The 144,179-nt window shown below is 36.8% G+C and overlaps 2 protein-coding genes, 1 long non-coding RNA gene and 1 pseudogene across 3 annotated transcripts; 3 read left to right on the top strand and 1 right to left on the bottom strand.

The window, feature by feature from the left end:
* Nucleotides 1-78,224: 78,224 nt before the first annotated feature.
* LOC106877831 (uncharacterized) lies at nt 78,225-131,880 on the bottom strand. Its single transcript, XM_014926858.2, has 2 exons — nt 131,595-131,880; nt 78,225-83,339 (listed from the first exon to the last, which is right to left on the bottom strand). The coding sequence occupies exon 2, from the start codon at nt 83,296-83,298 to the stop codon at nt 78,247-78,249; it is 5,052 nt and encodes a 1,683-aa protein (XP_014782344.1). The 5' UTR covers nt 83,299-83,339; nt 131,595-131,880; the 3' UTR covers nt 78,225-78,246.
* Nucleotides 84,078-85,538, top strand: LOC149132035 (histone-lysine N-methyltransferase SETMAR-like; annotated as a pseudogene).
* LOC149132034 (uncharacterized) lies at nt 85,888-115,415 on the top strand. The gene is made up of 2 exons (XR_016244971.1): nt 85,888-86,070; nt 114,258-115,415. It is a non-coding gene; the product is annotated as an uncharacterized LOC149132034 (long non-coding RNA).
* On the top strand, nt 103,200-112,189 carry LOC106877830 (F-box/LRR-repeat protein 6). Its single transcript, XM_089365961.1, has one exon. It carries the CDS (start codon nt 107,904-107,906, stop codon nt 109,215-109,217), a length of 1,314 nt encoding a protein of 437 aa, XP_089222087.1. The 5' UTR covers nt 103,200-107,903; the 3' UTR covers nt 109,218-112,189.
* Nucleotides 131,881-144,179: the final 12,299 nt, after the last annotated feature.

Raw genomic sequence — 144,179 nt, 5'->3', positions numbered from 1 at the left:
TGCTTTTTCATGGTTATTTGCCAAATTTTGTGAGTTTGTGTTTTCTGAAAACGGTTGTGACTTCGATGAACGCTTTGATGAATATAATGTTTTCAACACCCATCTAGCTTATATTAACCATCTAGACATCAAAACAAACAGTGGTTTTGCAAAAATGAAAACTACCTAAAAGTGTCTAAAATCGACTGGAAATCACAAAATAAGCATTTTCAAGTTTTGTTGCTTTTTCATGGTTATTTGCCAAATTTTGTGAGTTTGTGTTTTCTGAAAACGGTTGTGACTTCGATGAACGCTTTGATAAATATAACGTTTTCAACACCCATCTAGCTTATATTATCCATCTAGACTTCAAAATGAATAGTGGTTTTGCAAAAATGAAAACTACCGAAAGGTGTCTAAAATCGACTGGAAATCACAAAATAAGTATTTTCAAGTTTTGTTGCTTTTTCATGGTTATTTGCCAAATTTTGTGAGTTTCTGTTTTCTGAAAACGGTCGTGACTTCGATGAACGCTTTGATGAATATAATGTTTTCAACACCCATCTAGCTTATATTAACCATCTAGACATCAAAACAAACAGTGGTTTTGCAAAAATGAAAACTACCTAAAAGTGTCTAAAATCGACTGGAAATCACAAAATAAGCATTTTCAAGTTTTGTTGCTTTTTCATGGTTATTTGCCAAATTTTGTGAGTTTGTGTTTTCTGAAAACGGTTGTGACTTCGATGAACGCTTTGATGAATATAATGTTTTCAACACACATCTAGCTTATATTAACCATCTAGACATCAAAACAAACAGCGGTTTTCCAAAAATGAAAACTACCTAAAAGTGTCTAAAATCGACTGGAAATCACAAAATAAGCATTTTCAAGTTTTGTTGCTGTTTCATGGTTATTTGCCAAATTTTGTGAGTTTGTGTTTTCTGAAAACGGTTGTGACTTCGATGAACGTTTTGATAAATATGTTTTCAACACCCATCTAGCTTATATTAACCATCTAGACATCAAAACAAACAGTGGTTTTGCAAAAATGAAAACTACCTAAAAGTGTCTAAAATCGACTGGAAATCACAAAATAAGCATTTTCAAGTTTTGTTGCTTTTTCATGGTTATTTGCCAAATTTTTTGAGTTTGTGTTTTCTGAAAACGGTTGTGACTTCGATGAACGCTTTGATGAATATAATGTTTTCAACACCCATCTAGCTTATATTAACCATCTAGACATCAAAACAAACAGTGGTTTTGCAAAAATGAAAACTACCTAAAAGTGTCTAAAATCGACTGGAAATCACAAAATAAGCATTTTCAAGTTTTGTTGCTTTTTCATGGTTATTTGACAAATTTTGTGAGTTTGTGTTTTCTGAAAACGGTTGTGACTTCGATGAACGCTTTGATAAATATAATGTTTTCAACACCCATCTAGCTTATATTAACCATCTAGACATCAAAACAAACAGTGGTTTTGCAAAAATGAAAATTACCTAAAAGTGTCTAAAATCGACTGGAAATCACAAAATAAGCATTTTCAAGTTTTGTTGCTTTTTCATGGTTATTTGCCAAATTTTGTGAGTTTGTGTTTTCTGAAAACGGTTGTGACTTCGATGAACGTTTTGATAAATATGTTTTCAACACCCATCTAGCTTATATTAACCATCTAGACATCAAAACAAACAGTGGTTTTGCAAAAATGAAAACTACCTAAAAGCGTCTAAAATCGACTGGAAATCACAAAATAAGCATTTTCAAGTTTTGTTGCTTTTTCACGGTTATTTGCCAAATTTTTTGAGTTTGTGTTTTCTGAAAGCGGTTGTGACTTCGATGAACGCTTTGATGAATATAATGTTTTCAACACCCATCTAGCTTATATTTACCATCTAGACATCAAAACAAACAGTGGTTTTGCAAAAATGAAAACTACCTAAAAGTGTCTAAAATCGACTGGAAATCACAAAATAAGCATTTTCAAGTTTTGTTGCTTTTTCATGGTTATTTGCCAAATTTTGTGAGTTTGTGTTTTCTGAAAACGGTTGTGACTTCGATGAACGCTTTGATGAATATAATGTTTTCAACACCCATCTAGCTTATATTAACCATCTAGACATCAAAACAAACAGTGGTTTTGCAAAAATGAAAACTACCTAAAAGTGTCTAAAATCGACTGGAAATCACAAAATAAGCATTTTCAAGTTTTGTTGCTTTTTCATGGTTATTTGCCAAATTTTGTGAGTTTGTGTTTTCTGAAAACGGTTGTGACTTCGATGAACGTTTTGATAAATATGTTTTCAACACCCATCTAGCTTATATTAACCATCTAGACATCAAAACAAACAGTGGTTTTGCAAAAATGAAAACTACCTAAAAGTGTCTAAAATCGACTGGAAATCACAAAATAAGCATTTTCAAGTTTTGTTGCTTTTTCATGGTTATTTGCCAAATTTTGTGAGTTTGTGTTTTCTGAAAACGGTTGTGACTTCGATGAACGCTTTGATGAATATAATGTTTTCAACACCCATCTAGCTTATATTAACCATCTAGACATCAAAACAAACAGTGGTTTTGCAAAAATGAAAACTACCTAAAAGTGTCTAAAATCGACTGGAAATCACAAAATAAGCATTTTCAAGTTTTGTTGCTTTTTCATGGTTATTTGCCAAATTTTTTGAGTTTGTGTTTTCTGAAAGCGGTTGTGACTTCGATGAACGCTTTGATGAATATAATGTTTTCAACACCCATCTAGCTTATATTAACCATCTAGACATCAAAACAAACAGTGGTTTTGCAAAAATGAAAACTACCTAAAAGTGTCTAAAATCGACTGGAAATCACAAAATAAGCATTTTCAAGTTTTGTTGCTTTTTCATGGTTATTTGCCAAATTTTGTGAGTTTGTGTTTTCTGAAAACGGTTGTGACTTCGATGAACGCTTTGATGAATATAATGTTTTCAACACCCATCTAGCTTATATTAACCATCTAGACATCAAAACAAACAGTGGTTTTGCAAAAATGAAAACTACCTAAAAGTGTCTAAAATCGAATGGAAATCACAAAATAAGCATTTTCAAGTTTTGTTGCTTTTTCATGGTTATTTGCCAAATTTTGTGAGTTTGTGTTTTCTGAAAACGGTTCTGACTTCGATGAACGTTTTGATAAATATGTTTTCAACACCCATCTAGCTTATATTAACCATCTAGACATCAAAACAAACAGTGGTTTTGCAAAAATGAAAACTACCTAAAAGTGTCTAAAATCGACTGGAAATCACAAAATAAGCATTTTCAAGTTTTGTTGCTTTTTCATGGTTATTTGCCAAATTTTGTGAGTTTGTGTTTTCTGAAAACGGTTGTGACTTCGATGAACGCTTTGATGAATATAATGTTTTCAACACCCATCTAGCTTATATTAACCATCTAGACATCAAAACAAACAGTGGTTTTGCAAAAATGAAAACTACCTAAAAGTGTCTAAAATCGACTGGAAATCACAAAATAAGCATTTTCAAGTTTTGTTGCTTTTTCATGGTTATTTGCCAAATTTTGTGAGTTTGTGTTTTCTGAAAACGGTCGTGACTTCGATGAACGCTTTGATGAATATAATGTTTTCAACACCCATCTAGCTTATATTAACCATCTAGACATCAAAACAAACAGTGGTTTTGCAAAAATGAAAACTACCTAAAAGTGTCTAAAATCGACTGGAAATCACAAAATAAGCATTTTCAAGTTTTGTTGCTTTTTCATGGTTATTTGCCAAATTTTGTGAGTTTGTGTTTTCTGAAAACGGTTGTGACTTCGATGAACGCTTTGATGAATATAATGTTTTCAACACACATCTAGCTTATATTAACCATCTAGACATCAAAACAAACAGTGGTTTTCCAAAAATGAAAACTACCTAAAAGTGTCTAAAATCGACTGGAAATCACAAAATAAGCATTTTCAAGTTTTGTTGCTTTTTCATGGTTATTTGCCAAATTGTTTGAGTTTGTGTTTTCTGAAAACGGTTGTGACTTCGATGAACGTTTTGATAAATATGTTTTCAACACCCATCTAGCTTATATTAACCATCTAGACATCAAAACAAACAGTGGTTTTGCAAAAATGAAAACTACCTAAAAGTGTCTAAAATCGACTGGAAATCACAAAATAAGCATTTTCAAGTTTTGTTGCTTTTTCATGGTTATTTGCCAAATTTTTTGAGTTTGTGTTTTCTGAAAACGGTTGTGACTTCGATGAACGCTTTGATGAATATAATGTTTTCAACACCCATCTAGCTTATATTAACCATCTAGACATCAAAACAAACAGTGGTTTTGCAAAAATGAAAACTACCTAAAAGTGTCTAAAATCGACTGGAAATCACAAAATAAGCATTTTCAAGTTTTGTTGCTTTTTCATGGTTATTTGCCAAATTTTGTGAGTTTGTGTTTTCTGAAAACGGTTGTGACTTCGATGAACGCTTTGATAAATATAATGTTTTCAACACCCATCTAGCTTATATTAACCATCTAGACATCAAAACAAACAGTGGTTTTGCAAAAATGAAAACTACCTAAAAGTGTCTAAAATCGACTGGAAATCACAAAATAAGCATTTTCAAGTTTTGTTGCTTTTTCATGGTTATTTGCCAAATTTTGTGAGTTTGTGTTTTCTGAAAACGGTTGTGACTTCGATGAACGTTTTGATAAATATGTTTTCAACACCCATCTAGCTTATATTAACCATCTAGACATCAAAACAAACAGTGGTTTCGCAAAAATGAAAACTACCTAAAAGTGTCTAAAATCGACTGGAAATCACAAAATAAGCATTTTCAAGTTTTGTTGCTTTTTCATGGTTATTTACCAAATTTTTTGAGTTTGTGTTTTCTGAAAACGGTTGTGACTTCGATGAACGCTTTGATAAATATAATGTTTTCAACACCCATCTAGCTTATATTAACCATCTAGACATCAAAACAAACAGTGGTTTTGCAAAAATGAAAACTACCTAAAAGTGTCTAAAATCGACTGGAAATCACAAAATAAGCATTTTCAAGTTTTGTTGCTTTTTCATGGTTATTTGCCAAATTTTGTGAGTTTGTGTTTTCTGAAAACGGTCGTGACTTCGATGAACGCTTTGATGAATATAATGTTTTCAACACCCATCTAGCTTATATTAACCATCTAGACATCAAAACAAACAGTGGTTTTGCAAAAATGAAAACTACCTAAAAGTGTCTAAAATCGACTGGAAATCACAAAATAAGCATTTTCAAGTTTTGTTGCTTTTTCATGGTTATTTGCCAAATTTTGTGAGTTTGTGTTTTCTGAAAACGGTTGTGACTTCGATGAACGCTTTGATGAATATAATGTTTTCAACACACATCTAGCTTATATTAACCATCTAGACATCAAAACAAACAGTGGTTTTCCAAAAATGAAAACTACCTAAAAGTGTCTAAAATCGACTGGAAATCACAAAATAAGCATTTTCAAGTTTTGTTGCTTTTTCATGGTTATTTGCCAAATTGTTTGAGTTTGTGTTTTCTGAAAACGGTTGTGACTTCGATGAACGTTTTGATAAATATGTTTTCAACACCCATCTAGCTTATATTAACCATCTAGACATCAAAACAAACAGTGGTTTTGCAAAAATGAAAACTACCTAAAAGTGTCTAAAATCGACTGGAAATCACAAAATAAGCATTTTCAAGTTTTGTTGCTTTTTCATGGTTATTTGCCAAATTTTTTGAGTTTGTGTTTTCTGAAAACGGTTGTGACTTCGATGAACGCTTTGATGAATATAATGTTTTCAACACCCATCTAGCTTATATTAACCAACTAGACATCAAAACAAACAGTGGTTTTGCAAAAATGAAAACTACCTAAAAGTGTCTAAAATCGACTGGAAATCACAAAATAAGCATTTTCAAGTTTTGTTGCTTTTTCATGGTTATTTGCCAAATTTTGTGAGTTTGTGTTTTCTGAAAACGGTTGTGACTTCGATGAACGCTTTGATAAATATAATGTTTTCAACACCCATCTAGCTTATATTAACCATCTAGACATCAAAACAAACAGTGGTTTTGCAAAAATGAAAACTACCTAAAAGTGTCTAAAATCGACTGGAAATCACAAAATAAGCATTTTCAAGTTTTGTTGCTTTTTCATGGTTATTTGCCAAATTTTGTGAGTTTGTGTTTTCTGAAAACGGTTGTGACTTCGATGAACGTTTTGATAAATATGTTTTCAACACCCATCTAGCTTATATTAACCATCTAGACATCAAAACAAACAGTGGTTTTGCAAAAATGAAAACTACCTAAAAGTGTCTAAAATCGACTGGAAATCACAAAATAAGCATTTTCAAGTTTTGTTGCTTTTTCATGGTTATTTACCAAATTTTTTGAGTTTGTGTTTTCTGAAAACGGTTGTGACTTCGATGAACGCTTTGATAAATATAATGTTTTCAACACCCATCTAGCTTATATTAACCATCTAGACATCAAAACAAACAGTGGTTTTGCAAAAATGAAAACTACCTAAAAGTGTCTAAAATCGACTGGAAATCACAAAATAAGCATTTTCAAGTTTTGTTGCTTTTTCATGGTTATTTGACAAATTTTGTGAGTTTGTGTTTTCTGAAAACGGTTGTGACTTCGATGAACGCTTTGATAAATATAATGTTTTCAACACCCATCTAGCTTATATTAACCATCTAGACATCAAAACAAACAGTGGTTTTGCAAAAATGAAAACTACCTAAAAGTGTCTAAAATCGACTGGAAATCACAAAATAAGCATTTTCAAGTTTTGTTGCTTTTTCATGATTATTTGCCAAATTTTGTGAGTTTGTGTTTTCTGAAAACGGTTGTGACTTCGATGAACGCTTTGATGAATATAATGTTTTCAACACCCATCTAGCTTATATTAACCATCTAGACATCAAAACAAACAGTGGTTTTGCAAAAATGAAAACTACCTAAAAGTGTCTAAAATCGACTGGAAATCACAAAATAAGCATTTTCAAGTTTTGTTGCTTTTTCATGGTTATTTGACAAATTTTGTGAGTTTGTGTTTTCTGAAAACGGTTGTGACTTCGATGAACGCTTTGATAAATATAATGTTTTCAACACCCATCTAGCTTATATTAACCATCTAGACATCAAAACAAACAGTGGTTTTGCAAAAATGAAAACTACCTAAAAGTGTCTAAAATCGACTGGAAATCACAAAATAAGCATTTTCAAGTTTTGTTGCTTTTTCATGATTATTTGCCAAATTTTGTGAGTTTGTGTTTTCTGAAAACGGTTGTGACTTCGATGAACGCTTTGATGAATATAATGTTTTCAACACCCATCTAGCTTATATTAACCATCTAGACATCAAAACAAACAGTGGTTTTGCAAAAATGAAAACTACCTAAAAGTGTCTAAAATCGACTGGAAATCACAAAATATGCATTTTCAAGTTTTGTTGCTTTTTCATGGTTATTTGCCAAATTTTGTGAGTTTGTGTTTTCTGAAAACGGTTGTGACTTCGATGAACGCTTTGATGAATATAATGTTTTCAACACCCATCTAGCTTATATTAACCATCTAGACTTCACAGCGAATAGTGGTTTTGCAAAAATGAAAACTACCTAAAAGTGTCTAAAATCGACTGGAAATCACAAAATAAGCATCAATACGAATAGTGGTTTTGCTAAAATGAAAACTACCGAAAGGTGTCTAAAATCGACTGGAAATCACGAAATAAGCATTTTCAAATTTTCTTGCTTTTTCATGGTTATTTGACAAATTTTGTGAGTTTGTGTTTTCTGAAAACGGTTGTGACTTCGATGAACGCTTTGATGAATATAATGTTTTCAACACCCATCTAGCTTATATTAACCATCTAGACATCAAAACAAACAGTGGTTTTGCAAAAATGAAAACTTCCTAAAAGTGTCTAAAATCGACTGGAAATCACAAAATAAGCATTTTCAAGTTTTGTTGCTTTTTCATGGTTATTTGCCAAATTTTGTGAGTTTGTGTTTTCTGAAAACGGTTGTGACTTCGATGAACGCTTTGATGAATATAATGTTTTCAACACCCATCTAGCTTATATTAACCATCTAGACATCAAAACAAACAGTGGTTTTGCAAAAATGAAAACTACCTAAAAGTGTCTAAAATCGACTGGAAATCACAAAATAAGCATTTTCAAGTTTTGTTGCTTTTTCATGGTTATTTGCCAAATTTTGTGAGTTTGTGTTTTCTGAAAACGGTCGTGACTTCGATGAACGCTTTGATGAATATAATGTTTTCAACACCCATCTAGCTTATATTAACCATCTAGACATCAAAACAAACAGTGGTTTTGCAAAAATGAAAACTACCTAAAAGTGTCTAAAATCGACTGGAAATCACAAAATAAGCATTTTCAAGTTTTGTTGCTTTTTCATGGTTATTTGCCAAATTTTGTGAGTTTGTGTTTTCTGAAAACGGTTGTGACTTCGATGAACGCTTTGATGAATATAATGTTTTCAACACACATCTAGCTTATATTAACCATCTAGACATCAAAACAAACAGTGGTTTTCCAAAAATGAAAACTACCTAAAAGTGTCTAAAATCGACTGGAAATCACAAAATAAGCATTTTCAAGTTTTGTTGCTTTTTCATGGTTATTTGCCAAATTGTTTGAGTTTGTGTTTTCTGAAAACGGTTGTGACTTCGATGAACGTTTTGATAAATATGTTTTCAACACCCATCTAGCTTATATTAACCATCTAGACATCAAAACAAACAGTGGTTTTGCAAAAATGAAAACTACCTAAAAGTGTCTAAAATCGACTGGAAATCACAAAATAAGCATTTTCAAGTTTTGTTGCTTTTTCATGGTTATTTGCCAAATTTTGTGAGTTTGTGTTTTCTGAAAACGGTTGTGACTTCGATGAACGTTTTGATAAATATGTTTTCAACACCCATCTAGCTTATATTAACCATCTAGACATCAAAACAAACAGTGGTTTTGCAAAAATGAAAACTACCTAAAAGTGTCTAAAATCGACTGGAAATCACAAAATAAGCATTTTCAAGTTTTGTTGCTTTTTCATGGTTATTTGCCAAATTTTGTGAGTTTGTGTTTTCTGAAAACGGTTGTGACTTCGATGAACGCTTTGATGAATATAATGTTTTCAACACCCATCTAGCTTATATTAACCATCTAGACATCAAAACAAACAGTGGTTTTGCAAAAATGAAAACTACCTAAAAGTGTCTAAAATCGACTGGAAATCACAAAATAAGCATTTTCAAGTTTTGTTGCTTTTTCATGGTTATTTGCCAAATTTTGTGAGTTTGTGTTTTCTGAAAACGGTTGTGACTTCGATGAACGCTTTGATGAATATAATGTTTTCAACACCCATCTAGCTTATATTAACCATCTAGACATCAAAACAAACAGTGGTTTTGCAAAAATGAAAACTACCTAAAAGTGTCTAAAATCGACTGGAAATCACAAAATAAGCATTTTCAAGTTTTGTTGCTTTTTCATGGTTATTTGCCAAATTTTTTGAGTTTGTGTTTTCTGAAAACGGTTGTGACTTCGATGAACGCTTTGATGAATATAATGTTTTCAACACCCATCTAGCTTATATTAACCATCTAGACATCAAAACAAACAGTGGTTTTGCAAAAATGAAAACTACCTAAAAGTGTCTAAAATCGACTGGAAATCACAAAATAAGCATTTTCAAGTTTTGTTGCTTTTTCATGGTTATTTGCCAAATTTTGTGAGTTTGTGTTTTCTGAAAACGGTTGTGACTTCGATGAACGCTTTGATAAATATAATGTTTTCAACACCCATCTAGCTTATATTAACCATCTAGACATCAAAACAAACAGTGGTTTTGCAAAAATGAAAACTACCTAAAAGTGTCTAAAATCGACTGGAAATCACAAAATAAGCATTTTCAAGTTTTGTTGCTTTTTCATGGTTATTTGCCAAATTTTGTGAGTTTGTGTTTTCTGAAAGCGGTTGTGACTTCGATGAACGCTTTGATGAATATAATGTTTTCAACACCCATCTAGCTTATATTAACCATCTAGACATCAAAACAAACAGTGGTTTTGCAAAAATGAAAACTACCTAAAAGTGTCTAAAATCGACTGGAAATCACAAAATAAGCATTTTCAAGTTTTGTTGCTTTTTCATGGTTATTTGCCAAATTTTGTGAGTTTGTGTTTTCTGAAAACGGTTGTGACTTCGATGAACGCTTTGATGAATATAATGTTTTCAACACCCATCTAGCTTATATTAACCATCTAGACATCAAAACAAACAGTGGTTTTGCAAAAATGAAAACTACCTAAAAGTGTCTAAAATCGAATGGAAATCACAAAATAAGCATTTTCAAGTTTTGTTGCTTTTTCATGGTTATTTGCCAAATTTTGTGAGTTTGTGTTTTCTGAAAACGGTTGTGACTTCGATGAACGTTTTGATAAATATGTTTTCAACACCCATCTAGCTTATATTAACCATCTAGACATCAAAACAAACAGTGGTTTTGCAAAAATGAAAACTACCTAAAAGTGTCTAAAATCGACTGGAAATCACAAAATAAGCATTTTCAAGTTTTGTTGCTTTTTCATGGTTATTTGCCAAATTTTGTGAGTTTGTGTTTTCTGAAAACGGTTGTGACTTCGATGAACGCTTTGATGAATATAATGTTTTCAACACCCATCTAGCTTATATTAACCATCTAGACATCAAAACAAACAGTGGTTTTGCAAAAATGAAAACTACCTAAAAGTGTCTAAAATCGACTGGAAATCACAAAATAAGCATTTTCAAGTTTTGTTGCTTTTTCATGGTTATTTGCCAAATTTTGTGAGTTTGTGTTTTCTGAAAACGGTCGTGACTTCGATGAACGCTTTGATGAATATAATGTTTTCAACACCCATCTAGCTTATATTAACCATCTAGACATCAAAACAAACAGTGGTTTTGCAAAAATGAAAACTACCTAAAAGTGTCTAAAATCGACTGGAAATCACAAAATAAGCATTTTCAAGTTTTGTTGCTTTTTCATGGTTATTTGCCAAATTTTGTGAGTTTGTGTTTTCTGAAAACGGTTGTGACTTCGATGAACGCTTTGATGAATATAATGTTTTCAACACACATCTAGCTTATATTAACCATCTAGACATCAAAACAAACAGTGGTTTTCCAAAAATGAAAACTACCTAAAAGTGTCTAAAATCGACTGGAAATCACAAAATAAGCATTTTCAAGTTTTGTTGCTTTTTCATGGTTATTTGCCAAATTGTTTGAGTTTGTGTTTTCTGAAAACGGTTGTGACTTCGATGAACGTTTTGATAAATATGTTTTCAACACCCATCTAGCTTATATTAACCATCTAGACATCAAAACAAACAGTGGTTTTGCAAAAATGAAAACTACCTAAAAGTGTCTAAAATCGACTGGAAATCACAAAATAAGCATTTTCAAGTTTTGTTGCTTTTTCATGGTTATTTGCCAAATTTTGTGAGTTTGTGTTTTCTGAAAACGGTTGTGACTTCGATGAACGCGTTGATAAATATAATGTTTTCAACACCCATCTAGCTTATATTAACCATCTAGACATCAAAACAAACAGTGGTTTTGCAAAAATGAAAACTACCTAAAAGTGTCTAAAATCGACTGGAAATCACAAAATAAGCATTTTCAAGTTTTGTTGCTTTTTCATGGTTATTTGCCAAATTTTGTGAGTTTGTGTTTTCTGAAAACGGTTGTGACTTCGATGAACGTTTTGATAAATATGTTTTCAACACCCATCTAGCTTATATTAACCATCTAGACATCAAAACAAACAGTGGTTTTGCAAAAATGAAAACTACCTAAAAGTGTCTAAAATCGACTGGAAATCACAAAATAAGCATTTTCAAGTTTTGTTGCTTTTTCATGGTTATTTGCCAAATTTTTTGAGTTTGTGTTTTCTGAAAACGGTTGTGACTTCGATGAACGCTTTGATAAATATAATGTTTTCAACACCCATCTAGCTTATATTAACCATCTAGACATCAAAACAAACAGTGGTTTTGCAAAAATGAAAACTACCTAAAAGTGTCTAAAATCGACTGGAAATCACAAAATAAGCATTTTCAAGTTTTGTTGCTTTTTCATGGTTATTTGACAAATTTTGTGAGTTTGTGTTTTCTGAAAACGGTTGTGACTTCGATGAACGCTTTGATAAATATAATGTTTTCAACACCCATCTAGCTTATATTAACCATCTAGACATCAAAACAAACAGTGGTTTTGCAAAAATGAAAACTACCTAAACGTGTCTAAAATCGACTGGAAATCACAAAATAAGCATTTTCAAGTTTTGTTGCTTTTTCATGATTATTTGCCAAATTTTGTGAGTTTGTGTTTTCTGAAAACGGTTGTGACTTCGATGAACGCTTTGATGAATATAATGTTTTCAACACCCATCTAGCTTATATTAACCATCTAGACATCAAAACAAACAGTGGTTTTGCAAAAATGAAAACTACCTAAAAGTGTCTAAAATCGACTGGAAATCACAAAATAAGCATTTTCAAGTTTTGTTGCTTTTTCATGGTTATTTGCCAAATTTTGTGAGTTTGTGTTTTCTGAAAACGGTTGTGACTTCGATGAACGCTTTGATAAATATAATGTTTTCAACACCCATCTAGCTTATATTAACCATCTAGACATCAAAACAAACAGTGGTTTTGCAAAAATGAAAACTACCTAAAAGTGTCTAAAATCGACTGGAAATCACAAAATAAGCATTTTCAAGTTTTGTTGCTTTTTCATGATTATTTGCCAAATTTTGTGAGTTTGTGTTTTCTGAAAACGGTTGTGACTTCGATGAACGCTTTGATGAATATAATGTTTTCAACACCCATCTAGCTTATATTAACCATCTAGACATCAAAACAAACAGTGGTTTTGCAAAAATGAAAACTACCTAAAAGTGTCTAAAATCGACTGGAAATCACAAAATATGCATTTTCAAGTTTTGTTGCTTTTTCATGGTTATTTGCCAAATTTTGTGAGTTTGTGTTTTCTGAAAACGGTTGTGACTTCGATGAACGCTTTGATGAATATAATGTTTTCAACACCCACCTAGCTTATATTAACCATCTAGACTTCACAGCGAATAGTGGTTTTGCAAAAATGAAAACTACCTAAAAGTGTCTAAAATCGACTGGAAATCACAAAATCAGCATCAATACGAATAGTGGTTTTGCTAAAATGAAAACTACCGAAAGGTGTCTAAAATCGACTGGAAATCACGAAATAAGCATTTTCAAATTTTCTTGCTTTTTCATGGTTATTTGACAAATTTTGTGAGTTTGTGTTTTCTGAAAACGGTTGTGACTTCGATGAACGCTTTGATGAATATAATGTTTTCAACACCCATCTAGCTTATATTAACCATCTAGACATCAAAACAAACAGTGGTTTTGCAAAAATGAAAACTTCCTAAAAGTGTCTAAAATCGACTGGAAATCAGAAAATAAGCATTTTCAAGTTTTGTTGCTTTTTCATGGTTATTTGCCAAATTTTGTGAGTTTGTGTTTTCTGAAAACGGTTGTGACTTCGATGAACGCTTTGATGAATATAATGTTTTCAACACCCATCTAGCTTATATTAACCATCTAGACATCAAAACAAACAGTGGTTTTGCAAAAATGAAAACTACCTAAAAGTGTCTAAAATCGACTGGAAATCACAAAATAAGCATTTTCAAGTTTTGTTGCTTTTTCATGGTTATTTGACAAATTTTGTGAGTTTGTGTTTTCTGAAAACGGTTGTGACTTCGATGAACGCTTTGATAAATATAATGTTTTCAACACCCATCTAGCTTATATTAACCATCTAGACATCAAAACAAACAGTGGTTTTGCAAAAATGAAAACTACCTAAACGTGTCTAAAATCGACTGGAAATCACAAAATAAGCATTTTCAAGTTTTGTTGCTTTTTCATGATTATTTGCCAAATTTTGTGAGTTTGTGTTTTCTGAAAACGGTTGTGACTTCGATGAACGCTTTGATGAATATAATGTTTTCAACACCCATCTAGCTTATATTAACCATCTAGACATCAAAACAAACAGTGGTTTTGCAAAAATGAAAACTACCTAAAAGTGTCTAAAATCGACTGGAAATCACAAAATAAGCATTTTCAAGTTTTGTTGCTTTTTCATGGTTATTTGCCAAATTTTGTGAGTTTGTGTTTTCTGAAAACGGTTGTGACTTCGATGAACGCTTTGATAAATATAATGTTTTCAACACCCATCTAGCTTATATTAACCATCTAGACATCAAAACAAACAGTGGTTTTGCAAAAATGAAAACTACCTAAAAGTGTCTAAAATCGACTGGAAATCACAAAATAAGCATTTTCAAGTTTTGTTGCTTTTTCATGATTATTTGCCAAATTTTGTGAGTTTGTGTTTTCTGAAAACGGTTGTGACTTCGATGAACGCTTTGATGAATATAATGTTTTCAACACCCATCTAGCTTATATTAACCATCTAGACATCAAAACAAACAGTGGTTTTGCAAAAATGAAAACTACCTAAAAGTGTCTAAAATCGACTGGAAATCACAAAATATGCATTTTCAAGTTTTGTTGCTTTTTCATGGTTATTTGCCAAATTTTGTGAGTTTGTGTTTTCTGAAAACGGTTGTGACTTCGATGAACGCTTTGATGAATATAATGTTTTCAACACCCATCTAGCTTATATTAACCATCTAGACTTCACAGCGAATAGTGGTTTTGCAAAAATGAAAACTACCTAAAAGTGTCTAAAATCGACTGGAAATCACAAAATAAGCATCAATACGAATAGTGGTTTTGCTAAAATGAAAACTACCGAAAGGTGTCTAAAATCGACTGGAAATCACGAAATAAGCATTTTCAAATTTTCTTGCTTTTTCATGGTTATTTGACAAATTTTGTGAGTTTGTGTTTTCTGAAAACGGTTGTGACTTCGATGAACGCTTTGATGAATATAATGTTTTCAACACCCATCTAGCTTATATTAACCATCTAGACATCAAAACAAACAGTGGTTTTGCAAAAATGAAAACTACCTAAAAGTGTCTAAAATCGACTGGAAATCACAAAATAAGCATTTTCAAGTTTTGTTGCTTTTTCATGGTTATTTGACAAATTTTGTGAGTTTGTGTTTTCTGAAAACGGTTGTGACTTCGATGAACGCTTTGATAAATATAATGTTTTCAACACCCATCTAGCTTATATTAACCATCTAGACATCAAAACAAACAGTGGTTTTGCAAAAATGAAAACTACCTAAACGTGTCTAAAATCGACTGGAAATCACAAAATAAGCATTTTCAAGTTTTGTTGCTTTTTCATGATTATTTGCCAAATTTTGTGAGTTTGTGTTTTCTGAAAACGGTTGTGACTTCGATGAACGCTTTGATGAATATAATGTTTTCAACACCCATCTAGCTTATATTAACCATCTAGACATCAAAACAAACAGTGGTTTTGCAAAAATGAAAACTACCTAAAAGTGTCTAAAATCGACTGGAAATCACAAAATAAGCATTTTCAAGTTTTGTTGCTTTTTCATGGTTATTTGCCAAATTTTGTGAGTTTGTGTTTTCTGAAAACGGTTGTGACTTCGATGAACGCTTTGATAAATATAATGTTTTCAACACCCATCTAGCTTATATTAACCATCTAGACATCAAAACAAACAGTGGTTTTGCAAAAATGAAAACTACCTAAAAGTGTCTAAAATCGACTGGAAATCACAAAATAAGCATTTTCAAGTTTTGTTGCTTTTTCATGGTTATTTGCCAAATTTTGTGAGTTTGTGTTTTCTGAAAACGGTTGTGACTTCGATGAACGCTTTGATAAATATAATGTTTTCAACACCCATCTAGCTTATATTAACCATCTAGACATCAAAACAAACAGTGGTTTTGCAAAAATGAAAACTACCTAAAAGTGTCTAAAATCGACTGGAAATCACAAAATAAGCATTTTCAAGTTTTGTTGCTTTTTCATGATTATTTGCCAAATTTTGTGAGTTTGTGTTTTCTGAAAACGGTTGTGACTTCGATGAACGCTTTGATGAATATAATGTTTTCAACACCCATCTAGCTTATATTAACCATCTAGACATCAAAACAAACAGTGGTTTTGCAAAAATGAAAACTACCTAAAAGTGTCTAAAATCGACTGGAAATCACAAAATATGCATTTTCAAGTTTTGTTGCTTTTTCATGGTTATTTGCCAAATTTTGTGAGTTTGTGTTTTCTGAAAACGGTTGTGACTTCGATGAACGCTTTGATGAATATAATGTTTTCAACACCCATCTAGCTTATATTAACCATCTAGACTTCACAGCGAATAGTGGTTTTGCAAAAATGAAAACTACCTAAAAGTGTCTAAAATCGACTGGAAATCACAAAATAAGCATCAATACGAATAGTGGTTTTGCTAAAATGAAAACTACCGAAAGGTGTCCAAAATCGACTGGAAATCACGAAATAAGCATTTTCAAATTTTCTTGCTTTTTCATGGTTATTTGACAAATTTTGTGAGTTTGTGTTTTCTGAAAACGGTTGTGACTTCGATGAACGCTTTGATGAATATAATGTTTTCAACACCCATCTAGCTTATATTAACCATCTAGACATCAAAACAAACAGTGGTTTTGCAAAAATGAAAACTACCTAAAAGTGTCTAAAATCGACTGGAAATCACAAAATAAGCATTTTCAAGTTTTGTTGCTTTTTCATGGTTATTTGACAAATTTTGTGAGTTTGTGTTTTCTGAAAACGGTTGTGACTTCGATGAACGCTTTGATAAATATAATGTTTTCAACACCCATCTAGCTTATATTAACCATCTAGACATCAAAACAAACAGTGGTTTTGCAAAAATGAAAACTACCTAAACGTGTCTAAAATCGACTGGAAATCACAAAATAAGCATTTTCAAGTTTTGTTGCTTTTTCATGATTATTTGCCAAATTTTGTGAGTTTGTGTTTTCTGAAAACGGTTGTGACTTCGATGAACGCTTTGATGAATATAATGTTTTCAACACCCATCTAGCTTATATTAACCATCTAGACATCAAAACAAACAGTGGTTTTGCAAAAATGAAAACTACCTAAAAGTGTCTAAAATCGACTGGAAATCACAAAATAAGCATTTTCAAGTTTTGTTGCTTTTTCATGGTTATTTGCCAAATTTTGTGTTTGTGTTTTCTGAAAACGGTTGTGACTTCGATGAACGCTTTGATAAATATAATGTTTTCAACACCCATCTAGCTTATATTAACCATCTAGACATCAAAACAAACAGTGGTTTTGCAAAAATGAAAACTACCTAAAAGTGTCTAAAATCGACTGGAAATCACAAAATAAGCATTTTCAAGTTTTGTTGCTTTTTCATGATTATTTGCCAAATTTTGTGAGTTTGTGTTTTCTGAAAACGGTTGTGACTTCGATGAACGCTTTGATGAATATAATGTTTTCAACACCCATCTAGCTTATATTAACCATCTAGACATCAAAACAAACAGTGGTTTTGCAAAAATGAAAACTACCTAAAAGTGTCTAAAATCGACTGGAAATCACAAAATATGCATTTTCAAGTTTTGTTGCTTTTTCATGGTTATTTGCCAAATTTTGTGAGTTTGTGTTTTCTGAAAACGGTTGTGACTTCGATGAACGCTTTGATGAATATAATGTTTTCAACACCCATCTAGCTTATATTAACCATCTAGACTTCACAGCGAATAGTGGTTTTGCAAAAATGAAAACTACCTAAAAGTGTCTAAAATCGACTGGAAATCACAAAATAAGCATCAATACGAATAGTGGTTTTGCTAAAATGAAAACTACCGAAAGGTGTCTAAAATCGACTGGAAATCACGAAATAAGCATTTTCAAATTTTCTTGCTTTTTCATGGTTATTTGACAAATTTTGTGAGTTTGTGTTTTCTGAAAACGGTTGTGACTTCGATGAACGCTTTGATGAATATAATGTTTTCAACACCCATCTAGCTTATATTAACCATCTAGACATCAAAACAAACAGTGGTTTTGCAAAAATGAAAACTTCCTAAAAGTGTCTAAAATCGACTGGAAATCACAAAATATGCATTTTCAAGTTTTGTTGCTTTTTCATGGTTATTTGCCAAATTTTGTGAGTTTGTGTTTTCTGAAAACGGTTGTGACTTCGATGAACGCTTTGATGAATATAATGTTTTCAACACCCATCTAGCTTATATTAACCATCTAGACATCAAAACAAACAGTGGTTTTGCAAAAATGAAAACTACCTAAAAGTGTCTAAAATCGACTGGAAATCACAAAATAAGCATTTTCAAGTTTTGTTGCTTTTTCATGGTTATTTGCCAAATTTTGTGAGTTTGTGTTTTCTGAAAACGGTCGTGACTTCGATGAACGCTTTGATGAATATAATGTTTTCAACACCCATCTAGCTTATATTAACCATCTAGACATCAAAACAAACAGTGGTTTTGCAAAAATGAAAACTACCTAAAAGTGTCTAAAATCGACTGGAAATCACAAAATAAGCATTTTCAAGTTTTGTTGCTTTTTCATGGTTATTTGCCAAATTTTGTGAGTTTGTGTTTTCTGAAAACGGTTGTGACTTCGATGAACGCTTTGATGAATATAATGTTTTCAACACACATCTAGCTTATATTAACCATCTAGACATCAAAACAAACAGTGGTTTTCCAAAAATGAAAACTACCTAAAAGTGTCTAAAATCGACTGGAAATCACAAAATAAGCATTTTCAAGTTTTGTTGCTTTTTCATGGTTATTTGCCAAATTGTTTGAGTTTGTGTTTTCTGAAAACGGTTGTGACTTCGATGAACGTTTTGATAAATATGTTTTCAACACCCATCTAGCTTATATTAACCATCTAGACATCAAAACAAACAGTGGTTTTGCAAAAATGAAAACTACCTAAAAGTGTCTAAAATCGACTGGAAATCACAAAATAAGCATTTTCAAGTTTTGTTGCTTTTTCATGGTTATTTGCCAAATTTTTTGAGTTTGTGTTTTCTGAAAACGGTTGTGACTTCGATGAACGCTTTGATGAATATAATGTTTTCAACACCCATCTAGCTTATATTAACCATCTAGACATCAAAACAAACAGTGGTTTTGCAAAAATGAAAACTACCTAAAAGTGTCTAAAATCGACTGGAAATCATAAAATAAGCATTTTCAAGTTTTGTTGCTTTTTCATGGTTATTTGCCAAATTTTGTGAGTTTGTGTTTTCTGAAAACGGTTGTGACTTCGATGAACGCTTTGATAAATATAATGTTTTCAACACCCATCTAGCTTATATTAACCATCTAGACATCAAAACAAACAGTGGTTTTGCAAAAATGAAAACTACCTAAAAGTGTCTAAAATCGACTGGAAATCACAAAATAAGCATTTTCAAGTTTTGTTGCTTTTTCATGGTTATTTGCCAAATTTTGTGAGTTTGTGTTTTCTGAAAACGGTTGTGACTTCGATGAACGTTTTGATAAATATGTTTTCAACACCCATCTAGCTTATATTAACCATCTAGACATCAAAACAAACAGTGGTTTTGCAAAAATGAAAACTACCTAAAAGTGTCTAAAATCGACTGGAAATCACAAAATAAGCATTTTCAAGTTTTGTTGCTTTTTCATGGTTATTTGCCAAATTTTTTGAGTTTGTGTTTTCTGAAAACGGTTGTGACTTCGATGAACGCTTTGATAAATATAATGTTTTCAACACCCATCTAGCTTATATTAACCATCTAGACATCAAAACAAACAGTGGTTTTGCAAAAATGAAAACTACCTAAAAGTGTCTAAAATCGACTGGAAATCACAAAATAAGCATTTTCAAGTTTTGTTGCTTTTTCATGGTTATTTGCCAAATTTTGTGAGTTTGTGTTTTCTGAAAACGGTTGTGACTTCGATGAACGCTTTGATAAATATAATGTTTTCAACACCCATCTAGCTTATATTAACCATCTAGACATCAAAACAAACAGTGGTTTTGCAAAAATGAAAACTACCTAAAAGTGTCTAAAATCGACTGGAAATCACAAAATAAGCATTTTCAAGTTTTGTTGCTTTTTCATGATTATTTGCCAAATTTTGTGAGTTTGTGTTTTCTGAAAACGGTTGTGACTTCGATGAACGCTTTGATGAATATAATGTTTTCAACACCCATCTAGCTTATATTAACCATCTAGACATCAAAACAAACAGTGGTTTTGCAAAAATGAAAACTACCTAAAAGTGTCTAAAATCGACTGGAAATCACAAAATAAGCATTTTCAAGTTTTGTTGCTTTTTCATGGTTATTTGCCAAATTTTGTGAGTTTGTGTTTTCTGAAAACGGTTGTGACTTCGATGAACGCTTTGATAAATATAATGTTTTCAACACCCATCTAGCTTATATTAACCATCTAGACATCAAAACAAACAGTGGTTTTGCAAAAATGAAAACTACCTAAAAGTGTCTAAAATCGACTGGAAATCACAAAATAAGCATTTTCAAGTTTTGTTGCTTTTTCATGATTATTTGCCAAATTTTGTGAGTTTGTGTTTTCTGAAAACGGTTGTGACTTCGATGAACGCTTTGATGAATATAATGTTTTCAACACCCATCTAGCTTATATTAACCATCTAGACATCAAAACAAACAGTGGTTTTGCAAAAATGAAAACTACCTAAAAGTGTCTAAAATCGACTGGAAATCACAAAATATGCATTTTCAAGTTTTGTTGCTTTTTCATGGTTATTTGCCAAATTTTGTGAGTTTGTGTTTTCTGAAAACGGTTGTGACTTCGATGAACGCTTTGATGAATATAATGTTTTCAACACCCATCTAGCTTATATTAACCATCTAGACTTCACAGCGAATAGTGGTTTTGCAAAAATGAAAACTACCTAAAAGTGTCTAAAATCGACTGGAAATCACAAAATAAGCATCAATACGAATAGTGGTTTTGCTAAAATGAAAACTACCGAAAGGTGTCTAAAATCGACTGGAAATCACGAAATAAGCATTTTCAAATTTTCTTGCTTTTTCATGGTTATTTGACAAATTTTGTGAGTTTGTGTTTTCTGAAAACGGTTGTGACTTCGATGAACGCTTTGATGAATATAATGTTTTCAACACCCATCTAGCTTATATTAACCATCTAGACATCAAAACAAACAGTGGTTTTGCAAAAATGAAAACTACCTAAAAGTGTCTAAAATCGACTGGAAATCACAAAATAAGCATTTTCAAGTTTTGTTGCTTTTTCATGGTTATTTGACAAATTTTGTGAGTTTGTGTTTTCTGAAAACGGTTGTGACTTCGATGAACGCTTTGATAAATATAATGTTTTCAACACCCATCTAGCTTATATTAACCATCTAGACATCAAAACAAACAGTGGTTTTGCAAAAATGAAAACTACCTAAACGTGTCTAAAATCGACTGGAAATCACAAAATAAGCATTTTCAAGTTTTGTTGCTTTTTCATGATTATTTGCCAAATTTTGTGAGTTTGTGTTTTCTGAAAACGGTTGTGACTTCGATGAACGCTTTGATGAATATAATGTTTTCAACACCCATCTAGCTTATATTAACCATCTAGACATCAAAACAAACAGTGGTTTTGCAAAAATGAAAACTACCTAAAAGTGTCTAAAATCGACTGGAAATCACAAAATAAGCATTTTCAAGTTTTGTTGCTTTTTCATGGTTATTTGCCAAATTTTGTGAGTTTGTGTTTTCTGAAAACGGTTGTGACTTCGATGAACGCTTTGATAAATATAATGTTTTCAACACCCATCTAGCTTATATTAACCATCTAGACATCAAAACAAACAGTGGTTTTGCAAAAATGAAAACTACCTAAAAGTGTCTAAAATCGACTGGAAATCACAAAATAAGCATTTTCAAGTTTTGTTGCTTTTTCATGATTATTTGCCAAATTTTGTGAGTTTGTGTTTTCTGAAAACGGTTGTGACTTCGATGAACGCTTTGATGAATATAATGTTTTCAACACCCATCTAGCTTATATTAACCATCTAGACATCAAAACAAACAGTGGTTTTGCAAAAATGAAAACTACCTAAAAGTGTCTAAAATCGACTGGAAATCACAAAATAAGCATTTTCAAGTTTTGTTGCTTTTTCATGGTTATTTGCCAAATTTTGTGAGTTTGTGTTTTCTGAAAACGGTTGTGACTTCGATGAACGCTTTGATGAATATAATGTTTTCAACACACATCTAGCTTATATTAACCATCTAGACATCAAAACAAACAGTGGTTTTCCAAAAATGAAAACTACCTAAAAGTGTCTAAAATCGACTGGAAATCACAAAATAAGCATTTTCAAGTTTTGTTGCTTTTTCATGGTTATTTGCCAAATTGTTTGAGTTTGTGTTTTCTGAAAACGGTTGTGACTTCGATGAACGTTTTGATAAATATGTTTTCAACACCCATCTAGCTTATATTAACCATCTAGACATCAAAACAAACAGTGGTTTTGCAAAAATGAAAACTACCTAAAAGTGTCTAAAATCGACTGGAAATCACAAAATAAGCATTTTCAAGTTTTGTTGCTTTTTCATGGTTATTTGCCAAATTTTTTGAGTTTGTGTTTTCTGAAAACGGTTGTGACTTCGATGAACGCTTTGATGAATATAATGTTTTCAACACCCATCTAGCTTATATTAACCATCTAGACATCAAAACAAACAGTGGTTTTGCAAAAATGAAAACTACCTAAAAGTGTCTAAAATCGACTGGAAATCATAAAATAAGCATTTTCAAGTTTTGTTGCTTTTTCATGGTTATTTGCCAAATTTTGTGAGTTTGTGTTTTCTGAAAACGGTTGTGACTTCGATGAACGCTTTGATAAATATAATGTTTTCAACACCCATCTAGCTTATATTAACCATCTAGACATCAAAACAAACAGTGGTTTTGCAAAAATGAAAACTACCTAAAAGTGTCTAAAATCGACTGGAAATCACAAAATAAGCATTTTCAAGTTTTGTTGCTTTTTCATGGTTATTTGCCAAATTTTGTGAGTTTGTGTTTTCTGAAAACGGTTGTGACTTCGATGAACGTTTTGATAAATATGTTTTCAACACCCATCTAGCTTATATTAACCATCTAGACATCAAAACAAACAGTGGTTTTGCAAAAATGAAAACTACCTAAAAGTGTCTAAAATCGACTGGAAATCACAAAATAAGCATTTTCAAGTTTTGTTGCTTTTTCATGGTTATTTGCCAAATTTTTTGAGTTTGTGTTTTCTGAAAACGGTTGTGACTTCGATGAACGCTTTGATAAATATAATGTTTTCAACACCCATCTAGCTTATATTAACCATCTAGACATCAAAACAAACAGTGGTTTTGCAAAAATGAAAACTACCTAAAAGTGTCTAAAATCGACTGGAAATCACAAAATAAGCATTTTCAAGTTTTGTTGCTTTTTCATGGTTATTTGCCAAATTTTGTGAGTTTGTGTTTTCTGAAAACGGTTGTGACTTCGATGAACGCTTTGATAAATATAATGTTTTCAACACCCATCTAGCTTATATTAACCATCTAGACATCAAAACAAACAGTGGTTTTGCAAAAATGAAAACTACCTAAAAGTGTCTAAAATCGACTGGAAATCACAAAATAAGCATTTTCAAGTTTTGTTGCTTTTTCATGATTATTTGCCAAATTTTGTGAGTTTGTGTTTTCTGAAAACGGTTGTGACTTCGATGAACGCTTTGATGAATATAATGTTTTCAACACCCATCTAGCTTATATTAACCATCTAGACATCAAAACAAACAGTGGTTTTGCAAAAATGAAAACTACCTAAAAGTGTCTAAAATCGACTGGAAATCACAAAATAAGCATTTTCAAGTTTTGTTGCTTTTTCATGGTTATTTGCCAAATTTTGTGAGTTTGTGTTTTCTGAAAACGGTTGTGACTTCGATGAACGCTTTGATAAATATAATGTTTTCAACACCCATCTAGCTTATATTAACCATCTAGACATCAAAACAAACAGTGGTTTTGCAAAAATGAAAACTACCTAAAAGTGTCTAAAATCGACTGGAAATCACAAAATAAGCATTTTCAAGTTTTGTTGCTTTTTCATGATTATTTGCCAAATTTTGTGAGTTTGTGTTTTCTGAAAACGGTTGTGACTTCGATGAACGCTTTGATGAATATAATGTTTTCAACACCCATCTAGCTTATATTAACCATCTAGACATCAAAACAAACAGTGGTTTTGCAAAAATGAAAACTACCTAAAAGTGTCTAAAATCGACTGGAAATCACAAAATATGCATTTTCAAGTTTTGTTGCTTTTTCATGGTTATTTGCCAAATTTTGTGAGTTTGTGTTTTCTGAAAACGGTTGTGACTTCGATGAACGCTTTGATGAATATAATGTTTTCAACACCCATCTAGCTTATATTAACCATCTAGACTTCACAGCGAATAGTGGTTTTGCAAAAATGAAAACTACCTAAAAGTGTCTAAAATCGACTGGAAATCACAAAATAAGCATCAATACGAATAGTGGTTTTGCTAAAATGAAAACTACCGAAAGGTGTCTAAAATCGACTGGAAATCACGAAATAAGCATTTTCAAATTTTCTTGCTTTTTCATGGTTATTTGACAAATTTTGTGAGTTTGTGTTTTCTGAAAACGGTTGTGACTTCGATGAACGCTTTGATGAATATAATGTTTTCAACACCCATCTAGCTTATATTAACCATCTAGACATCAAAACAAACAGTGGTTTTGCAAAAATGAAAACTACCTAAAAGTGTCTAAAATCGACTGGAAATCACAAAATAAGCATTTTCAAGTTTTGTTGCTTTTTCATGGTTATTTGACAAATTTTGTGAGTTTGTGTTTTCTGAAAACGGTTGTGACTTCGATGAACGCTTTGATAAATATAATGTTTTCAACACCCATCTAGCTTATATTAACCATCTAGACATCAAAACAAACAGTGGTTTTGCAAAAATGAAAACTACCTAAACGTGTCTAAAATCGACTGGAAATCACAAAATAAGCATTTTCAAGTTTTGTTGCTTTTTCATGATTATTTGCCAAATTTTGTGAGTTTGTGTTTTCTGAAAACGGTTGTGACTTCGATGAACGCTTTGATGAATATAATGTTTTCAACACCCATCTAGCTTATATTAACCATCTAGACATCAAAACAAACAGTGGTTTTGCAAAAATGAAAACTACCTAAAAGTGTCTAAAATCGACTGGAAATCACAAAATAAGCATTTTCAAGTTTTGTTGCTTTTTCATGGTTATTTGCCAAATTTTGTGAGTTTGTGTTTTCTGAAAACGGTTGTGACTTCGATGAACGCTTTGATAAATATAATGTTTTCAACACCCATCTAGCTTATATTAACCATCTAGACATCAAAACAAACAGTGGTTTTGCAAAAATGAAAACTACCTAAAAGTGTCTAAAATCGACTGGAAATCACAAAATAAGCATTTTCAAGTTTTGTTGCTTTTTCATGATTATTTGCCAAATTTTGTGAGTTTGTGTTTTCTGAAAACGGTTGTGACTTCGATGAACGCTTTGATGAATATAATGTTTTCAACACCCATCTAGCTTATATTAACCATCTAGACATCAAAACAAACAGTGGTTTTGCAAAAATGAAAACTACCTAAAAGTGTCTAAAATCGACTGGAAATCACAAAATAAGCATCAATACGAATAGTGGTTTTGCTAAAATGAAAACTACCGAAAGGTGTCTAAAATCGACTGGAAATCACGAAATAAGCATTTTCAAATTTTCTTGCTTTTTCATGGTTATTTGACAAATTTTGTGAGTTTGTGTTTTCTGAAAACGGTTGTGACTTCGATGAACGCTTTGATGAATATAATGTTTTCAACACCCATCTAGCTTATATTAACCATCTAGACATCAAAACAAACAGTGGTTTTGCAAAAATGAAAACTTCCTAAAAGTGTCTAAAATCGACTGGAAATCACAAAATAAGCATTTTCAAGTTTTGTTGCTTTTTCATGGTTATTTGCCAAATTTTGTGAGTTTGTGTTTTCTGAAAACGGTTGTGACTTCGATGAACGCTTTGATGAATATAATGTTTTCAACACCCATCTAGCTTATATTAACCATCTAGACATCAAAACAAACAGTGGTTTTGCAAAAATGAAAACTACCTAAAAGTGTCTAAAATCGACTGGAAATCACAAAATAAGCATTTTCAAGTTTTGTTGCTTTTTCATGGTTATTTGCCAAATTTTGTGAGTTTGTGTTTTCTGAAAACGGTTGTGACTTCGATGAACGCTTTGATAAATATAATGTTTTCAACACCCATCTAGCTTATATTAACCATCTAGACATCAAAACAAACAGTGGTTTTGCAAAAATGAAAACTACCTAAAAGTGTCTAAAATCGACTGGAAATCACAAAATAAGCATTTTCAAGTTTTGTTGCTTTTTCATGATTATTTGCCAAATTTTGTGAGTTTGTGTTTTCTGAAAACGGTTGTGACTTCGATGAACGCTTTGATGAATATAATGTTTTCAACACCCATCTAGCTTATATTAACCATCTAGACATCAAAACAAACAGTGGTTTTGCAAAAATGAAAACTACCTAAAAGTGTCTAAAATCGACTGGAAATCACAAAATAAGCATCAATACGAATAGTGGTTTTGCTAAAATGAAAACTACCGAAAGGTGTCTAAAATCGACTGGAAATCACGAAATAAGCATTTTCAAATTTTCTTGCTTTTTCATGGTTATTTGACAAATTTTGTGAGTTTGTGTTTTCTGAAAACGGTTGTGACTTCGATGAACGCTTTGATGAATATAATGTTTTCAACACCCATCTAGCTTATATTAACCATCTAGACATCAAAACAAACAGTGGTTTTGCAAAAATGAAAACTTCCTAAAAGTGTCTAAAATCGACTGGAAATCACAAAATAAGCATTTTCAAGTTTTGTTGCTTTTTCATGGTTATTTGCCAAATTTTGTGAGTTTGTGTTTTCTGAAAACGGTTGTGACTTCGATGAACGCTTTGATGAATATAATGTTTTCAACACCCATCTAGCTTATATTAACCATCTAGACATCAAAACAAACAGTGGTTTTGCAAAAATGAAAACTACCTAAAAGTGTCTAAAATCGACTGGAAATCACAAAATAAGCATTTTCAAGTTTTGTTGCTTTTTCATGGTTATTTGCCAAATTTTGTGAGTTTGTGTTTTCTGAAAACGGTCGTGACTTCGATGAACGCTTTGATGAATATAATGTTTTCAACACCCATCTAGCTTATATTAACCATCTAGACATCAAAACAAACAGTGGTTTTGCAAAAATGAAAACTACCTAAAAGTGTCTAAAATCGACTGGAAATCACAAAATAAGCATTTTCAAGTTTTGTTGCTTTTTCATGGTTATTTGCCAAATTTTGTGAGTTTGTGTTTTCTGAAAACGGTTGTGACTTCGATGAACGCTTTGATGAATATAATGTTTTCAACACACATCTAGCTTATATTAACCATCTAGACATCAAAACAAACAGTGGTTTTCCAAAAATGAAAACTACCTAAAAGTGTCTAAAATCGACTGGAAATCACAAAATAAGCATTTTCAAGTTTTGTTGCTTTTTCATGGTTATTTGCCAAATTGTTTGAGTTTGTGTTTTCTGAAAACGGTTGTGACTTCGATGAACGTTTTGATAAATATGTTTTCAACACCCATCTAGCTTATATTAACCATCTAGACATCAAAACAAACAGTGGTTTTGCAAAAATGAAAACTACCTAAAAGTGTCTAAAATCGACTGGAAATCACAAAATAAGCATCAATACGAATAGTGGTTTTGCTAAAATGAAAACTACCGAAAGGTGTCTAAAATCGACTGGAAATCACGAAATAAGCATTTTCAAATTTTCTTGCTTTTTCATGGTTATTTGACAAATTTTGTGAGTTTGTGTTTTCTGAAAACGGTTGTGACTTCGATGAACGCTTTGATGAATATAATGTTTTCAACACCCATCTAGCTTATATTAACCATCTAGACATCAAAACAAACAGTGGTTTTGCAAAAATGAAAACTTCCTAAAAGTGTCTAAAATCGACTGGAAATCACAAAATAAGCATTTTCAAGTTTTGTTGCTTTTTCATGGTTATTTGCCAAATTTTGTGAGTTTGTGTTTTCTGAAAACGGTTGTGACTTCGATGAACGCTTTGATGAATATAATGTTTTCAACACCCATCTAGCTTATATTAACCATCTAGACATCAAAACAAACAGTGGTTTTGCAAAAATGAAAACTACCTAAAAGTGTCTAAAATCGACTGGAAATCACAAAATAAGCATTTTCAAGTTTTGTTGCTTTTTCATGGTTATTTGCCAAATTTTGTGAGTTTGTGTTTTCTGAAAACGGTCGTGACTTCGATGAACGCTTTGATGAATATAATGTTTTCAACACCCATCTAGCTTATATTAACCATCTAGACATCAAAACAAACAGTGGTTTTGCAAAAATGAAAACTACCTAAAAGTGTCTAAAATCGACTGGAAATCACAAAATAAGCATTTTCAAGTTTTGTTGCTTTTTCATGGTTATTTGCCAAATTTTGTGAGTTTGTGTTTTCTGAAAACGGTTGTGACTTCGATGAACGCTTTGATGAATATAATGTTTTCAACACACATCTAGCTTATATTAACCATCTAGACATCAAAACAAACAGTGGTTTTCCAAAAATGAAAACTACCTAAAAGTGTCTAAAATCGACTGGAAATCACAAAATAAGCATTTTCAAGTTTTGTTGCTTTTTCATGGTTATTTGCCAAATTGTTTGAGTTTGTGTTTTCTGAAAACGGTTGTGACTTCGATGAACGTTTTGATAAATATGTTTTCAACACCCATCTAGCTTATATTAACCATCTAGACATCAAAACAAACAGTGGTTTTGCAAAAATGAAAACTACCTAAAAGTGTCTAAAATCGACTGGAAATCACAAAATAAGCATTTTCAAGTTTTGTTGCTTTTTCATGGTTATTTGCCAAATTTTTTGAGTTTGTGTTTTCTGAAAACGGTTGTGACTTCGATGAACGCTTTGATGAATATAATGTTTTCAACACCCATCTAGCTTATATTAACCATCTAGACATCAAAACAAACAGTGGTTTTGCAAAAATGAAAACTACCTAAAAGTGTCTAAAATCGACTGGAAATCATAAAATAAGCATTTTCAAGTTTTGTTGCTTTTTCATGGTTATTTGCCAAATTTTGTGAGTTTGTGTTTTCTGAAAACGGTTGTGACTTCGATGAACGCTTTGATAAATATAATGTTTTCAACACCCATCTAGCTTATATTAACCATCTAGACATCAAAACAAACAGTGGTTTTGCAAAAATGAAAACTACCTAAAAGTGTCTAAAATCGACTGGAAATCACAAAATAAGCATTTTCAAGTTTTGTTGCTTTTTCATGGTTATTTGCCAAATTTTGTGAGTTTGTGTTTTCTGAAAACGGTTGTGACTTCGATGAACGTTTTGATAAATATGTTTTCAACACCCATCTAGCTTATATTAACCATCTAGACATCAAAACAAACAGTGGTTTTGCAAAAATGAAAACTACCTAAAAGTGTCTAAAATCGACTGGAAATCACAAAATAAGCATTTTCAAGTTTTGTTGCTTTTTCATGGTTATTTGCCAAATTTTTTGAGTTTGTGTTTTCTGAAAACGGTTGTGACTTCGATGAACGCTTTGATAAATATAATGTTTTCAACACCCATCTAGCTTATATTAACCATCTAGACATCAAAACAAACAGTGGTTTTGCAAAAATGAAAACTACCTAAAAGTGTCTAAAATCGACTGGAAATCACAAAATAAGCATTTTCAAGTTTTGTTGCTTTTTCATGGTTATTTGCCAAATTTTGTGAGTTTGTGTTTTCTGAAAACGGTTGTGACTTTGATGAACGCTTTGATAAATATAATGTTTTCAACACCCATCTAGCTTATATTAACCATCTAGACATCAAAACAAACAGTGGTTTTGCAAAAATGAAAACTACCTAAAAGTGTCTAAAATCGACTGGAAATCACAAAATAAGCATTTTCAAGTTTTGTTGCTTTTTCATGATTATTTGCCAAATTTTGTGAGTTTGTGTTTTCTGAAAACGGTTGTGACTTCGATGAACGCTTTGATGAATATAATGTTTTCAACACCCATCTAGCTTATATTAACCATCTAGACATCAAAACAAACAGTGGTTTTGCAAAAATGAAAACTACCTAAAAGTGTCTAAAATCGACTGGAAATCACAAAATAAGCATTTTCAAGTTTTGTTGCTTTTTCATGGTTATTTGACAAATTTTGTGAGTTTGTGTTTTCTGAAAACGGTTGTGACTTCGATGAACGCTTTGATAAATATAATGTTTTCAACACCCATCTAGCTTATATTAACCATCTAGACATCAAAACAAACAGTGGTTTTGCAAAAATGAAAACTACCTAAAAGTGTCTAAAATCGACTGGAAATCACAAAATAAGCATTTTCAAGTTTTGTTGCTTTTTCATGATTATTTGCCAAATTTTGTGAGTTTGTGTTTTCTGAAAACGGTTGTGACTTCGATGAACGCTTTGATGAATATAATGTTTTCAACACCCATCTAGCTTATATTAACCATCTAGACATCAAAACAAACAGTGGTTTTGCAAAAATGAAAACTACCTAAAAGTGTCTAAAATCGACTGGAAATCACAAAATATGCATTTTCAAGTTTTGTTGCTTTTTCATGGTTATTTGCCAAATTTTGTGAGTTTGTGTTTTCTGAAAACGGTTGTGACTTCGATGAACGCTTTGATGAATATAATGTTTTCAACACCCATCTAGCTTATATTAACCATCTAGACTTCACAGCGAATAGTGGTTTTGCAAAAATGAAAACTACCTAAAAGTGTCTAAAATCGACTGGAAATCACAAAATAAGCATCAATACGAATAGTGGTTTTGCTAAAATGAAAACTACCGAAAGGTGTCTAAAATCGACTGGAAATCACGAAATAAGCATTTTCAAATTTTCTTGCTTTTTCATGGTTATTTGACAAATTTTGTGAGTTTGTGTTTTCTGAAAACGGTTGTGACTTCGATGAACGCTTTGATGAATATAATGTTTTCAACACCCATCTAGCTTATATTAACCATCTAGACATCAAAACAAACAGTGGTTTTGCAAAAATGAAAACTTCCTAAAAGTGTCTAAAATCGACTGGAAATCACAAAATAAGCATTTTCAAGTTTTGTTGCTTTTTCATGGTTATTTGCCAAATTTTGTGAGTTTGTGTTTTCTGAAAACGGTTGTGACTTCGATGAACGCTTTGATGAATATAATGTTTTCAACACCCATCTAGCTTATATTAACCATCTAGACATCAAAACAAACAGTGGTTTTGCAAAAATGAAAACTACCTAAAAGTGTCTAAAATCGACTGGAAATCACAAAATAAGCATTTTCAAGTTTTGTTGCTTTTTCATGGTTATTTGCCAAATTTTGTGAGTTTGTGTTTTCTGAAAACGGTTGTGACTTCGATGAACGCTTTGATGAATATAATGTTTTCAACACCCATCTAGCTTATATTAACCATCTAGACATCAAACCAAACAGTGGTTTTGCAAAAATGAAAACTACCTAAACGTGTCTAAAATCGACTGGAAATCACAAAATAAGCATTTTCAAGTTTTGTTGCTTTTTCATGGTTATTTGCCAAATTTTGTGAGTTTGTGTTTTCTGAAAACGGTTGTGACTTCGATGAACGCTTTGATAAATATAATGTTTTCAACACCCATCTAGCTTATATTAACCATCTAGACTTCACAGCGAATAGTGGTTTTGCAAAAATGAAAACTACCTAAAAGTGTCTAAAATCGACTGGAAATCACAAAATAAGCATCAATACGAATAGTGGTTTTGCTAAAATGAAAACTACCGAAAGGTGTCTAAAATCGACTGGAAATCACAAAATAAGCATTTTCAAGTTTTGTTGCTTTTTCAGGGTTATTTGCCAAATTTTGTGAGTTTGTGTTTTCTGAAAACAGTTGTGACTTCGATGAACGCTTTGATGGATATAATGTTTTCAACACCCATCTAGCTTATATTAACCATCTAGACATCAAAACAAACAGTGGTTTTGCAAAAATGAAAACTACCTAAAAGTGTCTAAAATCGACTGGAAATCACAAAATAAGCATTTTCAAGTTTTGTTGCTTTTTCATGGTTATTTGCCAAATTTTGTGAGTTTGTGTTTTCTGAAAACGGTTGTGACTTCGATGAACGCTTTGATGAATATAATGTTTTCAACACCCATCTAGCTTATATTAACCATCTAGACATCAATACGAATAGTGGTTTTGCTAAAATGAAAACTACCGAAAGGTGTCTAAAATCGACTGGAAATCACGAAATAAGCATTTTCAAATTTTCTTGCTTTTTCATGGTTATTTGACAAATTTTGTGAGTTTGTGTTTTCTGAAAACGGTTGTGACTTCGATGAACGCTTTGATGAATATAATGTTTTCAACACCCATCTAGCTTATATTAACCATCTAGACATCAAAACAAACAGTGGTTTTGCAAAAATGAAAACTACCTAAAAGTGTCTAAAATCGACTGGAAATCACAAAATAAGCATTTTCAAGTTTTGTTGCTTTTTCATGGTTATTTGCCAAATTTTGTGAGTTTGTGTTTTCTGAAAACGGTTGTGACTTCGATGAACGCTTTGATGAATATAATGTTTTCAACACCCATCTAGCTTATATTAACCATCTAGACATCAAAACAAACAGTGGTTTTGCAAAAATGAAAACTACCTAAAAGTGTCTAAAATCGAATGGAAATCACAAAATAAGCATTTTCAAGTTTTGTTGCTTTTTCATGGTTATTTGCCAAATTTTGTGAGTTTGTGTTTTCTGAAAACGGTTCTGACTTCGATGAACGTTTTGATAAATATGTTTTCAACACCCATCTAGCTTATATTAACCATCTAGACATCAAAACAAACAGTGGTTTTGCAAAAATGAAAACTACCTAAAAGTGTCTAAAATCGACTGGAAATCACAAAATAAGCATTTTCAAGTTTTGTTGCTTTTTCATGGTTATTTGCCAAATTTTGTGAGTTTGTGTTTTCTGAAAACGGTTGTGACTTCGATGAACGCTTTGATGAATATAATGTTTTCAACACCCATCTAGCTTATATTAACCATCTAGACATCAAAACAAACAGTGGTTTTGCAAAAATGAAAACTACCTAAAAGTGTCTAAAATCGACTGGAAATCACAAAATAAGCATTTTCAAGTTTTGTTGCTTTTTCATGGTTATTTGCCAAATTTTGTGAGTTTGTGTTTTCTGAAAACGGTCGTGACTTCGATGAACGCTTTGATGAATATAATGTTTTCAACACCCATCTAGCTTATATTAACCATCTAGACATCAAAACAAACAGTGGTTTTGCAAAAATGAAAACTACCTAAAAGTGTCTAAAATCGACTGGAAATCACAAAATAAGCATTTTCAAGTTTTGTTGCTTTTTCATGGTTATTTGCCAAATTTTGTGAGTTTGTGTTTTCTGAAAACGGTTGTGACTTCGATGAACGCTTTGATGAATATAATGTTTTCAACACACATCTAGCTTATATTAACCATCTAGACATCAAAACAAACAGTGGTTTTCCAAAAATGAAAACTACCTAAAAGTGTCTAAAATCGACTGGAAATCACAAAATAAGCATTTTCAAGTTTTGTTGCTTTTTCATGGTTATTTGCCAAATTGTTTGAGTTTGTGTTTTCTGAAAACGGTTGTGACTTCGATGAACGTTTTGATAAATATGTTTTCAACACCCATCTAGCTTATATTAACCATCTAGACATCAAAACAAACAGTGGTTTTGCAAAAATGAAAACTACCTAAAAGTGTCTAAAATCGACTGGAAATCACAAAATAAGCATTTTCAAGTTTTGTTGCTTTTTCATGGTTATTTGCCAAATTTTTTGAGTTTGTGTTTTCTGAAAACGGTTGTGACTTCGATGAACGCTTTGATGAATATAATGTTTTCAACACCCATCTAGCTTATATTAACCATCTAGACATCAAAACAAACAGTGGTTTTGCAAAAATGAAAACTACCTAAAAGTGTCTAAAATCGACTGGAAATCACAAAATAAGCATTTTCAAGTTTTGTTGCTTTTTCATGGTTATTTGCCAAATTTTGTGAGTTTGTGTTTTCTGAAAACGGTTGTGACTTCGATGAACGCTTTGATAAATATAATGTTTTCAACACCCATCTAGCTTATATTAACCATCTAGACATCAAAACAAACAGTGGTTTTGCAAAAATGAAAACTACCTAAAAGTGTCTAAAATCGACTGGAAATCACAAAATAAGCATTTTCAAGTTTTGTTGCTTTTTCATGGTTATTTGACAAATTTTGTGAGTTTGTGTTTTCTGAAAACGGTTGTGACTTCGATGAACGCTTTGATAAATATAATGTTTTCAACACCCATCTAGCTTATATTAACCATCTAGACATCAAAACAAACAGTGGTTTTGCAAAAATGAAAACTACCTAAAAGTGTCTAAAATCGACTGGAAATCACAAAATAAGCATTTTCAAGTTTTGTTGCTTTTTCATGATTATTTGCCAAATTTTGTGAGTTTGTGTTTTCTGAAAACGGTTGTGACTTCGATGAACGCTTTGATGAATATAATGTTTTCAACACCCATCTAGCTTATATTAACCATCTAGACATCAAAACAAACAGTGGTTTTGCAAAAATGAAAACTACCTAAAAGTGTCTAAAATCGACTGGAAATCACAAAATAAGCATTTTCAAGTTTTGTTGCTTTTTCATGGTTATTTGACAAATTTTGTGAGTTTGTGTTTTCTGAAAACGGTTGTGACTTCGATGAACGCTTTGATAAATATAATGTTTTCAACACCCATCTAGCTTATATTAACCATCTAGACATCAAAACAAACAGTGGTTTTGCAAAAATGAAAACTACCTAAAAGTGTCTAAAATCGACTGGAAATCACAAAATAAGCATTTTCAAGTTTTGTTGCTTTTTCATGATTATTTGCCAAATTTTGTGAGTTTGTGTTTTCTGAAAACGGTTGTGACTTCGATGAACGCTTTGATGAATATAATGTTTTCAACACCCATCTAGCTTATATTAACCATCTAGACATCAAAACAAACAGTGGTTTTGCAAAAATGAAAACTACCTAAAAGTGTCTAAAATCGACTGGAAATCACAAAATATGCATTTTCAAGTTTTGTTGCTTTTTCATGGTTAGTTGCCAAATTTTGTGAGTTTGTGTTTTCTGAAAACGGTTGTGACTTCGATGAACGCTTTGATGAATATAATGTTTTCAACACCCATCTAGCTTATATTAACCATCTAGACTTCACAGCGAATAGTGGTTTTGCAAAAATGAAAACTACCTAAAAGTGTCTAAAATCGACTGGAAATCACAAAATAAGCATCAATACGAATAGTGGTTTTGCTAAAATGAAAACTACCGAAAGGTGTCTAAAATCGACTGGAAATCACGAAATAAGCATTTTCAAATTTTCTTGCTTTTTCATGGTTATTTGACAAATTTTGTGAGTTTGTGTTTTCTGAAAACGGTTGTGACTTCGATGAACGCTTTGATGAATATAATGTTTTCAACACCCATCTAGCTTATATTAACCATCTAGACATCAAAACAAACAGTGGTTTTGCAAAAATGAAAACTTCCTAAAAGTGTCTAAAATCGACTGGAAATCACAAAATAAGCATTTTCAAGTTTTGTTGCTTTTTCATGGTTATTTGCCAAATTTTGTGAGTTTGTGTTTTCTGAAAACGGTTGTGACTTCGATGAACGCTTTGATGAATATAATGTTTTCAACACCCATCTAGCTTATATTAACCATCTAGACATCAAAACAAACAGTGGTTTTGCAAAAATGAAAACTACCTAAAAGTGTCTAAAATCGACTGGAAATCACAAAATAAGCATTTTCAAGTTTTGTTGCTTTTTCATGGTTATTTGCCAAATTTTGTGAGTTTGTGTTTTCTGAAAACGGTCGTGACTTCGATGAACGCTTTGATGAATATAATGTTTTCAACACCCATCTAGCTTATATTAACCATCTAGACATCAAAACAAACAGTGGTTTTGCAAAAATGAAAACTACCTAAAAGTGTCTAAAATCGACTGGAAATCACAAAATAAGCATTTTCAAGTTTTGTTGCTTTTTCATGGTTATTTGCCAAATTTTGTGAGTTTGTGTTTTCTGAAAACGGTTGTGACTTCGATGAACGCTTTGATGAATATAATGTTTTCAACACACATCTAGCTTATATTAACCATCTAGACATCAAAACAAACAGTGGTTTTCCAAAAATGAAAACTACCTAAAAGTGTCTAAAATCGACTGGAAATCACAAAATAAGCATTTTCAAGTTTTGTTGCTTTTTCATGGTTATTTGCCAAATTGTTTGAGTTTGTGTTTTCTGAAAACGGTTGTGACTTCGATGAACGTTTTGATAAATATGTTTTCAACACCCATCTAGCTTATATTAACCATCTAGACATCAAAACAAACAGTGGTTTTGCAAAAATGAAAACTACCTAAAAGTGTCTAAAATCGACTGGAAATCACAAAATAAGCATTTTCAAGTTTTGTTGCTTTTTCATGGTTATTTGCCAAATTTTGTGAGTTTGTGTTTTCTGAAAACGGTTGTGACTTCGATGAACGTTTTGATAAATATGTTTTCAACACCCATCTAGCTTATATTAACCATCTAGACATCAAAACAAACAGTGGTTTTGCAAAAATGAAAACTACCTAAAAGTGTCTAAAATCGACTGGAAATCACAAAATAAGCATTTTCAAGTTTTGTTGCTTTTTCATGGTTATTTGCCAAATTTTGTGAGTTTGTGTTTTCTGAAAACGGTTGTGACTTCGATGAACGCTTTGATGAATATAATGTTTTCAACACCCATCTAGCTTATATTAACCATCTAGACATCAAAACAAACAGTGGTTTTGCAAAAATGAAAACTACCTAAAAGTGTCTAAAATCGACTGGAAATCACAAAATAAGCATTTTCAAGTTTTGTTGCTTTTTCATGGTTATTTGCCAAATTTTGTGAGTTTGTGTTTTCTGAAAACGGTTGTGACTTCGATGAACGCTTTGATGAATATAATGTTTTCAACACCCATCTAGCTTATATTAACCATCTAGACATCAAAACAAACAGTGGTTTTGCAAAAATGAAAACTACCTAAAAGTGTCTAAAATCGACTGGAAATCACAAAATAAGCATTTTCAAGTTTTGTTGCTTTTTCATGGTTATTTGCCAAATTTTTTGAGTTTGTGTTTTCTGAAAACGGTTGTGACTTCGATGAACGCTTTGATGAATATAATGTTTTCAACACCCATCTAGCTTATATTAACCATCTAGACATCAAAACAAACAGTGGTTTTGCAAAAATGAAAACTACCTAAAAGTGTCTAAAATCGACTGGAAATCACAAAATAAGCATTTTCAAGTTTTGTTGCTTTTTCATGGTTATTTGCCAAATTTTGTGAGTTTGTGTTTTCTGAAAACGGTTGTGACTTCGATGAACGCTTTGATAAATATAATGTTTTCAACACCCATCTAGCTTATATTAACCATCTAGACATCAAAACAAACAGTGGTTTTGCAAAAATGAAAACTACCTAAAAGTGTCTAAAATCGACTGGAAATCACAAAATAAGCATTTTCAAGTTTTGTTGCTTTTTCATGGTTATTTGCCAAATTTTGTGAGTTTGTGTTTTCTGAAAACGGTTGTGACTTCGATGAACGTTTTGATAAATATGTTTTCAACACCCATCTAGCTTATATTAACCATCTAGACATCAAAACAAACAGTGGTTTTGCAAAAATGAAAACTACCTAAAAGTGTCTAAAATCGACTGGAAATCACAAAATAAGCATTTTCAAGTTTTGTTGCTTTTTCATGGTTATTTGCCAAATTTTTTGAGTTTGTGTTTTCTGAAAGCGGTTGTGACTTCGATGAACGCTTTGATGAATATAATGTTTTCAACACCCATCTAGCTTATATTAACCATCTAGACATCAAAACAAACAGTGGTTTTGCAAAAATGAAAACTACCTAAAAGTGTCTAAAATCGACTGGAAATCACAAAATAAGCATTTTCAAGTTTTGTTGCTTTTTCATGGTTATTTGCCAAATTTTGTGAGTTTGTGTTTTCTGAAAACGGTTGTGACTTCGATGAACGCTTTGATGAATATAATGTTTTCAACACACATCTAGCTTATATTAACCATCTAGACATCAAAACAAACAGTGGTTTTGCAAAAATGAAAACTACCTAAAAGTGTCTAAAATCGACTGGAAATCACAAAATAAGCATTTTCAAGTTTTGTTGCTTTTTCATGGTTATTTGCCAAATTTTGTGAGTTTGTGTTTTCTGAAAACGGTTGTGACTTCGATGAACGTTTTGATAAATATGTTTTCAACACCCATCTAGCTTATATTAACCATCTAGACATCAAAACAAACAGTGGTTTTGCAAAAATGAAAACTACCTAAAAGTGTCTAAAATCGACTGGAAATCACAAAATAAGCATTTTCAAGTTTTGTTGCTTTTTCATGGTTATTTGCCAAATTTTGTGAGTTTGTGTTTTCTGAAAACGGTTGTGACTTCGATGAACGCTTTGATGAATATAATGTTTTCAACACCCATCTAGCTTATATTAACCATCTAGACATCAAAACAAACAGTGGTTTTGCAAAAATGAAAACTACCTAAAAGTGTCTAAAATCGACTGGAAATCACAAAATAAGCATTTTCAAGTTTTGTTGCTTTTTCATGGTTATTTGCCAAATTTTGTGAGTTTGTGTTTTCTGAAAACGGTCGTGACTTCGATGAACGCTTTGATGAATATAATGTTTTCAACACCCATCTAGCTTATATTAACCATCTAGACATCAAAACAAACAGTGGTTTTGCAAAAATGAAAACTACCTAAAAGTGTCTAAAATCGACTGGAAATCACAAAATAAGCATTTTCAAGTTTTGTTGCTTTTTCATGGTTATTTGCCAAATTTTGTGAGTTTGTGTTTTCTGAAAACGGTTGTGACTTCGATGAACGCTTTGATGAATATAATGTTTTCAACACACATCTAGCTTATATTAACCATCTAGACATCAAAACAAACAGTGGTTTTCCAAAAATGAAAACTACCTAAAAGTGTCTAAAATCGACTGGAAATCACAAAATAAGCATTTTCAAGTTTTGTTGCTTTTTCATGGTTATTTGCCAAATTGTTTGAGTTTGTGTTTTCTGAAAACGGTTCTGACTTCGATGAACGTTTTGATAAATATGTTTTCAACACCCATCTAGCTTATATTAACCATCTAGACATCAAAACAAACAGTGGTTTTGCAAAAATGAAAACTACCTAAAAGTGTCTAAAATCGACTGGAAATCACAAAATAAGCATTTTCAAGTTTTGTTGCTTTTTCATGGTTATTTGCCAAATTTTTTGAGTTTGTGTTTTCTGAAAACGGTTGTGACTTCGATGAACGCTTTGATGAATATAATGTTTTCAACACCCATCTAGCTTATATTAACCATCTAGACATCAAAACAAACAGTGGTTTTGCAAAAATGAAAACTACCTAAAAGTGTCTAAAATCGACTGGAAATCACAAAATAAGCATTTTCAAGTTTTGTTGCTTTTTCATGGTTATTTGCCAAATTTTGTGAGTTTGTGTTTTCTGAAAACGGTTGTGACTTCGATGAACGCGTTGATAAATATAATGTTTTCAACACCCATCTAGCTTATATTAACCATCTAGACATCAAAACAAACAGTGGTTTTGCAAAAATGAAAACTACCTAAAAGTGTCTAAAATCGACTGGAAATCACAAAATAAGCATTTTCAAGTTTTGTTGCTTTTTCATGGTTATTTGCCAAATTTTGTGAGTTTGTGTTTTCTGAAAACGGTTGTGACTTCGATGAACGTTTTGATAAATATGTTTTCAACACCCATCTAGCTTATATTAACCATCTAGACATCAAAACAAACAGTGGTTTTGCAAAAATGAAAACTACCTAAAAGTGTCTAAAATCGACTGGAAATCACAAAATAAGCATTTTCAAGTTTTGTTGCTTTTTCATGGTTATTTGCCAAATTTTTTGAGTTTGTGTTTTCTGAAAACGGTTGTGACTTCGATGAACGCTTTGATAAATATAATGTTTTCAACACCCATCTAGCTTATATTAACCATCTAGACATCAAAACAAACAGTGGTTTTGCAAAAATGAAAACTACCTAAAAGTGTCTAAAATCGACTGGAAATCACAAAATAAGCATTTTCAAGTTTTGTTGCTTTTTCATGGTTATTTGACAAATTTTGTGAGTTTGTGTTTTCTGAAAACGGTTGTGACTTCGATGAACGCTTTGATAAATATAATGTTTTCAACACCCATCTAGCTTATATTAACCATCTAGACATCAAAACAAACAGTGGTTTTGCAAAAATGAAAACTACCTAAACGTGTCTAAAATCGACTGGAAATCACAAAATAAGCATTTTCAAGTTTTGTTGCTTTTTCATGATTATTTGCCAAATTTTGTGAGTTTGTGTTTTCTGAAAACGGTTGTGACTTCGATGAACGCTTTGATGAATATAATGTTTTCAACACCCATCTAGCTTATATTAACCATCTAGACATCAAAACAAACAGTGGTTTTGCAAAAATGAAAACTACCTAAAAGTGTCTAAAATCGACTGGAAATCACAAAATAAGCATTTTCAAGTTTTGTTGCTTTTTCATGGTTATTTGCCAAATTTTGTGAGTTTGTGTTTTCTGAAAACGGTTGTGACTTCGATGAACGCTTTGATAAATATAATGTTTTCAACACCCATCTAGCTTATATTAACCATCTAGACATCAAAACAAACAGTGGTTTTGCAAAAATGAAAACTACCTAAAAGTGTCTAAAATCGACTGGAAATCACAAAATAAGCATTTTCAAGTTTTGTTGCTTTTTCATGATTATTTGCCAAATTTTGTGAGTTTGTGTTTTCTGAAAACGGTTGTGACTTCGATGAACGCTTTGATGAATATAATGTTTTCAACACCCATCTAGCTTATATTAACCATCTAGACATCAAAACAAACAGTGGTTTTGCAAAAATGAAAACTACCTAAAAGTGTCTAAAATCGACTGGAAATCACAAAATATGCATTTTCAAGTTTTGTTGCTTTTTCATGGTTATTTGCCAAATTTTGTGAGTTTGTGTTTTCTGAAAACGGTTGTGACTTCGATGAACGCTTTGATGAATATAATGTTTTCAACACCCACCTAGCTTATATTAACCATCTAGACTTCACAGCGAATAGTGGTTTTGCAAAAATGAAAACTACCTAAAAGTGTCTAAAATCGACTGGAAATCACAAAATCAGCATCAATACGAATAGTGGTTTTGCTAAAATGAAAACTACCGAAAGGTGTCTAAAATCGACTGGAAATCACGAAATAAGCATTTTCAAATTTTCTTGCTATTTCATGGTTATTTGACAAATTTTGTGAGTTTGTGTTTTCTGAAAACGGTTGTGACTTCGATGAACGCTTTGATGAATATAATGTTTTCAACACCCATCTAGCTTATATTAACCATCTAGACATCAAAACAAACAGTGGTTTTGCAAAAATGAAAACTTCCTAAAAGTGTCTAAAATCGACTGGAAATCAGAAAATAAGCATTTTCAAGTTTTGTTGCTTTTTCATGGTTATTTGCCAAATTTTGTGAGTTTGTGTTTTCTGAAAACGGTTGTGACTTCGATGAACGCTTTGATGAATATAATGTTTTCAACACCCATCTAGCTTATATTAACCATCTAGACATCAAAACAAACAGTGGTTTTGCAAAAATGAAAACTACCTAAAAGTGTCTAAAATCGACTGGAAATCACAAAATAAGCATTTTCAAGTTTTGTTGCTTTTTCATGGTTATTTGCCAAATTTTGTGAGTTTGTGTTTTCTGAAAACGGTTGTGACTTCGATGAACGCTTTGATAAATATAATGTTTTCAACACCCATCTAGCTTATATTAACCATCTAGACATCAAAACAAACAGTGGTTTTGCAAAAATGAAAACTACCTAAAAGTGTCTAAAATCGACTGGAAATCACAAAATAAGCATTTTCAAGTTTTGTTGCTTTTTCATGGTTATTTGACAAATTTTGTGAGTTTGTGTTTTCTGAAAACGGTTGTGACTTCGATGAACGCTTTGATAAATATAATGTTTTCAACACCCATCTAGCTTATATTAACCATCTAGACATCAAAACAAACAGTGGTTTTGCAAAAATGAAAACTACCTAAACGTGTCTAAAATCGACTGGAAATCACAAAATAAGCATTTTCAAGTTTTGTTGCTTTTTCATGATTATTTGCCAAATTTTGTGAGTTTGTGTTTTCTGAAAACGGTTGTGACTTCGATGAACGCTTTGATGAATATAATGTTTTCAACACCCATCTAGCTTATATTAACCATCTAGACATCAAAACAAACAGTGGTTTTGCAAAAATGAAAACTACCTAAAAGTGTCTAAAATCGACTGGAAATCACAAAATAAGCATTTTCAAGTTTTGTTGCTTTTTCATGGTTATTTGACAAATTTTGTGAGTTTGTGTTTTCTGAAAACGGTTGTGACTTCGATGAACGCTTTGATAAATATAATGTTTTCAACACCCATCTAGCTTATATTAACCATCTAGACATCAAAACAAACAGTGGTTTTGCAAAAATGAAAACTACCTAAAAGTGTCTAAAATCGACTGGAAATCACAAAATAAGCATTTTCAAGTTTTGTTGCTTTTTCATGATTATTTGCCAAATTTTGTGAGTTTGTGTTTTCTGAAAACGGTTGTGACTTCGATGAACGCTTTGATGAATATAATGTTTTCAACACCCATCTAGCTTATATTAACCATCTAGACATCAAAACAAACAGTGGTTTTGCAAAAATGAAAACTACCTAAAAGTGTCTAAAATCGACTGGAAATCACAAAATATGCATTTTCAAGTTTTGTTGCTTTTTCATGGTTATTTGCCAAATTTTGTGAGTTTGTGTTTTCTGAAAACGGTTGTGACTTCGATGAACGCTTTGATGAATATAATGTTTTCAACACCCATCTAGCTTATATTAACCATCTAGACTTCACAGCGAATAGTGGTTTTGCAAAAATGAAAACTACCTAAAAGTGTCTAAAATCGACTGGAAATCACAAAATAAGCATCAATACGAATAGTGGTTTTGCTAAAATGAAAACTACCGAAAGGTGTCTAAAATCGACTGGAAATCACGAAATAAGCATTTTCAAATTTTCTTGCTTTTTCATGGTTATTTGACAAATTTTGTGAGTTTGTGTTTTCTGAAAACGGTTGTGACTTCGATGAACGCTTTGATGAATATAATGTTTTCAACACCCATCTAGCTTATATTAACCATCTAGACATCAAAACAAACAGTGGTTTTGCAAAAATGAAAACTACCTAAAAGTGTCTAAAATCGACTGGAAATCACAAAATAAGCATTTTCAAGTTTTGTTGCTTTTTCATGGTTATTTGACAAATTTTGTGAGTTTGTGTTTTCTGAAAACGGTTGTGACTTCGATGAACGCTTTGATAAATATAATGTTTTCAACACCCATCTAGCTTATATTAACCATCTAGACATCAAAACAAACAGTGGTTTTGCAAAAATGAAAACTACCTAAACGTGTCTAAAATCGACTGGAAATCACAAAATAAGCATTTTCAAGTTTTGTTGCTTTTTCATGATTATTTGCCAAATTTTGTGAGTTTGTGTTTTCTGAAAACGGTTGTGACTTCGATGAACGCTTTGATGAATATAATGTTTTCAACACCCATCTAGCTTATATTAACCATCTAGACATCAAAACAAACAGTGGTTTTGCAAAAATGAAAACTACCTAAAAGTGTCTAAAATCGACTGGAAATCACAAAATAAGCATTTTCAAGTTTTGTTGCTTTTTCATGATTATTTGCCAAATTTTGTGAGTTTGTGTTTTCTGAAAACGGTTGTGACTTCGATGAACGCTTTGATGAATATAATGTTTTCAACACCCATCTAGCTTATATTAACCATCTAGACATCAAAACAAACAGTGGTTTTGCAAAAATGAAAACTACCTAAAAGTGTCTAAAATCGACTGGAAATCACAAAATATGCATTTTCAAGTTTTGTTGCTTTTTCATGGTTATTTGCCAAATTTTGTGAGTTTGTGTTTTCTGAAAACGGTTGTGACTTCGATGAACGCTTTGATGAATATAATGTTTTCAACACCCATCTAGCTTATATTAACCATCTAGACTTCACAGCGAATAGTGGTTTTGCAAAAATGAAAACTACCTAAAAGTGTCTAAAATCGACTGGAAATCACAAAATAAGCATCAATACGAATAGTGGTTTTGCTAAAATGAAAACTACCGAAAGGTGTCTAAAATCGACTGGAAATCACGAAATAAGCATTTTCAAATTTTCTTGCTTTTTCATGGTTATTTGACAAATTTTGTGAGTTTGTGTTTTCTGAAAACGGTTGTGACTTCGATGAACGCTTTGATGAATATAATGTTTTCAACACCCATCTAGCTTATATTAACCATCTAGACATCAAAACAAACAGTGGTTTTGCAAAAATGAAAACTTCCTAAAAGTGTCTAAAATCGACTGGAAATCACAAAATAAGCATTTTCAAGTTTTGTTGCTTTTTCATGGTTATTTGCCAAATTTTGTGAGTTTGTGTTTTCTGAAAACGGTTGTGACTTCGATGAACGCTTTGATGAATATAATGTTTTCAACACCCATCTAGCTTATATTAACCATCTAGACATCAAAACAAACAGTGGTTTTGCAAAAATGAAAACTACCTAAAAGTGTCTAAAATCGACTGGAAATCACAAAATAAGCATTTTCAAGTTTTGTTGCTTTTTCATGGTTATTTGCCAAATTTTGTGAGTTTGTGTTTTCTGAAAACGGTCGTGACTTCGATGAACGCTTTGATGAATATAATGTTTTCAACACCCATCTAGCTTATATTAACCATCTAGACATCAAAACAAACAGTGGTTTTGCAAAAATGAAAACTACCTAAAAGTGTCTAAAATCGACTGGAAATCACAAAATAAGCATTTTCAAGTTTTGTTGCTTTTTCATGGTTATTTGCCAAATTTTGTGAGTTTGTGTTTTCTGAAAACGGTTGTGACTTCGATGAACGCTTTGATGAATATAATGTTTTCAACACACATCTAGCTTATATTAACCATCTAGACATCAAAACAAACAGTGGTTTTCCAAAAATGAAAACTACCTAAAAGTGTCTAAAATCGACTGGAAATCACAAAATAAGCATTTTCAAGTTTTGTTGCTTTTTCATGGTTATTTGCCAAATTGTTTGAGTTTGTGTTTTCTGAAAACGGTTGTGACTTCGATGAACGTTTTGATAAATATGTTTTCAACACCCATCTAGCTTATATTAACCATCTAGACATCAAAACAAACAGTGGTTTTGCAAAAATGAAAACTACCTAAAAGTGTCTAAAATCGACTGGAAATCACAAAATAAGCATTTTCAAGTTTTGTTGCTTTTTCATGGTTATTTGCCAAATTTTTTGAGTTTGTGTTTTCTGAAAACGGTTGTGACTTCGATGAACGCTTTGATGAATATAATGTTTTCAACACCCATCTAGCTTATATTAACCATCTAGACATCAAAACAAACAGTGGTTTTGCAAAAATGAAAACTACCTAAAAGTGTCTAAAATCGACTGGAAATCATAAAATAAGCATTTTCAAGTTTTGTTGCTTTTTCATGGTTATTTGCCAAATTTTGTGAGTTTGTGTTTTCTGAAAACGGTTGTGACTTCGATGAACGCTTTGATAAATATAATGTTTTCAACACCCATCTAGCTTATATTAACCATCTAGACATCAAAACAAACAGTGGTTTTGCAAAAATGAAAACTACCTAAAAGTGTCTAAAATCGACTGGAAATCACAAAATAAGCATTTTCAAGTTTTGTTGCTTTTTCATGGTTATTTGCCAAATTTTGTGAGTTTGTGTTTTCTGAAAACGGTTGTGACTTCGATGAACGTTTTGATAAATATGTTTTCAACACCCATCTAGCTTATATTAACCATCTAGACATCAAAACAAACAGTGGTTTTGCAAAAATGAAAACTACCTAAAAGTGTCTAAAATCGACTGGAAATCACAAAATAAGCATTTTCAAGTTTTGTTGCTTTTTCATGGTTATTTGCCAAATTTTTTGAGTTTGTGTTTTCTGAAAACGGTTGTGACTTCGATGAACGCTTTGATAAATATAATGTTTTCAACACCCATCTAGCTTATATTAACCATCTAGACATCAAAACAAACAGTGGTTTTGCAAAAATGAAAACTACCTAAAAGTGTCTAAAATCGACTGGAAATCACAAAATAAGCATTTTCAAGTTTTGTTGCTTTTTCATGGTTATTTGCCAAATTTTGTGAGTTTGTGTTTTCTGAAAACGGTTGTGACTTCGATGAACGCTTTGATAAATATAATGTTTTCAACACCCATCTAGCTTATATTAACCATCTAGACATCAAAACAAACAGTGGTTTTGCAAAAATGAAAACTACCTAAAAGTGTCTAAAATCGACTGGAAATCACAAAATAAGCATTTTCAAGTTTTGTTGCTTTTTCATGATTATTTGCCAAATTTTGTGAGTTTGTGTTTTCTGAAAACGGTTGTGACTTCGATGAACGCTTTGATGAATATAATGTTTTCAACACCCATCTAGCTTATATTAACCATCTAGACATCAAAACAAACAGTGGTTTTGCAAAAATGAAAACTACCTAAAAGTGTCTAAAATCGACTGGAAATCACAAAATAAGCATTTTCAAGTTTTGTTGCTTTTTCATGGTTATTTGCCAAATTTTGTGAGTTTGTGTTTTCTGAAAACGGTTGTGACTTCGATGAACGCTTTGATAAATATAATGTTTTCAACACCCATCTAGCTTATATTAACCATCTAGACATCAAAACAAACAGTGGTTTTGCAAAAATGAAAACTACCTAAAAGTGTCTAAAATCGACTGGAAATCACAAAATAAGCATTTTCAAGTTTTGTTGCTTTTTCATGATTATTTGCCAAATTTTGTGAGTTTGTGTTTTCTGAAAACGGTTGTGACTTCGATGAACGCTTTGATGAATATAATGTTTTCAACACCCATCTAGCTTATATTAACCATCTAGACATCAAAACAAACAGTGGTTTTGCAAAAATGAAAACTACCTAAAAGTGTCTAAAATCGACTGGAAATCACAAAATATGCATTTTCAAGTTTTGTTGCTTTTTCATGGTTATTTGCCAAATTTTGTGAGTTTGTGTTTTCTGAAAACGGTTGTGACTTCGATGAACGCTTTGATGAATATAATGTTTTCAACACCCATCTAGCTTATATTAACCATCTAGACTTCACAGCGAATAGTGGTTTTGCAAAAATGAAAACTACCTAAAAGTGTCTAAAATCGACTGGAAATCACAAAATAAGCATCAATACGAATAGTGGTTTTGCTAAAATGAAAACTACCGAAAGGTGTCTAAAATCGACTGGAAATCACGAAATAAGCATTTTCAAATTTTCTTGCTTTTTCATGGTTATTTGACAAATTTTGTGAGTTTGTGTTTTCTGAAAACGGTTGTGACTTCGATGAACGCTTTGATGAATATAATGTTTTCAACACCCATCTAGCTTATATTAACCATCTAGACATCAAAACAAACAGTGGTTTTGCAAAAATGAAAACTACCTAAAAGTGTCTAAAATCGACTGGAAATCACAAAATAAGCATTTTCAAGTTTTGTTGCTTTTTCATGGTTATTTGACAAATTTTGTGAGTTTGTGTTTTCTGAAAACGGTTGTGACTTCGATGAACGCTTTGATAAATATAATGTTTTCAACACCCATCTAGCTTATATTAACCATCTAGACATCAAAACAAACAGTGGTTTTGCAAAAATGAAAACTACCTAAACGTGTCTAAAATCGACTGGAAATCACAAAATAAGCATTTTCAAGTTTTGTTGCTTTTTCATGATTATTTGCCAAATTTTGTGAGTTTGTGTTTTCTGAAAACGGTTGTGACTTCGATGAACGCTTTGATGAATATAATGTTTTCAACACCCATCTAGCTTATATTAACCATCTAGACATCAAAACAAACAGTGGTTTTGCAAAAATGAAAACTACCTAAAAGTGTCTAAAATCGACTGGAAATCACAAAATAAGCATTTTCAAGTTTTGTTGCTTTTTCATGGTTATTTGCCAAATTTTGTGAGTTTGTGTTTTCTGAAAACGGTTGTGACTTCGATGAACGCTTTGATAAATATAATGTTTTCAACACCCATCTAGCTTATATTAACCATCTAGACATCAAAACAAACAGTGGTTTTGCAAAAATGAAAACTACCTAAAAGTGTCTAAAATCGACTGGAAATCACAAAATAAGCATTTTCAAGTTTTGTTGCTTTTTCATGATTATTTGCCAAATTTTGTGAGTTTGTGTTTTCTGAAAACGGTTGTGACTTCGATGAACGCTTTGATGAATATAATGTTTTCAACACCCATCTAGCTTATATTAACCATCTAGACATCAAAACAAACAGTGGTTTTGCAAAAATGAAAACTACCTAAAAGTGTCTAAAATCGACTGGAAATCACAAAATAAGCATCAATACGAATAGTGGTTTTGCTAAAATGAAAACTACCGAAAGGTGTCTAAAATCGACTGGAAATCACGAAATAAGCATTTTCAAATTTTCTTGCTTTTTCATGGTTATTTGACAAATTTTGTGAGTTTGTGTTTTCTGAAAACGGTTGTGACTTCGATGAACGCTTTGATGAATATAATGTTTTCAACACCCATCTAGCTTATATTAACCATCTAGACATCAAAACAAACAGTGGTTTTGCAAAAATGAAAACTTCCTAAAAGTGTCTAAAATCGACTGGAAATCACAAAATAAGCATTTTCAAGTTTTGTTGCTTTTTCATGGTTATTTGCCAAATTTTGTGAGTTTGTGTTTTCTGAAAACGGTTGTGACTTCGATGAACGCTTTGATGAATATAATGTTTTCAACACCCATCTAGCTTATATTAACCATCTAGACATCAAAACAAACAGTGGTTTTGCAAAAATGAAAACTACCTAAAAGTGTCTAAAATCGACTGGAAATCACAAAATAAGCATTTTCAAGTTTTGTTGCTTTTTCATGGTTATTTGCCAAATTTTGTGAGTTTGTGTTTTCTGAAAACGGTCGTGACTTCGATGAACGCTTTGATGAATATAATGTTTTCAACACCCATCTAGCTTATATTAACCATCTAGACATCAAAACAAACAGTGGTTTTGCAAAAATGAAAACTACCTAAAAGTGTCTAAAATCGACTGGAAATCACAAAATAAGCATTTTCAAGTTTTGTTGCTTTTTCATGGTTATTTGCCAAATTTTGTGAGTTTGTGTTTTCTGAAAACGGTTGTGACTTCGATGAACGCTTTGATGAATATAATGTTTTCAACACACATCTAGCTTATATTAACCATCTAGACATCAAAACAAACAGTGGTTTTCCAAAAATGAAAACTACCTAAAAGTGTCTAAAATCGACTGGAAATCACAAAATAAGCATTTTCAAGTTTTGTTGCTTTTTCATGGTTATTTGCCAAATTGTTTGAGTTTGTGTTTTCTGAAAACGGTTGTGACTTCGATGAACGTTTTGATAAATATGTTTTCAACACCCATCTAGCTTATATTAACCATCTAGACATCAAAACAAACAGTGGTTTTGCAAAAATGAAAACTACCTAAAAGTGTCTAAAATCGACTGGAAATCACAAAATAAGCATTTTCAAGTTTTGTTGCTTTTTCATGGTTATTTGCCAAATTTTTTGAGTTTGTGTTTTCTGAAAACGGTTGTGACTTCGATGAACGCTTTGATGAATATAATGTTTTCAACACCCATCTAGGTTATATTAACCATCTAGACATCAAAACAAACAGTGGTTTTGCAAAAATGAAAACTACCTAAAAGTGTCTAAAATCGACTGGAAATCATAAAATAAGCATTTTCAAGTTTTGTTGCTTTTTCATGGTTATTTGCCAAATTTTGTGAGTTTGTGTTTTCTGAAAACGGTTGTGACTTCGATGAACGCTTTGATAAATATAATGTTTTCAACACCCATCTAGCTTATATTAACCATCTAGACATCAAAACAAACAGTGGTTTTGCAAAAATGAAAACTACCTAAAAGTGTCTAAAATCGACTGGAAATCACAAAATAAGCATTTTCAAGTTTTGTTGCTTTTTCATGGTTATTTGCCAAATTTTGTGAGTTTGTGTTTTCTGAAAACGGTTGTGACTTCGATGAACGTTTTGATAAATATGTTTTCAACACCCATCTAGCTTATATTAACCATCTAGACATCAAAACAAACAGTGGTTTTGCAAAAATGAAAACTACCTAAAAGTGTCTAAAATCGACTGGAAATCACAAAATAAGCATTTTCAAGTTTTGTTGCTTTTTCATGGTTATTTGCCAAATTTTTTGAGTTTGTGTTTTCTGAAAACGGTTGTGACTTCGATGAACGCTTTGATAAATATAATGTTTTCAACACCCATCTAGCTTATATTAACCATCTAGACATCAAAACAAACAGTGGTTTTGCAAAAATGAAAACTACCTAAAAGTGTCTAAAATCGACTGGAAATCACAAAATAAGCATTTTCAAGTTTTGTTGCTTTTTCATGGTTATTTGCCAAATTTTGTGAGTTTGTGTTTTCTGAAAACGGTTGTGACTTCGATGAACGCTTTGATAAATATAATGTTTTCAACACCCATCTAGCTTATATTAACCATCTAGACATCAAAACAAACAGTGGTTTTGCAAAAATGAAAACTACCTAAAAGTGTCTAAAATCGACTGGAAATCACAAAATAAGCATTTTCAAGTTTTGTTGCTTTTTCATGATTATTTGCCAAATTTTGTGAGTTTGTGTTTTCTGAAAACGGTTGTGACTTCGATGAACGCTTTGATGAATATAATGTTTTCAACACCCATCTAGCTTATATTAACCATCTAGACATCAAAACAAACAGTGGTTTTGCAAAAATGAAAACTACCTAAAAGTGTCTAAAATCGACTGGAAATCACAAAATAAGCATTTTCAAGTTTTGTTGCTTTTTCATGGTTATTTGACAAATTTTGTGAGTTTGTGTTTTCTGAAAACGGTTGTGACTTCGATGAACGCTTTGATAAATATAATGTTTTCAACACCCATCTAGCTTATATTAACCATCTAGACATCAAAACAAACAGTGGTTTTGCAAAAATGAAAACTACCTAAAAGTGTCTAAAATCGACTGGAAATCACAAAATAAGCATTTTCAAGTTTTGTTGCTTTTTCATGATTATTTGCCAAATTTTGTGAGTTTGTGTTTTCTGAAAACGGTTGTGACTTCGATGAACGCTTTGATGAATATAATGTTTTCAACACCCATCTAGCTTATATTAACCATCTAGACATCAAAACAAACAGTGGTTTTGCAAAAATGAAAACTACCTAAAAGTGTCTAAAATCGACTGGAAATCACAAAATATGCATTTTCAAGTTTTGTTGCTTTTTCATGGTTATTTGCCAAATTTTGTGAGTTTGTGTTTTCTGAAAACGGTTGTGACTTCGATGAACGCTTTGATGAATATAATGTTTTCAACACCCATCTAGCTTATATTAACCATCTAGACTTCACAGCGAATAGTGGTTTTGCAAAAATGAAAACTACCTAAAAGTGTCTAAAATCGACTGGAAATCACAAAATAAGCATCAATACGAATAGTGGTTTTGCTAAAATGAAAACTACCGAAAGGTGTCTAAAATCGACTGGAAATCACGAAATAAGCATTTTCAAATTTTCTTGCTTTTTCATGGTTATTTGACAAATTTTGTGAGTTTGTGTTTTCTGAAAACGGTTGTGACTTCGATGAACGCTTTGATGAATATAATGTTTTCAACACCCATCTAGCTTATATTAACCATCTAGACATCAAAACAAACAGTGGTTTTGCAAAAATGAAAACTTCCTAAAAGTGTCTAAAATCGACTGGAAATCACAAAATAAGCATTTTCAAGTTTTGTTGCTTTTTCATGGTTATTTGCCAAATTTTGTGAGTTTGTGTTTTCTGAAAACGGTTGTGACTTCGATGAACGCTTTGATGAATATAATGTTTTCAACACCCATCTAGCTTATATTAACCATCTAGACATCAAAACAAACAGTGGTTTTGCAAAAATGAAAACTACCTAAAAGTGTCTAAAATCGACTGGAAATCACAAAATAAGCATTTTCAAGTTTTGTTGCTTTTTCATGGTTATTTGCCAAATTTTGTGAGTTTGTGTTTTCTGAAAACGGTTGTGACTTCGATGAACGCTTTGATGAATATAATGTTTTCAACACACATCTAGCTTATATTAACCATCTAGACATCAAAACAAACAGTGGTTTTCCAAAAATGAAAACTACCTAAAAGTGTCTAAAATCGACTGGAAATCACAAAATAAGCATTTTCAAGTTTTGTTGCTTTTTCATGGTTATTTGCCAAATTGTTTGAGTTTGTGTTTTCTGAAAACGGTTGTGACTTCGATGAACGTTTTGATAAATATGTTTTCAACACCCATCTAGCTTATATTAACCATCTAGACATCAAAACAAACAGTGGTTTTGCAAAAATGAAAACTACCTAAAAGTGTCTAAAATCGACTGGAAATCACAAAATAAGCATTTTCAAGTTTTGTTGCTTTTTCATGGTTATTTGCCAAATTTTTTGAGTTTGTGTTTTCTGAAAACGGTTGTGACTTCGATGAACGCTTTGATGAATATAATGTTTTCAACACCCATCTAGGTTATATTAACCATCTAGACATCAAAACAAACAGTGGTTTTGCAAAAATGAAAACTACCTAAAAGTGTCTAAAATCGACTGGAAATCATAAAATAAGCATTTTCAAGTTTTGTTGCTTTTTCATGGTTATTTGCCAAATTTTGTGAGTTTGTGTTTTCTGAAAACGGTTGTGACTTCGATGAACGCTTTGATAAATATAATGTTTTCAACACCCATCTAGCTTATATTAACCATCTAGACATCAAAACAAACAGTGGTTTTGCAAAAATGAAAACTACCTAAAAGTGTCTAAAATCGACTGGAAATCACAAAATAAGCATTTTCAAGTTTTGTTGCTTTTTCATGGTTATTTGCCAAATTTTGTGAGTTTGTGTTTTCTGAAAACGGTTGTGACTTCGATGAACGTTTTGATAAATATGTTTTCAACACCCATCTAGCTTATATTAACCATCTAGACATCAAAACAAACAGTGGTTTTGCAAAAATGAAAACTACCTAAAAGTGTCTAAAATCGACTGGAAATCACAAAATAAGCATTTTCAAGTTTTGTTGCTTTTTCATGGTTATTTGCCAAATTTTTTGAGTTTGTGTTTTCTGAAAACGGTTGTGACTTCGATGAACGCTTTGATAAATATAATGTTTTCAACACCCATCTAGCTTATATTAACCATCTAGACATCAAAACAAACAGTGGTTTTGCAAAAATGAAAACTACCTAAAAGTGTCTAAAATCGACTGGAAATCACAAAATAAGCATTTTCAAGTTTTGTTGCTTTTTCATGGTTATTTGCCAAATTTTGTGAGTTTGTGTTTTCTGAAAACGGTTGTGACTTCGATGAACGCTTTGATAAATATAATGTTTTCAACACCCATCTAGCTTATATTAACCATCTAGACATCAAAACAAACAGTGGTTTTGCAAAAATGAAAACTACCTAAAAGTGTCTAAAATCGACTGGAAATCACAAAATAAGCATTTTCAAGTTTTGTTGCTTTTTCATGATTATTTGCCAAATTTTGTGAGTTTGTGTTTTCTGAAAACGGTTGTGACTTCGATGAACGCTTTGATGAATATAATGTTTTCAACACCCATCTAGCTTATATTAACCATCTAGACATCAAAACAAACAGTGGTTTTGCAAAAATGAAAACTACCTAAAAGTGTCTAAAATCGACTGGAAATCACAAAATAAGCATTTTCAAGTTTTGTTGCTTTTTCATGGTTATTTGACAAATTTTGTGAGTTTGTGTTTTCTGAAAACGGTTGTGACTTCGATGAACGCTTTGATAAATATAATGTTTTCAACACCCATCTAGCTTATATTAACCATCTAGACATCAAAACAAACAGTGGTTTTGCAAAAATGAAAACTACCTAAAAGTGTCTAAAATCGACTGGAAATCACAAAATAAGCATTTTCAAGTTTTGTTGCTTTTTCATGATTATTTGCCAAATTTTGTGAGTTTGTGTTTTCTGAAAACGGTTGTGACTTCGATGAACGCTTTGATGAATATAATGTTTTCAACACCCATCTAGCTTATATTAACCATCTAGACATCAAAACAAACAGTGGTTTTGCAAAAATGAAAACTACCTAAAAGTGTCTAAAATCGACTGGAAATCACAAAATATGCATTTTCAAGTTTTGTTGCTTTTTCATGGTTATTTGCCAAATTTTGTGAGTTTGTGTTTTCTGAAAACGGTTGTGACTTCGATGAACGCTTTGATGAATATAATGTTTTCAACACCCATCTAGCTTATATTAACCATCTAGACTTCACAGCGAATAGTGGTTTTGCAAAAATGAAAACTACCTAAAAGTGTCTAAAATCGACTGGAAATCACAAAATAAGCATCAATACGAATAGTGGTTTTGCTAAAATGAAAACTACCGAAAGGTGTCTAAAATCGACTGGAAATCACGAAATAAGCATTTTCAAATTTTCTTGCTTTTTCATGGTTATTTGACAAATTTTGTGAGTTTGTGTTTTCTGAAAACGGTTGTGACTTCGATGAACGCTTTGATGAATATAATGTTTTCAACACCCATCTAGCTTATATTAACCATCTAGACATCAAAACAAACAGTGGTTTTGCAAAAATGAAAACTTCCTAAAAGTGTCTAAAATCGACTGGAAATCACAAAATAAGCATTTTCAAGTTTTGTTGCTTTTTCATGGTTATTTGCCAAATTTTGTGAGTTTGTGTTTTCTGAAAACGGTTGTGACTTCGATGAACGCTTTGATGAATATAATGTTTTCAACACCCATCTAGCTTATATTAACCATCTAGACATCAAAACAAACAGTGGTTTTGCAAAAATGAAAACTACCTAAAAGTGTCTAAAATCGACTGGAAATCACAAAATAAGCATTTTCAAGTTTTGTTGCTTTTTCATGGTTATTTGCCAAATTTTGTGAGTTTGTGTTTTCTGAAAACGGTTGTGACTTCGATGAACGCTTTGATGAATATAATGTTTTCAACACCCATCTAGCTTATATTAACCATCTAGACATCAAAACAAACAGTGGTTTTGCAAAAATGAAAACTACCTAAAAGTGTCTAAAATCGACTGGAAATCACAAAATAAGCATTTTCAAGTTTTGTTGCTTTTTCATGGTTATTTGCCAAATTTTGTGAGTTTGTGTTTTCTGAAAACGGTTGTGACTTCGATGAACGCTTTGATGAATATAATGTTTTCAACACCCATCTAGCTTATATTAACCATCTAGACATCAAACCAAACAGTGGTTTTGCAAAAATGAAAACTACCTAAACGTGTCTAAAATCGACTGGAAATCACAAAATAAGCATTTTCAAGTTTTGTTGCTTTTTCATGGTTATTTGCCAAATTTTGTGAGTTTGTGTTTTCTGAAAACGGTTGTGACTTCGATGAACGCTTTGATAAATATAATGTTTTCAACACCCATCTAGCTTATATTAACCATCTAGACTTCACAGCGAATAGTGGTTTTGCAAAAATGAAAACTACCTAAAAGTGTCTAAAATCGACTGGAAATCACAAAATAAGCATCAATACGAATAGTGGTTTTGCTAAAATGAAAACTACCGAAAGGTGTCTAAAATCGACTGGAAATCACAAAATAAGCATTTTCAAGTTTTGTTGCTTTTTCAGGGTTATTTGCCAAATTTTGTGAGTTTGTGTTTTCTGAAAACAGTTGTGACTTCGATGAACGCTTTGATGGATATAATGTTTTCAACACCCATCTAGCTTATATTAACCATCTAGACATCAAAACAAACAGTGGTTTTGCAAAAATGAAAACTACCTAAAAGTGTCTAAAATCGACTGGAAATCACAAAATAAGCATTTTCAAGTTTTGTTGCTTTTTCATGGTTATTTGCCAAATTTTGTGAGTTTGTGTTTTCTGAAAACGGTTGTGACTTCGATGAACGCTTTGATGAATATAATGTTTTCAACACCCATCTAGCTTATATTAACCATCTAGACATCAATACGAATAGTGGTTTTGCTAAAATGAAAACTACCGAAAGGTGTCTAAAATCGACTGGAAATCACGAAATAAGCATTTTCAAATTTTCTTGCTTTTTCATGGTTATTTGACAAATTTTGTGAGTTTGTGTTTTCTGAAAACGGTTGTGACTTCGATGAACGCTTTGATGAATATAATGTTTTCAACAACCATCTAGCTTATATTAACCATCTAGACATCAAAACAAACAGTGGTTTTGCAAAAATGAAAACTTCCTAAAAGTGTCTAAAATCGACTGGAAATCACAAAATAAGCATTTTCAAGTTTTGTTGCTTTTTCATGGTTATTTGCCAAATTTTGTGAGTTTGTGTTTTCTGAAAACGGTTGTGACTTCGATGAACACTTTGATGAATATAATGTTTTCAACACCCATCTAGCTTATATTAACCATCTAGACATCAAAACAAACAGTGGTTTTGCAAAAATGAAAACTACCTAAAAGTGTCTAAAATCGACTGGAAATCACAAAATAAGCATTTTCAAGTTTTGTTGCTTTTTCATGGTTATTTGCCAAATTTTGTGAGTTTGTGTTTTCTGAAAACGGTTGTAACTTCGATGAACGCTTTGATAAATATAATGTTTTCAACACCCATCTAGCTTATATTAACCATCTAGACATCAAAACAAACAGTGGTTTTGCAAAAATGAAAACTACCTAAAAGTGTCTAAAATCGACTGGAAATCACAAAATAAGCATTTTCAAGTTTTGTTGCTTTTTCATGGTTATTTGCCAAATTTTGTGAGTTTGTGTTTTCTGAAAACGGTTGTGACTTCGATGAACTCTTGATGAATATAATGTTTTCAACACCCATCTTGCTTATATTAACCATCTAGACATCAAAACAAACAGTGGTTTTGCAAAAATGAAAACTACCTAAAAGTGTCTAAAATCGACTGGAAATCACAAAATAAGCATTTTCAAGTTTTGTTGCTTTTTCATGGTTATTTGCCAAATTTTGTGAGTTTGTGTTTTCTGAAAACGGTTGTGACTTCGATGAACGCTTTGATGAATATAATGTTTTCAACACCCATCTAGCTTATATTAACCATCTAGACATCAAAACAAACAGTGGTTTTGCAAAAATGAAAACTACCTAAACGTGTCTAAAATCGACTGGAAATCACAAAATAAGCATTTTCAAGTTTTGTTGCTTTTTCATGGTTATTTGCCAAATTTTGTGAGTTTGTGTTTTCTGAAAACGGTTGTGACTTCGATGAACGCTTTGATAAATATAATGTTTTCAACACCCATCTAGCTTATATTAACCATCTAGACATCAAAACAAACAGTGGTTTTGCAAAAATGAAAACTACCTAAAAGTGTCTAAAATCGACTGGAAATCACAAAATAAGCATTTTCAAGTTTTGTTGCTTTTTCATGGTTATTTGCCAAATTTTGTGAGTTTATGTTTTCTGAAAACGGTTGTGACTTCGATGAACGCTTTGATGAATATAATGTTTTCAACACCCATCTAGCTTATATTAACCATCTAGACATCAATACGAATAGTGGTTTTGCTAAAATGAAAACTACCGAAAGGTGTCTAAAATCGACTGGAAATCACAAAATAAGCATTTTCAAGTTTTGTTGCTTTTTCATGGTTATTTGCCAAATTTTGTGAGTTTGTGTTTTCTGAAAACAGTTGTGACTTCGATGAACGCTTTGATGAATATAATGTTTTCAACACCCATCTAGCTTATATTAACCATCTAGACATCAAAACAAACAGTGGTTTTGCAAAAATGAAAACTACCTAAAAGTGTCTAAAATCGACTGGAAATCACAAAATAAGCATTTTCAAGTTTTGTTGCTTTTTCATGGTTATTTGCCAAATTTTGTGAGTTTGTGTTTTCTGAAAACGGTTGTGACTTCGATGAACGCTTTGATGAATATAATGTTTTCAACACCCATCTAGCTTATATTAACCATCTAGACTTCACAGCGAATAGTGGTTTTGCAAAAATGAAAACTACCTAAAAGTGTCTAAAATCGACTGGAAATCACAAAATAAGCATCAATACGAATAGTGGTTTTGCTAAAATGAAAACTACCGAAAGGTGTCTAAAATCGACTGGAAATCACAAAATAAGCATTTTCAAGTTTTGTTGCTTTTTCAGGGTTATTTGCCAAATTTTGTGAGTTTGTGTTTTCTGAAAACAGTTGTGACTTCGATGAACGCTTTGATGGATATAATGTTTTCAACACCCATCTAGCTTATATTAACCATCTAGACATCAAAACAAACAGTGGTTTTGCAAAAATGAAAACTACCTAAAAGTGTCTAAAATCGACTGGAAATCACAAAATAAGCATTTTCAAGTTTTGTTGCTTTTTCATGGTTATTTGCCAAATTTTGTGAGTTTGTGTTTTCTGAAAACGGTTGTGACTTCGATGAACGCTTTGATGAATATAATGTTTTCAACACCCATCTAGCTTATATTAACCATCTAGACATCAAAACAAACAGTGGTTTTGCAAAAATGAAAACTACCTAAAAGTGTCTAAAATCGACTGGAAATCACAAAATAAGCATTTTCAAGTTTTGTTGCTTTTTCATGGTTATTTGACAAATTTTGTGAGTTTGTGTTTTCTGAAAACGGTTGTGACTTCGATGAACGCTTTGATGAATATAATGTTTTCAACACCCATCTAGCTTATATTAACCATCTAGACATCAATACGAATAGTGGTTTTGCTAAAATGAAAACTACCGAAAGGTGTCTAAAATCGACTGGAAATCACGAAATAAGCATTTTCAAATTTTCTTGCTTTTTCATGGTTATTTGACAAATTTTGTGAGTTTGTGTTTTCTGAAAACGGTTGTGACTTCGATGAACGCTTTGATGAATATAATGTTTTCAACACCCATCTAGCTTATATTAACCATCTAGACATCAAAACAAACAGTGGTTTTGCAAAAATGAAAACTTCCTAAAAGTGTCTAAAATCGACTGGAAATCACAAAATAAGCATTTTCAAGTTTTGTTGCTTTTTCATGGTTATTTGCCAAATTTTGTGAGTTTGTGTTTTCTGAAAACGGTTGTGACTTCGATGAACGCTTTGATGAATATAATGTTTTCAACACCCATCTAGCTTATATTAACCATCTAGACATCAAAACAAACAGTGGTTTTGCAAAAATGAAAACTACCTAAACGTGTCTAAAATCGACTGGAAATCACAAAATAAGCATTTTCAAGTTTTGTTGCTTTTTCATGGTTATTTGCCAAATTTTGTGAGTTTATGTTTTCTGAAAACGGTTGTGACTTCGATGAACGCTTTGATGAATATAATGTTTTCAACACCCATCTAGCTTATATTAACCATCTAGACATCAATACGAATAGTGGTTTTGCTAAAATGAAAACTACCGAAAGGTGTCTAAAATCGACTGGAAATCACAAAATAAGCATTTTCAAGTTTTGTTGCTGTTTCATGGTTATTTGCCAAATTTTGTGAGTTTGTGTTTTCTGAAAACAGTTGTGACTTCGATGAACGCTTTGATGAATATAATGTTTTCAACACCCATCTAGCTTATATTAACCATCTAGACATCAAGACAAACAGTGGTTTTGCAAAAATGAAAACTACCTAAAAGTGTCTAAAATCGACTGGAAATCACAAAATAAGCATTTTCAAGTTTTGTTGCTTTTTCATGGTTATTTGCCAAATTTTGTGAGTTTGTGTTTTCTGAAAACGGTTGTGACTTCGATGAACGCTTTGATAAATATAATGTTTTCAACACCCATCTAGCTTATATTAACCATCTAGACATCAAAACAAACAGTGGTTTTGCAAAAATGAAAACTACCTAAAAGTGTCTAAAATCGACTGGAAATCACAAAATAAGCATTTTCAAGTTTTGTTGCTTTTTCATGGTTATTTGCCAAATTTTGTGAGTTTGTGTTTTCTGAAAACGGTTGTGACTTCGATGAACGCTTTGATGAATATAATGTTTTCAACACCCATCTAGCTTATATTAACCATCTAGACATCAAAACAAACAGTGGTTTTGCAAAAATGAAAACTACCAAAAAGTGTCTAAAATCGACTGGAAATCACAAAATAAGCATTTTCAAGTTTTGTTGCTTTTTCATGGTTATTTGCCAAATTTTGTGAGTTTGTGTTTTCTGAAAACGGTTGTGACTTCGATGAACGCTTCCGATTCCGATTCTGAAAAAATTTTTTCGGAAATCTCAATTTCAAAATTTCGATCCCCCCCCCCCGGTTTTTATATAGATCCACAGGGTAAATCTAACCCTAACTCAAACCCTAACCCTAACCCTAACCCTGACTGTAACCCTGACCCTAACCCTAACCCTGACCCCTAAACCTAACCCTAACACTAGTTTTGTGAGATTTGGCTGTTATTTCTAGCATGTAAATAGCTTGCTTGGTGAGGGGGGGGGAATTGAAATTTTTCAAACAGTTTTTTTCAGAATCGGAATCTCCATAGCCTAAAACGTGGGATTCCGTAAAAAAAAATAATAAATAAGGGGGGAAAGGTTCAGATTACATATTGTCCGTCTAAGGCCACTGAATTGTAACGAAAGAACTCTGGTCGAACAAAAACTTGAAAAACAAATAGCGAACATCACATAAATAGTGCTTGTGTTTTTATTGGCAAAAACAGCAACATGACCTCCCATCCAATATTCTTCAAAAGACGATAGGCCATACTAAAGCACCGTCTTTTATTTGAAGAAATCAACGCCAGGAATTATTCTTTGGAAGCCTCGTATTAATTCTATCGCCTCTTTTTTCGAACCGCCAAGTTACAGGGGCATAATCGCATCAACATTAGTTATCAGGCGATGGTGGGGGTGACATACAGACACACAAATACATACATTCGTATGTATATGCATGCGTGTATGTGTGCTTGCATATGTACTTACCTACCTCTCTCTCTCTCTGTACATACATATATATATATATATATATATATATATATATATATATATATATATATATATATATATATATATATATATATATATATATATACACATTGTGATAATATACGGTAAAACTATATAACCGGAGGAGAGCTTACTCTACAAGTAGAGAAGTGGGTAAATATAAATAGACCTCGTAACGATACCAGCTACCAAATGGTTTCACGGCGAACTGGGGCCCCAAGTGACCTTTGTAAAGTCATTGGGGAGAATCCTGAGCCGATTATCGAGGTCTATTTATATTTGTGGTGCACCAGCATGACCGCAGCCACTTGGCTGAAACACATAAATAAATAAATATCGTATATTTATAAAGAGGGCAAATTTAGCCATTTCTCCGTAGATTGAAAAAAAAAAGATGAACAACTTTAATCAATTTCCGAACATTATTGGGTTCTCATCAGAGGCGTAGTGGTTCAAACAAGAAAAATAGAACTTATGTTGAGTCAGTCTCAATAAGTATAGATTTATTCATCAGAGAAAGTCACATAGTGACTGAAGGTTCGAGAGTTTCGTGCAGAGGCACTTATCAAACTAATTAAATCAACGTTTTCTATATAAACCGAAAAAGCAGGACACTATCGGAAACAGATATGACGCAGATACTATTTTATATATAGGCAGGAAGACTTTTGGTTAATAATATGACAGAATTAAGGCAAGATGAAAAAATGAAAGTCGTCTATATATAAGACATTCTGCCTAAACTACGTCTTTAAGATATGATTTGTTAGTAGTAAAGCTAAAAGGAAACTATTTCCTAAGGAACTCAAGAGAAGGATAAAAAGAGCAGATAGAGAGGAATAAAGACAAAAAGGAAAGTAAAGATTGAATGAAAAGGTGAATCAAGACTAAAGTTGGAGTTGAAAGAAATGGCACTTACGCAGGCAGTGGTCAAGCAAATAATGGTCGTTTTGTATTGAAAGAATTCTGAAGGGGCTTATGTTATAATATATATTTTGTGTCGACCGTGCGACGCGTTAAAAGGAGCCTGTTCCATTCGTCACTATTCTCCTTTGGTTCGCACGGTCGTTCTCTACATATATATATATATATATAATATAATATAGGATAAAATCTTTATAAGAATTTATCAAGTAGTCAGCGTGAAAAAACCCCATAAGGAAAAAAAAAAAAACTCATCATTTTTCCCTCATAAATATATATAATTTATATAAGGGCATTAACTATATAGTAACGCCTCACGCTTAGAGGGACTAAATAAGTCAAAAACTACCAAAAAATAAGCAACATATTTACCGAAAGCGAGGGAAATGCAACTTTCAAAAATTAATCTCCTAAAAATATTTAACTTAACGGCAAACCACTGGTTTCTCAATTAATACAGCAAAACTGTGAAGTAAGCTGCATCTTTTGTTCATCAGTACACGTATGGTCGAGACACGTAAAAAATAAACAAGAATCAACATACCACGATGTACCCAACATAGTACAATGACGTCTGTTCATCATTATATATCCGTGAAAGAGGTTAGAATTTATCCGGTTGCATCTCAGTAACACGTTCTTATACAGAATAATATTCAGCACTGAATATATTCTAATTATTTATAATATAATATAGGATAAAATCTTTATAAGAATTTATCAAGTAGTCAGCGTGAAAAAACCCCATAAGGAAAAAAAAAAAAAAGATTAGGAGATTAATTTTTGAAAGTTGCATTCCCTCGCTTTCGGTAAATATGTTGCTTATTTTTTGGTAGTTTTTTACTTATTTAGTCCCTCTAAGTGTGAGGCATTACTATATAGTTAATGCCCTTATATAAATTATATATATATATATATATATATATATATATATATATATATATATGCATATGTACGTATGCGCGTATATCTAGTTGTATGTATATACCAATATACTTGGATGTGCGCGCGTATGTATGTGTGTGTGTGTGTGTGTGTGTGTGTGTGTGTGTGTGTATCTGTGTATATATATATGCGTCTAAGCACGAATACAAAATGAATTTTCGTCTAAGTATTATCTTTCTTTGAACTTCTACTTCCTTTTCTTTTTCTTAACAGTTACAACAGCGAAAGCTGATTACGTCATTTTCACTAAACTAGAATGTATACTTTCGTCGTTCATATTTGAATTTTTGCGTTTCAATAGCTTTCTCTGATTTTACTCAAACTTTTCATTGATATACCTGAAGAGATCCAGAACGGGTCGAAACATGTGTTGTATCCAATAAAGTCTATTACATATTCCATCTCCTATTTTATTAATACTGTTACCCCAACCGCCACTACGAAGTTCCTGCAGTAAATCTACGTATAACAAGTAATCGAAACTGTGCCGGTGTTTTACTCATCATCCATTTATACGTTTTGTACAATTTCTGCATAATATATATATATATATATATATATATATATATATATATATATATATATATATATACACATATATATACATATATATATGTGTGTGTGTGTGTGTGTGTGTGTGTGTGTGTGTGTGTGTGTGTGTATGTATGTATGTATGTATGTATATATGTTGAGTTCAAATGTATGTACACATAGTTGCTTACATGTATACCCGTAACATAATACATATATATTTAAACATTTATACGTATAAATATACGTATGTATACAGACATACATTTGAACTCCCGCATACACAGACACACACACACATATATGTATACATACATACATATATATATATATATATATATATATATATATATATATATATATATATATATATATATATATATATATATATATATATATCACTCCTACACCCGCACATATACAATCATATGCATATCCGTATAAGTAAAGGGGACGTGTGCATGAAAGTCGCACGTATGCACCAGACAGTCTTATACTCATATACATACATATACACATACACATATATACACACGCATACACATATATATACATACAATATATATACATACGTATACATATATATATATGTATGCGGGAGTGTGAATGTATGTCTGTATATATATACATATATTTATACGTATAAATGTCTAAATATATATGTATTATGTTACTTGTATGCATGTAAGCAACTATGTGTATATGAGGATGAGGTTGCGTATATATATATGTGTGTGTGTTGTGTGTGTGTGTGTGTGTATGTGTGTGTGTGTCTGTGTGTGTGTGTGCGTTATGTGTGTGGATATGTGTGCATGTATGAGTACTTACATACATATATATTTGTGTGTGTGCGTGTGTGTGTACATGTACGTATACATGTTTGTGTGAATGTGTATGTATGTAGACGTTGTGAACGCAGGAGGTTTATGTGTATGTATTGTGAGAATATTGCTGCGTGTATCTTTTCATTTTTCTTTTTCCATCTATTAGAGTTACTTCCCTTTTATTTAATGATTTCCTTTTCATAGCGTCTGTTGCCATTAATAATCGACGAGAATGTGTCGTAGCTCTTCGCTCCGACATTTGAAACTCCGAGCACTATAGTGACAACTATTTACTGTTTTTCTAAATTGTAACGCAAATAAATAATCCTCTATTTCTCTAATACCGAAGTCACAACCGTTTTCAGAAAACACAAACTCACAAAATTTGGCAAATAACCATGAAAAAGCAACAAAACTTGAAAATGCTTATTTTGTGATTTCCAGTCGATTTTAGACACTTTTAGGTAGTTTTCATTTTTGCAAAACCACTGTTTGTTTTGATGTCTAGATGGTTAATATAAGCTAGATGGGTGTTGAAAACATTATATTCATCAAAGCGTTCATCGAAGTCACAACGGTCTTCGAAGCGGTGTCTCCATCACTTGACCCTTTTCTGACCTCTTCTACTCCATCTAGAATAGAGATAAACAAGATCGCCAGCTAAATCCTTTACACTCACTGCCCTGCTTCATGGCTATAAAAACAAGAGACCTCCAAGCAAACTTCCTCTTTCTCTTTTTAGTGACCAGTGGTCACTTGACGTCTCATGGAGAATGAAGCCTGGCTGACCAGCTACGACTTGGCAGAGGGAGAAAGAACTTTACTGTCAGCCACTGTCAGACAACGTCGCCCACATTATAACTAATACGAGCTCGCATCCTGTTCTTTATAGCCCTACCATCTCTCTCTCTACCAATTACTACTATGGAAAAGGTACATACAGATACAGGCCGAAATTCTTAACCTTGCATGTTTTATATACAAACTGTTATGCTTATTACACTGGCCTACCCGTCGTGGTATGGCAACATATAAAGTAACGGTAAATAATATTTCTATAAAAATGTTGATCATCGTTCATCTTATAACCAGTACAATTGGTAAATAATACTTATCGTTACAATGGATAACACATCGACTACACAACACAAATACATCTACCGTTACATATATATATATCTATGTATATATATATATATATATATATATATATATATATATATATATATATATATATATATATATATATATATATATATATATATATATAAACAAACAGTAAATGAGTATATGCATATATACGTACAGGTATGTGCATACCGACATCCACCTGTATGTATAGGTGCATATCTGGGTACAGGACATTGCAAACAAAACGTAGACAAGAAAACACACAAGCCACATAGAGAACATTTTCCTTCATCAGCTACCCCCGTTTTAACACCGGCGTTTCGAAATATATATATATATATATATATATATATATATATATATATATATATATATATATATATATGCATATATATACACACGCACACACACACCTAATATAACAAGATCCAGTTGAATAAGGTGCTTAAAGTTGAGGCACCTAATTATGTCGGAATAAAATGTACACACTACAGTTATAGATGAATTCCAACCTTGGTACAAAAGTACTGGCAGAAGGATATTCGGGTAATGTATGCCGTTAACTGGACCCGACTGAATATATAATTCTCTCTTGATCTATTCAGACATGTACATATATATTAAATATACAGTCCATAATATACTTCGGAATATATATGCGAGGGCCATGTTCCGAGACAGGGGAATTATAAATAAATAACAGTTGATGGACAGGTGTCAATTCATTATAGCCGTTTTTAACAAATGTTTTAATTGATCAATGAGTACATTATATCATTATAAAAAAAAACATTTCTTCCGATAAATACATGAATTTTACAATATTACCGGCAAGAGCCAGTCGTAGGATCATTAATATGTATGTGCCGTGGATTTAAAATAATTTTAGATATCTTTCATTGTTAAATTCCTGTATTCATCAGAATAAAACGTGTTTTATAATGATATAATGTACTTAAGAGGTTGGCATAATTGGGGACCGTTCTGGTGATGAGTATTCTCTGTATAGAATACACTTCGAAGTGCTCAAGAGATTTGAACTTGAGCAGGTACAGGAGTAAATGTAGGGACAAATGTTAGGCAAGTCGATATACAGAAAATATTAAATACATTTGATACAAAAATGTACTTATGTATACATTAAGGGGGTTGAGTAGGAGTTTTACGAATCCAACAGCTGTTTCTGGGGGCTTGGTGGTCCAAAACAATGCTTGTAACTTGATTTCATCATCGGATACCACCAGTGTCCATGTTCAGGGAAGAATTTTACACTTGAAGTGTTGACAGAATGGAGATTAAAGGTGGAATGGAGAACTAAGTGTATTAGAAAAAGGAGTTGTAGTGTTTAAATAGAGAGTAGTGGAAGGAGAAAATAGTTTGGGGGGTTAGGGTTAATAATGAGGCTAGTGATAGCAGTAGAGGTGGAAGAAGGGGGAATGATAGTTTAGGTAGTATGTGAAGAATGACCTTTGTGTTAGTTTGTATGAAGGTTGAGATTGAGAAACAGTGATGGCTATTATTTGAGGGAAATGAGTTGACTGGTTCAGTGGCTGGCGGGTAGGACAAGGACATTCAGTTGGTATTGGATGGGGTGTGGTGGGGTGTTATGGTCAATAGAGGAATATGGAATTGAATAGAGGGATGTGAGTAGGGCGGGGGTAGAGGTAGATTAGTTAGTTTTCAAAGGTGTGGGGGTATTACTCTTTTACTTGTTTCAGTCATTTGACTGCGGCCATGCTGGAGCACCGCCTTTAGTCGAGCAAATCGACCCCAGGACTTATTCTTTGTAAGCCTAGTACTTATTATATCGGTCTCTTTAGCCGAACCGCTAAATGACAGGGACTTAAACACACCAGCATCGGTTGTCAAGCGATGTTGGGGGGGACAAACACAGACACACAAACACACACACATATATATACATACACATATATACGACAGGCTTCTTTCAGTTTCCGTCTACCAAATCCACTCACAAGGCTTTGATCGGCCCGAGGCTATAGTAGAAGACACTTGCCAAGGTGCCACGCAGTGGGACTGAACCCAGAACCATGTGGTTGGTAAGCAAGCTACTTACCACACAGTCACTCCTAAATACTTGGTGGGGAGGCTAAGATTCTCTGAAGTAATGAGGAGTTATGAAGGCGAAAATGGTTAATAGTTCTTTTAGACATAACTTACACTTGCCAATTTTTGCATTGTATGGGGGAGCTTCGCCTACTGTGGACCAGGATAGGATGTATGGAATATTTTGGGATTTGAAGTTGGTAAGGAGGCAGACAATTTAGTATTTGGATTGGTGAAAGAGTTCATGCGTGCATGGTAGGGGCGCTTGAAATCTATAGTGCCGCCGATATATATCCTTGCTTGGTGGGTGCGTGGTGTTATAACACGGTACTTGTATATTACATTTTTGCATAAACAGGAGCCTCCAAGGGGGCATAATTGAAATACGCGACAATTACAAGTTTTCCTACCTGCTCCGTGATTGGGATGTACTGCTAGTGAGGTTGAGGTCAGTTTAATCATTGTTAGTGGGGAAGAACCAGATGTGTGAGCTGTATTTGTATTGGATTGGGAGGTGGCATTGCAGCTAGTATTTGTTATTGCGCAGGTACGATTGTGGATTGATGGCTTGAGCCTAGTATCAATTAATTGAGGGGTTTATTTAGGGTTGTGTGGGCTAACTTGGGCTAACTTGGGATGCAGTGTGAGAGTTTAGGTGTTCAGAGGACTGGTGTTGGAGTTTGCGTTTGTTCGAGGAGGCGAGTATAGATCCTAAATTAGGTGTGATGGAGTAGGAGATTTTCAATGGTGATTTGTTAAAGATGGTATTGTATTTATGCTGGGGTGGAAAATTACAATAAAAACATTAGCAAGTGTAAGTTATGTCTAAAGGAATCGTTAACCATTCTTCGCCTTCATAACTCCTCATTACTTAATAGGTTCTCTGATGTTATTTATTCTTGTAAACACAGGTACTACTCATCTTTCACGCACTTCACCAAATCTATAAAATCTCATAATAAGTTTCCATGCTCATAAAACCTTAAACCAAGACAAAGTCAGCCTTGCAACCTACTACTTAAAAAATACTAATGCGTGGGAATACGTGCTGAAGAAGCTAAGGCTTATATTGCTCATGCAGAAACTGGTCCACGAAAATCCAAATGTATGTAAGTAGATTGTCTTAACCAAATTTGCCTTAGTTTGATTTCTGTAGTTATCAACAGTGAATTTTTGGCGATTTAATAACGAGATCTGACTGTTATTTCAAGCAGGTAGACAGACTTAGTATGTCCTTTGATTAATTTTAATCCCTCGGCTATTTAATGCTATTTTTTTGACCTGCTGTCGCCTGTATCATTGATTCTGTTATTATCATTCTTAAAATAGTTATATTCGATAATAATAGAATAAATGATACCTTCATAAATTATATATATATATATATATATATCTGTCTGTCTGCCTCTCTCTGTCTCTCTCTGTCTCTCTCTGTCTCTCTCTGTCTCTCTCTGTCTCTCTCTGTCTCTCTCTCTCTCTCTATATATATATATAGGTGCGCGTGCGTGTGTATGTGAGAGCGTGTATGTGCGTGTGGATGGGGCTGGTGACCTTGACGTGTGGATGATGGTATGTGTGCTGGGCAGTGGTCGGCGCTAGTGTGTCGCTGGTGTGAGTGCTGGGAAGTGGTCAGTGCTAGTGTGCGCGGGGTGGTGTGATGTGGTGTGGTGTGGGGTATGTGGGAGTGGGGTGTAAGTGATGGGGTGGTGATGGGATGGGTTGTATAGGGATGGTGGGGTTAGAATGTGTAGGGGTGGGGTAACGAGGGAGGGGGTGACGATGAAGGGAGAGGGTGGAAGGTAGAAAGTGGGTAGGAGTGAAGAGAGGAAGTAGGTATCAGAGCAAGAGAGGAGAGGTGGGTGGGAGGAAGTTGGTGTGAGAGGAAAAGAAGAGAGGAGGAAGATTAGGTGAAGAGGGGAGATTAGTTGAGCCCATGTGGTGCAAAGGAGCGAAGAGAGAAGATAAATCCTTGCTCACGGCGAAGACGGGAGTCTGGATGGCCCCTGTGCAAGGACAATCCGAACATAGACTGGCTTTAATTTTGCCTGGGTACATATGTTTCTACATCATACAGCAATATTATTTGCAGTTTTTATATTCATATAACATTATTTGAGATTACTTTCAATAATTATGTATTGGAAGCTGGCATTTTGTACGTGATGACAACATAAGGACGACAAAACATTCAAAGACGGAAGATTTAATAAGTTTTGAAGAATAAAGTCATGTGAAATTTTGGAATAGGCATATAATGCGAAAAAATACTGATAAAACAAACAAATGAAACTGAAACTGAACGTTTACGAGAAAAAAACAATAGTTCAGTTCATGTAAACCAGTGATTTCCAACGTGGGAAATACATTCCACCGGTAGTGCCCGAGAAAAAGTGGTGGGGCGCAGGATCCAACTCTTTTCTTTCTTTTTTTTTTTAGTGGGATATGGAATTGTGAAAGTCTTTTTTTCACAGCAAACAGACCTATACTCAGCTTAACCAAACCTATCCTTCGAGCCAAGCATATTGTGTGAAGACTGTTTGCTACAGTATAGCGCTATTCTAATGCCCTAGTGTGGATATATCTTTAAGGAAAGTATATAATTATTAGAAGTCAATAAATTATTAATCTTGTTATGTATCTTATACAAATGGTACGGCGATTTGTTGTAAAAAAAATTGGGTGCTACTTTGGCGTGCGATTTACAACTTCAAGGGCGATCACTTTAGGTTAGTTTTTAGTTTCTTTGCAAAACTCGCGAATGTCAAGCTTGTGTGATCTAATCGCTTATTTTAATTATTACGTTGTTTATTCATGGTTTATCATTATTATTATTATTTACAAAGACATAAATGAAACATGGTTTTATTATTATTAAAATTGTAAGAATTTTGAAAAATCCATTGAAAGTACCAACTAGAGATTTCATTACCTTCGTGCGCTCAGGTCAGCGGATCCGTTTCAAGAAGAATAAGAAACTTCCTGTGAGAAATGAAAAGTGGAACGGCTATTAGGAGGTGACTGCAAATTTACCAGGATGCCAGGGACTCTTTCCCGTCCCAGTTACGAAAAAACCGAACATTTTAATGAGGTGTGAAGGGAAGAAAGTTGTAAATCTAGTCGAGTTAACGGTTCCTCATGAAGATAACATGGACGCCGCTCGGGCTCGAAAGATTGACCATTATGTAAATCTCCTCGAGGAATGTGACGACGCAGGCTGGAAAGCGGAGAATTTTCCAATCGAAGTAGAGGGTTTGTTGGACTCAGTGTGAGACGACTGTTGTTATCGTTAGGCCTAACTCATCGTAAGGTGAATACCACCATGACTGATATCCAAACTACAGTGGAAAAGGCTAGCCACTGAATTTGGTTAAAAAGGGACGATGAGCGATGGCTAGAGTAATATTTAGCTATATTTAATTACCAGTTGATCTAGCAAGCTGGGCCTCATATCAGTAAGGGGCGGGGTGCACATTGATGCTATCGAGAGGTAGGTCCCGAAACGGCGCGCATTCTCTCCTGATGACCCCATACACTTGCTGGCTTCCGGTATGCGGAATTCTCGACTAGTAGCACTTGCATGTGCAAGTTGTTTGCAAGACATGCTAAGTATGTACAAAAGAATTTATTGTAAAAAATCTTTAGCCAACATCTTAAAGGTTTTTAGAAATTGAAAAGGAACTAAAAAGTAACCTAAAGTAATCGCCCTTTAAGTTGTAGATCACACGCCAAAGTAGCACCAAAAATAGTCTAAGGTTGGACAAAGTTTATCCTGAGTTCATCATGACTTTTTATGTTGAAAGGATAAAATATCTAGAGATAACTAACTCACAGTTTCAAGTATGAGTAAATATTAAAGAAAATGTTTTGTTCCGCTTTTTTTCAAAAAAAGAAATTTCAAACTTTCATTTTCTATAAGAAAAAATGCTTTTTCATGCTTCAATTAGGCCAACGCATTTGACCTTCGTTTTGTTTTACTAAGTCATGGTAGCGTCTATTTAGCGTTGATAAGTTTTAATATGAGGGATACTTTTCATTAAAGGTCTAAACAAATATAAAATTTCCTGAAAAAAAGAAAGTTTATTAAGTACAGTTTGACCTTGAAATGAACTTAAATATAGTAGAATTTGAATTTTCCTTAAGAAACCTGACCACAGAGTGGCCATAACCGTAGACCTACTGCCTATTTAATAATTGTGATAAAATATTAAAAATAAAGCTTTTTTTCCAATCACCGGTGGCTCATACATTTTTCTGGAAAGTTTTAGTGGGGCCTGGGAGTGTAAATAGGTTGGGAAACACTGATGTAAACAATACACATTTTATAACGAGAACGTAATTACAAAACAAACAAACAAACGGGAAAGCAGACAACACAACAGCTTGGCTTGTTACTATGGAAACAGGCACTAATGTATCTGTGGCTTTCGATTGGCTAAAATTACCCCAAATTTGTAAACTTTAAAAGCTATAAACTTTTTTTTATTAATTTATGGCAAAAATGAATATCATTTCAATAATTAGCATACAAAACTACATCAATACCCTAAATTTGAAATCAATTGGAACAAAATTGAAGGAATTGAAAAGTGAAAGCCAAGCAGAAAAGATACCAGGAGTTTTCTACTAAGACAACTAGCAACAGTTAGTATCAAAACAAGCATTTCAATACATAGTCAACAAGCTGGCGACAATGTGTAACGTGTAACCCGCCACCGGAAAACACCCAGAGAGGCATCGGAACAACATCACGGAAAATGCAACCGAGGCTAAAATGTAAAAGTGTCTTTGGGGGAGTTTGGAAACAAGGCTTATATCACCCGAGAGAAAAAAAATAATAACGCACGGTATAAGTGAGATTCGGGACAGAAGATGAGGTAAAATTTCACTCTAGAACAGCACTGAGGAATGAAGAACTCCACCCAGTCCCCAGTGCTTAGTAAAAGTAAGAGTGATAAACATGTCACCAGAACTATCACTTATTTGGTGACAGCCGTCTTGGCTTGTGTAGAGGAGGATGAAACTATTCGAGATAAAGAAAATACTGAAACAGTGAGGGAGTGGTATGGAACTGACTATACAAGCCAGAAGACATAGCTGACTTGATCAACCTCCCGGATGGTCCCCATCTATTCGCGATAATGGAGGGAGAAAACCAAAATGCTACATATGTGGATCTGTGACACATTTAAAAGGTTTCTGTCTTAAACCATTCACGAAAGAAGCAAGCCACCCACTTTTACCAACGCGACAAGTACAGTAGTCACAACCTCACCAATGGGCAAACACACCAGCAGCAACAGTCCCAGAGACAATAACAACAACAGCAGAGGCTCCAACCGCATGAGCCATAAAAACGACATCAGTACCAATTCGAAAACACCCAATTCTTACAAAAGCCACAACACTAACAATATGAACAACAGAACCCCCAGCACTAATACAAAGCCACAGAACATTCTCCACCCCACTTCTGATCACTCTGATATGTCATGCAATGAAAAAAAAAACCGCCCTCGTAAGAAGAGAAAGAAAAGGAAAACAAGATGTAAACTCATAAACACATAAAATTGGCAGGAGAAAATTAAAAGCAACATGCCCTGTAGCAATACCAACACCAACTCCACTATGACAATCACCACCGTCACGAGAGACACAGCCATCACCACAAACACCATCATCCTCATAAACACCAACAAATACCACCATAAACGCAACCAAATTCACACTCACCAACAGCAACAGCAAACTGAAGAAAAGAAAAAAATTTCAACTACATGGCCATAAGCACACGATAAAGAATTAATTGAACATACCTATCAACATACAAACATTAAGCTCAATGACTTTATGACACCACCACATGACGTGCCAACTCGCATTAAAATTCTAAGAACTGACCAACAAGCATACTACAAACTGAAAACAAAATATCCCGGCGGAATAGAAAATATCCGTGGGTGTATATACAAAAGAATATATTAAGAACTCCTTGTGGAAATATCCACAACTGGCCGGAAGGGTAAAACAACGGTCCTTCCACAAGAATAAGGTAAGAGGTACCTTCTTATCGAGCATAACCTTACTCAAAATAGGCTGCGTGAATACACGTAAACTGGAGTCGTCTTGGAAACAGGGGCACTTACTCAACGACCTCCAAACACTTGCTGTTGATGTGATGGCCATCAGCGAGATCAGAGTTTCTGGGATACGAGCCTTCACATTCACTTTTGGTGGCTACGAGGTACATGGATCTCTATACCTGATGGAATAGGGGGGGGCGAAGTCTCTGTGCTGTTTTAGAAAGGGTTAGATATTGTGATACAAACCATCTTCCGGGACCTAGAAGGTAAGTCGGTGGTATTTGACCAGCAGTAAAGGTCATACCTTCAAACAAACAAGTACCCCCACGCCGCCCCGGCAGGAGCGCGGTCGGCCGAACTTCTTCGGGTGTCTTGAGGCCTTCCTAGAAACGTGTCGCTCTTTAGTGCATATGGGTAATCGGAACAGTATCTTGGATGCATGTAGGGACTGTGTAGACCTAGCTAACAAAAGAGGAGGTGCAAAAGTCTTACATACCTACTCAGACGTTTCCAACAATCTGTCACGTACCACCTGGATTTCCAGAATGTACTATTGTGAACGTGAGCAAAATGAATCGGATCGTTCAGATCGTTTCTAGATAGAGTATTCAATAGACTTGCAGATAGGATAGCACAGATTGTCCACAATTTAAAATCGTCTGTTACCCAAATCACAAATCTGTGTTCTATACGGTTGACCTAGATAGATTTTGTAGTCAGGATCCCGGTTACTGGAAGCTGAATGCGTTGCTTTCGCGCGCCAAGCTCACAGAGGCCGGATAAGCGAATTAATTAATTGAGCGATGACGGGAGCAATCGTTTAACAACAAATGTAGGTACGCTTTAAAAAAAGAGCGATTAAAATAGAATCGATAATGTTTAGTATAGAAACAGCGGTAGAAAAAAAAAAGATTAGTAGGAGCCCTAGTTAGAAACGTCCGATTATCATCACTTGTAGGGGAATGTAACAGTATTGAAGACGCACGGAGAGAATGTGGAGCTAGAGTCAAGAAGGAGTGCTAAAACCTCGTAAACTTGCTCAGAAGTTTCAATTATCTGACAGGTACTGACTCGATTTCTCTGACGTGCCAGTGTGGATATAAAACAATTGCAATAGATCGTCTAGATCGTTACTAGATAGAGTATTTGACAGGTAAGCCGATGGGGATAATGTGGACATCAACTACACAGACCACAAATTTGCGATTTATTCGATCGACTTTGACAGGACCTCTAGACAAGGACCAGGTTACTGGAAATTTAATGTGTCCTTACTGGTGCGCAAAGGCAACAAGGACCATATTAATGAATTAACTAATTCATTAATAGCATTTGACGGGAGAAATCGTTAACAAACAGTGGTGGGACACCCTTAAATGAGCGATGAGATCTGACACAGTAGCGTTTAGCAAAGAGCTAGCGATAGGAAGAAAAAAGTTGGAGTTAGCAATCTAGAAGGGATAACTATTAAAGGAATCGCGACCGATATGTTAGCAGCGAGAATGGCTCTTGGCCATTTCCTCAGTGTGAAATGCGAAGGTTGCGTTGCCAGGGCTATGAACCGTGTTACGAAACCACAATTAGGTCTTTAACGGGTCATGGCAGGCTCGTGCAACACGGTTCCGGATAAGTGGGTGCGGCTTTCGACAACACACTGCTCGTCTTTTCAGGCGAGCGATAGGTTGAAGATGGTAGTGGACTGATTTCGAATCTCGGTGGCTTGTCGCCACTCTGGTCAGAAGTTACGAAATGCTGTGGAAAGCAGCTGAAATATTGGAGGCGAGGAGCAGTTGCACATGAATTGTTTGGATGGCCTGCACTTCGATTTTGTTCGAATTCATGTCAAACTTGTTTGGCAATCATTTGGGAGATGTCTATTGCGACTAGTAGAGAACGGAATAATTTCTAATGCTGTGAGCTGGAGAGTGGTGATACTGCTGAGAAAGGACATGGTAAAGAGACCTCGTAGACAATTTTCGGTACACAACTCTGCAAATATTTTAGCCAAGGTGTTAGCGAAAATATCGGTGCTTGTCATCGGTGTTCAGGTCGAGGAAGCGCAATCCTGAACAGGTTCATCCAGTGAAGTGGAGGCGTTCTGCATTATTCCAGAGGAATGTTAGCAGAATCATTAGCACGTCTGCTGCAACGTTCTGAGTTCAGATTACGCCGAGGTCGACTTTTCCTTTCATCCTTTCGGGGTCGATAAATTAAGTACCAGTGAAACACCAGGGTTGACGAAATCGACTATCTCCCTCCCCCAAATTTCAGGCCTTGTGCCTATAGTAGAAAAGATTATTCCAGAGGAATACGAGATGATATTATTAATAAACTAAGATCAACCCGGACAAATCCATGAGCTTGCAGATCGGTACCTGGAGAGGCAGTTCTATGCCATGGGTAGTGTCGTGGAACCGATTAAACTGCTCGGTGTCTGGTTCGGTTCTGACATCTAGGTGAATCGGAACTGGAATAAGGTAACGAACAGGGTAGCCAGCTTTACCTAGAAATGGGCTTAAAGGAAGCTGTCCTTAAAAGTTCGGAGGTCGGGCAAAAGTAACGAATACCAACATCGGCTCAGTTATGATTTACCATCTGACCATTGTGCATTGCTCTAATTACAATCTGATCAAATTGGAGCATCTGGTATTCAATTTATTGTGAAAAGGACGTATTCTACTAGTAGTGTAGTCCATCTGCTGCCAGCACCATGGTGCGTTAGGCATTCTCTGTACCATTCGTGAGGTATTTCTTTGCAGCTTGTCTTCTTGACAGAGCTGCAGTCCAGCGTGAAGAAAAGACTGAGACTAAGCGCTTATCTAGAATGTCCACTACCGATCGGTCAAAAGGATCAGTGAATGATCCACTCCAGCAATCTGAAAAATATTAATGGCGGAGATAAATGAATTTATTGAGAAGTAGGTGAAAATGAAAACGTTCTCAGCATAAGCCTGTAATAACTGGGAGGTGGGGGAGCAGTTTCTCTTGATGTTAAGGGAGTTCTTAAATGGTGGAGTTCTTCGATTGGCCCTTGAATCTTCCTCTATCAGAAGGATTGAGTAATGATCATGATCATCATGAATACTAATATTTCATGATTCTTTTTATCATTCCATTATAAATAAATCCTCACTCTTTATATGTCTTTGTATCCGTCCCACTATCTGTTACCTCGGTGAAGATTAAAAGAAATCATCATCATCATTGTTACTACTACTACTACTACTACTACTACTACTACTACTACTACTACTACTACTACTACTACTACTACTACTTACTGGCAGTGAATTGACAGAATTGTTAGAGCGTTGGGATAAAATACTTTACGATATTTCTATCGGCTTTTTATATTCTGAGTTCACCACCGAGTACAAGTTTACTTTTCGTGCCTCCGGGATTGATAAAATAAAGTAGCATTCAAGTACTGGTGTTTGATGGTATCGACTAAACCCCACTTCAAAATCGCTGGCTTTGTGCCTAAATTAGAAATAGGTTAAATAGACCTTCTATAATTTTGCGACTGTAAATGAACGGCAAGAACCATAGAGAGGAGATTTTACTTTTGATGTGTCAAAGTAATCCGGAACTTGGTGTAGATCCCCCGCCAGAAAAAAAAATTTTTAGTTGGTTGCCCCTACTCTCTTTGCAAATCTTTTCTTGTTAATATTTTATTATCCACTGACGTTTATTGATTTCACCTGTTTACTTGATATTAATGTCCAATGTTTTGTTTCTTGTCCTTGTATTAGTCCTTGTGATCAATGAAATAATTATTATCGTTGTTGATATTGTTACTACTACTACTACTACTACTACTACTACTACTACTACTACTACTACTACTACTGCTGCTGCTGCTGCTGCTGCTACTACTACTACTACTACTACTGCTGCTGAGGCTGCTGCTGTTGTTGTTGCTGCTGCTGCTATTACTACTATTACTGCTGGTATTGTTGTTGCTGTTGTCATCATCATCACCATCATCATTATTATTACTATATACCAACAACGGCGATAACAATAATTTGAGACTGGTTATCATAATAACTCTAACAATAGTGAGGTTGAAAAAAATGTACAAGAATGCACTGCCAAGGCGCAACCGGTTCAGCATTTATTGACACACAACCTGAGGAAGAGTTCCTTCGTATCCGTCTTTACTTATCAGCCAGAATGTTGTTAGAGCACGTCCAGCAACAGTCATTTCTCCGCGTAGCTCAGTTTCATATCCTCCGAGTTGATCAAGAATTTTTACTGTGTGTTCACTAAGCTGAATACGCAAAGGTTCTGAAGTCGATTCCATCGTGGCTGCAATTAACATTGTGTCGCCAAAAAGGGTGTAGCGAGGCATCTTTAAACCAACAACTCCGGCAACAACTGGTCCAGAGTGAGCGCCGATACGCAACAGAAGTTTACAGTCGGGTAAATGCGGTACTTTCATTGCCAACATGGTTATGACTAAGTCCATCGCTGCTGTCGTAATTTCACCTGCATGAGCATTTCCATTTCGTTCGGGGACGCCACTTGCAACAACATAGGCATCTCCGATAGTTTCCACTTTGTAGACGTCATATTTGTGCAGTATAGAATCGAATGTACTGTAGAGGTTGTTCAACAGATCAACCACTTGCATAGGCTGGCTGTTTTTCGCGATCGTTGTAAATCCGACTATATCACTATAGAATACAGTGACACAGCTGAAGTCTTCTGGTTCCACTTTATTTCCGTGTTTTAATTCCTCTACCACTTTCTTGGGCAACATTTGACTTATAATATGATCAATTTTTGCCTTTTCTACTTCGAGGTCGTGGGTGCGCTCAATCACCACTTGTTCAAGATTATTGGAATAAGATTCCAATAGTCGAATTAAGTTGTCCATTAGTTCTCCCTTTGTCGGATGAATATTATCTAACACTGCAAGAAGCTTTGAAAATGGAGGTCTGAGCAGAGGTTCATCGTTCCATACGTCTTCAAGCATTTTGAGAAATTTTCTCTGAGTTGTTTTCCCTTCAGGCAAATGCTCGCTTTTAAGTTGTGGCCGAATAACAAATATATCGCCTCCAATTGACTGCCATACTTTTCTCTCCTCTTCTAGAAGAGGACTGTCTTTCTCCACTATGAGATCCAAAATAGCGCTTACAGATAGGAACATCCGTTCATAAGCGAACGGTATGTCTCGGGTGGCAATTTCAGAAGCAATTATTCCAAATGAATAAATATCCCCTTCTTTAGTACCCATCTGAACATCATTTAGACACTCAACAGTTATTAGTAGTTCAGGAGCCGTCCAAAAAAGTTCGTTCATCTTTAATAATTCAGTCTGCCAATCTTTCTCTTCTCCAGCCATAAGGTACTGTCCATAGCGAATTGATGGACAGCCAAAACCGGACAAACGAATGCACCAGCGGTTATCAAGTAAACAATTCGATGATTTGAGACGTCCATGAGAGCCAATATTAGTTTTACTGTGAATGAAATCCATTCCACAGCAGATGTCTTTTAGAAAAGAAAATCGGAAATCCCAACCAAGTTGTATAGCATCATTGATAAGAATATCTTCAAGACTGCCCTTATTCGCTGGCTCAAGAAAAAAAGACACGTTTGGATATGTGAGACAGGCTCCACCGTAAATGATTAAATTTTTGTGATTCAAAGTCGTCAGTTCAACCATTTCTAGTCGGACCGCTTCATCATCAAGGTCAATGGTTCTACAGTTGAAGCGTTTCACAAACCATTTCTCACGCTTCCACGTGTACAAGTCATTAAACATTCGACTAACATGGGTCGCAGTTGAAACGTTCTTCGTATCTTTTTCTTGAGAATCGATTTTAACAGCTTCGTCCCAGATAACGAGCCACTCGAGATTTGCCAGTGCAGTTCTGAGTTGGATGCGTTTGATTAAATACCTTATCAATAGATATATAAAACATATGAGCAACACCAGAGAACAAATAACTGGAACGAGAATGGCTGCAAGGTGTATTGAGCAATATTTACCGAGCCACATTGATGATTCACACTGGCATTTATCGGGCTTCACGCATTTTCCATGCTTGCAAGGAGTGTTACATACCGGTTGGTCACAGCGCGACCCTTTCCAGCCCGATTTACAGGTACATATGTCTGGCGAGCTACATCCGCCATGAACGCAACTGCATGAAACATTAATACATCCATCTCCTAAATATCCTTTGTTACACACACACACGTTCTCCGCAATGCAGACACCATTATTGAAGACTGTAACATCGTCTTCCGATATAAGATCACCACAGTTTTGTTTACACCTAAAAGGTGTTACTAACTTCTCCGTCCGTTCAAAGCTTATAGATGGCCATGGTTCGTTTGGAGCTTCAATTAATTTATTTTCATGCTCGCTAATCATTCCTGAAACTGAATGATATGTTCTAATATTGTACGTATCAGCCACGGGAAGCGACATTGGTGGTAGTACATAATTATATGGAGGCTTATTCAATGGGTATTTAGCTTGGTAATTCAACTCTATTTCACCAGAATCTTTCCATAGTATAAGTCTTATCGGGAGGGCTACTAAATTAGGGTGGGATTCAGAAACATTGCCGATGGGATTAATCAAAATGATACTTCCCATAAAGTCAGATCTTTTACCGCTCTCATCGAGACGCACCTTTCCTGACAGTCCATTCAAATTAATTTTTTTCAGTTCGTTTGAAATTTCATCTCCAAAAGCGGTCTTTTGTCTGGAAACTATGTTGCTGATTGCTTGAGCCAACAACCACATGGCATCATAACCCAGTGCCAAATAAGATGCTAGTTCTTCATTTGGATATATTGCTTTACTTCCTAAATACTCTGTTCTGTCAATACTATAAAATCTTTCGAGTGTATGTAGCCATCTTTCTGTCTGGAAGTTTCCAAAATCGTAAGTTTCTATGAATAGTAGTGACCCACGATAAGCATGGGTACATTTCGGTTCCCATTGACAGACGGCTTCGTTCATTAAAGGAAAGGATCGAGCATTTTCACTTATAAAAAGCCACTGATAACCATCAAGTGCAGAAATACCAAATCGGATTCCAGAACGCAAAATGTATGGTAAAGAGCGAGTGGCAAAACAAATAATTATTTTTGTCCCGGCATCCTTTAGAAATCTCATTGCTTCACCATAAAATTCTGGTTGCCAAGGGGAATCGCTGTAAGAGTCGAATTCTGGGACGATCACTGGCATTGTGATCTTAACGTCGAATATTTGTGCACTGTTGAAGAATTCAATATCAACAGACTTTTCGCTGGAGCTGATAGATGACATCTGGAGCCATCTTCTATCTTTACAAGCTTTCAGAAAAAAACTGTAAATTTCTGGCCATCCCCAGCAAATTTTATTGAATAAATTGTATCGCAGAAAAGAATTATCTTTCTCAGTCAATGCAATGACCGGAATGTTGTCTATCATTGAGTTTCTGGCTACGGCTTTTGTAACCAATGAACTTGCTGACAGAAGGATACCTCTCAATTCCGATTCGCTATTTTGATGTGTTTCTTTATACATTTGGTACTGCTGAACAGTAAATTCTATTTCATCATTAGTGTTGATTGATTCAACTGCAATTGACATACCATACTGTTCAAAAATTCCAGGAATCCCGCCCCAGCTTATGTCAGCAGCAGCGAATTTTACAAAAGTATCTATATGTGGATAAGGACTTTTAATCGTTCCAGCTGTATTGAAATCCCCAATGTGCCCTATATGAACTAGACCAATCACAGTAAAAATTGGAGTTTGAACGCTTACACCTGCATGTGAAGTTGAGGAAATTATCAACCTCACCGAACTAGAAATTGAACATATTGAACCTCTTAGTTCCACCAAGCCATCTATTATCGTTTTTGTCATGTCCGTTGAAAGGCATATATTCGGGGGGGTCGTTTTAACATCGATGTTTATCTTGGAATCTGGACCAGAGTAAATTCTATTCCCATTAACATCTATAATCATTATTTTCATTTCTCCTGGAATAGGAAAATTTCGAGTAATTTTGATAGATGAACTGGTTGATTTTAAATTGTGAATAATTTGTAAACTTGCAAGTCTCTGGGCTTCAACATTAATAGGTTTCGTAAAAGCCATAGCTGGAATTCCTGCAAGAATGCTGTCGGATAAATCAAAAAATTTAACATAGTTTTCGGATTCATAAATGTTTTTACGACTTAAATCATCATAGCAAGTTTTACAGTTCGGTATTCTGATCCATGGATCTCTCGCCATATACATAGTTAAATTCAAGCGAAAGCCGACTACAACATCTAAAATCCGAATGTCTTCGAATATAACTTTACCTGCTACGGCTTGTTTTCGTATAATTATATCATTGGTACTTTGGTGTATCATGGTCGAACTGCCTGCCAATCGGATGTCAGTGTGTTTCAACATCATGTCTAAATTCCTTCGATAATAAAATTCTTTATAGCGATATGGTACAGTCAACTCTACAAAAGCGATGGAGTCTAGACCCGACGTAATAACTTTACCTACATTATCATGTATCTCGGCCGTAACATTAAAACCTGTGTTGGCTTGGATGTTTGACGGTGGGTGTTTGGTGATGACGAGTTTAGCAGCAGGAGTGGTTATACGGAAAGGATACGTGTCTATCCGAATAGATAGACCAGGGACATCGATTCTATATATTCGGTCGATGTCTGGCACTAAATACCTTTCGTGAGAATGCATAAGCCAATCGATTATAATGGTTCCATTGAATACTTTCACTTTTAATGTGGTCGGTCCGATTGTCGAGCCACATTTCTTGACATATGTGTGGCGATTATATCTCATGGGTAGAAATACATCAGGATTAGTATTTTGACATAGCTTACCACCGGACATTCTCCAGCTGTCAACGTTCGTAGTACTCCTACTGGTCACTGTTACTTCTTGATCGTTTAGAGAACCATCCTTAACTTCACTTCCATCCAACCTATAAAAATAGGCAAAAATTGGATAACTAGTCAGTTCATTTAATGGTACTGAGTACTTCAAGTTGTATGGACTAGTAGGTATAACGTCAGGAGGCGAGTTGTGTTCGTCCAATCGAAGACTATACTGTTGTGCGGTAACCAACAGCAGTAGATAAAACAGGAAGATGTGACTGCTATAATAATGAGTACGCTCCAAGGAGAACATCTTTGAAACTGCTTACGTCCTTGTTACTGGGAGGATCGTGTCTGCAAAAACAAACACAACTAACAGTAATTTTATAAATAATGATTCATTTTCGTTCGAGAGGATTAGATCTCAACACTTAATTATCAAACTATATATAAATTCAGGATTATTTAATTTCTAGACAATTCTATTTCGTTATACTTATTTAGCGAACGGTTGTTTTTAAAGTATAAGAACTTAAACTGATGACGCTAAAAGAAATTAGAATCATATCCGAAGATGTTTCCCGTATTTATTGGGTGAAAAAAAATTAAACACTATTTTGTCATCGCATTTCTCTCTAATTTAATTATTTAACACAATTCATTACATAAGTGTAAATTGAATTAGAGAGTCGAACTCAATATCTAACGTCACATAGCTTACGTTTAAATCCTGCCGATGTCAATTTTGCCTTTCATCCTTTCAAGATCGATAAAATGAAGTACCAGTTAAGTAGTACCTCGTCGATTTATATTGCTTTAGTGCATCATACATGTGAAACAAATTATAATAGAAGATGAATTTCTAGATGGTTTGTCTATCCAGCTGGATAGTCGACCTTTATTACATATGACAAAACTGATCATACGAGGGGTGTTCATTAAAGATTTCCCCTGACCCACTTCCGGTTATTGCAGGAAACGGAACTCGTACAAGTATAATCATACATGTCTCTACATGTCACATTGTAAATTGCAACTTTCCACTAGCATTCGTTTGTCTTTTAGGCTGCTGAAGTGGACAACGGTGTTATAATGGAGGCAGTTGAATGCAGATATGTGATCAGGTTCTTATACTTGAAAGATCGTACCCCAAAAGAGACTTTCGATGAGATGAAAGAAGTTTATGGTCACAATGCACCATCATACGACGTAGTCAAGCACTGGCATCGCCAGTTCAAATGTGGTCGTTCATCAGTGGAAACTGCTTCTATTTCTGAACGACCACATTCCGCCATTGATGATGAAACCATCCAAAAAGTGGAAACCGCCATTTTGGAGGATCACCGTATAACTATTCGGCAACTAGCGCAAGAAGTGAAGATAAGTGTATGGTTCGTGGAAAAGTCATTCACGACCATTTGCACATGCAGAAGTTGTCTGCACGATGGATTCTCCGGATGCTCACACCTTTTCAGGAGCAGAAACGAGTCAATTACACTCAGGCTCTTTTGGCAATGTGCCAAGAAAACGATCTGGACTTTTTCGGCAGACTTATCACACAGGATGAAATATGGGTCCATCACTATGATCCTGAGACTAAACTCCAGTCCAAGCAATGGAAGCATGATAACTTACCACATCCAAAGAAGGCTTGTGTCCAACCCTCAGTAGGCAAGGTGATGCTCAGTCTTTTGGGACCAGCGTAGAGTAGTGATGATGGATTTTCTGACAAAGGGCACCACAATTAACGGGGGGGGGGATATTATGCTTCTCTGCTGCAGAAATTACAGGACGCCATCAAAGCAGAGAGGCGTCGCATACTGACCAAAGGAGTCCGCCTCCTCCATGGCAACGCCCCATATTGCCCAGATGAAAGCACACTCCTGCGGCTATGAAATCCTTTCTCATCCTTCTTACTCTCTCAACCTCGTACCATCTGACTTCCACTCCTTGCCAACCATGAAGTCTTTTTTGAAGGGGAAGCAATTTTCGGATGGTGATGAACTTATTTCGGATGTAAAGTCTTGACTCCAGACGCAACCTACCGACTTCTACAGACGAGGTCTTCACAGCTGCATAAAACGATGGGAGAAGTGTGTCACCATTGGTTGTAGCTATGTAGAGAAGGACTAATAGCAATGCCCAGTTTCGTTTATCCCAGTCCTTGGGAAGTGGGTCAGGAAAAATCTTTAATGAACACCACTCATGCACATCTGTTTCCGAATAAAAATATATCAACTGATAGATTTTTCGTACTTCTCTTAACAGGCAATTAGTCAAGGAAAAGGAAATGAGAGATGGAACGGTTACACTTAGCAGCTTAAATTAATAAAACTGAAACAAGGACGTGCAGAGCGAATTCGATTGTTCTTAGTACTTATTTATAGCTCCCAGAAAGATGTAAGGAAATATCGATTCCACTTTAATTTCCGCAAGTCTAAACTGTCAACACTCAATTAAATGACAAAAGTCTGGAATTAGCAGCCAATTTTCTCTCAAATCAAACCACACCATACCTTCTTTAAAAAATTGACAATTGATATGTCTGAAAGAAAAAAAAAAAAAAAAACCACATGTGATTGGAGCGGCTGCAAAGCCTTTGATCATACATCTGCTGGATTAAGGCGAAGCATCAAATCTGCACATTCATATTATTACAAAGCAAAGTTAATCTTTACACTTTTAACTCAGAGTGAAATATTCTGCATCTTCAATTAATAAAATTGTCAGAGTTGTCTCCTTTGACATGTGTTATGATGAAAAATGACTATTATCAATATTAAAGATTGTAATTTTGATTAGTTATAATTTATTAGCTACATGAAGTCTGCTAGTGCTTGCTTTAATATTAGTATTAGTTTGAACCGGAAGGAAAGGGCTGTGGCGTCAAGGGTCCCCACCGGAAAAGGAAAGGGAGATAGGAAATGAGGGAAGCAAGAGCAAGGTCGTCCTCTTTCAGCCTGGAGCAGTCGTGGTGAACGGACGCCAATGGAGCCAGGGACTGGTAGTGTCAGCTGCTAACATTAGGTGAGACGGGTCGGGCACGTGTTTGGACTTAACACAGCTGGACAGCCAACAACGAGAGGTAGGGTGAACCGTATTTTATTCCCCGCATTACAGTTCTCTCGTACCTTAGACAGTCAATGACTTGGTATGCGGTGTAGAACAGAGAAATGTATCTCCTGTAAAAGTTAGTTAAATTATTTTAGTAAGTAGAAGATGCTTCGGGAAAGGTTTAGAGGCTGTGAAGTGAAAGGGTTAGATACAAGTATAACGAATGTTATACCTGCATCATACGTGATACTCAATTGACTAGTTCGCAGAGTAACGGTCACTACAGTAACAGAAAGACTTTTACATCGCCTGTACCATACCTACTACATTTAATAGTATATAAGATGGAGATGAATCTGGACGAAAGTGAGTTCTGGATGGAGGTAAAGAATACGCACACTACCCATTTTCGGCGTAACACTAACCCTTAACCTACCCCTAAACACCGGGTGTGCGTATACTTTACCTTCGCTGAGTTCTGTGTAAACGTATGTGTGTATCAGTAATATAGCACAAGAACAAGTTTGCTTTTATCCCCTTTTTTCACTGTGCACACCCCCACCTTCATACACACACTTGGAAATCTAATGTAAGGTCAAACATTTTGATAAGCATTAATTTTAGTTCCGTTGTAAAAAGTAGAAAATGGACAGACATTTATTAGTTTCTAATCTTCCTCGACATTCACTAGAGAAATAATACTCATATTCGATAGATAGGCGATAGATATTTTTTCTCTAGCGGAAGTTTAGGGGGATCTACCTAATTTTTTCTATTGCAGAAAGATAGGAACCCTAACCCTAACCCTAACCCTAACCCACTGCGGAGCTAAAATTACATGTTAATTAAAAATAAAATGTATACGCCTTCCTTTTTAAATTACCCCCCAAACGCTCAGCAGTACTTTATTAATTAACTAATTAACCAGGTTGTCAGCATGTGAGCAGCTATGTAAATTTGATGGACCTGTTTAACGGTGTCTTGTTAGTATATAGTAAAGATAGTTATAACTCCGATTGTAAAGGATGGATATTTTTTCTATGCTGAAAGTCTAGGAAGACTAAAACTTGTTGGATCGATCCCAAGTTTTGTTTGCTTTCAAAGGCTTTATATATATATATATATATATATATAATTATTGACATAGGAATATATATATATATATATATATGTATGTAAAGGTATGTGACACTTATTCAGTAGCCATTATAAAACTCCGAGTTTCGGATGCCAGGGTGGGGATCCACTCCAACATCTCAGTTATCCAGCTACCGGAAATTCTTTTGAAAAATGACCTTTAAACCCAAAGGGAGATAAGCAGAGGGGAAATAAACAAAGGGAAATTACTGTGTAGTGGCAAACCCCGTCTAAACCTGCGTATATCATACACGCACGCACGCACATATCTCAAAGTGCGCACGTATCCATGCGCACATATAAAGTTCCTTGGGCATAACTACAGGGTTTTACCCCCCAGACTTTGGGAGGTCATAACTTTCTACGTGTCTATAAGCGCACGGAAAAAAGTTTGGAGGGGAGAAAAAACAGAAAAACTATATGTAGAAAAAAAAAACACAAACCATTAACCCTATAACTATATAAAAACCTAAAAATAATTTTAAAATATATAATAATATCAAAATATAAAAATAAAAAAATAAAAATATAAAATTCAGGTAAAAAGTGAAAAAACATAATATATATAATTGTTGACATAGGAATAAACTTCAATAATAATGGATATCAGCGTCAAAACTCTCTTTTAAATTTTAAATTTTTGATATATAACCAAGGAGATCGATCCTTAAGGAGTCTACTTTAGACCTTTGCGGAGAAATCTCTTGCTATATTGGTAGCGATTACATGCTTTTCTCATCAACACATTGTGGAGATATCATCATATGAACAAATATATATATTACTCTCTCTCTTTTACTCTTTTACTTGTTTCAGTCATTTGACTGCGACCATGCTGGAGCACTGCCTTTAGTCGAGCAAATCGACCCCAGGAGTTATTCTTTGTAAGCCTAGTACTTATTCTATCGGTCTCTTTAGCCAAACCTCTAAGTTACGGGGACTAAAACACACCAGCATTGGTTGTCAAGCGATGTTGGGGGACACAGACACAAACATATACACACACACACACATATATATATATATATATATATATATATTTAATTATATATATTTATTTTATCCTAATAAATAATAATTCGGATAGAATAAATGGGTTAATAGAAACCAAGGTAGCAAAGATCACAAAATAACTGTGGTGTAATTCCTGTTAGTGAGGCAGAAACTCCTTGATATTTTGGGTATTTGAGTATATATAAAAATTTAAGGAATGGAGTAAACGCATGTTATAACTGCATACTTTATTCCGACATATGTTTCGAAGAATTACAATTTATGCGATCCATAGGAATCGTCGATGTTAAAAATGTAAACTTCTCCTCAGGGAAATGCATGGAAATCATCTTAAACGTAAGACATTATGACCGAGTATGATAACTATAGTTGGATAAGGTTATGACGTAATTCATTTGAAAAAACCGTTAGAGATTTGGACGCTACCAGATAGTAGGTTGGACAAGAAGAAAAAAAAAAAAAACTGGAAGAGATGGAGAGAAAGGAAAATTCAGATTGTAGATTTGTGAGTAGATAGGATAATATAGATCTAATAAAAAAATTTGTTATTGGAGAGGAATGTTTTTTTTTTTTACATTTTTAACATCGACGATTCCTATGGATCGCATAAATTGTAATTCTTTGAAACATATGTCGGAATAAAGTATGCAGTTATAACATGCGTTTACTCCATTCCTTAAATTTATATATATATATATATATATATATATATATATATATATATATATATATATACATATATACGACGGACTTCTTTCAGTTTCCGTCTACCAAATCCACTCACAAGGCTTTGGTCGGCCCGAGGCTATAGTAGAAGACACTTGCCGAAGATTCCACGCAGTGGGAATGAACCCGGAACCATGTGGTTGGTAAGCAAGCTACTTACCACACACCCACTATATGTATGTATGTATGTATGTATGTTTTTTTGTTTTTTTTTTTTTAAAGTTTCAGCTTAGAGCTGTGGCCATGCTGATGCACCACCGTGTTGCTACACTGTTATTACAGGGAGCCTCTTACAATATGTGGCACTTGGTGAAGAATGGAGTTTGATTTAGCAACCCTCATTTGCACCTCCTGCCGCGAGGTAGGTTCATCTGGGACTCTCGATAGGAAGAGGTCCAACTTTGATTTAAAAACTCCTACATCTACTTTGTGCAGATTCCTCAGGCTCTTTGGGAGAATATTAAAAAGCTGTGGGAACCTGAATCCCAAGCTGTTGCAGTAACTGGTCCTGAAGCGTGATGGCATTGCTGGGATCTTTGGCACTATGCAGTGTCGTCCCCTTCTGGCATTGGTGTAGCTTTCAATGCCAAAATTTGGCACAATTCCTTCCAGGATCTTCCAGATGTATATTACTGCATACCTCTCCCGCCTTCTCTCCAGGGAGTAGAGTCTTAGCTGTTTCAGCCTTTCCCAGTAGCTGAGCAGTTGCAAAGAGACAATCTTCTTTGTGAATCTCCTCTGGATTGCTTCAAGGTCTGCTGTTAATTTCAGACTGGTGGGTGACCACAGCTGTGAGCAGTAATCCAGGCGGCTGAGGACGAATGTCCTCCAGAGTATCATCATGGTTTCCTTATCTCTGGTTCTGAATGTTCTCAGGATCCATCCAGCCAATCGTCTGCACTTTGTTGCCATTCTGGTAATGTGCACTTGGAAAGAGGTATCATCACTCATGTCGATACCCAGGTCTTTCACTGATTTAGGCTCTGGGATTGAAATTCCCTGTGGACCAGTGTACTCTGTAAGTTTAATATTCAGTTTTGGACGTTGGTAGCGCAGGGCTTGGAATTTTTCAGCATTAAACTGCATATTATTGTCCTCAGCCCATCTGTAAACTGAGTCCAATTCCTGCTGCAGGTGTGCAACATCACTGGAGTTCTGTATTTTCTGCGAGACTTTTGTATCGTCTGCGTAGCTTGCAAGAGTGGCTATCCGGGCACTTGAAGGCATATCCGAGAGAGCGACTATAAAAAGCAATGCTCCCAAGACAGTGCCCTGTGGAACACCGCTCATTATTTGTGTTCTCATAGAGGTGGCTCCATTAGCCACTACTGCCTGACTTCTATCTTTCAGAAAGTCATGTAACCACTCTCCAAGTTTTCCAGCTATGCCAAGATCACGCAGTTTGTGGCATATCACACCATGATCCACTTTGTCAAAAGCTTTTGCAAAATCAAGGTATATTACGTCCACATTTGAGTTGTTGAGTAACTGCCTCAACACCCAGTCGTAATGTTGTAAGAGCTGGGTCAGGCAGCTCCTACCTGGTCGAAAGCCATGTTGGGTATCACTCAGCAATTTATTTTCTTCAAGGAATGCGATCAGTTTTCCTCTGATTATCCTTTCCATGACTTTGCTGATGTGTGAAGTCAGAGAGATAGGCCTATAGTTTTTGGCATCTGCTCTGCTTCCCCCTTTATGGATTGGGCATATTATTTCCTCCTTCAGCTTGCTTGGCAGTCTTCCGTTTGCGAGAAAGCTCTGGAAGAGGATCTGGAGGGGTTTTGCCAGGGCATGCTTACACGATTTAAGGAGGATTGCTGGGAAACCATCAGGGCCAGCAGTTGAGTTTGTGTCCACTTCATGTATAGCTAGTAGTACATCTTCGTCGCTAATGTTGATGTATTCCATCATAACTGCCTCCCTGGTTATAGGGGAGGTAGCAAAGAAGTCCACTGGTTTGTTCACTTGTCTGTGCTCCAATGGAGTGGTGAAGACACTTTTGAATTGCTCATTCAGTACCTCACTGAATATATATATATATATATATATATATATATATATATATATATATATATATATATATATATATAATTGGTTTTATTGCGAAAAGATATTAATGTAGTTAATACTTCTGAGATTTAAAACTAACTAAAATCTTTCTTATAAACTTCATACACGCAATTTCTATCAACGAAACTTTTATTGGAATATAACACATATGTATATGATACGCATACATTAAAAATATAAATCCAAAATCATGAGAGAAAAATGGAAAAAGATGAACAGAGAAAGAACAAGGGGAAAAAATCACATCAATTCAACATCAAGTGCCTCAATTGGTCGCACACCACGAAGTTCAAAGGAACCTACTGAAGCAAACCAGCATGCTCGTGGCATTACCACGGTCAATGGCGAGGCTAAAGCGTTGGAACAGCCCAGCACCCTCATGGGTATCACCTGATATCTCGGTAAGGTGAGCCGCCAACGATGACAAGAACTTCACTGTTAGCGGCCCAGCCCTTCCTAACGTCTCAAATGCCACAAGCTGGAAGAAATGGTTCACTGACGGCTGCCAATACTTAAGGACATTGTTCTATTTGGCTACGGAAGAAGTGACCCTCCCATTTATTGCAGCATCCAGAATGTGGGAAAGAGCAAAGGAGTCACAGACTAAGGCGTCCCAGATGAGGTACCTAGATCTTACTCAGGGACAAAGGGTAAGACCATCTGGTCTCTTGCCATCACTTCTGGATAATCCCGCCAGCTCCAGAATTGAGGGGATCTTAACTTGAGCCTGGTGTGACGAGCGAAACGATCAGCATTTAGACAGCGAGACAGACCTGTGGAGTCGAGGAGTCTACCACAGAGACATCTCAGTCACACACCCCCACACACGTTGGTTCCCACTTTGAGTGCAATGGAGATGCGGAGCCCATCTAGACTGAGTAGACTAACAATGTTGGCCACAAGCAGAGCATCAATCCAGTCCCTCGAGAATTTTGCACAAGCAGAAAGTAGGCGATAACTTGAAAATTAATCAGATTGGTCAAAGGGAGAGTTGAAAGTGCACCTGAGCACAGATTGTCCCATACTCTCTGCTTCCGTCTATCCTCAACTGCATTAGGAACTGACAAACCCAGCTTTCTCCACTGTAACAGTGTTTCATCCATCTCCCTGTTGGGATTAGTCCATTGGCATAATGACTCTCCCTAGACTGAGTGTTAAACTAATACAGCTGTTTGTTGTTTACACACCCGTCTTCGTCTTTTGTATTTTTTTTTTGTTTTTTTTTGTAAATCCCAATAATATATTGCACGCTCACATGGTCGCACCAGTTTCATCTTGTCTCTATCTCATACACTTCGAACTTCTTTCTGGATTTTCTACACCTTCTACACTTCGGACTATTCTACCTGGGTTTTCTTCTCTCCTACACTACGGACTTCCACTTGGTTTTTCTGCACCTCTCCTACATACATATGGATTACACTGGACTCTCCCGTTGATGAGAAATTGCTCCAATACACCACGATGTTTGAACCTTTTGAACTTTTCTAAACTCTTTTTGTACTTTCTGCTTTTTCCTATTGTCGTTTCTTCTTACTCTTTTCTCTCAATCTGCACATTGTTACTTTGCCTCTCTCTATTTTGTCTTCTCTTCTCACTTTCTTCTCCTTTGCTCTCTGTTTCTTCCTTCTTCCTCCTTCTTTCTCTCCTTGTTTTTATTTTTTCTTCTCCTCTCACCTCTTGTATTTTTTCTCCCCACACCTTTTGAATTTTTCCTCCTCACGTCTTTATTTGCCTTTCTCTCTGCCCCCTTTTTTCTCCTTTCTCTTTTCTTCTCATTTTTCAATCATGTCCGATTACAAACCTTTCCTCCTCCACCTTCACCACACTTCCTTTCTACTGCTTTCAACCTTCTATTAGCCTTCCCTACTAACTTAAAAAAAAACACGCTTCTCAAGCCACGTTTCCTTTCTCAGTCGCTGCCTTCATCACCGCCTCATCCCTAAAGGTTTCAGCCTCCATTTCCATCCCACTCTCCACTCTGCTTCAACATCCTACCCATACTCCATACTACTTCCTACCGCCTTATGCGCACCACTATTCGTTTTAATCTCTCCAAAATACACACCATCGACCGCCTTCTCCCTCCTGCTTTTTCCATCTTCTCCTCTCAGTCGCCCTCCCATGCAAACTCCACTTAACGTTATATAATCCATTTAAATCATCTCTTTCATGAATTTCTCGCTCACACCAAACAACGTAAACTCCACTCACTCCTCCATTCCATTACACCCGATGCCACTATCCCAACTCCTCCCCTCCCGCTCTCCCTCCCTGATACGCTCCCCATCCTCACTAAACCTCCCCGTCACTCCAACCCTAACACACCTACCCCTCATCCCTTCCCTCCCAGCTTTCCCTCCTGCACTATTTCCGACTTTTCCGTCGGCTTTCTCGACATTTCGGCTAGCATTCATCACTCCACTCTCACCACCTCCATCCACTACAAACACACAGACTCTTACTCATACCTCAACTTCTCCTCCTCCCACCCTAAACACACCAAGCTCTCCATTCCCTATGCCCAATTCCTTCGTCTGCGCAGGCTCTCCAGTGACAGCCATGACTTTGAGACTCAGTTTCAACTCATGGCCCGCCACTTCATCCTACGTGGATATCCCCTCATCACTACCCACACCGCCCTTGCCAGAGAACGCTCCATGGACTGTGCATCTACTCTCTCCCCCGCATCCATCCACCGTCACCCGTCTCTCGTTTTCCCTCACCTACCACCCTCCACCCTACCTCTCCTTCGCACCATTCTCCGAGCCTTCCGGCGATTCCAGTCCAACCCCTCCACTTCGCACATCTTCCATAACCGATCCCTCCTCTCCTTCAAGCGAGCCAACGACCTACGTGACCTGGTCCAGTTTCTTCCCTAACCCAACCTCCCAACCCGGCTTGATCCCCTGCTCCCACCCACGCTGCTGCACTTGCCCTTTCCTCTCCAACACAGGCACCCAGCATCGACCCTATCATATCACTGACTCCTTCACCTGCACTTCTAGCAACGTCATCTTCTGCATCTCCTGCTCTCTCCATCCTTCTCTGTACATTGGTCAAACGGGACGCCACTTTGCTGGCTGGTTCGCGGAACACCTCCGCGGCAACGACACCCTGATCTCGTGCCATTTCCACTCTATTGGTCATTCTTTACAACACCTATCCGTTTTCGGATTGTCCTTACGCAGGGGTCATCTGGACTCCTGTCTTCGCTGTGAACAGGAATTAATCTTCTCTCTTCGCTCTTTTGCACCACATGGGCTCAAACCTCCTCCCTCTTCATCTAATCCCCCTCCTCTCTTCCTCTCACACCCACTTCCTCCCTTCACTACCACAAACCACTCCTCTCCTCTCTTGCTCTGACACCTACTTCTCTTCACTCCTACCCACCTCCCTTTCACCCTCTCCCTTCATAGTCCTCCTCCATTGTTACTCCACCCCTACACATTCCTACCCTACCATCTCTATACATCCCATCCCACCCCACCTCATCTCACACATTCCACTCCCACATACCCCACCCCAACCTTCACACCCCACTCCCACATACACACCCAACCCTTGCTTCCCCCACACCCCAACACCACCACACCACACACCATCACACCACACACCACCATACCATACCACACCACATCACACCTCCCCGCACACACTAGCCCTGACCACTTCCCAGTACCCACACCATCATCCACATACACATGCACACATGCACACATCAAGGTCACTAGCCCCATCCACACGCACATACATGCTCTCACATACACACATACGTGCACCTTCGTTTTGGAATCACCACTACTTTTTATCTCCCCTTCTTCTTAGCCCTCCTTTCTGAGCACCTCTGTCCGGCATTCGCCATCATTGATCGCTAGCCACTAAGCCTTTTTTTAAATTTTCTCTCTCTGCTTATTTCTGTGTTCCTTTCTGTTGAAGAGCGTAGGCTCGAAACGTAAAAGACTTCCTCACTTCCCAAGCTTTAAACTAATACATCTGTTTGTTGTTTACACACCCATCTTCGCCTTTTGTTTTGTTTTTTCTTTTTGTAAATTCCAACTATATATATATATATATATATATATATATATATATATATATATATATATATATATATATGCTGAGACCCCCTTCGGTCATGACTGACCATGGGATTGCACTTAGAAAGTTACTCTCCCAGGCACAAGTCCAGGCAAGGTTGTTTATGGAAGACCAGCAGTCGCCCATGCATACCGACCTCCCCTCTCTGTGCCACCGGCAAAGGGGCTGATACAGCTTGGCACCTGTGACGTCGCAAACTCATTGCTACAGCTCAGTGAACACAACACGCAGCCCGGTCCAGGATTCAAACTCACGTCACGATCGTAAGCTCGACGCTCTAACCACTGAGCCATGCGCATTCACACACACACACACACACACACACACACACACACACACATACATATGCATATATATATATATATATATATTGTGCATAGGTTTGGCTTATTGTGGTTGTTTCTGCTATTATAATTGTTGCTGCAATAAAGTATCTTCAATGCATCGATTTTGAGCTCTATCTTTTAAGAGACATATATATATATATATATATATATATAATGGGTCAGTAGTTCATAAATTAATGAAGCACGCTAAAACTTTAGAGCAGTAATGCTTAAAAGTTTATAGGTTATGGCCGGTCCAGGAGTGATCATAGGTTTCGTACCTATAAAGTTCTCAGCGCTATAGATGACTCGTCAGACTCGTTGGCTAGAATTACGTAACCTTTCAGTATGAGTGTAGTATGTAGTGGTGGCTGTGATAATTCTTTCTACTATAGGCACAAGGGCTGAAATTTCAGTGGAAGGGGGCTAGTTGATTGAATCGACCTCTGTTCAACAGGTACTTATTTTATCGACCCCAAAAGTTTAAAAGGGAAAGTTGACCCCAGCAGTGTGATGGTGGTTGTGGTGGTACGTGCAGGACTGATGCCAGGATAGACAGAATCCTAAGCCAATCCTAAGTATACTCCTTCTCCCACCCCTTATAATGTGTGCCCTACATTGATCGTTCTCTCCTCCAGCCCTATAATGTGTACCCCCTTTTAGTTCTACAATGTGTTTTCCCTTCCCCAGTACGACCCTTTTTTCATCCTTACAATGTGCTCCCGTTCTCCTAATCTTGCAATGAAAGCTTCTTCAAGACCTGTGATGTGCTCTTCTCCCAGCCATACAATATGCGCCCTTTATGCCAACCCTACATTATGAGCCTCCTTAAACTATGTTTACTACAAATTCCTCAAGTCATCTATATCTTTACAGAAGCTGAAAACGCTGTTAAAAAGTTATAATTAACTTGCACACGAAAAATATAGCATCATACAGATCACCGACTAATTATGTTATCTGGCCAGAATTTTAAATGTTTCATGCCAACATATGACAGGTCATAACACCACATGATCCTCTCGTCTTCCCCGTCCTACTCTAAGCCTGTCCTATATGTTCTGTTCCGGAAATGACATCGCCTGCTCTCTTTATTACGGAGATTTGGTGTATTCAGTTGGATTAAGAAATTTAAAGTTGTTTAGAATTTGCGCAGTGCCTTCAAATTTTAGCACCTAGGTGATCTAGTTTGCCTAGCGCGTAGTGCCGGCCCTTGGCATATAAATGATGCTATTTGTCAATGTGAATATAAAAATGTTTGGTAACTGTATGGATGTGCTGATGGTTAGGTGATGATTGTAATGGTGATCATGTGGCAGTAGCTATTCTTGTGTAGCCCGGAAAAAGTAATCCTGATATACCATAAAAATAAGATGAGGTGGCCACATTTGGAATGCCGGTCGAACGATGTAGCTTCATTACAGAGAAATGATTTTTTCGTAACTTTTGGAAAACTACTATAGCCATGACTCTGTACGAAAGAAACTACTAAATATCTTAAAAGCCTCTATAGTTTTGCAAATAATAGCAGGGATAAATATGTAGTGCAGGAGTGCGCTTTACAACACGTTGTTCTAGGTTGGCTCTATCTGCACTATTTACAAATGTAAAATACTATCAAATGTCTAAATATTATAGGGGGTTTTTTTACACTTAATCCTATCATTAAAATTTTAAATGTTTCAACACACATATAAATGTAAAAACTAGTTTCAAATTTTAGCATAAAATTGAGACGGGAAATCGATTAAATCGGTCCCAGTGCTCAACAGGAATTTATTTTATCGACCCCGAAACGATAGAAGGTGAAGTTGACTTCGGCGGAATTTGAACTTAGAATGTAAAGACGCTAAGCACTTTACCTGGCGTGCTAACGATTTTGCGAGTTCGCCACCTTAATTATAATAAAGAGATTGTAGTGAAACCTAGGATCAGAATCCCATTCTCTAAGTTATCAGACCAGTGTCACAAATTGACAACGAAATTATCACATCTGTATTCTATTTATCGACCAATCGGTTTGCAGAAGACCATACCATAATCAGAACAAAAATGATTCACGTACTTGTCTCTGGTTATAAGGAGTTTGGCACCTAGTCTTAGCAGAGGTTGAGAGCAACCAGGGTACAGATTTCTCACCTCTCATCATAAGCAAGCCAGAGCTTTAACAAAATTCAACAGACTAACATCTCCTGGTCTCTCGCTCCAAGAAAACCAATGGCTGAGAAAACACTGTTAAAGACATGTTATTTCTTTCTTGCTCAAAGTAAGCCTAGAAATGTGAGTAGATTTGGATAAAGTCAAATTTCGATTTTCCTTCAAGATCAATTCGTTATTATCTCTTGAGTAAGCCATTAATGACTGCAGAATTTAGAAGATTTTCTACAGTGAGTATATGAAAATCCATGCATGTATATATATATATATATATATATACTGCCTTGCCTCAAATAATTATAAAACGTCCACGAGTTCCGCTTCTGGTCACAACACATGCAGTTCTGTTTAATCCATAATAAACTTACATCAAAATCACCGTGACAATGGTAACCCTTGAAGATAATGGTGACCCGAAAAAAGGCCTTACTATACCAAGAAAGTTCCCACAACAATAACACCAATTATCTACCCTCGCCATTTTATCCACAACAACACGGGAGGAAGTGCAAGCCTGAAAATTTTGAACCAGTGTTCTAGCTCAGTCGGATATGAATTCTTAACTCCATTTGGATTGCGATAAGCATTCCGTACCAGGAGATAAGAGACAATTTCAGGATGACTAGCGTTAGAAGCATATAATAATGATATTCACAATCCACTTTAGCTCAGTTTAAGTAGCTATGTTAGTGTTAGACAATTACCTAGCCACGACACAGCAGCAAACTTCAGATAATAATAATAATAATAATAATGAATGCCCGGATGCAGTACCAGGCAGTGGCTCTCATGGCTTCTGATCTTAATTGATTGGAAGTGTTATCATGTACATTGTTTTGTCTTGGTATAAAAACATGGGCTACAGCAAATATTCTGCTCAGTACCACAGATTTGCTTGTCAGTTCTTTGACCTTAACCAGTTGAGCATGTCCCTTGGTGGCTGACGATATGTGCATCTCTGATCACAAGCAGTAGTGGGGGAGCATCATAGTCATGTGTTGAGAGGAATTCTTTGGGGTTTGAATAATTCACCTTTGTAAACATGATTGTTTTGTTCAACATCCTTAAACAAACCTTATTCAGGTATCTTTTGAGCGGGATGGGCTACTTGACCTGAAGAAAATTCTAACTGGGCCCCACCTGCGAGGTCATGCACTGTTTATCTTGATATGAGATCACCATGTCGTGCACATATGGTTGTGATGCATGTGCCTGGTGTACCCTTATCAGACGAGTAGTCATGATGGGTATACTGGGCTTCGTATATTTTACCCCAGTGTCACTTTGATGGCATGCACTGCTCTCTCACTCAATAATAATAATGATAATGATAATAATAACAACAATTTCTTTTATTGGCCATAAGGACCGAACACAAAACAAATAGGGACGATACAATATAAGGGACAAGTAAAGAGTTGAATAATGCTGTGTATACAATAAGTAACAAAAACAAAACAAACAATAAAAATTCCCAAAAGGCGGGAGTTCCTCACAGGGACAACCGAGGAACCCACGCATTCTGGTTATCCCGAAAGTTCACACGGGACATCCTCGCCACATTCACCTACCTTTTAACAAATTTACTGGTGGGGGAAGGCAGAACTGCCCTCTCTACTCTCGCTTTCTTTTTCAAGTGGAACTTGAAAAAGTCGATGAGGGCTTGGCCGAAGAGGAAAGTATGTCTTCAGTCCTTTCAATCTCGTCCACCACACTACTTCCTTCGCTATAGCCACCAAGCAAAGGAAAATTGCCTTTCCTTCCTGGCCAAAGGAAGGTGGCAGGGCGATCTTCACGACGGACACGGCTGATAACCGAATCCGTCCTACACGCGACAACAGCTGCTCAACAAAGCTTCACAAGTCAGTAATGCACGGACGCTGGATGAGTGCATGCAGGACGGTTTTGTCACTCTGCGCACACCGCGGACAAGTCCGTCTGACAGCACTTCAGTGTCTGTAGAGCTTGTCTCGAACCGACAGAGTTCCCTGGTAGCACTCCCAGGCCAGGGATTTCTGGAAGTTATTCATAGGCCCTGGCCCGAAAGTCCTCCGGAAAAGACCAGTTACTTGATCTCTCCCCACGTCCAGAGTTTCCTTCAGGACGTCTTCGCTCTTTCCCTCCACTCACTAATCCCCGATAGAACTCCGTAGTGGAACTTCTACCGTGTCGGCACATCATTAGCCACAGCATGCCCAGTCCTCCACTTAGCGGCTGTTGACAGCAGATGGATCGTTGACAAGTGGAACACATCTATTCCAAAGAAAGCAGAAGAGCAAGCGTTCCAGCTTGATCAGCCTCGAAGCAGGGCAAAGGATGACGGAAGCGATGTACGCATTCGCCACCTCTGCCCGACCCTTCCTTTCTGCCCATTTCTGGATAAGATTGACTACCCTGCTCATCACCTCCCCACTAGTTCTTGTCCACCTAAAGGTCCGGACCAAACCAAACCCCGAGCAATTTAACCGGTCCTTCCGTCAAACTCCTTACAGCGCTATTGGTTGGCATGGAACCTGCCGACACGAACCTTCCGCATCCTAGATCACACGGGATGCCCCTCGAAATATCCAACTTCATTAGTAATGACTCGAGAGCCAGCACGTACAGAATGAGTGATGCTAAAGGATTCCGATAGGTGGCTGTTTACTTTGACCCCCGAACAGATGTCGCTGTGCATTGCAGTGATCCACCCTCCGAAAACGGCCGCCACAAGGACAGCCGCCAAGTATTGAAGCTTTCGAGTGATCCAAATTGATCAGGGTCCCACCCATACCAAATTCCTTCCCTACCCCCTCTATGATGTCGCGCGTGAGGTGGAGGTTGTCGTGGAGAGATCTTTTCGGGATAGTGCATGTCTGCATATAACCGACCAGCTTATTAACAAGCGTCAACCTCCTGGCTAACACCTTGGCCAAAATCTTATAATCTGCGTTCAGCTGGGTTATCGGCCTAAAATTGTCTATTTGGTCCCTCTTGTTCGGGTCCTTTTTCAGCAGCACCACAACACCACGGCTCACAGCACTGGGTATTCTCCCGTTCTGCTGCCAATTGTGGTAGACATTCGCCAAGAGATCACCGAACAAGTCTGGCATATGAAGATAAATCTCGAAGAACAAACCATCCAGCCCCGGAGACTTCTCCCTCGTGCAGCTCCTCATCGCGTCCCGTCTACCTTCGGCTGTCATTGGCATTTCGTAGAAGTCCGCATCCCTTGTTGAAAGGCGCAGCATGATGTCGAGGTAGGAGGTAAAATCCACCTCCATCCCCAACACACTACGCGCCCCGAACAGTTCGATTAAGGGCCGCTGAAATTCCGTACACATCTGTTTGAATTCGTGTAGCATACGCCCATCCCAGCCCGTCAAAAACTGAATTGTTTCCACATTGCACCTCTGCTATCCGGACCCATCGAACGGCTTTCGTCCCCTCGTATCTTAGAGCACGCGCCCTAGCTCTGACAAGGCAAACTTCGTGCTTGGCATTGAAAAATTAATCAAGCGTCAATCTCGCCGCCATTATGTCAGTCACAATGCCACTGCTAAACGCCTCATTTATTTCCTGTCTAGTGCTCCCTCTATCCTAGATTCCTCTAAGGCTATTTCCTTACCAAATCCTACTACCTCTACTCTGATAGCCCTTTTGAGGGCTATCAACCAACGGTTGTTGACGTTTGCGCCCGCCAACTTTCGACGGATTAGCTTGCTATCCCGGTTTCTGAATGGTTGACGTGCTGAGAAAGATGCGTTCAGCTTCCAGAGTCGAGAGACCTGCCTATGGATCCTATTTAGGTTGACCGTGCAGGACACAAATTTGTGATCTGTGTAGCCGACGATTTTGAACTGTGGACAACCTATGCTACCTTTATCTGCTGGCCTACAGAATATCCTATCTAAATACAATCTGGAAGACCAGGTGTTGTTTGCCCAAGTCCAAATTAGTACATTTGGGAAATCCAGTTGGTATCTGTCAATCAATTGGAAACCACTGAGCAGGTTTGTGAGGCTTTTGCACCCACCTTTCCTATCAGTTATTCCTACTCTATCCAGGCGTGCATCCAAAATGGCGTTCCAAACGTCTGAAGAAATCTTGGTTGTCCCGCCCCAGTTGGGGTGTACACAGCGATGTTATTCACATCCATGACCACCAACTTACCTTCTGGGTCCAGGAAGATCGTCATCGTCCGTACCTCGAGATCCAGGCTTTTCCTAAACAGCACTGCCACCTAACCCACCATTCCAGGCCAACTAAGAGATGCATAGATCTCAAAATCATCGAAAATGGGGGCCAGATGACATATGTTGGAAATCCTAGTTTCGCTGCACATCCACAGATAGTGACCTGAGGCCACGAACATATTCAAGGTGACCTGATGACACGAACATTTACAGGGCGACCGAGGCCACGAATATTTATACATCCCACTCTAATCAATCCCATGTCGGTCGGAAAGAGTTGTGAGAAAGAAAAAGAGCGAGGTTACTTACCCTGCTGGTGCTGTTGGCGGCCGGATGGCCTGGCTTCCGGTTCTGGTTGGAGTTTCTCTGGGAACCCCTTTAAAAGTCATTTGGAGGTTGTTGTCATGTGGGAAGATCTCCCGAATGCTCTTGTTAGTGGCATACGCACTAAAAACAGCTCTTCTGGCACTTTAAGGGTGCTGGTGTCATGAATTGCTCCATCTCTCTCAATCTCTTTATTTTGAGTTATGAAGGCCATGAAATCTTTGTTTACATTAAGTAGCGCCTCTAGTGTGATTCCTGTTCAGTTCTCTCTCCTTGATCTCTTCACCCACAGGAGATAATCATTTTCATTTTCATTGATTACTATGCACACGAGTACCCACCACAGATCTAGCTCTGGTGGCACCCCCTGTATGGTAATCTTAACCACCATTCTTCCCATATACGAAGGGAAGAGCATGAATTTCACGCTGCACAGGCCCCCGAGTGCTGAATAGTCAGGGCCTCAGTTTTAAATACCCCCCCCTCCGCCGAACTGCTTTGTCCTCGATATATGGCTGATCTGCCATATATTCTGAAGGGCTCTTTCTATCTGGGTGTTCGTTGCCGTTTCTAACCGTTTTGATTTATGGCTAGTGCAATGGTACGTTACTATTTTCCTTGCCGTGTTCGCTAAGATTTCCGGTAGAGGTTTTAATTCTACTCTCCTTCCATCCATTTTCGAAACTTCGCTGATTTAGACGCTTTATCCTCTAGAGAGAGTGCAAACAGTTCTTTCGAGGCAGCGGTGCCTGCGAAAGAAATATTTTTGATGATGGTGGTGGAGTTGTGGCCATCTCCGCTGTTCCTACTACCTCTTCCTCCCACCACTCCGCTTCCACTACTCTCATTGCTCTTGCCGTTATCGCTTAAGTTGCTGTCAACGCTAACGTTACTGTTACTACTGCCTTTGCTTCTGCTACTATTCCTCTCGCCGCCACCATTATTCAAGTTGTTGTCACAGCCACTATCACCACGGTTGCTGTCGCTTCCACTACGACCACTGCTGCTACTACCACTATTGTCATTGCAATTACTCTTGCGGATTAGACTTTTGTCTATTTCCATCTCTTTTGTCTCTACTCCATCTCTTTTGTCTCTACTCCATCTCCTCCGTTTTTTTTTTTTTTTAGGTAAGAGAAGGAAGGGGAAGAGATTCTTCAGCTGTAAGAAGGCTGGGGCGGAGAAATGATTTTGTTTTTAAAAGTTTTAAGGTGGACGCTGCCATCTTGATGAAATTGTTGTTTTTTAACGCGTCTTGGATGATATTCTCGAAGGCCGAAATTTGCCTCTTACGGGGCCAAAAAACCACAAAAAAAACTCAGAAATAGGTTCCTGGAGTTCTCAGTAACAATTCGGAAGGAAAATTTTAAACAAAAAACAGCACCAAATGGGTGTATGCAATAAAATTAATGAAGACTTCGAGCATTCGAAAACATGTACTCCGAGGCAAATATAATAATAATAATAATAATAATAATAATAATAATAATAATAATAATGATGATGATGGTAATGATAATAAGGGAAGACACACAAATCTGAGCATGGCATGGGTTGACTATTGAAAAGCATACGATACGATACCACATTCCTGGATAATAAGAACAATGAAAATGTATGAAGTAGTAGAAAACATGAGAAGCCTTAGATGGAACAGTATGAAACGGTGGAGAACGGAATTGACACCAAGGAATCAAGTATTAGGAGAAGTGAAAATCAGGAGAGGAATCTTCCAAGGGGACAGTGTGTCCCCACTGATCTTTGTGCTAGGAATGAACACCTTGAGTGAAATATCAAAATATGTACGATTGTGATGAGACAAGGAAAGCTTATCAGGACAGAAGGCATAGGTTTGCCAAGTGGTGAGATGATGAAGGAATTCGACTTCAATCCAGCTATAAATACCTGGGAATACTTGAAGCAGATGGAATTAAACACAGTGACATGAAGGAAAATGCAAAAAGTGAGTACCTGCGGCGAATGAGAAAAATACTGGCTTCAAAGCTGAATGCCAGAAACATAATTTCGGCAATAAACTTGCATGCAGTCGCAGTAGTTTGATATGACGCTGGAATCATGAAGTGGACAGAGGAAGAGCTAAAGGAAATGGATATGAAGTCAAGAAAGCTCCTAACGATGCATGGAGCCCATCATCCACATGCAGATACTGATCGCCTATACATAAAGAGAGCAACTGGAGGAAGAGGACTGATAAGTGTGGAATATTGTGCACTTATCGAACTCGAGAGCTTAATGAGATACTTAGCCCAAAGTAAGGAAACCTTGCTAGTGTCAGTCAGTTAGGAACGAGGGGGTATTGAAAGCAGAGAAAAAAAGGAAAAACGAAGGAAGAAGTACAAAAAGGACACGAAGAAGAATTACGCAACATGGGACTACACAATCAATTCCATGTAGCCACAACAGAAGTTGCCGGAAAAAAATCGGTGGGATTGGCTGAAGAAAGGTACAGTAAAAAAAAGAGACCAAGAGCACTATACTGGCAGCTCAAGACCAAGCTTTGGCCACGAGAGAAAGTGTCTCTGCTGCGCCACATCTGTAATAGAGTGGATGAAACCATTCCCCATATCACAAAGGAATGCCCTAGACTTGCCCAAAACCACTACAAATTGTGGTGACATGATCAGGTAGCGAAAATGCTACATTGGAAACTGTGCAAAAAGTGAGGGCTAGAGAGAGGCAAAAGGTAGTATGATCACAAATCGCAGAGAGTGGCGGAGTCGGAGACTAGCAAAATCCTCTGGGATTTCCCAATCCAAACAGATCAGGTGTTAGAGCATTATAGACCCGACCTAGCGGTGGTCGACAAGATGCACCATATGTGCTATATAGTTGATGTTGCATGCCCCTTTGACCCACGAATAGTCAAGAAGGAAGGTAAAAAAACCCAAATAAATACAACCCTCTTGAGTACGGAGTAGCCCAGCTATGGAAAATGAAGAAACTGAAGATAGTGCCAATTATTGTTAGGAATCAAGAAGAATATCAAGGAAATTGAAATAGAGTGCTCAGTAGAACTGTTACAAAAGGTTTGCCTCCTTGGTACAGCCAGAATAATCAGGAAAGTATTAGATAGCTGAAAAGAACAAATAGCATGGTACCGTAGGCTGCAGGTAGTAAGCCCGCTACGTATGCAAAACCACAGAAGTTCCAACAAAACCTGTGATAAAAAGAAATAATAATAATAATAATTTTGGCACAAGGCTTGCAAGTTCGGAGGAGGGGTTAGGTCGATTACATTGATCCCAGTGTTCAACTAGTACTTATTTTATTGACCCCGAGAAGATGAAAGGCAAGTCGACCTCAATAATTTTCTACTAAGTTACAATATATTGACTATGAATACGAACATTTTTACATCATTTACACTTTGTTCGTCCTTAGCACATATACTTGCATTCTGATATACTTTACATGCAAACTTCACTACTATCGTTTGTAACTTTCTTACAGGTAGAAGAGTCTGTTGCGAGACCTAGGATTTGAATCTCATCCTCTAAGTTATCAGGCCAATGCCACGAATTGACAACGCAATTATCACGTGTATGTTATATGCATCGACCAATCGGTTTTTCAGGAGATCATGCCACAATCAGAACAAAAGTGAATGACTGAGATTGGCATGCTTTTCTCTTGTTATAAGCAGTTTGGCGCCAAGTGTCTTAGCAGAGGTTGAGAGCAACAAGGGTACAGATATTTCCCCTCTCATCACAAGCAAGCCAGACCAGGGCAAAGCTTTAGCAATATTCGGTGGACTAAAATTTCCTTGTCTCTTGCTCCAAGAAAACTTATTGGCTGATAAATACAATTTGTATAGTATAGTTGGCATCCGTCAGACCTGCGCCTGAAGAAATCGTGTCAGTTAAAAACATGTTATTTCACTCTTGCTCAAAGCAAACCTAGAAATGTGAGTAGATTTGGATAAACTCACATTTCGATTTTTATTCAAGACCAATTCGTTATTGTAAGTCATTAATGACTGTAGTTAGTCACTATGAAAGTAGATCCCTATATCCTAAGACTCTGTACAGTGAGTATCTGAAAATCCATGCATATATGTACGGCCTTTCCTTAAATAAATATATAAATATATTCCTTAAATAAATATATAAAATGTCCGCGAGTTTCGTTCCTTTCCACTATAATCTTACAAAAATCAAAAACAAAAAAACACGATGACAATGGTGACCAACACTCGAGTTAACCAGTATGTTGAGTGGTCTGTGCGTGTGTGTGTGTGTGTGTGTGTGTACGTGTGTGTACGTGTGTGTGCGTGTGTAATAAATGAGATAGGGGTGGTCAATGTAAGTTGTAAAGTATGTGGTTTATTGAAACTGAATACTTATCTCGCAATTTGTGTTTCACGTCACAACGGTTCTCAGTTAGGTAATATGTTTATATTCGTTGGTATGGATATGGTTTTATGCCTGTGTTTGTTTATCGCTTCGCATTTTATGTTTAATGATTGGTAGTTATTTTTCTGTCACGTCATTGGTTATTTTTTGTGGCATAATAATTTATCATTCTTGTGCTAGTTGATGAGGGATCCGTTAATGCAAAAAAAAAAAAAATCCAACCAACTAATAAAAGCATGAAACTACACCCACACCAACGAATATAAGTACAAGGTGGCGCACGAAAATGTAGCCTGGGTCGCGTAGCATAATGTAAATATAGAAATAAATTTACACGCACGAAAGAACACCCATCCTCACCACATTAGTTCATTTTAAAATTGCATTGAGTGGACATCTCTAACTTTTTCTGCAAGATGACCTACTCAGTAACGAAAAGAGTGGAGATCGTGGAAGCGTATTTGAGAACGGGTTCTGTTAAGCAAACACGGGAAAATTTTTAGTAAAATTTCCAGGTAAAGGTTAACCGGCAAAGAGAACAATACAAACGTTGGTTAAGGAGTGGCGCGCTATGGGGTCAGTACTCAAAACAAAGAGACATTCGCCAAAGGGTTACTCAAAGTCTAAAGAAGTCAATACATAAATTGGCGCTGCAGTCTCACATAAGCAGGATGTCATGTCAATAGGCGTCGAAAAGTCTTAAGTTGAAGCCATATCATTTCAGATATGTACAACAATTAAAAGTGGATGACAAGAGCAAACGAGTAGATTACTGCACATCACTTCTGAGTAACAATTACAAATAACACAATGACACTTGCAAACGAAATGCTAAGTGCTTTTCCTTGTAGGTAAGTTTATTTCTGTATTTACACTATGATATGGAACCCAGAGTACTTTTTCGTGCGCCCACCAAACCGAGTTGTAACAGCTTTCGCCTTAAGTTCGCAGAGGTGTGAACTCAATTCACGAGTCAAACATTCAGTGTGTGTGTGTGAGTGAGTGCGTGTGTGCATGTGAGAATATATATATTTTTATGTTGAGACTCTTTACGTGGTGCAACTTAGAGGTTTGTCAAATAAATTTCAATAAAATATGTACCAGACTGAAATATGTTAGGCTCGAAATTTTGTATTTTCACTTTGCCGCATCGTGAACGAATGTTTCTCTATTTTCTTTAAAATCAGAACTATGTTCAGAGTCCTCTTTAAAGCAAGACTATTTATAAAAAATAACCAATATAACCATCTGAGCATTATCATTTAGATTTACAAACTAATGCTTTAACATTGTTATACTTTCATAAATATATATACATATATTCGGACGAATTACATATACTAAGATGGAAACCAAAAAAAAAAAAAAGAACAAGAAGAAAAAAAAAAGAGTGCCATCTTGGTTACACAGTACACAGAATGGCCATCCAGTGATGATTCCTCGGACAATGACTACATACCAATGGATGACTCTGATGAAGAACAGTTGGTATTACGCAAAAAGAGACGACAGAAAGTGACAGAAGACAAAACCCCTGTTGTACACTTCTCTCATATCAATGCTGTGCCTATTGATGTTTGGGTTGAGATTTTCTCACGTTGTGTGGAATTGGAAGGTGCCTTACCATTTCTTGTCAGAGCTTCACAAGTTTGTAGAACGTGGTATGAAGCTTCCAAGTGCTCAAGACTCTGGCAAAACATTGACCTTGCATATGGCTGGATAAAGTCTGTTGATTCCACTTTGAAATGGCTCAGTGAGAACCGTCTTCTACAATGCAAGTCTCTTAACCTGAATGGATGGAAAAATCTGACTGCCGAAGGATTAAGAGCTGTTGCACTCAACTGCCCTAATTTAGAAAACTTGGATATATCAAATACCACCAAAAAGCTAAAGAACGAAGGTATAGATGCTATAACTCAGAACTGCCCTAAACTTTCTACAATTAATCTTCTAGATTGCAAAGCTCTTGAAAAAAACCATGTCCCATTAGAATCACTTCTGACATATTCATCCAACAGCCTTACTCATCTCCCTTTTGGTGGAATTGCTGTCCAACAGCAGAAGATTAATGAGTTGTTCAATACTCAACTTATCAACTGTCACAATCTTGAGGTTTTAGAGCTCATTAATATTTCCTGTACTCGGCTCAACATTGATATAGAGAAATTCCAAATTTCACTTCGCAAACTGTCCAAACTTGTCATTATAAAATGTCCACTTGTGTCTCCCAAAATTACAAAATTACAAATGGAAGAATCAGTTGGGTTCCCGATGCTAAAACACCTTTCTTTAAGTTTGTCTGACAAAAGTTCAGTGTTGACTGAAACAGCTCATAATATTTTGAAAAGATTACTAAAGAACTCACATAACCTGGAAATCCTTGAACTTGATCAGTTCTGCAAAATCACACCGGAAGTAATTAATTATGTTATGTCTGATAAACTTAAATTCCTGCGGTTGTCCAGGAACGCCATTATTCAAGATGTTTCATTAGTTCAGTTCTCCTCGACTTTGGAAGGCTTGGATCTATCAGATATTGAACCTCGTCATCGAGTAAATGAATTACTAAGTGGTTTAGTCCAGCCTCCTGGATCTCAATTATCTCGATTAGATGTCTTTAACTCTCAGATTTCTCTTGAAGTTCTCCAGTTACTCCTCAAGAAGCTACAACATATGAAATACCTCAACATTTCTTATTGCCGTGAGTTACCCAGAGGAATTAAGCGACTTCTTATTGATAAAGAAATTCAAGACTTACGCAAGAGACTTCTTTGAGATTTTCATGCTGTATACGCATAAATATATATGCTGGCATGTTGACAGGAAATCCTCGCATACATTCCTCATTATTTTACAGAATGTTCTAGTTGTGGTATCATTATTAAAGAAATTGTAATGTCTTTGATGTGTCGAAACACAACAAAAATGTGTAATGTCTTTGATGAGATACAACACATCAAAAAAGCATCAACTAGTCTGGCCAAAGGCAAGCCAGAATTTCTTGTGTTATCACGACAAAACATACTGAGTAGATTCATCCAAGTGATTGGCAATGGGAGCATTCACCCATAGAAGACATTCTAAAAAATGGAACAGACGTGACTTCGAACAAGCACTGGCTTGGTCCCTACCTGACTCATTTGCTCCATGCCTTAATAGAAAAGCAGATGTAAAATGGTGATGACTTCGCTCCATGCCTTAATAGAAAAGCAGATGTAAAATGGTGATGACTTCAATATGCTTACAATAGCAGAAACACATATATGTATCTGCATATAAACATAACTGATTTGCAGAGAATATTGTCAGCCTAGAAGCTTTCGTTAATGTCTTCAGCTGCAATTACAACAACTAAGAACCAACAAAAAAGTTGCTATATAAGCTATCAGGATAAAAGTACTATGCAAGAACAGTTTATATATTTTTTTATTAAAGAATTTTGCATCAATATTCTTCTTAGGAAACTTCCATGTATTTTCAGTTGCAAACAAGATCTTTTTTTTTTTGTTGTTGTTTATCCAGGGATTTTCTTGTGTATGTTTGATATCACTGTTTTAATTCCTTTGTTACATTTGTATGTTAAATTCATCAATGTTGTCAAATGCAAGTTGTTAAATCAATATTTATCACAGTAATATTATTATTAATATAACTAGAATGTTAAAAAAGAAAAATCAAGCAAAACAAATGGACGTAAAGAACTGTAATTTCATAATTTTAATTTGTTGTAATTAATTCTGGTGATTAATCGAACTGTGGAGTGCTAACAGCACCATCCGAGCATGATCATTGCCAGAGCAGCTGTCTGGCTTCCGTGCCGGTGGCACGTAAAAGGCAACATTTGAGCGTGATCATTACCAATGTCGCCTTCTTTATGTTGCATGTCTCGTTTCTCTGTTTGTTTTTTTCGTTGTTCGAAAAAATGTTCATTTTCTATGTTTTCGTTTCTCATTGTGTTTAACGTTTTTTTGATGTCCTGTACCCATATATGCATGTATATATACATATATATGTAGGAATGTACATATATGTATGTATATATGCATATATATATATATATATATGTATATATTTGGTGTTCAGAAGAGCATCCAACCAAAAAACACCATTCCGAAATAAACATTGGGGCACAATGCAGTCCTTGTACCCACTGGATTCTGTAAACTGTCCAACTCGTGCCAGTCTGGAATATGGATTTTGAATAATGATGATAATGATGATGATATATGTATATTTATATAGGCACAAGCCTGGCTGTGTGGTAAGAAGCTTACTTCCCAACCACATGGTTCTGGGTTCAGTCCTACTGCATGGCACCTTGGGCAAGTGTCTTTTATAGCCTCAGGTTGACCAAAGCCTTGTAAGTGGATTTAGTTGTCAAAAACTGCAAAAGGTCATCAGATATGTGTGTGTGTGCGTGTGTTCTGTGTTTGTCCGCCAACACTGCTTGACAACTGGTGTTGGTGTGTTTACGTCCCTGTAACTTAGAGGTTCGGCAAAATGAGTGTGATTGAATAAGTGCCAAGCTTAAAAAAAAGTATTGGCGTCGATTCAACTAAAATCTCCAAAAGGTGGTGCCCCAGCATGGCCGCCATCTAATGACTGAAACAGATGAAAGATATGTGTGTGTGCGTATATATATATATATATATATATATATAATTAGAAAATGGAGGATAATATGCTGAACCCAACTACTTGCAGACGGTGTATCCCGTTGAATTCATTAATTTAATTCATAGCAAAAGTGACAAAAGAAATGAAGAAAAGAAAAAGAAAGAAAGAACCAAAGCACAGGTGTCCATGGCAGACTATGTTATTTTGCCAACATGGTTTACATACAGAAGTACAAAGTACATAAGGAATTAGAGGATGAACAGAAGTTTAATCTTACAGCTGTTACGGCCTAGTTTTGGCAGGCCCCATTCTATCCGAATATTCCTTTCCGGAGTGATTATCGGATGACATTTTGAAATGGGGTTACATGCCTGAACCTCTAGGCCTCTTCAGAGATTCACAAAGGGTTACATACAGATGTAGAGCAAGAGGTAAAAACAGAGGTGTGGTAGAGACCAGAAGAAAAACAACAGCAAAAATAAGATAGAAATAAAAATAAAAAATACAATTGAAATTAAAATATAAATAAAAATAAAAATACAAATACAAATAAGGGTACAGCAGGAAAAAAATAATAATAGTAGTAAAAAAGAATACATAAATGAAGGTATAGCATGTGGGACATGCAAGAATATAAAAAAATATATGTCAAAAACCCTTAAAAATACAAGGCACCCAAAAAGCCTACAAACACTATAGATAGGTCGCTATAGGCACTCCAATGCACATCTATATGTGTGGGTTGTGTGCACAGCCTTACTCGGATGTCCCCTTACTCTCATGTGTGCATATACAAGTTTTTATAAGCAAACATTCCGCCACATACGTTGTTTGTGGCATCAGCTCTATTAGCCGTATCTAGAAAGCTGGAAGTGTTTTTTAGAAAGGAAGTTTTGTTGAGTGTGTGTGTGTGTCATTTCTGTATATATTGGAAGGTTCTATGTAGAAGTTCATTTTATACAAGTTATTAATGTTCTAGTAGCAATAACAGTGAAGGTGACGATGATGGTGACAACAACAACAACAATAATATGCCAAACTTTCAAACTTAGCGGTGTAAGATATCCTGTTGCCTCTTCCAACGGTTCCACCATACGTTATATATATATATATATATATATATATATATATATATATATATATATATATATAAGCACCCACTACACTCTTGGAGTGGTTGGCGTTAGGAAGGGCATCCAGCTGTAGAAACTCTGCCAGATCAGATTGGAGCCTGGTGCAGCCATCTGGTTTCACCAGTCCTCAGCATGGAAAGCGGACGTTAAACGATGATGATGATGATATGATCGACCAAATCTTGAAAGTAATGCCCCCCAAGCCACAGTTTAATGACTTAGTAAAAGAATATATATATATATATATATATATAAAGTGTAGTATATTGCCACTTAAGTGGCAATATACTACACTAGGGGTGGATGTTACTGTTGCTTTTAGCCCCAGGAGGACATCTTAAAAGCAACAGTAACATCCACCCCTAGGGGTCAGCCACACTTAAGTGGCAATATACTACACTTTATCGTGCAGTTACTGTTAATACTTCATTTAGAGAATTAACATTGCTTATATATATATATATATATATATAATCAATGGTAACAGTTGCAAAAAAATTCCACATAAATACATCACTTTTCAGAAACAGGATCAAAAACATGAAGTATCATTATAATCACCCTTCCTTCGTTATCATTACAGCTCCGCACGGAATACTTTTTTCTTTCCTCAGAAATAAAACTTTGTCAATATAACGTAAGAAATAAAATTACTTTAATACAACATTCACTGCCCAAAAACCTGGGACACCACATAATCCTAATTATCCGCCGAAAAGGTTGGATACACCAATGTAATCACACAAGATGCCTCATAACATGAATAAAATCTTGTATACAAAATACCGATACCAAAAATCATATATACAAATGCAGATGCCATGTCTCGCTAAAAATGCAGATACTCAGAGTAAAGCCAGCAACACGAAGCACATATATACTACAACTAACATCATCAACCACTCCACCAGGTGACCCACAACAATAACACTTTAATGCTTTTCCGAACACTGTTATTGGAGGAGTGGCTTCAATGTATTCAACATATGGGTTTTGGAAAATACTAATAATAATACAAAATGTGAAATAACATCGCAACTTAACTCCCTTTATAGCTTAAAAAATCCGTACCACGTACGTTCTTCACCAAACCATCTTCAATTCTTCCTCATGCATTAGCTTTTTGTTCCACATACCTGCTGTGTACTTGCTACCACAATCACATGGTAAGTAATTTCCTGACCATTTTGAATACTAAGTCTAAACGTTTTCAGTCACTGACAGATCGTTTGTTCATTAAAATAAGAAAAAGTGGCTCATACTTCGAAGGGTCTTGTGGAATCAGTTTCATCAAGAAATAGAATCAAAGTTTTCAGAACTCAACATCGCAATAACTAACATAGGTACTATCGTGCATACACCCAATGAAGTAATTATGGGCACACTTAAAGAAATATCCCACAGAAAGCTGGCAGCCGTTTTTATTCAATATAAACCATAATATAAACAATAAAATAGTATATAAGCATAAATTCTCAAGGCGGTCCATATGGGCTCCTGAAAGACTTCTCAAAGTGGTGTATACAGGTCCCTTTCAGGTCTTCTCAAAATGGCCCATATATACCCCTGCAGAACTTATCAAAGTGGTCCATATAGGTCCGTGGTGAATAAAAGCTTAAGGAATCCATTGGAGATGAATTTAGTAATTCACATTTATAAATCTATTTACAACAGAAGAACAAATACCACTTGATCAGATATCGTACATCTAGCAAAATGTTTGACTGGGTGTGATAGCCACTAGTGATGTGCCTTTTACTTACAATCCATTCATAAAGTATGAGCTACTTTTTCTTATTTAAATGAACAAACGATCTGTCAGTGACTGAAAACGTTTAAACTAGTATTCAAAACTATAATGCTACATGTTTTTTTTTTAAGTTATTTAGAAATTTAGCTCTGTATTTAAGTGGACTAAGGGGCATAATGTATTGGAAATGGTTATTTCGTGAATATTTTTAAATGTAAGCCTTGTATCTATATTATCACATTACAACACTTGATTTTCCAATTTTCTCTAGCTTCAAAACTATAAAGCTACTAATAAATTTTCATTTCTTTCCAGACTGTTTCGAAAAATATTCGACTCAATCGTAATCTCCGTGATCCAGATTACATTTCCAGCCACAAAGTCTTCCGAAACTGAACAAGGAAAGATTCTTGTACTGAAAACGGAAGGAATGAGTACCTGGAAGATTGCTGAGAAGATTCAGTGAAGCAGAACGCCAGTGGACAATTTTCTGAAAGATCCCGACAGCTTCAACAGGGTTCGTGCTGGTGGACGTCCCAAGGCTACATCAGAAAGTGATGAAAAGGTCGTTGTCAGAGATATGAAGAAGTCACGCTGCTCTTCTGTTTCCAAAATCAAGGTATCAGCAGGTCTAGAAGCTTCGACATCCACCATAAGAAGAGTGAGTTTGAACCATGGTTTCAACCTGAAGAAGCGGCTAGAGCATTCGTTATTGTCCCCTTTCTACAAAGCTATTAGATTGGAGTTTTCTCGGCAGCATCAGACGTGGGATGGTGATTGGACCAAAGTTCTGTTCTCTTATGTGGAAAAATAGAATTTAGATGGCTCCGACGGTTATGAGTATTACTGGGCAGATAAATGTGTACAAAATTTCTATTTATTCCAAGTGGCAGAACAGCAGAGGAGGTTTTATGGTGTAGGGAGCAATATCTGCCAATGGGAAGCTGCCACTTGTCGTCATGTATGGCCGTTTCAATGCTGCACGATACATTAATATGTTGGACGGGGCTCACATTGACGAATAAGGAAGAAGGCTCCACGGCGAGAACTTTATATTTCAACAGGACAATGTTCCTATTCATAAAGCAAGGACAACTTTGGATTTTCTACATGCAATCCTATTGGGAATGCCTTGGGATATCTCATGAATGTTGTGTACAGCGAAGGCAAATGGCAATAAAGAAGGCCAGGGAACAGTTTCCACTTGATCTGCTGCAGAGGTTGATTGGGAGCATGAAATTGCGTGTCTTTGAAGTAATTCAGAAAGGTGGTGGTCATGCACAACATTGTTGATGTATTTCATGAGAATATCATTGAAATATATCATATTTTCTCTGTTTTGCATAATTTTTGCAACATTATTCAACCTGGGGTTATAGTTTTGAACAGGGGGTTTCTGACACTGAATGTTTTTTTTTTTAATTATTATCTAATTTATTTTTGGATTTCAATAAATTTGAATGTTGCAATGTTTTCTTCTATTCTATTTTCTATCTAGAGGTGAGTTTCATGAATTTGAGTAGTATAGTTCGTCAGAAAAAAACAAAAAAAAAAACAGACAGTGCTCTGGCTTTATAGTTTTGAAGAGCAGTTTAGATCTTTTCGGTGTCCTGAAAGACATGTTTTCCCTAAAGGAAACATTTATAAACAAATTAAATTATAAAAACACTGAATTTTAAAATATTCTATTATAATGCAAAAATATATTTTAATAGTAAAAAAAAATTATTTGATAAGAATGAAATCGTTGTCGGCTCGTCCCTCTAATCCGAGGATTGATTTCTCCTTCTGGACAAATATTTAGACCTTTGATGCCGGTGGTGAATGTGACTAACGAGGCCAATCTTCGCGTTAGAACACACGACTGCATTGGCTACATGTGAATGTTGATGTGGTTGCAGTCGTCTCAAAAACCAGCGGGTCGAAGCTGGTCTGCTTCAGCGTTGACTTTAGCTGATCTTTGTAGCATCGAAGAGGAGCTCGTCTTTGTCTTTTCCCGGTTGCCAGTTCATTGAACAGGATTTGACGAAGAAGTCGTTCACCGCTAATCTTGGTGATATAGCCGGCCCATTGAAGACGATGTTTGATGATTAGAGATTCGATGCGCTGGCTATTCGCTCTTTCTATCATGGAGGTATTGGAGACATAGTCAAACTACTTGATGTTCAAGAGAGAGCGAAGCTTCAAATGATGAAAGCGTATGAGTTTTTAGATGTAGCGACAATACAAAGTCCAAGTTTTACAACCATAGAGGTTTGGTCTTTGTTTTTGAATACAGGTTTTGTTAGTTTACCGAAAGCTGAGTAAGACAATCTGATTCTTCGTTCCATATTTTGCTCAGAATTGCTTTTGGTGGACAGCGCACTTCCAAGGTATGCAGTCGTGTGCACGAAATGATGATGTTAAAGTCTGAATGGGCAGAATTTGGGGTTGGTTGGGTGAGTACTTGTGTTGTTTTAGTATTTATAGTGAGCCCAAAGCATTGATATGCATTAGGGAAATTATTGACTGCTTGTTGCAGTTCTAAGCATGAGTGACTGAGTACCATGTTGTTATCGGAGCACTGGAGTTCCGAGATTCGTTTGGTACTAGTGAGATTCTTTGACTGAAACCTCGCCAGGCTGAAGAGTCCGTCATCAAAACGATATCCACTGGCTGATCTGGGTAAGGTTCATGGATCATTGCAGCAAGGTATAGGGAGACAAACGTAGGAACGAATACGTAACCGTATTTCAATCCATATGCCTTTGGGAATTCTTTTGATAGTTGATCACGTTCAGTCTTACCATCGTGCAAGGTTTGGACCAGGGAGACGAAATGATCAAGACATTCGAAACGATCAAGGGCCACCCACATGGCTAGTCTTTGTATACTGTCAAAAGCCATTTCCGGATCATAGAAGATAGGGAAAATGAGTTTTTGCTTTTCTCAGTACTTCCCTTGGATTTGTTTGTTACAGAAGATCGTGTCTATGGTTCCACGAGATGCGCGATTCTGGAAGGACTCTTTCTGTGATGACCTGGAGGCGGTTCAAGAATATTTGAGCAAAGATCTTCTCTAGAAACGATATTCCACGATAGTTCACACAGGATTTTCTATCTTTTTTCTTGAATATACTGACTATGACGGCGTCTTTGAGATCATTTGGAACCTGACGTGCATTCCACAGCTTTAGAAATAGGGTCAAGAGTTTAGTTTGCAGCGGTAGTCCGCCATGTTGAAGCAATTCTAATGGGATGTTATTGGGTCCCGGAGTTTTTCTTGCTTTCATATGTTCCATTGCCTTCTGGAACTCTTGATACAATCCAAGATTGTAATGGATAGAAAGGGACTTTTCACAGCAAGTCTTCTGTTGTTGTTAACTCACGATTTTGCAAAGCAGAAAAATGTTCCTTCCAATGGTCTAGGGTGCCTTGCGAGTCAGTTAAGATGATAACATTGTCTGTCACAAGTAGGATGCCATTTAACGACTTTACAGAACCAAATAGATGTTCGATTCCAGCATAGAAGCTTCTAAGATCTCGTGCAACGCTCTTGCTCTCTGTTGCCACCAAGCGTTTTGTAGCTCCCTCAGTTGGGTTTGGCACGTTGTGTGATCTTGTAGCGTGTTTCCTTAAACCTGCATCTTGGATCTTGTTCATGGGATGATAACTGGGCCTTTTGTTTTTCATCGCTCAAACCGTTGATTTCCACTCCGTTGTCATCGAACTAGTCTTGATTCTTTCTTTTGAAGAATCTAATATTGCATTTGGCAGCTTCGGAGATGATATTTTGATGATCTGCAAATTTGGAGTTGATCTTATCGAGGGTGGAATTTTAATATCTGATTCTGCAACGGTGGTCCTGATGGTCCTGAATTTACGACGGAGAGGGTGATCATGGTGGAACCTTGCTTTCTTGCAGATGGTGAGATGACCAGATAGTCCAACAGTCATTTGCACAGTGAGCTGCTCTTGTGATACAGACATCCTTTCTATCTCTTCGACAGACAATGACATAATCGAGAAGGTGCTAGTACTTTGATCGAGGATGCATCCAAGTGGTCTTCGAGAGATTGGGAAGTCAGAACTGAGTTTCCGTGTTGCATAGCTCATGTTCCGAACATGGACTTAGCAGCAGTCTCCAGCACCCTCTATGCTAATCACATTCACCCAAAGACGGTGATCGTTTTCCACTCGGGCGTTTAAATCTCCGAACGGTAGGAGCTTATCATTAGATGGAACATTAAGGATGATGTCGGAAAGTTGCTGGTAAAACTCATTCTTGACGTCATCATCGGCGTCAAGAGTCGGGGCATAAGCGGAAATTATGAAAATGAAATTGTTTTTGTGAGTGGTACACGAAAAATCATAAGTCGCTCATTGATGACAGCTGGAATTAATTGACGGTCGCACACGATTCACAGAAAAGCCAACAACGTGGGTCCTTCTCTCTCCTTGATCTCTCCCTTTCCAGAAAAAGTATATCCAACACATGCCATTTCGAGCTTCTCTTTATCCGAAAGTCATGTTTCATTTAGTGCAGCAAGTTGACGTTGAGTTGAGCGAGTTCTTTAGAGATGAATGTAGTTCGTCTTTCGGGTCATGTCGGAGTTGTCAGTGTCCAAAAGGGTGCTCACGTTCCAAGTTTCTAAGGTCAGTTTCGTTTTGGCCTTAAAGTTTCGGCTGGTTCCTGATTTTGTATTACGACCAAGTAGTAAAAATGACTTCCGATATTTAGTACTCCTTTTATCGGCCTTCCCATTTGGGGTGGCAGCAATAGTCCTGAAAAGGCCTGCTCAAACACAAGTGCAGGATCGGAATTCCAAGTAGTCACCGGGTCTTGGGAAGGCGACCGTCACACACTTGCCGCCAACGTGTAGGTCTGGACTAGGAGTTCCTAGTTTCACCTAAACTTGCTCCCGTTATCCTTATCCCTTCGCCATTAGCTTTACGAATCTTTGTTTAAGCACTGGAAGAAGAAGCAGGAAAGTAAAGCGAGTGATTGAAACAGGAAATCCAAAGTTATAGAAAGAAAGCTGATGGCTTCTACAGCACATGAAGCATAAGACAGGCAGAATCTAGAGATGAAACTGCAACGAACTGCCGCACATTCTAAGTTATAGTTGAATCACGCCTTTATAGCCAAACTCACTGGCATTTCTGTCATCCGCTGGCATAAACCGTTAAGAACGTCTTGCTGTGACAATGTGAGAGATTCTTCTTCCGCTTCGCCCGCCATTGAGGAGTTGCTGCTTGATGGGGGAGAATCAGCCTGTATCCCTTTTGACATATATTTCCAATTCTGATGAGTACCCATCATACCCTTCCCAAGTAGACATACTCAAAGAGAGAAGTCGCTTAAGTTGGTGACGTCCCGACTATGTCCTAGGAGAGTCTGGGCTGTCTCCATGTAGAGCTAGAAACGGGTAATCATGTATCCCCTTCCAACGAAGTGAAAGGAGAACCTCTCATATTGTTACGGCTAGATGTTGTGAGAATGAAATAATAGATTAAAAAAGAAAGAATAATGAAAAAGTAAACTAAGATATGATGCCTGAAACTTGAAATTTTTATTCATCGCATCATATTTTTTAATGAATAAAATTAGAATCAAATTATGAACAAAAATCGGGTCTGACCGAAAAGATATTTGTGTGTGTTATTATGTGATTCAACATTCCATTTAAAACAATGTTTCTGCATTTTGAAAAGATTTTGATATTGAAAACAAAAACATTTAGAAAATCAACCTATCATTGCATCATTGACAATATTCCAAAGACTATCTGAAATTTCGATTAATGGCTGCCATTCATAAAGCATCTTTACTTCTATATTTGCTCTGTAAAGTCATTTTGTAATGATCCGTTGAAGCCATCCAAAATTAAAGTATTTAAGCAGGATGCAGTCCTATAAAAATGACATCTAATATTTTAAAGTATTGAAAGAGAATTTCTTCAAGCGTTTCCTCATAACGTCATTCATTAAATCTCAAACATCCGACCAAGATGATGGTTTAGCATAAATTCCGTATTGATGAAATAGCAGCAAATGTTGAATAAATATTCATTGCAGAAATGAAAAAAATACTCAGTTTGATGAACCAATTTACATTATTTACATTTTGACGGATTTTGTCCTCATCTTGTTTGTTGCTTACATAACGTTTCGGCTGACATACTCTCCAGCCTTCATCAGGTGTCTTGGGGAAATTTCGAACCTGGGTTCTCATTACTAAGGTAGTTTTCGATGTTGTTGTGGTTGTTATTATTACTATTATTATTATTATTATTATTATTATTATTATTATTATTATTATTATTATTATTATTATTATTATTCAGGTCATTGCCTGGAATCGAACTCGGAATATTGTGATTGGTAGCCCGCGCTCTTAACCCCAAGATTCCGAGTTCGATTCCAGGCAGTGACCTGAATAATAATAATAATAATAATAATAATAAGAAGAAGAAGAAGAAGAAGAAGAAGAAGAAGAAGAAGAAGAAGAATGATGATGATAATGATGATGATGATGATGATGATGATGATAATAATAATAATAATAACAATAACAATAATAATAATAATAACAACAACAACAACAACAACATCGAAAAATACCTTAGAAATGAGAACCCAGGTTTGAAATTTCCCCAAGACACCTGATGAAGGCTGGAGGGTATATCAGCTGAACCGTTGTGTTAACAACACACTAGATGAGGACGAAATTCGTCAAAATGTTAATAATCTAAATAATGATGTACATAATTCCTCATCTCTTAAATATAAAACTGTATTGATGAACCGACATTTAGAGACAATATTTTTTATGAACTATATACGATACTATAGCTTTAGCAAAAATTGTGTCATTGACGAATTCCTTTTCGCTAATTCACTAAAGTCTTATCAGAAAGGAGACGATCTTTATCGTCGAGTTTTTAGATACTGCACTTGTTTACGCTAGATTCATTCTGTTTCTAATATAGCAATGTATTTATTACGTACACATATGTCTAAAGCTGGTTCTTGCTGGCTCAACGTGATCTTCTTTCGAAGAAAACATGCTGTTTTTTTGGGGGGGTTTTTTCTGTTTTGTTAATCCACTGCCTAGATACCTATATATTCCAGCTTGTTCTCGTTCTCCCCGTAACACCTCTCACCTGCTCCCGAACTACCACCAGACCAACCAAACAGCTTGTGTGAGTAGTCGTTTGCCGGAGAGTTTTCTCCATCGGCATCAGCCCAAATATAAAAAATAAAAAACACAACCCTATTAATAAGCTGCAGTAACACCCACGCTGCCCTTCAATGTATTTCAGTAGTTCAGCTTCTACAGCTGAACTACCGTTAAAGTCCGTTGTGTTCCCTCTCGCGGACCCCTCCTTTCTCTCTTTCTCTCTCTCTCACTCTCTCTCTCTCTCTCTCTCTCTCTCTCTCTCTCTCTCTCTCTCTCTCTCTATTTCTCTCTCTCTCTCTTTCTCTCTCTCTCTCTCTCTCTCTCTCGCACTCTCTCGCACTCTCTCTCTTATTTATTTATTTTTACCAACCATCGAAACACAGGTGTCAGGTGCCAGGTGTCGAGCCGTCGGTGACTAAACCGGCAACCCCACAGAGCTTGCTTTGTGGTGGTGGGTGTGTGTATTTTTCTTGTTATTTGGTCACCCTGCAGGATTAAATACAAGACCTGTCAAAGGGCGGATGAACTCTGAAGAGTCAACGGCCATCCAAATAATCAACTCTCGTTATTAGCTGAGCTGCTTAAGAAAGAAGCGATAATGACACCGCTGCCTTGCGGCAATGCCCACTTAAGGGAAAGGCTTCGGGAGTAAACTGCGAGGATAAATCCGGAGGTGGAGTCCATAGTCAGTTCGATGCTGTAAGCAAGCTCGTTCTGACAACTACAGCGGTCCCATTGGTGCCAAATCGTATTGGCCACCGCCCTTCCCTTGGATAATACTAGTGGTGGTAGAGAGGAGTGGCATGCTGCATGGGCAACTACCGATCGCCCATGAAAACCTGCCCAAGCCTGCACCCTGGAGAGTACATTCCAGCGCCGTCTAACCACGGCGGTAAAACACAGAAAGCAGCAGTCTACCGGTTTTAAGCCTGCATATTGGCGTAAGAGCAAGTCGCCAGGGGCTGCTTTCGAGGGAGGGAGAGCCCATTGTGCCTCACTAGACAGCTACCGCTCGCCTCAAGCTGGGCGGCCCCCAGCCAATTAGGTGCTGCCCGTCACAGTCCACCTGCTCCACTGGGTGCGTGGAACTTAGGGAAAGTGATATCCTGAATTGTGGACTGTGAATACTGCACCAAGAAGAACGAACAGACAAGCAAACAAACAATACAAAAAAAAAACAGCATTCAGACTTGGATGCTGGAACATAAGGACCATGACAAATGGTCTATCAGAGGACCTTCAAAAAATCAACAACACATGCAAGACAGTGATCAACAACGAACTGCTACGACTCCAAGTGGACATTGCAGAACTCTAGGAAACGAGGTTCCCAGATTCGGGGACCCTTCGTGAAGGAGAGTATACCTTTTTCTGGCAAGGGAAAGGTATAGATGAAGCTAGAGAACATGGTGTCGGCTTTGCCGTGAGGAACTCTCTGCTGAAGTCGGTAGAACTCAACACCGATGGTTCGGAGCGGATACTCTCACTCCGATTGCACCCTTCAGTGCGTATTCTACTCTCTATTCCACAAAAAACGCCAAGGATAAGTTTTACAATCAGCTCTCTAGGAAAATACAGGCGATCCCAAATGGAGAACAGCTCTTGCTACTTCAATACCAGAGTGGAGCTGATCAGGAATCCTTATCAGGGTGTCTAGGTCGGTACGGGGTTGGCAACATGAATGAAAATGGGCAACGGTTGCTTGAGCTCTGTATGCTCCATGGACTATGAGCCACCAACACCTACTTCCAGGCCAAAACTCAACACAGGGTCTCTTGGCGTCACCCTCGCTCAGGGCACTGGCACCAGCTAGATCTGATCATCACAAGACGAAATCATCTGAGGAATGTGCTCCTAGCTCGGTCTTTTCAGAGCGCTGGCTGTGACACAGACCACCCAAGACAATGGAATACGCCCTCCTTGCAGACCCACTGGAAGGCAATGTTCAGCAAAAATGGGATTCATTCAGGGACATCATCCATAGCACTGCAGTGAGCACTGCACGGAGGAGGAGAAAATGACACAAGACTGGTTTGATAGGAGTATGAAAGAGCTCAATACGACTATGGAGGAGAAGTGTGCTGCTTTGCTGAAGCACGAATATCAACCTACCAGGGTAACACTGCAAGTATTGAGATCAGCAAGGAACAACATGCAGAAGACAGTGAGACGCTGTGCAAATGGCTATTGGTTGCAACTATGTATAGAAACCCAACTGTCGTTTGATATCGGCAACATTCACGGAATGTATGAGTGTATCAGGAAAGCCATCGGCCCAACTCAGGGCAAGATAGCTCCACTTAAATCCAGAACAGGGGAAGTCATCAAGGGCAAAAGAGAACAGCTGGAGAGATGGGTAGAACATTATTCTGAACTCTACGCCAATGAAAATATCTCGGACAGCGTGCTAGACACCATGGAACATCTACCTGTCATGGAGGAGCTGGTCACACTGCTAACTACTGAAGAACTGAGCAGAGCCATTGATAGCTTACCCACTGGAAAATCGCCGGTTTTGGACGGTTTTCTTACCAGAGATCATCAGGTGTGCATGAAGAGTTCTACTTAGCCACTTACTGAAGCTACTGCGTCAGTCCTACGAGATATGGGAGACTGCAACATTGTCACCATATATAAGAACAAAGGGGACAAAAGTAACTGCAATAATTACAGAGGCATCTCGCTGTTTATCATCGTCGGGAAGGTCTTTGCCCGCGTGGTCCTAAACAGACTACAGAAAATCGCTGAGAGAGTATACCCTGAATCTCAGTTCTTCAGATTAGAACGCTACACCATCGACATGATCTCTTCTCTTCGACAGCTACAGAAGTGCTGAGAGAAAGGGCAACCAGTCTTCATCGTCTTCATCGACCTCGCAAAGGTTTTTGACCTAGTCAGTAGAGACGGCCTGTTCAAAATCTTTGCCAAGGTCGGTTGCCTTCCAAGATTCCTCGGGGTTGTCCAATCATTTCACGTGGATATGAAAGGCGTCGTTCAATTTGATGGCCCTTCTTCGGAAGCATTCAACATATGCAGTGGTGTGAAGCAGGGCTGTGTGCTTTCCACCACCCTGTTTGGCATCTTTTTTGCAGTCATGCTGAAGCACGCATTTGGAATATCAACTGATAGTGTTTACCAGATCAGACGGTAAACTATTTAATCTGTCGAGGCTGAAAGCAAAATCCAGGGTGCACCAGGAACTCTCAGAGAAATGCTGTTCGCGGACGACGCGGCACTAACAGGATACTCAGAGGAGCAAATGCAGGACCTCGTGGACAAACTCTCAAAGGCCTGTCAGGAGTTGAGCCTGACCATCAGTCTGAGGAAGACCAAAGTACTGGGCCAAGGTGCCAAGCACCCTTCCCCATCACAATCAACGACTATAAGTTAGAGGTAGTCCATGAATTCACCTATCTCGGCTATACCATCGCTGATGACCTCTCCCTGGATCCTGAGATCAACAGGCGAATTGGACAAGCATCTATACATTTGCCGGGCTCACAAAGATAGCCTGGGAAAACAGAAAACTGGCTGCAAACACCTAGATTTCTGTCTGTAAGGTGTGCGTCCTCAGTACGCTACTCTACGGCAGTGAGACGTGGAGCCTCTATTCCAGACAGGAGCGAAATCTCAACGTCTTCCACCTCCGTAATTTGATACGCATCTTGGATATAACGTTCACCGACCGTATCACCAACACCGAAGTTCTCAACTGCACCAAGATACCCAGTATACTCACCCTGCTCCAGCAGCGTCATCTGTGCTGGTTTGGTCATGTAGATCGCATGCCGGACGGGAGGATCCCAAAAGACCTCCTGTATGTAGAAGAGCACGAGGACGACCTCATCTTCGTTTAAAAGACATCTGCAAAAGAGATATGAAGTCGCTTGATCTGGACGTCCTGAGATAGAAGGAGGTCGCAAATGATCGACCACGCTGGAGACAAATTCTGCGAAAGGGGATGAAGTAATGGGAAGAAAAACAGGAACTCGCCACCAAAGAAAAGCGCACTCGACGGACGGAAAAACCAGTAGTGCCGGCAGAGTGCTCCTTCAAATGCAGTCGCTGTATGCGTGAGTGCCACTCTCGTGTGGGCCTGACTGCCATCAGCAGCTGACACGATTTCTTCGGGCGCAGATCCAAGGTCTCCCGAAACCGACGGATGCCTACTAATTGTTAATGAGTTTAAGCAAATAAAAAGTTATCTTTTTTTTTATTTTGGCAGAATGATATGGTCATTTCAATAGAATGCAAAAAGAATTACAAGGATGTCACAATTATTAAGGCTGGAGCTGTTATTTTAGGATTCCAGGCTAAACTAGATATATGTAAGTTTATTTTGGGCTAATGTAACTCTAATTATTTTGCAAATTTGCAATCAGAAGAAAGTGTATTGGCTAATGAATGTGTTGGATAGATTTTATAGATAAGCAATTGCTTATCTATAAGAACTACATTAAGTGTTTGTAGTAAGACTTTCAAGGTGAATTCAAGGAAATTCCTGAATTCTTCGTCTAAAGTTGAAGTAGAAAGTGCAAATTTAGACATCTTCCTTTATGGAAATGACTTTTGATCATGGAGTGAAATCTGTTTACGTTTAAAGGAATTGGACGAAAAATCTGTAGTAAAATATTTACTAACTTTTCCAAGTTTGTATATGGTGGAATCAGAAGCGTAGCCAGGTTCTAAAGTTAGGTGGAGTGAGCACATAAAAAAAGGCGTCCTGACACACACTAAACAATTTTAAACTCATTTCTCTTATATTACGCGAAATATTTCATTAGTTATAATATACTTAATTGTATTTTACATTCATTAATTTCATATTTCAATAACAATGTTATTATGTACGCAACTTACAACTACTGATATAGCTGTTACAAGAAAAAGATGAAACTTCATTGGATCGTCCGGTGTCGAGAAATTATGATGTCAGGATTTTGTTTTGGTTCTTCAGACGTCAGAAGATTAAGCAGTCAGATAAAAAACATAGGAGCTTGGTCAAATAGGTAATGATTCCAGAAAGTTCTACGAAGGTCATGCGATTAACAAGGAGATTCGACATTTATCACACAAATGAACTTAAGAGTTAAAAAATTGTTGAAAAGGCACCAATTTTGGAAAATATGCTCGTGGGGACCGGTCGCTCCCTTATTCCCCTATTAGCTACGCCACTGGGTGGAATCTGAGTTTACGCATGTGCATTATCTACTGAGTGAGCAGAGAACCACTTTGAACACAGAACGTGGTATTTGCAGTTGAAACTCACAAACCTGCAACCGAATTCGTGATCTTCTCCATGCTTACCAAACCCATCCTTTCCATCAAAAAATAATTTAAACGTTAAAGGTGCGTTTGCATTTATAGTTTACTGATCCTTTTCTTGTGTTAATTACATTAACCACTAGTAAACTCGTTCAATTAATTTGTTTGGAAAGAGAATAGAATTTTAGTTTTTTTTTGTTTTTTTGCAAGGGGTTTATCAAGTAAAAAGTTTGGGAAGCCCGATATAGAGTAATTATTAGTATTTTAAAAAAAGCAACTGCTACGGCAAGTCACACACCTTTGTATCTCAAGAAAAATTTCAAATAGCATACTCACACTGCAGCATCAAACAAAAGCTCTTGTCAGGTTATTTCTTGAAAATCGACCACCAACTACTACACAAAAAACAGGAACAGGAATTGAAAAAGCTATGCTCCTTCCACTCAAAGCCTGGTTTTTATTCCTTCTTTCCATTAGATACCCCAAAAAAGTAGTACGGTAAACTAAAAACTCAGAGCCAGGGAAAAATCACAAATGCAAGGTCTGCAAGGATCACTGCATTATCCAACATCTATAACTATTTGTACCGCTACCCAATGAGGGGACCTCTATTCGACTCTATAAATAGCAACTATATCTCTTGTAAATCATTCCATTTATCCATCCATCTTCTCCGTCCACTATTCCTGGGAGGGTCGTGGAGGGTCCTATCAGAAGCAATCGCCATTAGATTTTCCCACTGGATTCCTGAGCGGAATCTACTGTGACTAAGGATATTATCCAAACATCTTGGTCTTGGTCTATCCCTAGGTCTCTTGCCGGTTAACTCGGTTTCAAGAATCCGACTTGCGATTCTTTCTTGTGACATTCTAAAGCTGAAAAGTAGCAGCTTGTTCTAGAAAGACTGGAACTTTGGTCTCCAAACTACGCACCATGTCGAGTAACGTTTTTCCAGAGACGCTTCGGAGGAACCCCATTTCTACCCTTTTCAAAATAATGAAAATTTTGTATAATTTAATTTTAGATATTCTTTTTCTGAAAATAAGGTATGATATTTACTGGAAAGCTCTTCTGTATAGATTTGTTCGATTAGTGCTGACCTGTGGCCAAACAATATCTAATTATGCCAACATTCATAATCTAGAAACTACGGTGCAGGGGAATTTATACAGACTTGTCATCCTCCTCTGGTCAATCTCGCATTCGGGCAATTACATTCAACCCCCATCTACTCACGTACTTAATACATGACGGTTTAAAAAGCTTTCTATTGCATTCCTCTGCTATCCTCTTATACATCTACTAGCGTTGGGTAACAAGCTGTCAGATTGCCAAGATTAGAATCTGCAATTTCCGATTGGAGTACCAAAGTGGACGTCTTAGCCACACCAGTACTTACCTGCACAGGGTCTCATTCTTCGATGACATTACATTCATATCTTCCCACCTTTCTCCAAACGCAGCCGAGTACATGAAATACAAACCTACCATCACACTAAACAACATAAATATGACATATATACGTACACAGAGGACAAAAATACTATGAATTACAAGCAAAACCACGTACTTCCAACCAATTGTTTTACCTTCTATTTCCCTTAGCTCATTTTTGTTTCCTTTATGCAAATTATCTTGGTCACAAATGTCTTCTCCTCTGCTAGCGATGAGGTAAGGATAACTGTCTTGCTGAGGATGTCTATTGATGAAGAAAAACGTGCCCACAGCTGTCCTTTTGTCTTCAGATTAATGGAATTTCGATTTTGGAGAGTTCTCGATTCTTGAAATGACCTACCCTTATTATTTTTTGCAGTTGGTCCTACTTGCTACCTTCCCTGGAAGCTGGGATATTTCGATAAATCAAAAATTTATGCTGTACAGTACGTGGTATCAAAAAGTTCCCGGGCTAGTTCTGTAGCGCGCCAACAGATAGCAGCACACGGTTGCGTCCGCAGTGAGAGCTAGCAGTGACTTTCATGTGGCAGTGTGCCGAGTGACATCGCTGTGTTTACTTCACAAGTTGTGAAATTTGTGTTTTTATGATCACGTGTATGCTGTAATCTACGATTTTGTCATGCACAAGAAGTTGGAACAAAGAGTCATCGTGAAATTTTGCGGTAAACTTGAGAAGTCTGCTACAGAGACATTGAGCAGGCTTCGGCAAGCTTACGGTGACGAGGCAATGGGTTGTATGTAATGTTTCGAGTAGCACGGGCGCTTCAAAAGCAAAAGAACGTCCCTGAAAGAAGATGAGCGACTTGAAAGACCTGACACTAGCGTCGACCCCGGAAATTCATCAGCTTGTGCATGAGGATCGTTGGCGGAAAATCAACGACATTGCTGTTGTATGGGTTCGTGCAGGCAATCCTAACGCCTGAATTGAATACGCAGCGTGTCTCTACCAAGTTTGTCTCCCGCCTGCTGACCACTGAGCAGAAAGAACAACACGTCAAAGTCTATCATGATCTCCGTCAGTGGGCCACTGATGACTCATCCTTCATGCCAAGGATCATCACCAGTGATGAGAGTTGGGTTAGAGTACGACCCTGAAACGAAGCAACAGCCGCTACAATGGAAGAGCCCTTCATCTCCATGACCGAAGAAGGCACGACAGAGCCGCAGCTTAATCAAGAGTATGCTCATGGTTTTTTCTTCTTTTTTTTTTCGATATCCACGGTATTGTGCATCGAGAATTCGTCCCGGAGGGCCAAGCCGTCAATTGAGAGTTCTACTTCGACATTTTGAAGCGTTTGAGGAAGGACATTCGGCGAAAGCGACCGGATCTGCAGAGCGCGAATAATTGGATTCTTCACGACAACAATGCACTCTATCACCGAGCTCTCCTCACTCGTGAGTTTCTCGCCAAAAACAACACTGTTCGCCAGATTTAGCACCTGCGGACTTCCATTTCTTCCTAATAATGAAAATCCAGCTCGAAGGTCGCTGTTTTAACACCGTTGTCGAAATCCAGAGTAAATCGCAGAAGGTCCTCGACTCACTTACGGAAAACGACTTCCAGACCGGATTCCATAAGTAGCAGAAACGCTTTGACTAGTGTATTACTGCGCAAGGTAACTATTTCGAAGGAGATGATATTAAAACTTAGGTAAATAAGTTATTTTTTATTAAATATAATTAGTCTAGGAGCTTTCGAATACCACCGCGTATTTAATATATCCTTATGGCCACTCAGTCCCAGCCGCCTGTCTGTCCATCTACTCTACACACACACACACACGCATCACATACACAACAATGTAATAGTAGTTAAGAAATTCGCTCATAACTATGAGGTTTCGGATTCAGTCCTATTCTGTGACTCGTCAGGTAAGTGTCTTCTATTATGGCCTCGGGTCGACTAAAGCACTGCGAGTGAATCTGGTTGAGAAGAACTGAAAGAAATCCATTGCATGCATTTGTGTGTAATGGTGTGTGTGTGTATGTATGCGTGTGCCTGTATCTGTGTTACGCATGTTTGTTTATGTCCCATGACTTCACAGTTCGAAAAATAGAATCGATAAAATATGTAAAAAAAACTTAGAATACAAGTACTGAAATCGATGATTCACGAAACCCTTGAATGCGGTTTTCCAGTTTAGCCAATGAAAGAAATCAGTAAAAGAGTAAAAGAAAAGTAAAAGTATTAAAAAAACACCCACAACATACATGAAAGTTAGTAAAGAAAGCAAAACAACGCTCAAACCCACTTAAAGTATCTATAGTTACTACATTTGGACAAATAGGCAAAAACAAAACTTGTGAACAACTATGTGAGATCAATCATGGACTATGTTAGTTCTAACTGCACCTCTACAAAACGAACCATACTAAACCACAAAAAACAGTGATTTACGCATCATGTTGCGCACAAAGGGAAAATATTGAAAGTGAAAGACAACTTTGACATTCGAAGGCTACACATTTTCACCGCTGCAAACTTTGCCCCCCCCCACCCCACCCCCCACATGAAAATTCATAGCTAAATAGAAATCGACGTTTTGGTTAGTTGTTTACAGTGCCAATATCAGAAAATAATGGTAGCAGCTGCAATAACAGTAACTGCAAATGTATCAAGCATATATTTCTCACATTAGCAAAATCGGAAATTTTAAAGAGACATCTGTAATCGATTTAATCTATTCTTGTACAAGCCTGGTGCACATTTCGGTTTCAGAGGTATGAAAGACAACATAGACTCAAGCAGGATTTCGATGACCGAAACTGACTATTATGTAACATTTCTTCTACGCCACTATTTTCACAAATATAAATAAAAATCCTTTCTGACATAGGCACAAGGCTTGAAATTTTATGGTAGCGGACTAGTCGATTATATCGACCTCAGTATTCCACTGGTACTTATTTTGTCAACCCCGAAAGGCAAAATCGACCTCGGCTGAATTTGAACTCAGAACGTAAAACCGGAAGAAATACCGCGAACTATTTTTTTTCGGCGTGCTAACGTTTCTGCCAGCTCGCCACCTTACAAATATCAATAATAATAATGGTTTCAAATTTTGGTTCAAGACCAGCAGTTTTGACGGACGGAGTAGGTCAATTACATCGACCCAGTGTTCAACTGGTACTTATTTTATCGACCCCGAAAGGATGAAAGGCAATGTCGACCTCAGCGGAATTCGAACTCAGAACGTAAATACGGACGAAATGCTGATAAGCATTTTGCCCGGCGCGCTAACGATCCTGCCAGCTCGCCGCCTTACAACTATCAATCATAATAATCCTTTCTACTATAGGTACAAGGCCTGACGTTTGATGGGAAGGGACTAGTCGATTACATCGACCCCAGATTTTCACTGGTACTTAATTTATCGACCCCGGAAGGATGAAAGGTGAAGTCGACCTCGGCGTAATTTGAACTCAGAACATAAAGACAGACGAATATCTCAATCATAATAATGCCAATACTTAAAGGTGGAGAGAGAGCGCTGGTCAGAATGCCTTGTTTAATTTGGTTGCGTACCATTACATTCTGAGCTCAAATCTCACCAAGTTCAATCCAGCAGATTATTTCCTCGGTGTGGATAAAATAAATCAGTCAAGTATAAGGGACGGCTTAAATCATAATACACTCTCCATGATAATTGTGGCGGTGTGTCTTGAAAAACAATGTGTGTGTATATGCATACGTATGTGTGTGTGTGCGCGCGAGCGCGCATGTGTACTTATATATATAAGGTAAATAATGGAAAGTATCAAAGTATCTACCATGATTATTTGACGTCAACTCATGAAGAAAGATTTATCAGACCACATCATAATGTTTTCCCATTGCCACCGACAAAAACTGATTGGTACAGAGCAGATATACGTTTCAGTCTTACTTCGACCTGGAATCGCCTTCGTGTTCAAAGAATTTCTTGAGAATTATCGAGTTTTTGTTTGTTTTCTTTTTACCAGATTTTAAAATTCAAAATTTTGTATGAGGATAAGAAAAACTTTACATTCTATCTATCTATCTATCTATCTATCTATCTATCTATCTATCTATCTATCTATCTATCTATCTATCTGTCTGTCTGTCGGTCTGTCTGGTTGTCTGTCTCCGCCTGTTAATGTGTATGTATATGCGTTTGCGTATGTATAAGTGTGAATGTGTGTGTGCACGCGCGCGTGTGTGCGTCTCTTTAAATGATATATCTTACATATAATAAAACGCAATGGGAGTGAGTGACTATAAGAGACGCTAAACGCAGATAAACTATCATGTCAAGTTTTACTCCGAAGTAGCTGGTAATTTCATCAAAATGAAAATGCAAATTTTTATCGTTAATTATATTTAATTTACCAAATCCCCACCCACCCTTATCGTTCACGTAAAATTTATGAATTATATATATAGGCATACCTATACAAGTGTTCCCTCCCCGCCGACTTTGTTTCTTCATAATTTTCAGAAAAATGGATTTTACGCTTCAGATGGTGTAGATTCCGATTATATCGGAATTTGTAGTGAAAAAGTATTTTTTCTTGAGTGAGGAGGGGGGTTTCGGAAAATTTACACGAGCCAGTTTTGTTTCCCCATAAAATGAGTATTTTTAATGAAATTTTCAACAGATAGAAGCAATAATATTAATAATAATAATAATAATAATAATAATAATAATAATAATAATAATAATAATAATAATAATAATAATAATAATGACTAAAGACTTTATTCCTTCGATTAGTATTACGAAGGAATAATAATAATAATAATAATAATAATAATAATAATAATAATAATAATAATAATAAATTCTTTTATTGGTCATAGGGCTCACATAAAATTACATTAAAAGACATACAACAACATAAAAGACAAAAACAGGACGATACAATGGGTTTTACAATGTGTAAACAATATAAATAACAATTAAAAATTAAACAAAACTCCCAGTAGGGGGGGGGGCGCTTTAAGGACCTCGTGGAAAAACCCACAAAAGCCATGGGTGCCTGAACAATAAGGCAAGAGCCCTTCTTTTGTTTACAGGTGCACGCTCAGAATTGGTCCTTTCACACTGGCCATTCTTCTAACATTCACCAACCTTTCAACAAACATGCTACAAGGCAACACTTTCCTCTCCACCCTCAACTTCCTTTTCAAGTGAAACTTGAAAAAGTTGATGAGAGCTTGGCCAAAGAGGAAAGTGTCTGTCTTTAGCCCTTTCAAACGGGTCCACCATAGTACCTCTTTCGCTACAGCCACTAGACATAAAAATTGCCTGCCCATAATAATAATAATAATAATAATAGTTTCAAATTTTTCCACAAGCGCAGCAAGAAGATGAGCCGATTGCATCGACCCCAGTGTTCAACTGGAACTTATTTCATCGACCCCGAAAGGCAAAGTCGACCTCGGAGGAATTTGAACTCAGAACGTAGCGACGGGCGAAATACCGCTAAGCATTTCGTCCAGCGCGCTAACGATTCTGCCAGCTCGACGCCTTAATAATAATAATAATAATAATAATAATAATAATAATAATAATAATAATAATAATAATAATTAATTCGTTTTATTGGCCACAAGGGCTAATATCAATTAAAAACATATAAGGACAAAGACAGGACGAAGGTTACAAAAGGTTTTGTCCGAAAAGGTAGGAAAGTTCGTCTAAACAGAGGAAGAAAACGGAGAAAGATATCATAAATAAATAGATAAAAAAATAAATAGAACTCCCAAAGGGGGAGGCGCTTCGAAAAAGGAAAGGTTACACGTGGAAAAACCCATAAAACCACGGGAGCCTGGTCAGAAAAAATAAGAAAGAGGTATAGAGCCCTTTCTCCTTTTACATTACCTTTTTCTTCCCCTTTTTTTTCTTTTTTTTTTCTACGGGTGTATTCTCAGAATTGGTCCGTTTATACTGGCCATTCTTCCAACAGTCACCCATCTTTCAACGAATTTGCTATGAGACAGCACTTCCCTCTCTACTCTCATCTTTCCTTTCAAGTGGAACTTGAAAAAGTTGATGAGGCCTTGGCCAAAGAGGAAAGTGTCTGTCTTTAGCCCTTTCAAACGGGTCCACCATATCACCTCTTTCGCTACAGCCACTAGGCATAGGAAAATTGCCTTGCCCTCCCGGTTAAAGGAGGTCGGCGGGTCAATTCTCACGATGGATTCAGCTGATAGCCGGATCCGTCCTACACGTGACAGTAGCTGTTCGATATAAACCCACAGGTCAGCAATGCTCGGGCACTGGACGAGTGCGTGCAGAACGGTTTCGTCGTCCTGAGCGCACCTCGGACAGGCCCGGTTGACGGCACTTCCGTGTCGGTAGAGTTTATCTCGAACAGGTAGCGCACCTCGGTAGCACTGTCAGGCGAGGGACCTTTGGAAATTATCCATGGGCCCCGGCCCGAAAGTTCTCCTGAACAGACTGTTTAGCTGATTATCCTCGACGCCTAGAGTTTCCCCGAGAACGTCATCGCACTTTTCTCCCACTAACCCTCTATAGAACGCTAGAGTGGAGCTACTACCGATCGCACTGCCCGCCTGACTGAGGGCGGTGAGAGCTTGGCGGCACTCGAGGTGCCAAGCGCCCTTTCTCGGTCTACGTTTGATCCAGGATTGCAGCTCTGTTAAAGAAACGAGCTGCGGAAAATCACGTCTGACGAACGGCAACCACACCTATTCACCGTCCAGGAAACGCTTGAGATGTAGTCTGAGCGCATGTTTGCGCATCAGCAACCACGGCATGCCAAGGCCTCCGTTCAGCGGCTGTTGACGGCAGATGGAGCGCCTGACCAGTGGTACCTGACCCTTCCACAAAAAGTTGAAGAGCAAGCGTACTATCTTGGTTAACCAGCAGTCGGGACAAGGGACGACGGTCAAACGGTAATAGATGACGGATGCGATGTACGCATTCGCCACCTCCGCTCGACCTTTCAAGGAGAGCTTCCTCTCAGCCCATTTCTAGGTGAGGTTGGCCACCCTGTTCGTCACTTCCCAGTTTTTCTCCAACTGGAGGTCCGGACGGAACCAGACCCCGAGCAGTTTAACGGGTCCGTCTGTCCAGCACCCTACGACGCTGTTGGACGGCATGGACTTGCCCCTCCAGGTGCCTAGTTGCAAGCCCACTGACTTTTCCGCGTTAATTTTCGCACCTGTCACCGCTTCATACTCGTTTAGTGTCTCGCCAATCAGGTCAATATGCCTGTGGCTCGACACCATCACGGTGACGTCGTCGGCATAGGCAGACACGCTCCTTCCACATTCCAGATCGCGCGGGACGCCCCTCAAAGCCGCCAATTTCCGCAGTAATGGCTCGAGAGTCAATACATACAGAAGGGAGGAGAGAGGACACCTTTGGCGAACCGAACGCGAGATGTTGAACGGTTCCGATAGATGGCCGTTCACCCGTATGACCGAGCAGATGCCGCTGTATAAAGCAGCTATCCACCCGCGGAAGACCGGACCGAAGCCAGCTGCCCTGAGAACAGCTGCCAGGTATCGATGATCGACCCTATCGAAGGCTTTAGACTGATCTAAATTGATCAAGGCCCCACCCGCGCCAGCTTCGTTACCCACCCTCTCTATGATGTAGCGCATGAGATGGAGGTTGTTGTGGATAGACCTGGTCGGCACGGCGCATGTCTGCGCCTTGCTGATCAGTTTCCCACGACAGGCGCCAATCTCTTGGCTAGCACCTTGGCCAAGATCTTCAACTCTGTATTGAGCAGAGTGATGGGCCTAAAGTTCCCTATAATGTCCCCCTTGTTTGGGTCCTTTCTTAGCAAAGCCACCACTCCTCGACAAACAAAAGCTGGATTTCTCCCGTTTTGTTGCCAGTTGCAGTAGACGTTTGCCAAGACGCCCGCAAACAAGTCTGGCATTGACGTATAAAGCTCGTAAGGCTGACCATCCAAACCCGGCGATCTACTTCTCGTGCAGCCTTTCATCGCTTCCTGTACTTCCCAGGCAGATATGGGTCCTTCGCAGCACTCGGCTTCGCTGGTCGAGAGTTGCGGCAAGCCGTCTAGGTACACACCGAAGTCTGTTCCGTCGTCCGTCCTACCGTTCGTCCCGAACAATTGAGCAAAGTGCTGCTGAAAGGCTGCACACATCTGCTTCGGTTCCGAAATCTCGCAGTCGTTCTGGTCCACCAAAGACCGAATGGTCGCTCTGTTGCCACGCTTCGCCTCAACCACGCGGGCCCATCGAGCGGCCTTAGTCCCCTCCCCGCTTACCGAAAGTGCTTTAGCTCTGACAACGCAGCCTTCATGCTTGGCATCAAAGTGTTGGTCGAGGGCCAACTTCGCTGCTAACTCGTCGGTTGCGATGCCTGTCCTAAGAGCCTCGTCTAGTTTGTTAACTAAATCCCGCTCTGTTTTCTTACGTTCTACAGCTAGAGCCTTACTAAACCTAATTGATTCTGTTCTAATTGCCCGCTTCAGGGCGAACCACCAGTTGTTATTGATGATTGCCCCGGTTAAAGCCCTCTTAACTAATAAACTAATCCGGTCTCTGTAGGCTTTGCACGCCGTTATCGACGCGTTTAGCTTCCAGTAACCGGGGCCTTGTCTATGGAGCCTATCTAAGTCGACCGTACAGATCACGAATTTGTGGTCCGTGTAGCCGACTATGTTGAATTGTGGACACCCTATGCTATCCTTATCCGCTGGCCTACAGAAAATTCTATCTAAGTACGATCTAGACGACCCGATGCGATTAGTCCAAGTCCACATTGGCACATTCGGGTTGTCTAGTCGATACCTGTCGGACAGCTGAAAGCGTTTGAGCAGGTTGGCGAGGCTTTTGCATCCCCCTTTCCTATTAGATGCTCCCGCACCCACCCTATCGATACGCTCGTCTAAGACAGCGTTCCAGTCCCCAACTAGCACTAAAGTGCGAGAAGTACCTAGGAAAACCTCCAGACGTATGAAATAATCCGACTGCCCTGCTCCTGTCAGAGCGTAGGCAGCCAGTAGTCTGAAAGCAGCGCCGTCACTACTATCGACGTCCAGGACCACCAACTTACCTTCCGGATCCAGGAAGACTGCCCTTATTTTCAAGTCTAGGCCTTTCCGAAATAGCACCGCAGTACCTCCACCGCCCGCTCCCGGCCGACATGGAGATAGGAGTTCCTGCGGGTTGGAGAGCCTGGTTTCGCTAATGGCTACTACATCTACACTGTAAGACCTCAGGTCGTTCAACAGGTGACCTTGTTTCCAAGGCGACCCGAGGCCTCTCACATTTATGCTTCCGATTCTGAGAATTACCATGTTTTTTAAAAAAAGGAAGGTATTAGAGGAGAAAAGGCTCTACTTACTGTTTTCTGGTGGGGTGGCTCCCCTATGTTTCCGTGTGTGTTTCCACTAAATGCCGATAAAGGCTTTGGGAGAAACTTCTCCCTAGCGACCCAACATCATTCGGAAACTTTTCTTTTATTTTATTGTAGTTTTCTTTGGTTATCTTTAGTGTGAGTATGTGTGCTGGTGGTGCGTTGTGTAAGGGTATAATGAAGTTTGTGGTGTTTGCATTTGTACTGTTTTTTAAAAAGTTTAACAAGTGTTCATTTTTGGTGTTAATGGCTGTTACGTTTGTGGTGTGTGTGAGTGTTGGTGTTTGCGGTGGAGAAGGTGTTGCTATTTGTTGTGAGTATGTGTTGTTGTTGCCGATGATGTTGGGAAGCTCACATTTTTCGCGCCTCCCCTCTTTGTCAATTGTTTCTTTTGTCTTTCTTCTTCGTTTTTTTTTTGTTGGTGGCACAGTGTGCCACTTCCCTTTCTCACTATCAGTGCTCGCACAATCCGAGCTGATCTGATCTGGAAAGGGAATGTTTGTCGGATCTGGCGAAGATTCTTTTACAATTTCTGTTGTTGCTGGTTCTGTTATCTTCTTTGGTGTGGAGGTGTTGGTGTGGTGATAGCTGGAGATGGTGGTGTCGCTTTTCGTGGTGTTGGTGGTGATGGTGTTGGTGGTGTGGAGGTTTTTGGTTGTTGTTGTTGTTGTTGTTGCTGCAATTTTCTATTTTTGTCTGCCTCCATTCTTTGCTTGTAGATGGGGCAGTCTTTTTTTAGGTGTTTTTCATTGCTGCAGAGGTAGCACTTTGGTCTGCGCCCCTCTACAGCAATGTGTATTCTACTGCCATCCGGCAGGTTTATTGCGTCGGGTATGGTATTTATGCTATCTTGTTCAATTTGAACAAGGAGTTGCATTTCCATGCCCAACCAGTTTTTTTCTTTCACTCTGTGCACCTCCAGAATAGTGGCAGTCTCTTCAATGTCGAAGAGCACAGCTGCTACTAGCCAGGAGATGTTCAGTTCTGGCGGCACATGATTTATTTTTATTTCTGTCACGCGTCGACCAAGGTATGTCGGCACGAGTAATAAATCTTCCGCCTTTAATGGTGTTGTAGAGTGCCGGATGGCATCCTCTTCCGTTGGGAAGCGCACTTCCACTGTTCCAAAGCGCTTCCCTTTGGTTACGAAGCTTTTCTGACCCCATATGAGCTTTAGAGCTATCTCCAATATCTGTGGGGTAGCACGCTCCATCTTTTGTTGTCTTGTGTTGAACACCTTGTATACTATTGTTTTTCTCTTTGTTGCTTGTATTAATGCTTGTGGAATGTTAAGGAAGACATTCTTGCCATCCCTTCTTAACAATTCCTTGGCATTCTTTATTTCTGCCATTGTCACTTTGATTTCTTCTGAGCTCTGCTTAGCTGCGGAGGCGAAACCGTTACAATGGCTACTGGTTGTGGTCTTGGTGCTGCTGCTGGTGTTGTTTTCTTTGTTTTCTTTGTTATTTTTTCCCTCCTCCCTCTCCGGTGTAGGAGCAATGGTGGAGGTGAGAGCTGGGAAGTCAGCGGCAGAAAGTCTGTTAAACAGACCTGAATCAGAAACGCTGTCCGCTATGACGTCAACTGGGCGGGGTGAAAAGTGATTTGACCCGTCATTCTTTTTGTTGGGGAGTGATGCAGAGAGAAGAGAACAGCTGACTGTTCTTTTCAATGACATTTTGCCTTTTATGGCATTAACTGGGCGGGGTGAAAAAAGACTTGACCCGTCATTCTTTTTGTCGGGGAGTGATGCAGAGAGAAGAGAACAGCTGGTTATTTTTTTTTCCGACATTTTTCAGATATGATACCTGTGAAATGTGAAAATGGAAGTTTTTCAAACGAAGAATTCACCCCTAAATGAGGGAAATCTTGCCTAACCGACTAGCTCCGCAAGAACCTAGTCGGCTTGGCTACAACAATATATAAAAATTAAAACAGATTTCAAAAGATTTCCGGGTAAAAACGGCAACAACTTACAGAGCTTCGGGAGGCACGTCCATCCGCTTGAAAAAAAAAAAAAAAAATAATAATATCGATAGTTTCCTAACTTTGCCTGCAGAGTATTTGATTCCTATTTTACTCTACTGGACCTTTATATACATATTCTTTATTTGTGAATTAAGGCTACCATTGGTTTCATGTTAAGAAGAGTAGGAAAACATCCTAGTGTCTTAAATTTTTTTTAAACCGATCACATGGAGAAAGGTCTTCGCGTCCATTTTGGAAAACAGTTTCGTTTCATTCACGGGATTTCTCGTAAATTCGCGTATATGAAACAAGAAATGAAATAATGAAACAATGAAACGAGAACTCCCGTGAACGAAACAAACTGTTTCCATGTGTATATATAATGTATATATATATATATATATATATATATATATGTGTGTGTGTGTGTGTGTGTGTGTGTGTGTGTGTGTGTGTTTGTGTGTGTGTGTGTGTTTGTGTGTGTGTGTGTGTGTGTGTGTAGTACATAAATATATACATATAATGTATATATATATATATATATATATATATATATATATATATATATATATATATATAATGTGCATAAATATATATATATATAATATATATAATATACATATATAATGTATATACATAATGTATATAAATATATGTTGCTCCAACATCACGACAGTCCAATAACTGAAACTAGTAATGGGTAAAGGAGTAAAGGGATAAAGGGATATAACGTATATGAATATATTTATACTATAATTGCGCTATTCACATCTCTGTGTGTGTGTGTCTGTGTCACAATTTTGTTACCAAACTCCCCCGTAACCACTGGACCGATTCCGACCCAACTTGGCGTGAGTAACCGTGGGTACGAGGAGAGTGTCAACATCTGTATGGGATTCACGAAAATTAACCGGTCCGTTTCCAGTCTGGTAAAATCTGACAAAACGAATAACCCCTCTCTCATTATTCAGTGACACTTCTACTATTCCTCATGCTTACAAGCTCTTTCTCTTACTGAGAACTGTAGTGTGAGGAAAGGTAATTGACGAATTGCAGAGAATGTTACCTCTCATACTCACTCTCGCTTAATCGGTTGCGCGCTTTTCTATGTCTCCTTCAGTGTTACTTTGGTATTTCTCTCACATATGTATAATCTCACCTATACCATTTAGGTAATATTATCTCCCACACTCATTTGGTCACCACTCTCTCTAGTTATAACCCTGAACCCCTAATTAAGTTCCTTCTCTTTCTATTTAGTTTCAATAAGATTTTGTTTGGTAAACTCTTAAATGCTTAATTGCCGTATGTACCCATTCTCCAACTCAGATCTGATGGTAATAAAGCTGTCAGAGAATAAAATAAATCTAATAGAATGAATAGCAGGGAGATAAAGAACGAGACTGCTTGGCTCTTTTTCTCTCCCCAAACACTTACATACTCACTAACTGCCCTGAAGCCGTAAATCTTTTGAACGCCTTAACTGACCTCTTGATGTCATCTCAGCTTTGCTGTTTCTCTCATTCCAAGCCAGCTTCGACTGGAAACATATGGAATCAACCAGCTTCAACTGGAGTCGGCTAGCCCACTGTGGTAAAGTGTTCTTCTTATATTGTTTTGAAATGTGATGGAAGAGGTTTTTTTAGTTATGATGTAATATACTCATTAATCTATAAAAGAAATCCGCTGGAAACAGCTGTAATGAAGTGACGCGTATCCATCATTTTGTTATGGCTGCAGTCAAATTTCTGAAAGAATATATATATATTAATATTTCTTAGTGTCTCTAAAGGAGACTACTTCAGCGGTACTGGATATTAATAGTTATCGCCAAGCTAACATGGCAGTCCAGAAAAATAGGACGAATGCTGCCGTTGATTAGCTCCAAGAGGCCATCACCTCTAGATAGCTATGTGACACACGAACCTGTGTCCAGTATAACCTTCGAACAGGGGAGGTCAGACGCTTCCCCTTGCTGGTCTAGCATCTACTGACTAGTTTCGGGGTATTTGCCCCTTATCAATGTTGAGCAGCCGATTCCAGCAATTTCTTTATTATGATAATAAATATCTTTTACAAAGAGAGATAATACAGAACGTTACAAACATATAGATGAGCTAAGTGAATTTATAATTAAAAATTGGATGAATCCTATATACAATTTATATACAATTTAAAAATTTATCCAAACTTATTTTCACAATAAATAGCCGGAAATCCAGCGACTACACCTTGCTTTTATCACGGGTGGAATTAAGTAGGGACAGTCACTCCCAACTTCCTCCCGACGTCCTTCCATCTTTTCTCATAATTGCTTCGCGAGAGGTGTCCTCTCCATCCCTTTCTTGCTCTTCATTTGGTACCTGAAGTAGTATAGCAGACCAGTGCCGGAGATGAAGGATCCTGTCTCGACTCCTTGCATTCTGGTTCTCCATGCACACTCTTTCATTAGTGCGACCGTACACAGAAAACATGCCTCACTTTCCTTTGATAGTTCAGTTGGCGGTATAATCTTTATCATAGACTCAGCTGATAGCTGTATTCTTCCCAGGTATGACAACATGTGTTCTACGTAAATTATCAAGCTCGAAAGCAGCGGGCACTGTAAATGAGTGTGCAGAACAGTTTCTTTGTCCTGCCTGCATCTTGGAGATTCCGGTGGCACTGATATTCCCTGCCTGGACAATTTATCGCGGACAGGTAACGCATCCCTGTAACACTGCCAGGTCAGGGATCTTTGGCAATTATCCAAATACCCCGACCTGAAGGTGTTTTGAAACAGTTTGACTAACTGGTTTTCATCGAACCCTAGAGCCTCTCCTAGGACGTCATCACTCTTGTACTCTACCATCCCTTTATAAAATACAGAGGTGGTATTTCCGCTGCCGGCCTTGCCTGCCCTGTGGATTAGCACGAGTGCCTATCGGCACTCCTTTTGCCATTCAGTCGTATTCCATCTTTTTGTCAAACCGGGTGTAAATTCCTTCAAGGAGGTCAGTCGTGGAAAAAATTCCCTTGCAAACGAATTCCACACCTGGCCACCATCCAGTTAGAGCCAGAGATACCTTAGCCTCAGTGCATGTCTGCGTATCAATAGCCACGGCATCCCTAACCCACCCTTTAGCGGTTCTTGGCAGCATACGGAGCACCTCACAAGCAGTTTTCCCTTCCACAAAAAGTGGAAGAGGAGTCGCACCAACTTGCTTAACCACAAATCGGGGCAAGGGATAACGGTCAGACAGTAGGTGATAACAGACGCAATAAACACCTACACTACCTCCGCCCTCCCTTTCAGGAACAGTGCCCTTCCAGAACAGGTCCGGACTAGGGCCTCGCCTGCCACCTCACTCCAATTATTCTCCGTCTGGGAGTCTGGACCAAACCAAACTCCAAGCAACTTAACAGGACCATCCGTCCAGTGCCCTACGGCACTGAACGTTATCGGCTTGCCGCTCCAGGTGCCGAGCCGCAAACCTATGGACTTATCCTTGTTAACTTTTCCCCCTGCCACCGCCTCGTATCCTTTGATTGCATCCTCTACACAAGGTGATTGTGACGTCATCCGCATATGCAGAAACAGACTTACCACATCCGCTTTCATTGGAGATGCCCCTCCCCCCCCCCAGACTCTCCAACCTCCGCAGCAATGGCTCAAGAGTCAATACATACAGAAGAGGAGACAGGGGGCACCCTTGACGAACTGAACGCCTGATCTCAAACAGCTCCGACAGGTAACCGTTTATTTGGACTGTGGATTTGATGACACCATAAATGGCCTTGATCCAACTGCGGAAGTTCGAGCCTAGCTCAGCTGCCTCAAGGACTTCCGCCAGATACTGGTGGTCTACTCCATCGAAAGCTTTACTTTGGTTTAAATGGACCAATGTACCACCTTACCGGAAACTTTACCCACCCTGTCTAAGGTGTAGCGCAAGAGATAAAGATTGTCCTGGATTGACCTGCCTGGGATGGCCCATGTTTGCGCCTTCCCTACAAGTTTCTCCGCGACAACCGTCAACCTTTTTTCTAACACCTTTTTAACTCTACATTCAGTAGAGTTATGGGCCTAAAGTTACTAATATGATGCCCCTTGCTCGGGTCTTTTCTGATCAGCGTCACCACTCCCCGACTCACAGAGCTGGGAATTCTCCCATTCTGCTGCCAGCTCGTGTAGACGCAGGCCAGCAAGTGTCCGAACAAGTCCGGCATACTACAATAAAATTCATTGGGCAGACCATCCAGCCCCGGCGACTTGTCTCCGGCGCATTCAGCCAGCACTTCCTCGACCTCCGCAGCTGTAATCGGCCCTTCACAACATTTTGCCTCCCGCTCCGAGAGTCGCAACCCGCCGGCAAGGAAGTCCCTTAGGGACTCCCCACGGTCCAGTGCCTCGCTCGTTCCAAACAACCGGGCGAGATGTTGGTGAAAAACTTTTTGCATCTCCTCCTGTCCTTTGATCGTACGCCCCTGCTCATCAATCAAAGACTTTATATAGACTTCTCTGCCTCTCCGACACTCCACACGACGGGCCAATCCGGAAACGTTAATACCTTCTCTACCCACCGCACGTAACTTAGCCCTGACTCTACCACCCTTCGTGTTTGGCTTTGAGATGACGGAATAACACCGCTCTCACCGCTATCACTCTGGATAAAGAGCTAGAATCCATGGCCTCCTCTAATTCCTTAATTAAGTTCCCTTCTATTCTAGTCTTCTCTAAACTTAGCTCTTTACTAAATCTAAGAGACTCAGAACGAATGGCTCGCTTGAGCGCGCACCACCATCTATTATTAATGATGGTGCCACATAATGCCCTCTGCACTAACTTCTTAACCCGGTTACAGAAGACTTTAGAAGTCAAAATAGACTTGTTCATCTTCCAGTACCCTGGTCCCTGTCTATGACACTTAACTAGGTGCACCTCACACGTCACAAATTTGTGATCCGTGTAAAAGACACAACAAAAGCGTGGACAACTAAACGTATTACTGTCTCTATCTCTAACAATTATCCTATCTAAATAAGATCTGTGTGAATCGTCGTTATTAGTCCACGTCCA

The sequence above is a fragment of the Octopus bimaculoides genome, chromosome 18 (genome assembly GCF_046866305.1).
Source record: "Octopus bimaculoides isolate indiv1 chromosome 18, ASM4686630v1, whole genome shotgun sequence".
In the NCBI taxonomy this organism is placed as follows: Eukaryota; Metazoa; Mollusca; class Cephalopoda; order Octopoda; family Octopodidae; genus Octopus; species Octopus bimaculoides.
The sequence above is the reverse complement of the archived record's forward strand: the minus strand, read 5'-3'. Positions and strand labels throughout refer to the sequence as shown.

What these genes read in the sequence shown, in the direction of transcription:
- LOC106877831 (XM_014926858.2), bottom strand. Translation starts at nt 83,298, where the DNA reads ATGTTCTCCTTGGAGCGTACTCATTATTATAGCAGTCACATCTTCCTG.
- LOC106877830 (XM_089365961.1), top strand. Translation starts at nt 107,904, where the DNA reads ATGGATGACTCTGATGAAGAACAGTTGGTATTACGCAAAAAGAGACGA.